General features: G+C 50.5%; 2 protein-coding genes and 1 long non-coding RNA gene across 6 annotated transcripts; 2 read left to right on the top strand and 1 right to left on the bottom strand.

The window, feature by feature from the left end:
• The first annotated feature begins 24,979 nt into the window (after nucleotides 1–24,979).
• Tacr2 (tachykinin receptor 2) lies at nucleotides 24,980–35,391 on the top strand. The gene is made up of 5 exons (XM_052164208.1): nucleotides 24,980–25,371; nucleotides 28,457–28,651; nucleotides 31,784–31,937; nucleotides 32,792–32,988; nucleotides 35,175–35,391. Exons 1-5 carry the CDS (start codon nucleotides 24,980–24,982, stop codon nucleotides 35,389–35,391), a joined length of 1,155 nt encoding a protein of 384 aa, XP_052020168.1.
• An 8,852-nt stretch (nucleotides 35,392–44,243) lies between these two features.
• On the bottom strand, nucleotides 44,244–128,097 carry Hk1 (hexokinase 1). 4 transcript variants are annotated; one of them, XM_052164465.1, is made up of 18 exons: nucleotides 128,075–128,097; nucleotides 90,834–90,996; nucleotides 78,723–78,871; nucleotides 72,048–72,167; nucleotides 70,111–70,206; nucleotides 69,425–69,524; nucleotides 69,127–69,310; nucleotides 65,748–65,903; nucleotides 63,156–63,389; nucleotides 59,948–60,252; nucleotides 58,348–58,496; nucleotides 57,957–58,076; nucleotides 55,350–55,445; nucleotides 54,656–54,755; nucleotides 50,003–50,186; nucleotides 49,142–49,297; nucleotides 46,712–46,945; nucleotides 44,244–45,221 (listed from the first exon to the last, which is right to left on the bottom strand). In XM_052164465.1, the coding sequence occupies exons 2-18, from the start codon at nucleotides 90,973–90,975 to the stop codon at nucleotides 45,074–45,076; spliced, it is 2,673 nt and encodes an 890-aa protein (XP_052020425.1). In that variant the 5' UTR covers nucleotides 90,976–90,996; nucleotides 128,075–128,097; the 3' UTR covers nucleotides 44,244–45,073. The 4 variants fall into 4 exon arrangements, with proteins under 4 accessions (XP_052020425.1, XP_052020427.1, XP_052020426.1 ...); XM_052164467.1 differs by lacking the exon at nucleotides 128,075–128,097 and adding an exon at nucleotides 116,901–117,110; XM_052164466.1 differs by lacking the exon at nucleotides 128,075–128,097 and adding an exon at nucleotides 114,326–114,480.
• LOC127670151 (uncharacterized) lies at nucleotides 114,604–125,690 on the top strand. Its single transcript, XR_007974473.1, has 3 exons — nucleotides 114,604–114,780; nucleotides 123,926–124,094; nucleotides 125,418–125,690. It is a non-coding gene; the product is annotated as an uncharacterized LOC127670151 (long non-coding RNA).
• Nucleotides 128,098–138,357: the final 10,260 nt, after the last annotated feature.

Raw genomic sequence — 138,357 nt, 5'->3', positions numbered from 1 at the left:
GCACCTCTAGGTAAATTCCCTGAGCTGAGCGGGAGGGAAAGTCCAGGAGGGCAGGCCAGGTGCTATTCCTGGTATCTCTATTTAATGCGTGTGTGTGTGTGTGTGTGTGTGTGTGTCTGTCTGTCTGTCTGTCTGTCTGAATGCCTTGAATGCGTGGGTGCTCTTGGATCCAGAGGAGATGTTAGATTTCTTGGAGTTGGAGTTACAGGTAGTGGTACGCCAACAGACATGGGTACTAGGAACCGGAACCGTACTTACGTCTTCTGGAAGAACAGGAAGCCCTCTTTGAGCCTGAGCCATCTCTCAGGGACTGTACTTTTTGTTTTGTTTTTAGAAACATCTCACTATGAAGCATACACACACACACACACACACAAATAAATTAAGCATACTGGGTAAAGTAACTTAGACACCGCCCTTCCTTGTCCAAACAGAGTAAAGCCTTTTACGGAGGTTTGACTTTCACATAAAGACAGCACACTGGGCTGTATCCTTGAGGGGGACACACAGCTGTCAGTTTCCGGAATCCTGTCTCTAGCATGTCCTTGAGCAGGCCCTTCCCGCAAGGACGGACAGTTGAGTCTTAAGTGATTTTACTAAAGTCACAGGAACCGGTTTTGTGGCTACCTGCTCATAAAGGTTAGCATTGTCGCTATCTGCCCGGGCCTCAGAATGTGTGCTGAGATTTCTCTTCGTGATAACTTGGCAGGAACTTTTAGAGGGAAACTATCCTTGTCAGTAATGGCTGCAATGGAAAGAGAAGGTAAGGATTCTACGTAGCTGGTGTCCTTGGGTGTCTGCAGCTGTACAACTGGACCCAAGACTCTCTGTGTCTCTGTCTCCCCATCTCTAAAACATTGAGGTGGGGCTGTATCTATTTAACTCTGACAACCTTAGATTCCTTCATTGACAGACCGGTCAGCAAATGTGTCAGCCGCTTCTGCTGCTGATCGAGCTCTGAGGAAAGATTCGAAATAAGACAAAGAATCCCTGTCCTACTGAGGAGTTAGAAACGTGGGAATTTGTTGAACGTGTTGCAAAAGCACAGAAGAGGTTAACTTCAGATGCAGGTGTATGCTAATGATGTAATGAACTTCCCAGGGAGAGACTGCTGGTGCAAGGGCGAGCACAGCTTCCGGGAGAGCCAGAGAGGGCGGGGCCGGTGACTAGAAAGAAGCTCTTATCTTTGTTAACTCTGCAAATGACAGCAACTTCTGCCTAGCTGTTGAAGGTAAACCAAACCAGAGACTCTGTTTAATTTCCCTTTAGAGCACAGGCTACTAGTAAGGTTTATGTGGAGACATGTGGAGTTTAGCCTGCTGATCAGAAGACAGTTTGGAAGGTCTGATGATAGGGAGGTGCTGAGGTGGAGGCTGTGAAAACAGGGGTGGGGGCAGTGGTTGAATTGGCCTATTGCTAGCTCACAGACTCCCACACACCCCAGGGTGGTTGTGAATTTGGCCCAATAGGAGATCATAAACTTACTCAAAACATTGTGAGAAGCTCTTTCACAACTTTTTTTTTTTTTTTTTTTTGGTAACCTGATTACCCACGTCTCAGACTTGCACTTTGTAGACAACAGTGTCCTGTTGTGACATCAAAACAGTGGATTTGTCTGGTAGAGGCAGGGCTTGCTGAAGGGTGGGTGTGACTTGTGAGGAAAGAGATTTTTCTGGGATCATCCCTAGGTTTTGTTTGGATAAGTTTGCATTGAACAAGTAGGCAGATACTTCTGTCATTTACAAAGAGTGAAGAAGAAAGGCAGGAATAGAGACCAGTAGATGATGGTAATGGTGTAGGTGATATTGATGGTGGTGGTGGTGAAGTAGAAATGTAAGGATTCTTTGGAAAGGCTGTTGGGTGGTGTTTTGCTGGGGCAAACACATGAAGGAACTTTTCACTGAAGTGGGCACAGGTGAAAGGAAGTTCTGCTGAAGCAAGCATGTGAAAGGACACGTGATGAAGGATTCTTTGCTAACAACACACGTGTATTGGTCCGCCTTACACTGGGTAGTTGAGCTGCATTTGTCGGGACTCCATAGAGAGAAACTCGCCAAAAAAGAACTTGTGTGCTGCAGTTTCTTGCTGCTTCCGTGGACTTGGGCTGATTGGCAGAGTGATGTCAGCTGAGACAGCCCTGTGGAGGACTGGTGATGTTTGGAGGGTATGAATAGGCCTCGAGGGACAGTGATGAGACAGAGCTTGGCTTGCTGGTACAGCCAGCTGTGCAATGCTTGTGGGTCTCGAGTCCTCTCGGATCTTCATTTCCCTGAGAAACATGGCCAAGAACAACTCCTGGTGTTCCTGTTGGGCCCTCCTGCTGAATTGAGCTGAGGCTGAGGCCTGGCTGTCTCTGCTAGGTCGCATCACTGCTGTTGCTATCCTGACTCTACCGAACTGGACTGCTGGTGTATCTGTGAAGTGTCTGAGTGGATGGAGCTGCTGCTGCTGACCTGTGAGCTGAACTGCTGACTTCCAGACAACACAGGCAGGGGTTGCTCCAAAGAACCTTTCTAAACAGGTCCACTTCCCCTGTATCCTTTCTTTCCCACTACCTCTGGTGGGTGGTGGGCTAAAAAGGAGTTAAAACATAAAAGAATGCTCATTAAAAATAGACACGGGGGGGGGTGGTGGCTGGAGAGATGGCTCAGCAATTGAGAGCACTGACTGCTCTTCCAGAGGTCCTGAGTTCAAATCCCAGCAACCACATGGTGGCTCACAACCATCTGTAATGGGATCTGAAGCCCTCTCTCTTCTGGTGTGTCTGAAGACAGCCACAGTGTAATCATATATATATATATATATATGATATACATATACACATATACATATATATGTATGGATATATATTATATATATCTTTAAAAATAGACACTGAAAAAAATTAAAGTTACATGGTGATGATGGTGGTGATGGTGATTTAGAATCTCAGAATTAGCTTTTGTTGTAAAACACAAAACTTCAGGGCCCCACTTCTCTGAAAGGAAGAGCAGTTTGGAGAAGTTCGGGAGAGGTTTCTCCAGACCAGACATCCAGTCTTTTTCTTGGTTTCCCATCCTGGGCTCCAGGTTCATGTGCACAGTCTTTGGGACATCTTTCTTCATCAGGAAGTCTTTCCCAGTCACGTGACAGGATCCTGAGGTCGCTGAAGATAGTGTGAGGCTTGGGTTCTATACCATCCTGACTGGCCCTGAGTGTGACCTCAGCTCCGAACAGACACTAGAACAAGCTGGGATAGTCGCTCCCTTATGATCACACCAGGGGCCTGATTTCCCGGGGGCCTTCCTGCCTACCCTCTCCCTCTAGACCCTCCAATGCTGCCCCCTTTCCACACGGCCACCATCTTGTTTTGCCTGGACTTGAAAGTGGATCTGTGGATTTAGGAATTGTCATTTCTAAATCGAGACTGCTTTTAACGCACCATATGAGCTTTCCAGGCTGAGGAGTTTCTTGGAATACGGGACTGTGTGTGTAAACACAAGAGAATCCTTCAGTCAGCTCGGGGTGCTCAGAGAAAGCGGCCTGGGTGAGACGGGGTCTCCTGTCGCTCAGACTGGCCTCTAACGAGTTAACCATGATCGCTATGGTTTCAATGAAAAGTGTACCCCATAGGGCCGGGCTTTTGAACACTCGATCCGCAATAGATGTGGACTATTCTGGGGAGGCTGTGGGAGGAGCATCCTTGCTGGGGGCGCTTTAAGAGCTCTCAGCTCACTCGCCTGTGTTCACCGCCTTTGCTTCCTGGGTGTGGCGGGAGATGCGCTTTCTCGGCTTCCTGTTCCCACCACCAGCCTGCTGCCTTACTGTGTGCCTTTCCACTAGGATGGGCTCTTTTGGGGGAGTAGGGAGTTGACAGCTCACTGGCTGTCTCCCCCAGGCTCACGTTCTGTTCCTTCCTTTACACCTCCCTGGACCGCCTGCCCAGGGGTAGCAGGCGCATGTGTGAGTCCAGGTGCCCAACGACTCCAGAAGAGGGCGCCCTGAAGCTGGCGCTAACCGAACTCAGGTCCTGGGAACCGAACTCAGGTCCTCTGCAAGAGCAGTATACAATTAAGCCACCTGTCCAACCCCCTAAAATGTTTTGTTTTGTTTTTTAAAAGAAAATATTCCTGTTTTTATTTCCATTTCCCTGATGGCCGGTGAGGTTGACGTGTTGATCTGCCTTTTGTGGTTCAGCAAATGCCTGTTTTTATCCATTGTACATGTTCTAGGTAGGTCTTAGATTCCTTCTGAGGCCATTGCCAAGGGCCGACAGGCTGAGAAAACGCCATTCAGGCTGGTCCTGTGGCTTTGGTGGCAGAGGGTCTCAGAAGCAGCCACCAGCCAGAGTCGTTGGCCTTGTTGGGGCCCAACTTGGAATTCTGGGAAAGCATTCTGGGTACTTTGACTGACATGTTGGGCCAGGCCTGTCTGTGTGGATCATACAGGAAATGGCTGGCACCCTATTCCTTGCAGTGGGGGCAGGGCAGCTATTTCCAGGAAAAGCTGGGTACTGCTGGAAAGGGAAGGCTCAGGGAGTCTGACTAGGCTCCCTTGGCAGTCTGACCGTCTAGTTTCAGTTTGTCTTCTGTTCCGTTTTTGAAAAAAAATGAGACAAGCTAATTGTGGTGTTTTGCATATGCTCAGCCCAGGGAGTGGCACTATTAGAAGGTATGGCCTGCCGGGCGGTGGAGGCGCACGCTTGTAATCCCAGCACTCTGGGAGGCAGAGGTAGGTGGATTTCTGAGTTCGAGGCCAGCCTGGTCTACAGAGTGAGTTCCAGGACAGACAGGGCTTCACAGAGAAACCCTGTCTTGAAAAAAATCAAAATCCAAAAAAAAAAAAAAAAAAAAAGAGCTAAAAGGTATGGTCCTATAGGAGTAGGCATGGCCTTGTTGGAGTGGGTGTGGCCTCGTTGGAGTGGGTGTGGCCTCGTTGGAGTATGTATGTCACTGTGGACATGGGCTTTAAGACCCTCATCCTAGCTGCCTGGAAACCAGTATTCTGCTAGCAGCCCTCAGATGAAGATGTAGAACTCTCAGTTCCTCCTGCACCATGCCTGCCTGGATGCTGCCATGTTCCTGCCATGGTTATAATGTACTGAACCTCTGTACCTGTAAGCCAGCCCCAGTTAAATGTTGTCCTTATAAGAGTTACCTTGGTCACGGTGTCTGTTCACAGCAGTAAAATCCTAACTAAGACACTGATTCATAAAGCACTGGCATTTATTAAATACATAGCTCCCAGGACTGGGGAATCCAAGAACACAGTGCCACCTCTGCCTGGCATCCACTGGGCATCCTTGCATCATAACCCAGTAGGGTACCACATGTCCACGGTCTCTTCTCCCAGCCTGCATCTGCCCCAGCATTACAAAGCCTCTAATGTGGGCTAGGACGTAGCTCGGCAGGGAGCTAGCCTTGTGCACATGCAAGGTCTGGGGTCAGTCCCCAGTGCTACACCAGGCGCTTGGTGACAAGAGGTGTAATTCGAGCACGGAGGAGGTAGAAGCAGGAGCATCTGAATAACTCGGTCATGCTTAGCTATATAGCGAATTCCAAGCCAGCTACATTAAGATCCTGTCCCCAAAATACAAATAAAGCCACTAATACCATCCCGGGAACCTCCCCCTCGTGACCTCATCTGATCTTGATGACCACCCCAAGGACTCACTTCCCAATTACCATTAACATGGGGAATTTGGGGAATGAAGTTTCCCACGTGTGCATTTTGATAAAAGGGCGGCAAGAAAGACTGTCTCCTGGCTATTTTACCACCATGCCTGCTCAGTGCCTGGGGCCAGGCCAGGCAGAGGTGGGTCCGTGGAAATGCATATTAAGCAGGAGCCACCAGTGAGCTGTTCCCAGGGCCATCAACCTGACTGCTGGCAGCCCCACCCACAGCAGGCTGCAGAGCTGAGCCCATCCCAGCTTCCACCAGAAATCTAGCCACAGAGACATTCCTGAAAAACCTCACCGGGTCCTGGAGGGGTCAATCCTGCGCAGGAAGCCTCTCTGTCTCCTTTCTCTACTTCCTGTCTTTTCTCTCAGGGCATTTCAACTTCCTCTTCTCTGCCTCCCAGCTGAGACTTTCTGTCTCATGAACTAATCCCTCAGTGGGGGGCACGCTTGGGAAAAACAGAAGGCCCTTCCTTTAGCAAAATTCGATTCTCCCTTATTAACAGGAGAGACTACATGGCCATCTTTTTTTCTTTTCCCCTGTTATGAGATAGCACCAAACCTTTGTGAGGTAAACAAGTCAGACTCTGGCTCAAGAGAAGGCTCCTACCTGGAGGCTCCCATACAATCAATCACACAGACCTTCAGAATCTCCTGGGCCTGGAACCTGGGTTAGTCTCCACCACGCTGACACTGGCCCCATGACTGTATCAAGCTTCCCTGCCCACAGAAAGCAACATTTTTTTTCTCCCTCTCTGAGGAAATGACCCTATGTATTTCTCCAAGACTGCAGTGGACATAGCTGAAGTGTCCCAGGGAGTGGCGGAGGAAGTGATAGGGAAGGAGGCTCAGTGGCCTTGCTATTTAGTGATCCAGGGCACCTGCTAAGAAAAGGTAGCGGATGTGGAGAGCATTGTCGAGTCCCTTTGGTAAAACATCAATTCTCCCTCCAATTTTGTCCTTTTCCGAAAACCAAACCAAACTGAATTGCTTCTAATGTCACAGCTCTAGTGTTTTCAAACCAAACCAAACAAAACAAACAAACAAACAAAGAACCCAGACACTTGTTGCATTGCTGTCTAGACTATTCAAGCTCCTGCAGTCCTCCTACCCTGGTTGTCAGGAAAATAGATGTGCGCCACCACACCAATGTGGCTCATATTAAAGAAAAAGATTTTATTTTTCTTTTAAAAAAATGATGTGAATATGTGCGTGTCTGTATGTGGCATGTGTGTGTGGATGCAGTGTCCATGGAAACCAAAAGAGAGAGGTGCGTCTCCTCCGGAGCTGTGGGTAGCCCTAGGCAGCAAGAGTGGAGTGTTTTCTTACACACTGAACTGGCTCAGATTAAATACCAGACAGGGGCTGGAGAGATGGCTCAGTGGTTAGAGTACTGACTACTCTTCCAGAAGTCCTGAATTCAAATCCCAGCAACCACATGGTGGCTCACAACCATCTGTAATGGGGTCGGATGCACTCTTCTGAGGTGTGGCTGAAGACAGCTACAGTGTACTCATATAAATACCAGACAGGTAGGTCTTCTATGGTTAAAAAAAAAAAAAAAAAAAAAAAGGCCCAGTGTGCCCTTGTGCAACCCCTACGGATAGGGTTCAGAGAAATGAAATCACTGTGCAGTTTTTGCCATTGTACAAACATCAAAATTGTAACAATGTTACTAGGTTTAAAAGTTCCAGGAAACAAATGCACCCTTACCATGAGACACAATTTTCCTTTGTTTTGTTTTGTTTGTCAAGACAGGGTCCCTGTGAGCCCTGGCTGACCTGAAATTTGCCTTGTAAACCAGGCTGGCCTAGAACTCAGAGATCCACCTCCCTACCTCTGCCTCCCAAGTGCTGGGGTTAAAGGTGTGTGTTGCCACCACCCAGCTGAGATGCGAACTATTTTTAGGTTTTTTTTGTTTTTTTTTTTGTTTTTTTTTTTTTTGAGACAGGGTTTCTCTGTGTAGCTCTGGCTGTCCTGGAACTCACTCTGTAGACCAGGCTGGCCTCGAACTCAGAAATCTGCCTGCCTCTGCCTCCCAAGTGCTGGGATTAAAGGTGTGTGCCACCACTGCCTGGCTGCAAACTATTTTTAAAATTGCATTTACATATTTATGTGTGTATAGACTGCAGTAGCCCAAGTGTGGGGGTCAGAGGACACCTCGCAGGAAGAGATGCTCTCCTTCCACTGTGTGGGTTCTCGAGATCAAATTCAGGTGGTTATGCTTGGCAGCAAGCCCCATTATCCACTGAGCCATCTTGGCGGCCCTGTGTGTTTATTTTTTTCAGACAGGGCTACATGAGCCAGGCTAGCATCAAACTCGTCATGTGACTGAGCTGGCTGCTTTTGCCTCCAAGTGCTGAGATAAGATGACAGATGAGTGACCATAGATAGACAGATAGATAGATATGTATTTTATTATGTATATATGTATTATTCATTATGTATATGTATATTCATATATACATGCGTATATACATACCTATATTTCACTATGTATATATGTATATATTCATATGTATAGTCATATACATTTGTGTATATATATACATATATCATTATGTATATATGTATACATTACATATGCATATTCATATACAGATAATACATATATGTGTATTTCATTATGTATATATTCATTATATATATATATATTCGTTATGGATATTATATTCATATTTTTCATTATGTAGCCCAGGCTACCCCTGATAACCTTCTTGGCTCAGCCTCCCAAGCATGGGGATGCAAAGTATCATCACACCTGGGCCACCAACTGACAGAGCCTCTGGAGAAGTCCAGGCCAGTGGCAGCCTGCATGGACGTCACACAGGACTCACCATGCCCACAGACACAGAAACGTCCAGCTATGAAGCAAAAATGTAACGTTTACAAGTTTGCCTCAAATGGACCCTGCCCGTTTCTGTGGCTGCGTTGGGGCTGCGTGTGCCCTTATTCCTCGTCCCCTGCCAGGAAGATCAAGCCTGGATCAGAGGGACAGATGCGTTTGAGAACGTTCATTGCCCACCTCACTCCAAAGGCAAGAACCAGGAGGGAAGGTGTGAGGGCAGAAGGGATTCCCATTTCTCGGTGGTGACCTGGAGCCCAGTGGGGGTCAGGCAGGACTGAGGGCTTGGCCTTGGCCTGAGGATGACACGATTGCTCAGGTGGTTAGGATGTGAAGTCTGACAGCTTGAGTCATGTACTCAGATCAAACATGGTAGAAGGGGAGAACCAACTCCTGGAAGTGGCATGAGGGGACTCACACAAACACACACACACACACACACAGATACACAGATACACAAACACACATGCACACATACATGCAAATGCACACACATGAAAACACAGGTATACACACATGCACACAAAAATGCACACATGCACGCGCACACATGCAAACACACATGCACACACATGCACACAGAGATATGCAAACACACATGTAAACATACACGCAAGTGCACACACATGAAAACACAGACTGTAGTTGCCCCCAACCATAGGTGAACTGGAGACCTGGAAGAGAATTCTGGGGATAAATGGGGAGGCGACGAAAGAGAAATGAGTCAGGATGACATTAGCCAATCAAGACCGAACTTTACTAATATTTAGTCTTTAAATAATAATAAATAATAAATAAAATAAATAATAAATAATAAATAATAATAGCCTTTAAAGTAAAACCCTGCCCCCAGACTTCAAGGAGATATCCGAGAACTCGTTGGCTCCTCTTCTCAGCGGGTCGCCTGCTGGGATTAAAGGACTTCACGTTTTACAGGTCCCAGGATGTTTCCAGGTGAGACTGCCCTGGGGCAGCCTTGATTTCCAGGTGAAAGCAGCTGTATTGTTCTCAGAGGAACAAAGGCCAGGGATAACACAAGGGGAAGGCTGGGGGCTGATGGAATGGGCTGAAGAGCCCAGCTCAATGCTGTGGGGGAAGGGACAGCAGACATATACCTGTGCATGGGAAAATGCACACATACGTGCACACACATGCACACACACGTACACACATACACACATGCACACACATAAGCATGTACACACAAGCATGCACACAAGCACAGACTCACACATGCACCCACACAAGCATGCACACAAGCACACTCACATGCACCCACACATCCACACACATGCACATAATGCACACACATGAAAACACAGGCATACACACATGCACACAAAAATGCATACATACATGCACACACAGATATGCAAACACACATGTAAACATGCATGCACACACACATGCACACAAGCATACACACAAGCACATACACAAACCGATGCGCGCGCGCACACACACACACACACAAAATAAATGTAGAAAAGTTTCACTCAGTGCCCTAGAGAGAGGAAGCTCACGATCTGATCAGTACCACACAGAAGGGATGTCAGAATGGAGGAGAGAGAGATCCGAGGTAAAGCAGAAATGAGTAGAGGGGGCATTTTTGAGTCAAATTCTGGTTTTTTTGTACCTGAGAAAATGTCTAACTAGTATGAGAAGCGATGATTATAGTAAATTGTGCAAGAAAAAGTTCTCTTCGGTGAGGAAAAACGTTTTAAAATATTTACTTATTTTAAATCTCCTCTATTTTATTCACGTGTGTGAGTGTTTTACCTGCATGTATGTCTGAATATTGCTTGCCTGCTTGCTGCCCACAGAGGCTAGAAGAGGGCATCAGGTTCTCTGGAACTGGACCTCCAGCCAGTTGTGAGCCACCATGCGGGTGCTGGGGATCGAACCCAGGTCCTCTGGAAGAGCAGGCAGTGTTCTTGACCACTGAGCCACCTCTCCAGCCCCTAACTTTATTTTATATGTATAATGTTCTGCCTATATGTAAGTGCACCACATATGTGCGATACTCAAGGAAACCGAAAGAGGGCATTGGATTCTCTTGAACTGGAGTTAACCTGAACTCCGGTTCTCTGTAAGGACAGCAACCACTGAGCCATCTTCCCAGCCCTGAGAAAACACCCTTTAGGACCAGAGTTCAGCTTCTCAGCACGATGAAAGGAAAATAGGAAGGGGAAAATGTTAGGAGGAAGGACTGGACACAGATGGAGGGCCACGAATCATGAGAAGATGTAAAGCTAGATGGTGGGCTGGAGAGATGGCTCAGTCGGCAAGAGCACCGACCACTCTTCCAGAGGTCCAGAGTTCAAGCCCCAGCAACCACATGGTGCCTCGCAACCATCAGTAATGGGGTCTGACGCCCTCTCCTGGTGTGTGTGATGCTCTCATTACAGCTTCACACTAGTTAAAAGTTCACTGACATGTAACAAACTTTGGGTTGGTAGAATTTGGTGTGTGATTTTTTTTTTTTTGCAAGTTCTTTATTATAATAACTATTTTAAAAATTCTGCTCTCTTCTGGTGGGAAGAACCAGATCCCTAGAGAAACAAGCGCCGGCAAGCGTTAGTATTTCATTTTTAACCCAATGTGGACATCAGAGAACTGTCTTGAATGGAGAGGAACTGATTTGCGTGTAAGAGTCTGTGGGTCACCAAGATCTACTTCACCTGAATTCAACACCTCAGCCAGAACCCCCTAACCTAAGAAGAACTCTCCAGAAAGGTTCTGGACCAAGCAAAACTTGAATCAGGGCAGAGGCCAAGTATGGTATGGCATGACTGTCGTCCTAACCAAGCTGAGGCAGGAGGATTAAGAGTTTAAGGTCCAGGGCTGGAGAGAAGGCTCAGCGGTTAAGAGCACTGACTGCTCTTCCAAAGGTCCTGAGTTCAAATCCCAGCAACCACATGATGACTCACAACCATCCGTAATGAGATCTGATGCCCTTTTCCGGTGTGTCTGAAGACAGCTACAGTATACTTTTACATATAATAATATTTTTTTTTTTAAAAAAAAGAGAGTTTAAGGTCATCTTTGGCTACCTAGCATGTTTGAGGCCAGCTCAAGCTACATGAGATCCTGACTCAGAAAAAAAAAAGTTTGTGAGGGTAGCCTGGGCTACACAATAAGACTTTGACTCAAAACAAACAAACAAGCAAGCAAGCAAGCAAGCAAACAAACAAAAAACAACCAAAACTCCTAACCGTTGCCATGTTCTCTGTAGCTGGAGTGTGTCTTGGGTTATGAGCCAGAGTTTGGAAATTCCAAGTAGAAAACAATACAGAATGGCTTTGAGTGTAGTAATAACTGAGATGTTGACAGTTAAACTCACACGGAAAGAAAAGTAAATGTGTTGCTATGGGAAACTCCCTAAGCCAGTGGTTCTCAACTTAATGCTGTGGCCCTTTAATGCAGTTCCTTGTGTTGTGGTGACCCCCAACCATAAAATTATATTTGTTGCTACCCCATAACTGCAATTTTGCTAGGTTATAAATCATAGTGTGAATATCTGATATGCATATAGTATTAGGTGATTCCCCCAAAAGGGTTGAGACCCACAGGTTGAGAAACGCTGCTCTAAACAGGTGACCTGCAAATAAATCAGAATTTTGAGCAATGGTCAAGGCATTAAAAACTACCTCTGCGACTGCAGAGACAGCTCAGCAGCCAAGGACACTCACTGCTCTCGCTGAGGTCCGAGTTCAGCTCCCAATACTCATGTCAGATGGTTCATAACCTTTTGCAGCTCCAGCCGAAGAAGGATCTGAAGCGTCTGCTTCTGAGGACATCATCGCACACAGGACATAACCTTACACAGACAGCAGGGTCTCACTGTGTGCCCTCGACTGGTCTGAAACTCAGAGAGATCCTCCTGCCTCTGCCTCCTGAGTGCCAGGGTCGAAGTTGTGTACCATAAGGAAGTGTCTCCCCATTCCCCTTACCCACAGCCTCAGTATATAGCCTTCGCTAGCTATCCTGGAACTCACTCTGTAGACCAGGCTGGCCTCGGACTCATAGAGATCTACCTGCCTCTGCCTCCAGAGTGCTGGGATTAAAAGTATGCTACCATGTCCAGTAGTGAATCTTTGTAAAGTTACCTCTACCAGTGGGAAGCCGCTTTGTGTTCAAGCTGTCATGAACAGAAACTTCAGGGCGTCTGTTGACTGGAGAGTGAGTATGTAGGCAGTACGAGCCTTCAGATAATTCTTTTGAATTCTAGGAAAAGCAGCCGTGTTGCATAAGGGCCTGGCAGATGGGCTGGCGGAGCCCAGGGGTGAAGACATTGAAGAGAGTCTAGTCTCAGCGTTGTGTCTGAATTTGGCCTCACGCTGCAGTCATCTGGGGCTCTTTCAAAAGCCCCGCACCTGCCGCCTGCCCTAGGTACCCCAACTCTGTTGGTTTCAGGTGTGAGATGGGCATGTGGAGTTTTTGAAGCGCCCCCACCTCATTCTAACGTGCTGGAGAGTTCAGGAGCCACTTGGCTTCATTAGGGCATGAGAGTGGCCGTGGAGAGAGGTTGGTGGGCTAAAATATAAGCTGCTGCACGGACAGAAGCTGCACAGAGTGGGGAGACTGAGAGAGGAGGAAGCTATTGCTGAGGGTACCCTGACTTCAGGCTTAGGCAGCTGGGTGGAGATGCTGAGATTTCAGACACCAGGGAGTGTGAGATAGCCCCGCTGTAGAGATGCCCTGTGCTTATTAGTACGAGATTTGGCAGGTGAAAGCCTTGACTACCACAGCCACAGCTGCAGGCGCAGCCACAGCCACTGCCACCGCCCCCGTTCCTGCCACCCTAGGCTAAAGAAGAGGCTCCTCAAAGCCCTGCTGTCACAGGTCCAGACATGGTGGCGCGCACCTTTTATCCTGATTCATGTTGTGTGTCTGCCCTCTAGTGGCATTATCTGTGTACTACAGAGATTGAAGGTAACAGTTCCAAACCCTTGCAGGAGACTGGGGAGGGACATGAAGGGGTGGGGGATGGCAGGGAAAGCGGGAGGGAGGGAGGGAGGCACGAAGGGGAAAGGGTGAAAGGGATGAGAAAGACGGGGTTTTTCTTGGTGCTCAGCTGCAACAGTGATTAAGGGTCTCCGCAGCACTCTGTGTCAAGCCGGAAGCCCTGAACAGAGAGCTCAGTCCTGAGTTCCAGTCCAGGCTTTGCCAGTGCATGTCTTGCCTGAACCTCAGCCTCCTGGCCCAGTTAGGAAACTCCGAATGGCTTTGTGTCTTTATCAGTGGCCACAGTAGAGTTAGTTACAAGACTGACAGTCTGTGCCCCTCACACAAGATAAAAAAGACAGCTGGGGTGGGGTGGGGGTGCACGGGACACACGCAATGGGTACTGAGTGGCCAACAGGAAGTCCTTAAAGGCTTTCTGGAGGTTGTGGTATCCATTAGTATCTAAGGATTAAGGAGTGCATGCCTTGGTAGTGTCTGTGGAAAGACTTCCTACTTACTCTTGGGACATTCGGGAGAAACTCCCAATCTCAGAGGAGCCAGCGAAAGAGAAGAAAGAGTGTGTGAGGCCTTGACCATCCCACCTTGGTCAACTCATTTCATTTTCCTTAGCATGGATGGGCTGGGGAGTAAAATGAAACTTTCTAGTTTCTTCGGAAACTTCATTTTGCCATGTGATGTTTTGCTGGGGCAGACAGGTAGGTGAAAGAATGTTTTGCTGAAGCAGACACAGGTGAGAGAATGCTTTGCTGAAGCAGACACCTGAGAGGGTGCATGATGCTTGAAAAGAATATAAATAGGACCCTACAGACAGTGGGAGGAGTCTCTGGTATTGGTTCGCCTTGCTCTGCCTCACTAGTTGGTGGCATTCATATCTTGGTTCTCCTTGCTGATCTTCACTTGTTGTGATTTCTTACAGAGCAACTCACCAAAGAACTTCTCATGATATCCTGGTGGCTTCTTGAGCTTCCTTGGACTTGGGCCGATTGGCGGAGCCTTGTGGTTTCTTCTGGATCAAACTGCCATTGCCGATTTGTGAGTGGTGATTGCCGCTGCTGAGTCATGTTGGTGTTTTGCTGAGTCATGTTGGACTGCTGACCATGAAGGTTGGAATGGCTCCCAAAGAACTATTTCTAAACAGGTCCACATCCCCCTTTGTCTTATTAACCTTTCTTTTCCACTACCTCTGGTGGGTGGTGGCTAGAAGGCAGGTTGAAGCACTTAAGAATCCTTATTAAAGTAGATTTTGAAAAATCTAAGTCAGTAGAGGGGCTCAGTCAGTAGAGGGGCTGTGGTGCAGTCATGAGGACCTGAGTTTTGATCCCCAAAAGCCACATACAAGGCAATGTACACTTCTAAGTCCTGGGCTGGGGGTGGGGACAGCAGAGACAGAATGATTCATTGGCCCACCAACTCAATTGATGAGCTCCAGGTTCAATAAGAGACGGCATCAAAAATCAAGGTTGGCAGCCTGGAGAGACTGCTTTGCTGGAGAGATGGCTCTGGGCTTAAGAACATAGGCTGCTCTTCCAGAGGATCTAGGTTCTATTCCCTACACCCCATGGTGGCTCACAACTGCCTGTAACTCCTGTAACTCCAAGGGATCTGACGCCTGTTCTGGTTTCAAGACGCGCCCACGTACATATGTATCTCCCAACCCTCCACAGACACATGAGATAAAAAGACACAGAGCCACCTTTGACAGTAGATAGTAAGCCAGCGTGTCACAGCTCCTGGGAAGAGTCCAGGGAGAGGATTTCAAGGCTCAGGAAGCAACTGTGTATTTGAGGCCAGGTCTCACAGTTGCCGAGGCGCTGGCCTGGGTGGAGAGGGAATGGACACAGGTCCAAGCATTTTATTTGTTTGTTTGTTTGTTTTGTTTTGTTTTGTTTTTTGAGACAGGGTTTCTTTGTTCAGCACTGGCTGTCCTGGAACTCACTCTGTAGACCAGGCTGGCCTTGAACTCAGAAATCTGCCTGCCTCTGGCTCCCAAGTGCTGGGATTACAGGTGTGTGTCACCACTGCCCAGCACATTTTTTTTTATTTGTGAAGTTATTTATAACAAGTATGTCAGGGATTTTATGGGATTTGATATGAGCTAAAGACATACAACATTTTTCTTCCTTGTTGTCTCTTTTGTGTCCAGAGGCATTTCCAGGCTCCCAGCTATAAGAGGTCATTTCAATAGACCCAAGGAACCCAAATGTGTACTGTGAGGTTCACTCTGGTATCATTTCCAGTACAGTCGAGCCATGATGGCGCTAGCCTGTGCTCCCCTCCTATAAGGTCAGTAAAGAATTAAGTCAGTAGTTCTCAAGCTATAGGTCTCAAACCCTTTGGGGTGGTTGAATGACCCTTTCACAGAGGTCACCTAAAACCATCAGAAAACACAGATATTTACATTATAACAAAAAGAATTTTATGGTTGAGGGTCACCACAACATGAGGAACTGCATTAAAGGGTTGTAGAATTAGGAAGGCTGAGAACCACTGATTCAAATGATCTTTAGGTCAATAATATCAGTGGTCAAGAAAGCCATTTGAACTGGACCTGATGATGCCTAGCTGTAATTCCAGTTACTTCAGGGGTTGAGACAGGAGGATCAAAAGTTCAAAGCCAGCCTGGGCAATTTAGTGAGACCCTGTCTCAAATTGATTTGTTTTTAATAAGGAGCCGGGAAGATACCTTAGTCTGTAGAATACTCACTTCTCAAGAACTGCTTAAGAATCAGAGTTCATGACGGGAGAGATGGCTCAGTGGTTAAGAGCATTGGCTGTTCTTTCAGAGGACTCCGGGTTTGATTCCCAGCAGTCACCTGGCAGCTAACAGCCATGTCTGACTCCAGCTCCTAGGCACCTGTCACCCTCTTCTGGCTTCCGTGTGCACCTACATTCATGGGCATTGCGTGCGCACGCGCACACACACACACACATACCACACCCTCTGCCATAATTGAAAAATAAAAAATATTAAAAAAAAAAAAAGCCAGGTAGTGGTGGCACACGCCTTTAATCCTAGCATTTGGGAGGCAGAGGCAGGCAGGTGGCAGATTTCTGAGTTCGAGGCCAGCCTGATCTACAGAGTGAGTGAGTTCCAGGACAGCCAGGGCTACTTAGAGAGACCCTATCTCAAAAAACCAAAAAAAAAAAAAAAAAGAATCGGAGGTCACTGCCCAAGCACAAGGACCTGTGTTTACTCCACAGGACGAAGGTAAAAAGCTAGATTTGGGGGACGGGGGGGGGGAGGGGGGTGCTTGTAATCTCAGCACTTAGAAGGCAAAGGCTGCCGGATCCCTAAAGCTTGCTAGTCAACTAGCTTAACCGAGGTAGCAGGACCAACCAGGTCCCAGTGAGAATCCTGGTTTCTTACCAAAACTCAGTGGACATTTCCTTAGGAAAGGCATTGAGTGCCTCCTCCACACAAGTTGCACACACACGAACATACAAAGAACATAAAAATAAACGGGGAAGTCAGAATGGCTCTGTGGTGTTTGCTGTTAAGCCTGATGACCTGAGTTCGATTCCCAGGTTCCTGTCTGGTAGAAAGAGAGAGTCCCAAAAGTTAACCTCTGACCTCCACACACACAGCACTGCCCCCAACACAAGACAGACAAATGCAATGAAACATAAATTAATTAAAATGAAAAATTAAAAGCACTAGAATCACGGCCCAGGGGGTGGGGCTTCACCCTAGCACCACCAAAACCAAAACAGCACCGGTAAAAGAGCCATTTGGCAAAATGGTGCCAGTTGGTACAATCTTGAGAAGGAGGAGGAGGTTGTTGAGGAGTCAGGATCACAGGCTGACTTCAGTCCGCCCCCCAAAACTTATCCAAAGTTCTCCCCATTGCTCCGGTCCCCAGCTGGCCTCCTCTCTAAGGCAAGAGGTGGATATTGTGATTTGATTTGATTTGATTTTATGTTTAGGAGGCAGTCTCTGTGCATCACAGCCTCCCTTAAACTTGCCCTGCAGCCCGACCTTGAAGTTCTGCCACCACCTCCGAAGCGCTGGATCACAGGCCCTCACCACCACCCGTGGGCTCCTGGTTGCTTTAATCTGGAAAATTAGCTTTTGTTTTTTTTCCCTGCCTTTCTCCCCTAAGTTGCAGGGATGGAATGCAATATTTTTTCCACTTCCTAAGACGCTCTGAAGATGAAGTCTGTGTGCCCCGAGGAAATCAGATACCCACCCCCACCCCCACCAACCCCACCCCCACCCGCACCTCCCCCGACTCCCCACCCCCCCTCAACAAGAGAACAAAGGGCCGGGCGCGTGGATTTGAAGGGAAAAAAAAATGAGTTTCACCAAAAGGAGGCTTCGTGGGGCCCAGGAAAGCTGGTGTCCTCTCCCAGAGGGGAGCTGGAAGAAATGACCACAAGGCAGGTCTCTATCTTCAGCTTTTGCTCCTCAGACGAGTCCCCAAACTCAGGGCCCCAGGCATCCCTCAGAAATGCTCCCCCTCCCCCGCTGCCATTTTCTGTAGAGCAGGGGCCTGAGAAATCTCAGTGGCCACCCAGGCAGCACACACACACACACACACACACACACACACACACACACACACACACACACAGGCCTTGGCATTGTGCAGTTTCATGAGCTAGGGAGAGTGACCCTGGGGTTAATGAAGTCGGAACCCACGCCAGCCCAACAGGATGGAGCCCACAGCTAGGATGAAACTGAGTTTCAGAGAAAAAAGAAACAGAAGCCGTTTTCTGCGCCCCACCCGGGAGTTGTGAACTGAGGTTTAAGTCCCTATCCAATTAGGGATCCAGCTAGGATCCCCAGCCCCACCCCACCTTCTCCGCCCCAGCCTGTCTCAGGATGAGAGTTCCCATGCTCCCTCCTCTGGACCCTCTTCACTGCCCCAAAGCCACTAGAGGTCCCTTCTGCCTCTAAAGCTCAAGGCTTGAGTCAAACACTCCACAGAAAGCTCTGGGGAGTTCCTGCTGCCAGCCTGGGACTTGGCTCCTCATCTTGGCCGAGGACCTTATGAAGACAGAGACTTATAACCCTTTCTCTTAGAACTGAGCCGATCAGCTAGCCACCTGCACAAGTCTTAGCCGAGGAGGGGATGGGGAGGAGTTGGGGCTCCTTGGCAGACTGTGACGGCCCTTCTCGTGACCTCAGCCAAGCCACCTCATGCCATTGGCTAGCATCCTGAGCAGATGCCAAGTCCCCTCTAAGATACCCCAGCTGGCTCGGGGATGAAGCCCTGCTCCGTTCTCAGGGCGGGGGTGGGGCCGTTCAGCACTTCCTGCTCTGCCTGCCATAGATGGGCAGATTCTGTGAGAGCCCCGGGGGCTGGGTGTGTGTTAAGAGCCTCTGAGCTCTGTGTATACCAGGCGCGCGGGGAAGATGTAAACACTCTGGCCTCTCTCCTCTGTCTAGATAAACTTCAAGCTTTTAGGGCACGGCACCGCCCCAGCACGCTCCCTGTGTTTAAAGAAGATGTCAACAAGAAGCCGGCGATCTTGGCAGGAGCCCGCTCTCCTTCTCTCAGCTTAAATTTCTGGGCCGCAGCGGGGGTATACACAGCTCACCTCCCAGATGAAGCATCCCTGAGTCCTGTCATATGCACACAGAGGGGAGCTCTCTATGAACCATAGCCCAGGAACGCTGCAGACCCGGCCCCCCTTGCTTCTGGTACCCCGGTAGTCTGCTATAGAGACAAGGCTGTGTTGGGTTTACTTGTAATGTAGCCGAGGATGACCTCGAACTTCAGAGCAGTGGAGGCCATGGACAGAGGGTAGCTCTCTGGGAGCAGGACCTGGGTAACCTTCCCTTCTGCGGTGCTTAGCGCTCTTCTCTGGGTGAAAGGCTGGACCGGGGCTCTGGTCTTCGGAATCTCGTGGACCCTTCGAGAACCTAATTGAGGAAGCCGTACAGCCAGTAGCCTTTTTTTCCACCAAAAGGTGAATTGTAGAGAAGCAGCAAAGATGAGCTCTTGCCCGCGTGGGGGCTTGACTAAGAATGGCCCCAAAGGCTCAATCACATGCTCGAATGCTTCCGTCCCCATTGGGGGCACTGTTTGGGACGGGATGGAAATGTGTCCCTGGGTGTGAGCTTTCCTTTGAGGTTCCGAAGACTTGTGCTCCTCAGAGCTCGCCCTCCCTGTGACGCGGTTGTGGGTTTGGCTGGTCCTTCTTTCCTCCGTCATGGTGAAACCACAATCCAAACTAATCCTCTCTTTTATAAGTTGCCTTGGTCGTGGTGTTTTATCACAGCAAAGAAAATTAACAAAGACAACCAGCTATCTCCTTCAGGAAAGGAGAGGCTATTTTTTTAAACTCCCCAAACTTTAAGGGTAAAGTCTCAGGGTGATCTTTGTCTTATTGAGACAGGGTCTCATGTACCCAAGCTAACTTTGAAGTCCTGATCCTCCTGCCTCCACCTCCAAGGACTGTCATCCAAACTACATTTGCCACCAGCAGACAGGCAAACAGGATCCTGCATACTGCGTTTGTGGTGTATAAAAAGGCTCGCCAAGTTGTCCTTTTTAAAAATTATTTTTGAGGGCTGGAGAGATGGTTCTGGTTAAGAGCACTGACTGCTCTTCCAAAGGTCCTGAGTTCAAATCCCAGCAAACACATGGTGGCTCACAACCATCTGTAACAAGATCTGATGCCCTCTTCTGGTGTGTCTGAAGACAGCTATAGTGTACTTAACATATAATAAATGAAAGTTTTTAAAAAAATATTTTTGAATTGATTATTTTATTGGTGTTAATTATTTATACTAATTCATTTACTTACATTAATTAATTCTATAATTAATTATTTATTTGCATCCCAGTCATTGCTCCCAAGTTGTCCTTCTTTTCCCTATTTTGTATGGCCCGTTTTCACCCCACACTGTGGTGACCAGATAGCCTGTGGTGACTGACACTACTGACCCAGCAGAGTCTCCAGGAAAAGCACACAGTTGGTCAACCTCTAAAGGCAACTCGCGAGCCAGGTTTGATGGGGGACCACACCTGTAAATCCAATGCTCTGGGGGCAGAGGTGGGAGAATGTCAAGTTTGAGGCCAGCCTGGGCTACATTCAAGAGCTCAAGGCAAAGCCTGGACCACATCTCTCCTGGTATGGAGGCCCCGAGTCCACAAGGCTTTGTGAACATTCCTGATTCTTTGCATCCTCGTCGTTCATTGTTTGTTTGTTGTCGTTGTTTTAGTTTGTTGGTTTGTTTGTTTGTTTCAAGACAAGGCTTTTCTGTGTAGCCTTGGATGTCCTGGAACTCACCCTGTAGACCAGGCAGGCCTCGAACTCATAGAGATCTGCCTGCCTCTGCCTGCAGAGTGCTGGGATTGAAGTGTACACCGCTGCTTTTTGCCTAGTCACAGTCTTATGCTCTGGACTCCTAGAAAAATCATTCCCTTCGGGACCAGGATTTTTTTAAATTAATATTTATTTATTTATTTATTTATTTAATGTATGTGAGTACACTGTCGCTGTCTTCAGACACACCAGAAGAGGGCATCAGATCCCATTGCAGATGGTCGTGAGCCACCACGTGGTTGCTGGGATTTGAACTCAGGACCTCTGGAAGAGCAGCTGGTGCTCTTAACTGCTGAGCCACCTCTCCAGCCCCACCACGGGTGTGATATGGTTTTAGTGCTCTTGTGCTAGAAGCTTGGTCCCCAGGGCGATGATGTTGACTGGCGGTCGTCCACTCAGACGTGAAGCCTGTTGAGAATTGATTAGTTCACAGTTGAGCTAGCTGCCCATAGAGGGGATTGATGACGCTCTTCTGGGGTCCTAGTAGCTCTCCAGGGAGGGTTCTTACTATGAAGAGGCAAGACTGGCCCATCCCCAGGGTCTCTGGCTTCTTGTCTCTGCCTGTCGCATATGTAGCAGGACCCTTCCCAGAACCGGTGCCATGCTGTTTGGACTTTGAGCCTTTAAAATTGAGCTGACTAAATTGTCTTTTTTTTTTTTTTTAACAGAACTTGCCCAGGTTTTTTGTCATAACTGAAAACCAACCAGGACCCCTCTTAACCTCTCTCTCCAGGCCTCTCTAGAGCCACAGTGACACAAACCAGCAAGGCACTCTTGTGAGCGCATGGCCCATCTAAAGGGGCATGACTTCTTTCTGTGCCGCCCTGTCCTTCTGCCCCACCCCCGCCCCAGGCCAGCATTCTGGGACAGGGATTAGCTGACACCTCTTCAGGCCCCAGCACAGCCATATCCTGTGGTATGGATACCTTTTAGGCTGGAGAGCAGCCCGCATGGGAAGGTATTTGCCTGCAGCCTGAGGCTGTCAGGTTGGCCTGAGCATCTTCCTCCACTGCTGTCTCCTTCCCCCACTTCTGCCAAATGCTGGTCTGTCATACAGAGCCCTGATTGTCTATGAGGGGAGCCGGGAGAAAGCAGGCTGGGAGTTCCAAACATGGAGTCTATAGGGAGTCTGCCTTTCCCTCCCAAAGTCTGTGGCCAGGGAAAGAGGGGAGGCAGAGCCCGGGTTGGGCAGAACCAGTCTGATTCCTAGTGAGTGCGGACAGTATGGCCATCCCTGGGAGATTTAGGCGCTGCTCTATAAGATGAAGGCCACCCTTGTGGCGGTCCATAAGGAAGAGACAATCCTTGCTAGTTCATACTGGCGGTGGGTGAATGCATACACTTTATTCAGGGTGAACCAGGGATTAATACCTTTGTGGGAGGGAATGCCCAGGGAGGGAAGGAAGCTCATTGGTTGAATGATTTAGATACCTCATTAGCATGGAGAACTCGAGGTCCTCATGCTTTTAAGGATATCTCCCCAGACCATGAATATCTTTAACTCCTATTCTTCCTGCAGTGTATCCCTGTGCCTGGTTTAACCCTCCCATTTTGATGTCCCAACAACAGCAGGTAATTTAAAAGTACCTCTCTTCCCTCTTAATGAAGACTGGTCGTTCTTAATGAAGTTCAGGGCCGGCCAGTAGTGGCACATACCTTTAATCCCAGCACTTGGAAGGCAGAGGCAGGCAGATTTCTGAGTTCGAGGCTAACCTGGTCTACAGAGTGAGTTCCAGGATAGCCAGGGCTATACAGAGAAACCCTGCCTCAGGGGAGAAAACAAACCAAACAAACAAACAAACAAAAAAAAACATTGTTCAGGCTAGTGGCACACACTTTTAATCTCAGCACTCAGGAGGCTGATCTCTGGGAATTCAAGGCCAGCCTGATCTACAAGGCAAGTTCCAGGACATCCAGGGATATACAAAGAAACTCTGTCTTGAGAAACCAAAAAAGAAGACCATTGTCCAGTCATGGACTCCAGGGGTTCACCCCTAAGCACAGCTAACCGGCCACACTTTGTCCTGGGGTTCCCCCCCCCCACCTCTTCTACCCTGTGCCTACAAGCCTTCCGGGACATTGTTGAAAAGCTGCAAGAATTTATGATTTAAGGAGGAAATAAAAACTCAGATTTAGTAGCTCCAAAGTATAATCCCCGTTACATACACAATGGAGTGGCAGGGCGGAGATGTGCTATTCTGGGCTTCTGAAGCTGATGACACTCTCCCAGACACCCCCAAGTCTACACTGGGGTTGTGTCCCAAAATCCAACCAAGTGCAGCTTCCTGAATAGCAGGAGAACAGGCTAACAAGGAGAAAATGGCTTCCGTTCTTACCGCTACATACTTTACCTCTAGGACAGAGGCCAATCAGGCATGGGACAGAAACAAGCACAGGGTCGATTGGACACAGCTGCTGCTACCAAGTGACCAAAGACAGAGACCCTCTGGGTAAGAGACCAACGTCAAAACATGGTGGCCCATGCAACAGAGGAAGCGGGCCTTGATGACCTGGTAAGGATGTGGCCAGGTCTCTATTAGGCTCAGGCGTTTCAGATCGCTCTAGCTTATCCCAGGGAAGACTAGGAGCCTCAGAAGAACCTCATCCCAGACACTGCGCATTAGTGTAGCAAAGACAGCAAATAATAGATATTAGGGCATTGTTGAGCTCAGAAAATTCATAATAAGATTTTTTTTTTGAACTGGGCGGTGGTGCTTCGTGCTTTTAATCCCAGCACTGGAGAGGCAGAGGCAGGTGGATCTATAGAACAAATTCCAGGACAGCCCTAGCTATACAGAGAAACCTTGTCTCAAAAAAAAAAAAACCAAACTAAATGAGAATGAAAGTTGAGGCACTCAGGATGTGCGGCTTAGCATTGTTTGTATCTTAGAGTGCACCAGTGTCTACACACACACACACACCCCGCCCCACACAGAGCTCAGAACTGGGGGTGTAGCTCAGACCATAGAGCGCCTGCTTAGCGTGCCCAAGTCTTCATCACCCCTTAAACTAGGCCGAGCGGCACACGGTTCAAATCCCAGCCTTTGGCAGGAGGGTGTGTGAGCATCAGATGTTCAGGTCATCCTGAACTAATGGCCAATTTGAAGTCAGCCTGGGTTACATGAGACCGTGTCTCAGAGAGAGAGAGAGAGAGAGAGAGAGAGAGAGAGAGAGAGAGAGAGAGAGAAGAGAAGAGAAGAGAATCATGTGTCCAAGCTCAATTTCTAATTTTATACCCAAGAAAGTTGAGGCTTGACGTGAGAAATGGCTAGGATTGTCTAGTCCGAAGGCAGGGAAGGGGTAACACCGGAGGCCCAGAACCCAGCCCTTATCACTTACCTGACACCCTGTCCAATCACTCTTGTTCCCCAGGCAGGGTATTTCTGAACACTGAGACTTTCTTTTTCAAGCAGAGTGAATGGCTTCCCCAGGGTTCCCAAGCCAGTGTGAGCCCCTCTCATCCCCACATGCCAATGCCAGTGTGCCCCAGCAGCTCCCATCTGGCAGAACGCAAACACTGAGGTTCACCCGCCCCCCCCATGCCACCCCCATCCAGGCTGTGCCTCCGCTCCCCAAGGTCTCTCCCTGCTTCCCAGCAGGTCCTAAATCTTTCAAGAGACAAGGCCCAGCCATCCAAACAGGGGGTGGAAGGAGGGCGGGAGCAGGCAACACCCCTGCCAAGGCCCTTGCCTGCCCTTCAGGGAGGAGCTGGGAGCAGCGGCTGAGGGCTGGCAGCACTGGGCTCCTGTACTACAGAGCTTGGAGACCAGCCGCTGCACCGTGGACTTAGAGGACCCACAGACTTGCCACACCGTGCACACCGTGCACCCTGAATAGCATTAAGAGAGATCCGAGTTCCAATTCTGGCTTGTCACCAACTTCCTGAATGCCCCGTTGCTGGACGTGTCTTTTCTCCGACTCTCAGTCTTTTTGACTCTGGTGTGAAAGATCAGAACCAACGTGCTGTATCAGGACGCCTCCTGCTCTGAGACTAGAGTTTGAGTTCTCCAGTCTCCGAGAGATGCTTGTGAACAGTCTGCCTGGGTCCTCACTTTCTGCTCAGCCTGACTCATTTCTGCTTGAGCTGTAGGCGTGGTCCTCTGGCTACACGTGCCTGCTTCTGAATCGTCCTTGGCCACCCTGTAAATCTACACACCAAAGAGGATTGCTCTTCTGTGGCAATCAGAGACGGAACGGTGGGGCCAGACCCTGTGTTCCAGACCCAGAGTCAGCCATGGGGGCCCGTGCCAGTGTCGCTGACACCAACATCTTGTCTGGCCTTGAGAGCAACGCGACGGGCATTACAGCCTTCTCTATGCCTGCCTGGCAGCTGGCGCTATGGGCCACAGCCTACCTGGCCCTGGTGCTGGTGGCTGTGACAGGCAACGCCACCGTCATCTGGATCATTCTGGCCCATGAGAGGATGCGCACCGTTACCAACTATTTCATCATCAACCTGGCCTTGGCGGACCTCTGCATGGCGGCCTTCAATGCGACCTTCAACTTCATCTATGCCAGTCACAACATCTGGTACTTCGGCCGCGCCTTCTGCTACTTCCAGAACCTCTTTCCCGTCACAGCCATGTTCGTCAGCATCTACTCCATGGCCGCCATCGCAGCCGACAGGCAAGAGTGGGCGCTGGGGGTGGGGTGGGGGGGGCGGGTGTCTCTCGATGGGGGGGGGATGGACACTCCAGGGAACTGCGTAGCACTTTTTGGTTCCTAGCAAGAAGACAACGGGATGTGGAGCCAAAGCAGGGAGCGGCAGATTAGATACAGACCAGCTTTGCCCTGAGAGCTTGCTCGAGGCTGGAAAGGAAGATGTTCCCAGGGCGGGTCTGTCTCTTTATCCTTATCCTTATTTCTCATCCTAGAGAAAATCGCACGGGTTGCTTTTATACACAAAAATAGAGTGTTGCGTCTAGGTTATAACAATGCTAATTTTGGCCGCCAACAGTGATCTTTAAGGAGTGGGCTGAAGATGGGGTGGAGGAAGACCACCTTCTTTTGGGAGAACTTCCCAGACAGGCAGGGCTGGGGTAAAGGAGCAGGGTGGGGGGAACAGGAATCTGATGGAGAGGTGCTAGGATGGGGCGGGGCAAAGACACAGGAAGTACAGGGGTGCAGAGCCATGAGACACCCCTGGCACATAGAGTTCAGATAGATAGATGTGAGTCTCCCCGTTTTCCAGAAGCCCTGCCTCCTGTAACTTCCCTAGAAACTTCACCCATAGCCTCTCATCATTGAAGTATAGATTTTTTTTTTTAATGGAGTTCTTTGGCGATTTTCTTTGAGATGTTTTCTATTCATTCTAAATGAAGAGTTTGGAGTTGCAAATGTAACTCAGTCAGCAGAGTGCTTGCCCAGCTGGGTTGGATCCCCCAGAACTGCAATCATTGGTATAAGAGGGTGGTGTAGTCCTGTAATCCCCATGCTCAGAGGTAGTGGGAGGAGGGTCAGAGTGACCTAGATCATCGTAAGCGACATAGCCGGTGGTCACATACCAAAAAGTCTGAACACCATTCACCTGGGCCCAGCTTCTAACTTGACTCACAAGTTAGAGGAGATCAGGATAAATAGGATTTAAGGTCAGTCAGCCATGGAGTTAGGGCAGAGCCAGGGGCCCGGAACACAGCCCTCCGGGTGGTGGGCTCAGGGAAGTCTTTCAAAAATTGGGCTGGTGCCCGCTGAACACCCTTTCCTCCTCCCTGAAGCATTTCTGTTCAGTTATGCAGCAAATTGTAGGATGCTTCCTCTGTGTTGGGCACAGGTCCAGGGGCTGGGGAATGTCCACCAGTGGGGGTGCAGGCAGCTTGAGCACACGGACATACAGAGCCTGCACTTCGGAGCGAGGCTGTGTCTCTGAAGGCTCCGTGAGATCCTGGGAGCCCAGAAGTCAGGCAGGAGGCTAAGGACTGGTATTTTAGAGCAGGGGCTCTGATCACGCTGACGGCAGCTGAGGCTTACCCGTCTTCCTCTTTTTAACATTGTGATTACATTTATTTGTTTGGTGTGTGTGTGTGTACATGCTGGGGCTGACATTGTCAGTAGTATACCTGAGAAGGTCAGAGGACACCGTGTAGGACTCAGATCTTTCTGGTCCTTTTTGGGGATTTACTCCTTTGTTGGTTCTGGAGCTTTGAACTCAGGTCCCCAGGCTTGGTGGCAAGCGCCTTAACCTTCTCAGCCATGTCCTTGGCCCCTTTTCTCCATTTCTTCACTCAACAAATGTATACTTAGTGTCTGCCGGGTAACTACTGCTCTGGGTTTTAGATGGTGAAAAGTTTGTTGTTGTTGTTGTTGTTGGTTTGGGCTTTTTGTTTTTGTTTTGTTTTTTGCAACAAAAGTTTCTCTGTTTAGCTCTGGCTATCCTGGAATTCCATTTGTAGACCAGGCTGGCCTCGAACTCAGAAATCCACCTGCCCCTGTCAAGGTGTGCCCCACCACCACGGCCACCCATCAAATAAAGAAATCATACATTGAATTTTGAGATTATGAATGTTGTGAACAAATATTAGCTAAAGAGGAAGGATCTCCGGGTGCCGAGATGTGCGTTCCAGGAGGGACAGGGGGCATGCAGTGGTTCCCAACCTTCCTAATGCTGTGGCTTTTTAATGCAGTTGTTCCTGTTGTGGTCATGATCGCTGCCCCCAACCATAAAATTATTCTCATTGCTGCTTCACAACTGTAATTTTGCTACTGTTGTAAATCGTAATGTAAATATTTTTAGAGCGAGGTCTGCCAATGGGCGGTCGTGACCAACAGGCTGAGGACCTCTGGGTTACAGGCTGCTGATATGGGCATCAGGATGGGTCTCACTGGGAGGCTGGGACCCACGTCAGGGTCCGGGTCAGTCAGGAGAATTCTAGAGGACAAATATTCCAAGCAGCAGGTAAGATGGTAATGTTGTATGCTTCTGTGGGGACCCTCTGCTTCAGCAAACGGGACACATACAATTCAGTGACACAGTCTATGGTCCCAGCCTTGTCTCAAAGTTCAGGCTCATTCCAGAGAGGAAGGGCCTGTCACCCTTGACCCTTGACCCTTGACCCATGACCCATGACCAAAGCCCTCCCTGATGAATTGAAAACAGTGAGTACACAGGAATATTCTCATTGCTGGGCACACGTGCCCTTCCTCCATACGACCACCCAAGAATGACCTGTTTTCATAGAGATGGAAGTGGAGGTCCAGAGAACTAAGGCTATTTGTTTAAGATTGTCTTGTCAGGAAGTCATAGGGACAGGACTCACTCCAGATCAGCCGGATTCTAAACTCCCAGGACCTGACCCTCTACTAATGGGGCATGAGCTGCCACAGCTGGCCCTCATATTAAAAGCTTACTCTAGCCGGCTGATAGTGGTTTCTGCCTTTCATCCCAGCATTCAGGAGGCCATTGCATTTCGCCAGGCTCAGGGCTCAACAAGTACAACTCAAGTCCCCAACCCCAGAGAGACAGCATCTGAGCCTGTTCTAGACAACTTCGTCAAGAAGGTGGCCTGTGACTTCATTGAGTACAGAGAGGAGAAGGAGCCCCAGGAAGGGAGGGAAGGGAAGCCCCAGAGGCCCATGCAAGCTGACCCTCGACGGACTGGCTAGGACCCTGGCATCCACATATAGGACAGCTGGGTGGGCAGGAGCTGGAGGCCTGAGCCTGGGCAGGAGGATGAGGAGGGGCATGTGCCGGAAGGACGCTGTTCTCTTCTTGCAGGTACATGGCCATTGTCCACCCTTTCCAGCCACGGCTCTCAGCCCCCAGCACCAAGGCGGTCATCGCTGGCATCTGGCTGGTGGCCCTGGCTCTCGCCTCCCCGCAATGCTTCTACTCCACCATCACTGTGGACCAGGGGGCCACCAAGTGTGTGGTGGCCTGGCCCAATGACAACGGAGGCAAGATGCTCCTACTGTAAGGCCCACCCCGGGGTGCATGTATTTTATGTATGGAGGTTCGTGTCTGTGTGTGTAGTGCGTGCCTAGGGTGTGTGCACTACTGTGCAGTTATATAGGTGAGTGCAGGTTTATACGGAGGCTCCTTAACTAATAGGGAGAGGCTCAGTGATAGACTGTTTATCTAGCATCCAGGACACGCTTAGTTCGATTCCCAGCGCCACACAATCTGGGTGTGTCTCACACCTGCAATTCCGGCATTTGGGAACTAGAGGGAAGAGGACCTACATTCAAAGCCTTCCTCAGCTGCATAGCACGCTCTGGTCAAGCCCGGGCTACTCGAGGCAAAAACGAACAATGAGGCTGCATCCCAACAAACTCACTGTAAGTGGGCAATGCCCGTGTGGGGTGTGGGCGATGCTCTCGTAACTGACCTGGTGACGAACCAGGAATGACAGCTCGCAGCCCCTGCCCAGCTTCTGGAGAGCAAAAGAAAGGGAAGAATTTAAGGCGGAGCTTCTGCCGAAGGCCTTGCTACATTTCCACCATCAGAAAGTCAGTCACTGAATCAGAACATAAGCTGGGCACCGTCCACACTGAAAGCAGTGCTGACCAGGTAACAGGCCTGCTGTAAGCACTTCATAGGTGCAGACGCTTTTAATTCTTTGACTGTTATGGAGCATTATATTTTATTTATTTCATTTTTATTAAATAATTGTATTTAATTTTAATGTTTATAGTAAATTAACATAAATATCAATGATACTATTTATAATTTATAGTATAATTTTATAATGAGTATTATAATATTTATATTGAATTAATATACATATCAATTATAAAATTTATAATTTATAGCATAATTGTTATAATAAATATTATAATATCTATATTGAATCAATATAAATATCAATTATAATATTTATAAATGATAGCATAATTGTTATAATAATAGTATAATATCTATATTGAATTAATATAAATATCAATTATAATTTATAGTATAACATTATAATAAATATTATATTTATATTAATTTAATATTTATACTAAATCGATATTTTTATTTATTTAATTTTAGACAGTACTGTCCTTGTCACCACCACACCTGCTTTATGTGGCACCTGGGGTGGAACCAAAGGCAAACACCCTATAAACTAAGCTACATCCCCAACCTCTTGTTTTGATTTTCCGGACAATCTCAATCCTAGACTGGCCTGAAACTGATCTCCCTGCCTCCTTCTCACAAGTCACAAGTCACTTGTGACCACCGTATGTATTGTAGTCTTCCGTCTTGGCGGTAGAGAAAGGATATTATAAGATGTGCTCCAGACAGCACAGTCAGTGAGCGCTGAGACACAGTGGTGAGGCAGGGGAATTGACCTGTCTGCCACCTCGGTGAGGTGGGGCATCAGCCGTGTGCATCTACAGACGGAGTGCGTAGCTCTGCACACATGCGCTGCACACATGTGGTGTCTGTGTGGGGGCTAGTGATGGATGTGTGTACGTCTTAGAGAATGTGTGTGTAGTCTGTGTGGAGGTCAATGCCAGGCGGCCATGGCCCCTCACCCTGTAGTCTCAGTACTCGGGAAGGGGAGTGTGTGATCTAGTGCAAGGTCAGACAGACAGACAGCCCGGGGGTTCAAACAAGAGACCCTGCCTCAAAACATGAGAGAAATCATCAAGGAAGACATTCCATCTCAACCTCTGGCTTACACACACACACACACACACACATACACACACACACACCTATTCATATGCAGATGCACATACACACATACATGTCACACATGCATACACATGCTTTTTTTTTAAGAAGTCGCATGGTGAAAGGGGATCCTCAGGCCCATTGCTTGACATTCCAAGGACCCCCTCAGTAGGCCTGCCTGAGAAGGAAGGAAGGAAGAAGGAAGCTTGGGGCCTATCCAGGAGGCCATGGCACCCTCAGAAATGGAGCCAGTGACGTGCCTCCTGCATAGTGTCTTCCTCAAAGGAAACAATGAGTGCCACTGCCACCCGTGGATCCTCCCTGGGGACTTGGCAGGCGTGATGGAGTGTGGGCCCTGCTCAAAGGTATTTGGTGACACAGCCAGTGTTGGGAGGAAGGAGGCAGAGGACATGGGGGCTATCGGTGTGGATTCTCCACTGCCCATCTCTGGCTAAGGCCTTTTCTGTAGTGTGATTCCTGCAATTCTATACAAATAATATCACGTATGAGCTACCTACTTAATATAAGTATATATTCACGTGCACCCATATCCATTCCTGCACACACAATATACCAATGCACAGAGATGATTCTGGGAGAAAAATATACCTTGTGAACAGTGTTGAGAGTGTTAACCTTTGTGCTTAATGGTATTTATCTGTGTTTGTTTGTTTGTTTTTTGAGACAGGGTTTCTCTGTATAGCCCTGGCTGTCCTGGTGAACTCACTCTGTAGACCAGGCTGGCCTTGAACTCAGAAATCTGAGTTCGCCTCTGTCTCCCAAGTGCTGGGATTAAAGGCGTACGCCACCATGCCCGGCTTAATGGTATTTATCTGAAATAGGGTCTTCTCTATCCCAGGCTGGCCTCTAGTTCACTGTGAATAGGGGATTAACCGTGAACACCCCATTTTTCTGCTTTCATACTTGGACTGTTCGGGTCACAGGCATGTGCCACCATGCCCAGAACACCCAATTTTTATTATCTATACACACTGTAAATGTTTCTCTTGAGAGAGAGAGAGAGAGAGAGAGAGAGAGCGAGAGAGCTGTATAGCTGTGTACATGATATGGCCACATATCATATGATCTACATGTGACTTCCAAGGACCCAGCTCAGGTCAGCAAGCCCCGATTCCCACTGTCTCACTGGTGCTGGTGTTATATTTTATATGATAATCAAACATAACATTTGGTTAGCTCCCCCGCCCCCCTTTGAGCCTTTTCCATAACACAGAAGAACGGTTGATGCTGGTTCATTTTTGCGAGGAAAGCCCAGCGTTAGTGTACATGTTAGCAAATGTCGCCTTGACTTGTCTTTAAACCGAACTCCAGGGTAGGGCTGCAAAGTGGGTTTGTGGGGTTCAGGAACCTTAATCGCAGGTGAGCATTGGTGGACCTGGCTACCCATTGCCCACCCAGGTCCCCGGGCTTTCTCTCCAGGTATCATTTGGTGGTGTTTGTCCTCGTCTACTTCCTGCCTCTAGTGGTGATGTTCGCGGCTTACAGTGTCATTGGCCTCACGCTGTGGAAGCGCGCGGTACCCAGGCACCAGGCTCACGGAGCCAACCTGCGCCATCTGCAGGCCAAGAAGAAGGTGAGAAGCGGGGGTGGGGTGGGGTGAGGGTGGGGGAGTGGGGGTGGAGGGTGGAGCAGCATGGGGGTGCGGGAACCTACTCCAGGGAGCCATCAGGCCCCAAACCCACCCGCTAGGGGGTGCTAGAGAGCACACAACCCAGGTCACTGGGCTTCTCAGAGAATCTATATAGGAACCGCGCACGAGTCTTAGCAATTTGGAGACCCAGGCTAGAGCAATCTCTCCACGTTCTAAGAATTCTCACCATAGCAGGGAGGGACGTTGTCACCCAGGTGTTCCTCCTCCTGGGAAGTTGCTCTCCAGTTGTCATCTCTAGCTTGCCTTCCGGTCCTCAGGGGTGCTGAGCCAGGCAGGAAGGCGCCTGCAGATGCCAGGCATGCGAGGTGCCGGGGGGGGGGGGGGGGGGGGGGGGGGGGGGACTCGGTAACCTGGCCTCTAGGTAGAGGATGGGATATCAGGTTGGAACTTCACCGCCTACACAGATAGAAGGGTTAAAGCAGACAAAGATCTCAGGGAAGGGTGGCTTGGGTCCCAGAGCCTGGACCTAAGGGAGCAGAGAAGACAGAGGTGTTCCGAGACAAAGAATCCCGGACACCTTATGGGAGAGGGGACCACAGATCTAGGCCGCTACACTGGAGGATTTCAATGGAAGGACAAGTCTTCCCTTGGCCAAGCCATGAGGTGGTGAGCTCTGGAGCATGTGCCGAGTACATGCTCCAGGGGATGGAGGCTGCAGAGCTGGGTGGGGTCTGACAGAAAGCTGCCAAGGTTGGGGTGAACCCCACACTGGTTCTAAGAGGGTTAAGGCTTGGGACTCAGATGCCCAGGACTGAGCCGCGTCTCTCCCTGACCAGTTCGTGAAGGCCATGGTACTGGTGGTGTTGACCTTTGCCATCTGCTGGCTGCCCTACCACCTCTACTTCATCCTGGGAACCTTCCAGGAGGACATCTACTACCGCAAGTTTATCCAGCAGGTCTACCTGGCGCTCTTCTGGCTGGCCATGAGCTCCACCATGTACAACCCCATCATTTATTGCTGCCTTAACCACAGGTGAGTCCCGCCCTGGCTCCGCCCTCCGCCCCGCCCTCCGCTCCGCCCACAGGGGGAGGGACCTCCACTCTAGCTCCTGCCAGAGCCTGGAGCTGCCCTTGACACCACATAGGAATGCTGGCCTGCAGATTAGCCAGTAGCCCATCACTCTCCCTCTGGCCTGAGTCCCATCTCCTTCTCAAAGCCTTGTCCTTTGCTGAGCCACAGTGCCTGTGTCTGTCCTCGTCTCTTCCGGGGTCTGCATCGGGGCGGGGCAAGGGAGAAGGCAGAGGGTAGAATCAGAGAGACGGAGGGAAGGAGAGAGTAGGGAGAGACAGAGGAGCAGAATGGGAGGGAGAAAGAGCCAGGGATGGTAGGACTACCTCTGAGATGGCTTTTTCGTCTCTTTAATGGTGTGTGTGTGTGTGTGTGTGTGTGCGCGCGCTGCGCGCGCGCGCGCGCGGGTATGTGCCTCAGCACATGGGTGGGCATCAGAGGCCAGTTTGTAGCAGCTGCCTCTCTCTTTCTACCATGTAGGTCTCTGAGATAGAACTTGGTTTGCCAGGCTTGTGCAAATACCTTTTCCCACGGAGCCATCTCAGCGGCTCAAAGAGCTGCCATTTAAAAGTGCTTCCTCCTAAGAAAGCACTGACAGCCTGAGTAGGAGTCAGACATAGTGTAGCAGACACACATAATGTGTGAAGGTGGGCAGGAAGTGCTGATGGTCTTAAGCACTGGGCTGTGTGTGTGTGTTTGTGTGCAGTTTACATTTGAGCAAAAGCTGGAGCGACTGACTCTGCCCTGCAGCCTGGGCAAGAGTTCTCTACAGAGGGAACCAACAGTCCTGAGGTCAAGGTCCTGAGGTCTTGGGCTGGTGCTCCAACAGGGAGAACTCTACAAGGCACTGAGCCAGCAGGACCTGGGAGACACATGCTCTGAATTGCCTTTCAGAAGAATCCGCTGGACAAGTGGCTCAGTGCTTAAGAGCACCGGCTGCTCTTCCTGAGTGGCCTGGTTCAAATCCCAGCACCCCCATAGCAGCTCAAAACCACCTGTGACTCCAGTCCCAAGGGATCTAGTGCCATCTTCTGGCCACCTTGGGTAATATATGACATGCAGGGAAAACACCCACACACATTTAAAAAATAACAACTCAGCACTTGGGAGGCAGAGGCAGGCAGATTTCTGAGTTCGAGGCCAGCCTGGTTGACAGAATGAGTTCCAGGACAGCCAGGGCTACACTAAGAAATCCTGCCTCGAGGAAAAAAAAAAAAAAGAATCAGGTCAAAGCAGGTCTGATGTAGTTGATGGGTGCTTGCCCGGCAGGCACAAAGCTCAAGGTTTGATCTCTACAATCTGGGCATAGTGATGTGTACCTGCAATCCCAGATCAAAAGTTCACAATCATCTTCACAACCTCAGATACAAAGGAGTCCGTGGCACTATGGTGGTGGTGGGGGGGTGGGATTGATTGATTGATTGATTGATAGGTCCTCCCAGGACTGGGGATTGAACCCAGGGCCTCCGGCGTGCTAGGCAAACGCTCTGCTAATGAGCAGTCTCGCAGGGCTCAGCTTACTTGTTTTGAAATGTGGTCCCCTGAGCTGCCCAGGCGAGCCCCTTGCGTCCATTGCGCCCCCCTCCTTCCCTATCCCCTGAGCAGCTGCGATTCCAGGCCTATGCCCCGCCTATGCCCCGCCTATGCCCCGCCTGAGTGAGAGCCGTTTATTTTGAGCAGACACACCCATACTTGGTAGCCCAGTGTCCCAGCTTTCCTTTGAAGCAGTTCCTGGGGGAGTTTCCCCACTCCACACACATGGCCCAGTTCTTTCTAAGATTCCTCTTTTTGTTAGAAATCAGTTAAGTCCCATGGAGCCTTTGTAATACACTTTGGTTTCTCTCCCACTCCCCACCCCTGCTCCTTCCCTCCCTCCTTCTCTCTCCCTCCATTCCTTTCTTCTTTCCTTTCTTAGACCTCGATGCCCTCTGTCTTGCCCATCCATGCTTAGGAAGTGCTGCTGTTACTGGCATGAAGTTTCTGACTGCTCCAAAAAACTAAATCCATGCAAGTGCACATGTCTCCCCAGCCTCAAAGTGAGGCTCCTTTGCAAGGGAGCTGCAAGTCTCCCGGAGCATGGGGCAGCCACATGGCTGACGGCTCCTGTACCCCTCGCTCCCTCGCTTAAAGTGACTCTCTATACTCATCAGGTTTCGCTCAGGATTCCGCCTTGCTTTCCGGTGCTGCCCCTGGGTGACACCAACGGAGGAAGACAGGCTGGAGCTGACTCACACCCCGTCCATCTCCAGGAGAGTCAACCGGTGCCACACCAAGGAGACTTTGTTCATGACAGGAGACCTGACCCACTCTGAGGCTACCAATGGGCAGGTCGGGAGTCCCCAGGATGGGGAGCCTGCTGGACCCTGAAGTCTTGAGCCTGTCTGCAGGGCCCAGGTTTAACCCCTTCGAGAAGCAGCTGTTTGCAAAGCCCTTATGTTATAGCTAGTCTCACACCTCATTCTTCAACACACCAACAGCATAGAGACAAGATGGTGATCTGAGCTCCACAGGCCATGCTGATACAATGAGCTCGGAGTGCAGAGCCCCATCGTTGGCATCCCAGTGACTAAGGGGCCAGGAAGATTGGGAACCAACACTTGGCCAATCTAGGAGCTGCAAAGTGAGATGTCTCCCTGGAGTATAGAGAGAGGTGGGAAACTGGATCCCAGGGAAGGAAACTGCAGTCGTTAATGAGAAAGGCAGCTGAAGGGTAGCGAGAGGTGGTACAGCCACTCTCTGCTGAGCTAACTGATCTACGTGCAGTTCCTGGAACCCACACGGAAGGAAGGAGCCGACTCCTCCAAGTTGTCTTCTGACCCCCTCAAGTGTGTATATGCATATGTGTGTGCAGGTACATCTGCACATGTATGCACACACACACACACACACACACACACGTGCATGCATGTGCCCACATACAGTGTTAAAAGGAAAGAAGGCAACTACTGCTCCAATGTTAGGGTCACAGGAAAAGGTGGGGACTGTGGCAGCCCACAGAGGACAGGCACCCAAAGGGGGCAACCCAGCTGCTTAGCTCTGGAGCACAGTTGCCAGGTTTTCCAAATAAAGCCTGAAATAGATAGATAGATAGATAGTTAAATCTAGATATAGATATAGATGATATAGATATAGATGATATAGATATAGGTGATATATAGATGATATAGATATAGACATAGATGTAGATGTAGATGTAGATGTAGATGTAGATGTAGATGTAGATATATAGATATAGATATAGATATAGATATAGATATAGATATAGATATAGATATAGATATAGATATATGCTCCAGGCTCTTAAATTTGGTTTGTGAAAATGCTTAGAGACACTGGCTAAGCCAGAGTGCGGCACAACCACGACACTGCCACACCACCTCCTTGCCAAAGATAAGCCACGAAGGAAGATGTTCCCCATTTGGCTGTGATGGATCCAGGGCTTCTCTGCCTTAGGATCTGGAAGCTCCCATCCAGCCCAGAGCAGAAGGCGGCCAACAGTCCGGGGGAACCGCGGCTGAGATATAAGTCACTCTGCCCCCCTTGCTCGATGGAAGCGGTGCCTTCAAACCAGCAGGCCAAATTCAGCTCTAACGCTCCATAGAGTACTCACGATGCTCACACTGTGTCAGCTGTTAAGACCCACAAGCCACCTGCAAGTCAGGAGCACGGCTCGAGTCCTCACTTCTGCAGCAAGGAGCTGGCAGGCGGAGCTCGCCGGTGGTCCCGGTTCTAAGAACGTCCGGCTCGGGCTGCTCCAGGGCTGTCCATCTCCCTGCTCCGTGGTGACTCATTTGCTGCCTGCCCAGTGCCCTCTGAATGATGAGATGTCAATGTGTTCAAAGTTTAATGTCATCTGAGCTGTCCCAGAGTTCGCTGTGCCAGTACCCCCAATAAAGGGCTCTCATGTCACATGAGCTGCAGCAGTGACCGGGACATCAGAGTGTTGGGAAATCCACCAAAAGTGGGATGAACTCCTAGCTGCAGAGCTAGGATGGGTAAATGCTCCGGGTAGGGGCTAAGGTTCCACTGTCCGGAGAGCCCCCCCCCCCCGACCCCCGCAGTCATTTTGTCTCTTTGCCCATTTTTGCCCAGAACACTTTGACTGGGGGTGAGGGGGGCCGGAATGGAGGCATGGGGATGAGTGTATGCACAGAACCAGTAGGGGCTATGAAACAGAGAAGCCAGCTTCTGGTTTAGCAACCCCCCACCCCTGCTGCCCCTCCACTCCCACAGAGGCAATGTCCACTTCCCTTGGGGCTTGGTTTTCCAATCTCTATGGATGTTCGATTCTTCAGACATTCAGATCTCGGTCTGTCCAAAGAAATGAGCTCAGAAAGAACCCAGACAACTACTGCCAGCTCCCTATGAATTTTCTTGGGATTTCCTGAGGCCAGTGTGGTGGTTTGTATGTGCCTGGCCCCGCAGAGTGGCACTATTAGTAGGCGTGGCCTTGTTGGAGTAGGTGTGTCACTGTGGGCGTGGCTTTAAGACCCTCCTCCTAGCTGCCTAGAAGCCAGGATTCTCCTAGAAGCCTTCAGATGAAGATGCAGAACTTTCAGCTCCTCCTGCACCATGCCTGCCTGGATGCTGCCATGTTCCCACCTTGATGATAATGGACTGAACCTCTGACCCTGTAAGCCAGCTCCAATGAACTGTTGTCCTTATAAGAGTTGCTGTGGTTATGGTGTCTGTTCACAGCAGCTAAAACCCTAAGACAGCCAGTAAATCTGACTGAAAGTAGAAGAGGACTTGGAAGTAACTGTGACTGTCCTGCACTCCAGGGTCAGTCTCATTCCCAGAGAGGCCCTTAATTCCACCCCCAACCCCCTACCCCAACTAGACCCATCCAGGTCCCACTCCGGCTGGGAGTAGGGAGACTCTGTGACCCCGCCCCCTAGGGCATTGCGCATCCTCCCTTTCAGGACCCTGGAGAAGATCCGTGGGAAGCCACACCTCTACCCACACCTGGCCTTTTGGGTCCTGAGCTAAGTGTAGGCACCTGGGGATTATCGGCCCAGGGGAATGAAGACTTGAGGATTTAAGCATGTATGCAAACCCTCGTTTACTAAGCCTTCTCTGAGTTCAGAGTGGGATACACTTAAACTTCATTTGGACCTGGGTCCTGGTGGGCTTTGGGGATAGGGTGGGGTGTCTGTCTCCAGGTAGGAAAGCTTTGGCTGTTTGTCCAGAACCCACATGGCTATTGCTGCTGTGGTGAGGCTCCTCCCAGGCCCACATTGGACTCTGGAGGTCTTCAAGCTGATGGGGAAGTGTGGGGGATGGCCCTCCATAGGCCTCTCTTTGAATGTTTGGTTCCCAGTTGCAGGACTCTTTAAGAAGGATTAAGAGGTGTGGCCTTGCTGCAGGAGGTGTGTCACTGGGAGTGGACATTGATGGTTCAAGAGCTCAGTCTTCTCTCCCTCCCTCCCTCTCTTTTATTTCTTCTTTCTTTTTCTCTTTCTTTCTTCCTCCCTCCCTCCTTTTTCTTTCTCTCTCTTTCTTTCTTGTTCTCTCCTTCCCTTCCCCCTCTCCTCCCCCCTCCTCCCTCACTCATCTCTCTCTCTCTCTCTCTCTCTCCCTCTCCCTCCTTCCCTCTCCTTCACGCCCCTTCATGCCTTTGTATCAGAGTATAAAGCTCTCAGCTCCTGCCCCATGCCTGCAGCCAGTCAGATCCCTACCCTGATGGTCACAAACTAACCCTCTGAAACTGTGAGCCAGCTGTCAATCAAATGTTTCCTTCTCCAAGCCGCCTTGCTCGTGGTGTGTCTTCACAGCAACAGAACAGTGACAGAGGCAGCAGGACAGGGTAGGAACACTGCTGTGGGGTGAGGTTGAGATAGGACTCCGCTATAGAAGGCTTAGCCAAGTGTGCAGGAGACCCTGGGTCTGTCGTCTTCATTACTAGAAATCTGCAGCTGCTGCGCAGAATCGCTCTGCCACTGTTGCCAGCCTGGGTAAGAAAGAAGCTTTTCTTTGTTCTCACCACCTCCGTTTGTTTCTGCTCCCACTGTACTCCTGGGAACCTCCACTTTTGATTTCATTTTACTCTGTGAATTACCAGCCCTAACACAGCACAAATATCTCCACAGCTGTGTGCAGATCCCAGCATTCTGTGAGTTAATGGATTTTTTTTTTCTGAGTAGAACTTAATAGGTAGTCTGTTTGCGGGCCCCGTGTTTCCTAAGTGTGCCTCAGTTGCTGCCTACTGATGCCAATAAAGGAAGTACACTCAACGCATCTCTAACACTAAGTCGATGCAAATGGCAAAAATTTGTTGTGCTCAAGCCGTTGGAGTTAGAGGGTTGGGCTAGAGGGTTAGAGCTACTGATGGATCAGGACCACAGAATAGACTGAGGAGTGGAACTGCAACCCTGAGCCAAAATGCTACAGAGCTTTTAAGATTCATACCCCAAAACATCTCTAACAAGTTATAATTAAATTCTTCCACAAATCAGAAAAAACAAACCCACCCACTCCTGTAAGGTCAGTCTAACAAGGCGTTAGTCTAGAAGGTTCCACAGTATAACTGCTGCGTTCCTTGTTCCCAGTGTGGTTGGGTCTCCTAGGTTCTTGCTTCCCTTGCTAAGGGGCAGGTGCGACTGTTTCGGGAGTTACTTGCAGCTGAACGCTAAGTCTCCCGGTTGTGGGTAAGTTGTACCAGGGAAGATATCCTGTGTTTGTTCCTGCTCTTGGTCCTGCTGAACAATGGCCAGGCAGGTGGTGGTGGCCTGACCTCAGTCCTTTCTAGTCCCTGGCCAGTGTCTGAAACCTTACTAGGCAACTCTGAAAGGCTCCAGGAACCTGCTTCAGTTGAGTGAACACGAGACTCAAGGCTAAAGGACGGCTGTCACCCCAAGCTTCCAGCCTGTTCATCTGGGGACCGGAAGGGGCTGTGACGGAGAATAGAGGCAAGCTTGTGAGGGGGACCAGTCCTGCCTGTTCACGGTGGCTCGTAGTGGGCTAGATACGGCCTGGTTCTCGAAGGTCCAGAGGGAAGCAGAGATTCCGTAAGAGCCATGGCTCCTCCATCTTGGAATCAGAAAGTGTGTGGTTCTCATGACTTCTCTGGGGTCTCTGCAAATGATACGAATTTCCCAGTTAGTGGGAGGGTGGACCCCAGAATGAGGCAGATCGACCTTGGCTCCTATACTTCTCAGGGCTCGTGGGCTAAATGAACCTTGAGCCCATCTAGTTCTTCCTGCTTCCTGTCTCCGGCCATGTGGGCTCGCGTGAATGACCGTGGGTTCCAGAATCATGCAAGGGCATCTGCAGGGTCACCTGCTCAGGGAACCGTGGAGCTTCTGCTGCCCTTAGAGCCTGGAAAGTGGCTCTTGGAGCAACATCAAGGAGCGGTGACATCAAATATCTTGGAGGAAACAAGGCAGGGCCCTGGGCCATGAACAGGTTCCGGATCCTAGTTTTGAGCCTGACCGCTCCCCTGGACAGACCAAAAGGCATCAGCCGCTCTCTGCCAACAGGCCGCACCTGCTTGTCCAGGCGGACAGGGGGATGACGGTGGGGGAAGGGCAACCCCGATGACCCAAGACTTCTCTCCCTCTTTCTGACTCGATCTCATTGCAGACTGGACAAACTGACTTTACGATTCCTCCAAAAATCGCCACTGGGCTACCTTTCCATACACAGGACAGACTTAGACCCTCAGACTCTCAGAAGCCCTGATTTTATCAGGAAGTGATATCTTCTTGGGTGATGGCTTACAAGATGGCCACGTCAGGAGATCTCAATTGTAATTCTGTTTTGGGGTTTTGTTTGTTTTTGAGACAGAGTCCCACTACATCACTCTGGCTGTTCTAGAACTCTCTATGTAGACCAGGCTGGCCTCGAGTTCACAGAGATCCAGCTGCCCTAGGATTAAAGGCGGCTCATAATACTGTTTTCAGCTCTGTAGGAGAGGATCATAGAAGGCTCCTCATGTTCAACTCCTCTTATCTCTGAGCCCACTCAGAGTCGGTCCACAACTGTCAGCAAGATTCTGTTTCTTTGACTACCCGGGGTTCAACTTTGGCTACCCCAGAAACCTCCCCACCATATCCTAGAGAGCCTCGGGGAGTTGAACCTAAGGCACCCCAGCCACGCCCAGGGTCTCTAGAGAGGTTTTCCTTGCAGGTGGCAGGAGATTTAGGACCCATATAGGTTCACAGACTAACCCTGGCCTCACGAGCAGAGCTTAAAGATAATCAAAACAGAGTCAGGGAGGGCCAGGTGAGGTGGGTCATACTTTTAGTCCCAGCACTTGGGAGGCAGACTCAGATGGATCTCCATGAGTTCAAGGCCAGCCTGTTCTATGTAGTGGGTTTCAAGCTAGACAGAGCTACATAGTGAGACCCTGTCTCAAACAAAATTAAAAAATAAAGCCAGAATTAAGGTAGTTTTGCTACAAATCCTGACCAATATGAACAGGCCTAAGGCGGTTCTCAACCTTCCTAATGGGTCAACCCTTTAATACAGTTCCTCATGTTGTGGTGACCCCCCAACCGTAAGATCGTTTTCTTTTTTTTTTTCCATTTATTTATTTATTTTTATTTTATTTTATTTATTTATTTATTTATTTTTGAGTCAGGGTTTCTCTGTAGCCCTGGCTATCCTGGAACTCACTCTGTAGACCAGGCTGGTCTCAAATTCAGAAATCCACCTGCCTCTGCCTCCCAGAGTGCTGGGATTACAGGTGTGTGCTACCACACCTGGCCATTGTAAGATCATTTTCATTGCTGCTTTATTTTTTTTAATGGTTTTTTTTTTTCTAGACAGGGTTTCTCAGTGTAGCCCTTGCTGTCCTGGAACTCACTCTATAGTCATTGCTACTTCTTAGCTATAATTATGTGAATTGCTACCGTTATGTAAATGGAAATACAATTATTTTGGGGAATAGAGATTTGCCAAAGGAGTCTCAACTCACAGGTTTAGAAATGATATAGACCATTTTCAAACAATCTTTACTGCGTGGCCCAGAAGGATGGTATACTTGTCTTAGATAGGATCGTGACCTCAGTGGAAAAAGACGGCGACAGGGAAGGCAATAGCTTTGGTTCTGACCACTACATGGCCCAGACCAAGACTCACAGGCCAAAGTGCCCACAGGAGCCCAGGTTGTCCCTTTGATAGACCCATCCAGGAATGTCACTGACACCATAGGTCACTGGGAGAAAAAGCACTTTATTGTATTTCTGGGGGCTTCAGGAAAGCCAAGACCAAATCTTAGTTGCTCTCAGCTGATGGTTATTTACCAGGGAGAACGTGAGTCTTATATCACCTTTCTCCAGAGATTACAGAAGGCTGTCGGGACACATGTTGACGCAATGCCAGAACCCTTGGAGGTCCAAAAGGCTCTAACACAGCCCCAGATATTCGTAGAGAATTACAGAAGCGGGTCGTGGTACAGTTATTCCTTTAATCCCAGGACTCAGGAGTCAGAAGCAGGTCTGTGAGTTTGAGGCCAGCCTGGTCTACATAACGAGACCGTCTTTAAAAAAAAAAAAAAAAGCTTTTGCAGAATTTGGTGGCTCAGTCAAGTGAGATCCTAGACCAATTGTTCAAGATTTGATAACCTCAGTATGCTGTAAACTTGACCAGGACAGGGAAAGGAAAAAGGACACACAACATACTGACCTGTTAATGAGTGTTGCCCAAGGAGGGGGCATCGTGAAGGGTGCCTTGAGGGCATGCTCTCTCTGTCGGACAGCCAGGGAACTTCTTGAAGGAGTACCCAAGGACAGAGCTAGAAAGGTGTCTTAGGGTTTTACTGCTGTGAACAAATTGGGGCTGGCTTACGGGTTCAGAGATTCAGTCCATTATCATCAAGGTGGGAGCATGGCAGCATCCAGGCAGGCATGGTGCAGGAGGAGCTGAGAGTTCTACATCTTCAGCTGAAGGCTGCTAGCAGAATACTGGCTTCCGGGCAGCTAGGAGGAGGGTCTTAAAGCCCACACTCAGTGACACACCTATTCCAACAGGGCCACGCCTTCTAATAGTGCCACTCCCTGGGCTGAGCATCTACAAACCATCACAAAGGCAACTGAGAGAGGGTCTTCCTCAGGGTTATGGGCTTCCAAAGAATATGGATTTCTGGCTTTGCACAACTGGTGAGTTCTGTTTCAACAACTAGAGTTTTTGGTCAACCAATTGCCACCGAGTGGGAATGGTCACGCTAGACTGGCCCACACTCATCTTACTGTAATGTCCTCTGATTGTCTTTACTCCTTTAGTCCCATGGTTCCTATAGGGGGTCCGGCAGATGGCCGCATCACTCAGAATTTTACTGGGTCTCCCCAAACTGGCTTCAGAAGTCTGTCTCCTGGGAGTAGTAGTCTGTCTGTCACATACCCGCACACAGAGTCCATTTCCCCCTAACCTGCCTCGTCTTAGCATCTGTCAATCTCTGAGAAGGAAGGATGGGAAGGGCCTTAGAGGGACATAGACAGCCTCCCTGAAATGGTGGCTTCTAGTTCCCAGAAAACATTGCGGAGGTTGGGGGTTGGGGGTGGAGGGTGGCACACAGAGTCCATTTCCCCCTAACCTGCCCCGTCTTAGCATCTGTCAATCTCTGAGAAGGAAGGATGGGAAGGGCCTTAGAGGGACATAGACAGCCTCCCTGAAATGGTGGCTTCTAGTTCCCAGAAAACATTGCGGAGGTTGGGGGTTGGGGGTGGAGGGTGGCGGGTGGCTATCTAAAAAGGACCACCAGGGAGAACTGAGAGGGCTCAGAAGCTCTAGAGAACACCCAAGCCAGACCTTGAAAAGTCCTGGACTACAAAGGCTGTATCGTCTTCTCCCTGACCCAGCCAGCCCCAGGAAGTCAAGTTCAATGTTTCCCCAAAAGGAAACAGAACTGACAATCATTTCCAGGCTACAAGGTTGGGGCTTAGGGTGTAAGCACCAGGCAGGTGCTGGGACATCTGGCCAAAAGCTACTTGGGTGATATTTTGAAGTAGAGACGCCCTTGTCTGAACCAACTCTGGGGGCTGGAGACTTATTTTCATTGTTTCATTTTGGGATGGGCTTTCATGTTGGATAGACTGTCCTGAAACTATGTAGCCAATGAGGGTCTTGGGGTCTTGACCTCACTCCTCCGGTTGTTCTTGGATTATAGGCATACCCAGGAAGTTTTTAAACTTTCTCCCCGACCCAGGAGTCCATCAAGCCCCTAGTCTGGCTGTCACCATATGCTAAGCCTGCGCCCCCACCCCAAGGAAACGCCACTCTTACTTTTGAATCAGTACAAAGTTTACTAGACGAACAACAATGGCTCACTAAAGCGATGGGAGATTCCAGTGATGGCGTTTTGTGGGTTGCTTCCTTCTGACCAGATGGAGAGACCAGATGTTCTCCCACAGGACTGCCCACCTCAGCGCACCTCTACCACCCCCGCCCCCACCACCACGAGACAAAACAAAATGCAAGACTGTCAATAATGGGGCTAGGATTGGCTCCACGGACGGACACACAATTCAGTGGCATCAATACATCCAGATGGGATGGCAGGCTGCGGCGGGTGCTGGGAGGGGAAGGGAACAGCAGTGCCGCCATGTCCATGCTCGCCCTTCAGGCCACGCCCCTGTGGGCAGGAGTCCGGCAGTGTCTGCTGGTGATAACACACTTCACGCAGGGGTGGGGTAGAGTGGGGTGGGCAGGGAGGCGACTCCACAGATGGGCTTGGAAGGGCCCAGAAGACAAGTCCAAGAGGGCGGGGGCTCTTTTCCTGGCTGGACGACTGCGGTAGACGTGGGTGCCGCTACGTTCACGCATGGGCAATGCATGGCCAGGTCGCACTTGAATCATGCAGAGTGGCAGGGTGGGTGGGGGTGCGGGGTCCAGGCGAGAGATCAGATCTTCAACAGCACGCGCTCTGGGTGGGATTCTAGGTGATGCTCCGTTACTGCGGTCCCCCCTTCCTCCCTCGGCGGCAGAGTGGGTGCCAGCGTGGGGGGGTCTCCCAGCGGGGCTTGCTGGGTGGAACACGGGGGTGTGGGCGCCGGATCTAGAGAGGAGTGCTGGAAGGGTGGCGGGCTGGGGACTGGGAGGATCCTGGCTCTTAGGGGTTCGAAGACTCTCCCCTGAGCCTCACGCCCACAGCTGTGATGAGAGCAGCCCCCTTGCCGCTGCCGTCTTCGGACAGGAGGAAGGACACGGTACACTTTGGTGACAGTTCCTTCACAGTTTGGTGCATGATTCTAGAGAAGCTGAAAAGGCGAAAGGCAGGGGGGAGAAGGCCAGAGGAAGATGAGGCTCAAGGACCGAGGTTGACGGAAATTAGATGTGCTCCTGCCTCAGCGTGCAGGAGGCCCCGACCCTGAATCTGGTTCCCAGGACTAGGGAGGTTGAGGCAAGGAAGATCATACATTCAAGGTGACCCTCGATTACATATTAAGTTTGAGGCTAGCCTGAGCTACCTCAAAAAATTGTATAAAAAAATCTGTCATAACGTGGCTAGCTAGGACTGATATGATACTTGATACACACAATTTCTAGTCCAGTCAGGAATCTATGAGGTCTGGCAATACAGGGAAGCTTCAAACTCCCTCAGACGCCTGGCTTATGTTGTCCTGCCAGGAGAATCTAGACTTCATGTGTAGAGGCAAGTGCTCTACCACCCAGCCACGCCCCCGGTGGGCATAGCTTCGAAGTAACAGTTCCATGTCATAGCTACATGGTAAATGAACAAATGTCTCCAGGGCACTGGGTCAGACTGTAGCCCTGTTTGGCTGAGACGGTCTCAGGTGGCTAACAGTGTTCTTTTTACTGGTCAGGGAGGTGTGATTGCTTAATTTTAGTTGTCAACTTGACTATGTCTGGAATTAACTAAAACCCAAGCACTGGGCCACACCAGTGCAGGGATTTTTCTTACCTGGACTATTTGAGGGGGCAGGGAAGAGTCACCCTAAATCAAGGCCACACCTTCTGGTGACAGCACACAGAAAGGGACATGGAGGGAAGCTTTTGCTTTCTGCCTGTTCCCCGCCCCCCCACTCCCACTGGCAAGTTCATCTACCCTGGTGCTGAGGCATCCCTTCACTGGTATCCAAGATGACTACTTGGGGATTCCAATGCAGACTGAAGACCAGCTGAGACGTCTAGCCTCCCGGACTGAAAAACTATCAGATTCTTGGCCTTACTGTTGGGAGGCAGCCATTGTTGGACTGGCTGGACCGATGAATCTACTTTTAATATAGATTCATTCTACTTTTAATATAGATTCATTCTACTGCGTCCCTTCCTCTATAGAAGGCTAACTAATCCACAGGGCTTCTGTTCAGACGTGGTCACCGTCCCTAAGACCCCAGCTTTGGAACATTCAGTGGGCTCAAGTAAAGGGTCTGTGACACTGATAAAAAGGCTCCTCCCTGCCACAGAGTCTGGGCCCACCCTGCTCCCGTTCTGCCTAGTTCTGATTTTTACCACGCACAGCTGGCCAATGCGCATGCTCATAACACAAACATACACACACCTTAGAGGGCCAAAGGGAAGCAGGCAGAGTCCCACCCCATGCCAGTGTGAGCCCACCCAGTTGAAGCCCTTCTCTGGTTCCCCAAAGTCCCCTCAGATACTAAGTCTACTCACGGCCTCAGGCTCCTGCCCCCAAATGCCCCAGGCTGCTGTGACCCCGTGAGGAACCGAGTCAACACCCTCTAACCCTCAACCAACTCCCCAGCCGGGAGGAGGCCGTGCTCACTGTGGGTGAAGTTTGTAGAGCGTCCCATCCACTCCCACGGTGACATTCAGGTGGTCGAGGCCTCTGTTCTCCCTGATCTTCTCCACCACGGCGGCCATGCCGGCGCCACACAGCTGAGCCGCCCGCTTGGACACCACCCCGCACACGGTCTTGACCAGGATGCTGTCGTCGCACGTGCTGTTCAGACCCAGCTGCTGAAGGATGGCCCGCACCTGGAGCAGCGCTAATCGGTCACTGCGGAAGACAGAAGCCGGTGAGGCGGACAGACGGACGGATGGACGACAGAGCAGGCCCGTGGGACCCAGGACAGGTACGAAGTGCTCTGCTTGTCTGTGAATGGTGTCTTAGGGGTTCATTCCCCTTCTAAAAAGATTTTTAAATTAAAAGAACACACACACACACACACACACACACACACACACACACACGTATACATTTGTAGGCAGGTGTGTCTATGTATATGCCATGGGTGTGGTCCAAAGAGGCCAGGAGGTGTCCGATCCCCTGGATCTAGTTGTGATTGTTCATGCTGAGAATCACACTGTGGACCTTCAGAAGAGGTGGGAACCATCTCTCCCGCCTCAGCTTATAACTGTGTCTGTCTGTGTGCATGAGTTACAGGTTCCTGCGGCAGCCAGAGGCCTCAGGTCTCCTGGAGCTGGGGTTACCGGTGGCTGTGAGCGACCTGACCAGAGTGCTAGGAACCAAACTCAGGTCCTTGGCAAGAGCTATATGTGCTCTTAACCTCTGAGCGACAACCTCTTCGGCCCATTGCTTTAAACCAGTGATTCTTGACTCCTTAGAAATCTAACGGCCTTTCCATGGGGGTCAGCAAGGCCATCAGAAAACACAGGCATTTACATTATGATTCACAACAGTAACAAGATCACAACAAGGAGCAACAATCATTTTATGGTTGGGGGTCACCAGGACATGAGGGACTGTATTAAAGGGTTGCAGTGTTAGGAAGGTTGAGGACCACTGTTTTGTTTTGTTTTGTTTTTCATGACAGGGTTTCCTTTATGTAGCCCTGGCTGGCCTGGAACTTACTCTGTAGACCAGGGCTGGCCTGGATCTCAGAGATCTCTGGAGTGCAGGGATTAAAGGCATGTGCCAGCCCTACCCAGCTTGCTTTAAACTTTTTAATCAGTCCAAAAGTACCACATGCTAGACTACAGAAATGCAAGTTGAAAAAATTAAAACTAAATTAAAATTAAAACTCTCCCTAATCCCAGTGACCCCAGAAGTGCTATCATATTCTTTTCTCTCTGTCTTCTGTTTGAGGGAGACGGTTGCCCAGGGAGACCGAGAGACTTACCAGCTTCCCACCTCCCCATGCTGCCCAGCTACAAGAGATCACTTTGAAACTCTAATTTCCTATAGGCGACAGTGGGGCTGGGAGGTGGCTCAGCAGGGACAGCTTACTTGAGGATGCTGGGAATGGCCAATAGAGTGGTCGTTTGGGAAATCAATATGGTGGGTCCTCAGGAAATTGTAAAGGGAATTATTACCGAATTGCCATAGGGACCAGCCAGTCCACTTGGGAGTATATGCACAGGAGACAGAACAGCAGGGAACAAACGGATGTTTACTCCCCCCCCCCCCGCCCCCGACCCCCCGCCCCATGTTCGGAGAGTCATTTAAGAGAGCCAAATGGTGGAATTGACCCAAGCTGCCAGACAGTAGCAGAAGCGGGAAAACAAAATCTGATAGGTGCATCCAATGGAATATTGCTCAGCCCTAAAAAGAGAGGACCCAAAGCAGATGAACCTCAAAAATACTGTGCTAAGTGAAGTACTCTAAACCTGAGTTTGGAGTTGGCTGGAAGCAAGATGGCGCTCAAAAACCCTATCAAAGGATTTTCCCTGCCCAATTACAATTAGTGCAGAGGGGGCCTGTGATCGGACAGGGAAAAGGGAGGCGGGGCTAAGAGTTGGGAGACAGATTTGTCTCAGGACCAGGAGGGTGGAGGAGAATGAAGGCAGATGTTTACCAGCTGCAGGTAGTTATGATGTCATAGTTATGACATAAGATTAGAATAATTGGGATAAAGCTTTTATCATTATCAAAGCTTTTACCATCGGCTCTGAAATTATTGTATTAGCATCTTGTAAATTGAGAATTTGTTGATCATAAATCTGATTGGTTAATTATAACCTTCAAGAGATTTGATTTACTTGGTTACTGGAATATAGGACTGTCATTTTCAGGGGTTTATGGCAGAGAGAGAGACCCAGATACAGGGAGGGGAGGGGCAAGCTGAAGAGTTACTGGCAGCAGGAGTGCGGGAGCTTGGTCCAGCCCCGCTGGGGAGTTGGCGGGCTCTTTTTTTTTTTTTTTAATATTTCCCGCAACAGATGGCTACAGGCCTCCTCTGCATTAATGTAACTGGACAGGGGAAATCCTGCAACAAAACCCTTCCCTGCTCACCTCTCAATCTGAGAGAGAAACTTGGTCTCAAAGATGCCTCGGGTCTTGAGCGGCTCCGAGATCTGTCCCCGGAAGAGGAAGCCTTTCTTGGTGAAGTCAATCAGGATGTTGCGGACGATCTCACCCAGGTACATGCCGCTGATCATCTTCTCAAACCTGAGTGGAGAGGAAAGGAGGGAGACAGGTGAGTGAGTGTCTCGCCGAGATCACAGCCCGGCATAGTACAAGGAAGGCCCACAGCAGTTCCACACTAAGCAAAAATCTCAGTGGAGTCCTAAATGGACAGAGAGAAGGTTCTTTGGTTTTTGTATCTATATACTGACGGGGTTGGTTGTTGATGGTTTTGTCGTTAGCAGAATTCGGATTGAGCACAGTGTGGGGCAAATCGGGTGAGCCACAACACTTTCGAGATTAAACTGAAGCCAATTTGTTTTCCAAAGGACATAACTTGGGCCATCTCATCCTGGCTATGCCGGTGAACAAGGACTATATTCTTGGTAAACCCTTTCAGAACCAATCGGTGACCTGAGTTGCAAAACTTTAAACAGCCACAAGGGGGCGCAGGATCCCGCAGTGAGAAGGGAGTCTTCCTCATCCACAGAAAGAAGCCGGCATGGGTAAGAGACCTTTGAGGCATGGCTAAACTCTTTCAGACCCCAAAGGCAGTGCGTCCACTGTCACAGTCACTTCTGGAAATAGTCCTGTCGCATGCCAGGAATCAAAAACCCAATTATACCAAAGGGATGGGTTTCCAAGCCCCTGTGAGGGCTGCGTCCTTCCAGCAACGATAGAATACAGTGAGCACCCAGCACCCCTCACCGGCACCCAGCACCCCTCACCGGCACCCAGCAGGCTCATTACCTTTGTTTGCCAGCGTTTAGAGAATATTCGTCCACCACCTTGTCAAAGTCTGTTCTGATGTCGTCCAGACACCCGTTGTCACCAAAGGCACCCCACTCCATATTGATGCACATCTGTCCCTGGTTCCCCTCCACCATCTCCACATTCTTCATCTCCTCCATATAGCAAGCGTTGCTGCCAGTCCCTAAAACACAGGGCCATGAGTAAACAATGGGGCTGGTACCTGGGGGATGGGGAGGGCCGCTTTACACCTGGGGGCTTCACATGGGGGAGGGACTTCATGCTGGGGGAGGGGGTCACACAGGGAGGGGTTCACGTGGGGGGGGCGGCTTTACACCCAGGGCTCTGATGTGCAGGGCAAGGGTTGCTTACAACTTTTAAACTAGTTGTCACACAGGCACAGATTTGGATTGTCTACTCCCTCCCTTCCAGTCCCTCCTCCATCCTCTACCACCACAGGGATCTCAGCTCTAGGTGGTCCCCTCCACACACGCCCACGGAGCACAGTCCATGCTGCCTGCTGTGGGTCAGGGCTTGGGTGCTGGAGCACAGGCAGCGAGCGTCTCAGGGTCCACAGCTCAGGAGAAAACTGAAACACTGACTCTCCTTCCCCCAGCGGTGCCCACAGCTCCTCAGCTAGCGGTGGGATCGCGACCCTCCTCCCCCTCAACCGTGCCGGGAGTTTGTCTGCCTTGATCTTGCACAGGATCTGCCTGCAGTCAGAGCCTCCAATTTCATGTGTGCAGCTGCCCTGTCAGGTGCGCAAAAGACCCTTTTTCTAGACTAGCCAAGCACCCCCTGGCTCTTACAATCTTCTGCCCCGTCTTCCACAGCGATCCTTGATCCTTGGCAAAAAGGGACCGGGTTACTTGCATTCTATCAACTGAACTACATCCCTTGCCCTCACCAGTGTGTACATGGGTGAAGTATATATACACACATACATAGGGTTTCTCTGTGTAGCTTTAAGCTGTACTGGAACTCGCTCTGTAGACCAGGCTGGCCTCAAACTCAGAGATCCGCTGCTTCTGCCTCCCGAGCACTGGGATTAAAGGTGCTCACTACCATTACTCAACATGTATCTCTCTCTCTCTCTCTCTCTCTCTCTCTCTCAAATGTACACTTGGTGTTTGTCCTACATCTGGGTAAGTGGGTCAGAGTCACTGGAATTTCGGTTACAGACAGCTGAGAGCTGCGAAGCAGGTGCTGGGAATTGAACTCTGATCCTCTGGAAGAACAGTAAATACTTGTAACCACTGAGCCCTCCCTCGGGCCCTAGAGTTTTGGTTGGTTTCCCTGTGTAGCCTTGGCTGGACTCGAATTCTCAGAGATCCACCTGCCTCCCAAATGCTGGGATTTAAGGCGTGGACTACTGCCGTCCAGCTGGGTATATTTCTTGAAAACAAACAAAACATTTGGTTTTTCCCATTGCTTCTAGGAACTTACATTTAAAAGGCAAAGCTGAGGTAAACGACAAGGAGGGATGGGTTGATTGATCTTTAAAACAAGCAGACAAAAGAACAAGCCGACCCCATGGTCTACGTGACCCTCGCTGGCCAGGTACTTACTATGTTGACTAGGATGACCCTGAACTTAGAACAATCCTCCTGTCTAGAGTTTTCCATAAAGCCTGACCTGTTGGTCTGTTCAGACAGGGTTGTATTTATGTTGCCATATGCTCTTATAACAAAGGAATGTATTGCTACTGCGCATGCGCGCGCGCACACACACACACACACACACACACACACACACACACACACACACAGAGACACGGTGATACACAGGAGCCAGAGGACTGTCTACTTTTATACCTCGCCCATTCACTTGTGACTACATCTGTCAGCAGGGTTCTCAGTGCTGGGGACACACCCCACCTTTCTGAGCAGCGGCCCCTTGCCTTACTGGTACCACAGACTGTCTCAGGTAGGGTCACCACTGCTGTGCTGAAACACCATCACCAAAGCAACTTGGTGAAGAAAGGGTGTATTTGGCCACTTCACTGAGGGAAGTCAGGACAGGACCTCACTCGGGCAGGAGCCTGGAGGGTGCTGCTTCCTGGCTTGCTGCCCCTGGCTTGCTCAGCCTGCTTTTTGATAGAACCCAGGACCACCAGCCCAGGGTGGCTCCACCCACCATGGGCTGGGCCCTCTCCCATCATCTAAGTAAGAAAATACCCAATAGATTTGAGAGCAGCCCTGTCTTACCAGAGGCATTTTCTCAGTTCCATCCTCTGGTGCTAAATTAACATAAAACCAAACAATACCCTGACACCACAGAGTACCTGCTGCTTCTGAGACAAGGACAATTCCCCTGGGTGGCGTGTGGATCCCGGGAAGCCTTTGGTTTCCACGTCTGAGGTCCCGAGAGCATATCTTACTCAGTATGCCCCAAGACGGGGAAGGGGCACACAAGTCGGTGTCAGCTTTAGCCCACAAGGGGCTATGGACACAAAATGGGAGGCATATTTTCACAGTTTGGTTAGTTTTAAACTGTAAAGCGTACACTCCTGTATGGGCCTGCGCATATATGGGATCAGAATTCACCTTGCAGGGGAGTTCAGTTCTCTGGCGCTACTGTGGAGTGAACCCTGGGGCTGGGCTCAGGCCCCGAGGCTTGGCAGCAGGGGCCTTTAGCCACCGAGATCCTCTGTGCAGCTAGCCTGCCACACAGCCCACCGAGACCCTCGCTGCTAGCCTGGCGCACAACCCACCGAAACCGGCCCTCCTAGCCTGCCACAGTGTAGTTTTAACGTTGTGACCTCTGGCTTGTGGTCACTGGACGTGTCCTACTGCATAGACTGAAAACTCAGTCAAGGGCGCATTCCCACAGACGCCCCCGGAGCCTGAATTCATGAAGATCTTTTCTAGGTCTCAAAGAAACCCGGGACAAGTCTCATCCAGTACCCGTGGCTCCTCCCACATTTCTCACCCCGCCCCCTACCCATAACCCCTCCTCCGACCCCCTCCACCTCTGCTATCCTGGCCCAGTCTCTCTAGCTAGCCATGCTCAGTCTGGTTTCTTGCTGATGCCTCTGGCTGAAGTTTCCCTCGTCTCTACGATAAAGCCCTTCTCGGCAACCATACCCTAGAGCGGCCATGTCTGACGCAAGGGGTCTAGAGTGAGGCTCCCAGAGATGTTGCTACCATCAACTAGCAAAACCTGCAGGGATGAGTGAGCCTTCCCTCAGCTCAAGGGGCAAGGCTCCCCACTCTTACCGCTGGGCTGGACTGTTTCCGGTTTCCCAGTTCCCTTCTACCCAAAGTACAAAAGAGGAAAAAAGGAGCCCGGGAAATAGAAGATGCAAAGAAAGCCAAAGTGTGTAAACTGTATTCCCTGGCCATGAGAATTCTAAACAAAGAGGTTGGTTGATGGAGGCAAGGAAAAGCTGGCTGGATCCTGGCACCAGCTCCTCTCACGGGGCAGGACGGTGAGGCCTGGCTTCAAAGAATGTGCCCAGTCACGCTCGATTGGCAGGTCCCACCTAAGCCTATTCACGGGCAGGGCTGGGTGGAGAACGTTTTGCCAAGAGGAAGAAAGGAATAAAATCTCTCAGGGGCAGAAGCCAAATACCTTTCATCTGGATGTGCTTCCTGATTTTCTATTTCAACAGTGGATTAATAACAAATACGAAGGCTTTCCCCGGTACAGAGGGCAGCCTGTGTGAGTCCTGACCTTCAGATGCTGGAAATGATCTTGTGGGGTGGGGTGGGGTGTAGGGGTGGTGACATTTTGTGATGTCCTGGTAGTGCTCTGCCGGTATTACTGAGAGAAAGCGGTCAAAGAGTGCAGGGGTTAACTTTTAACTGTCAACTTGACACAGCCTAGAGTCACCTGGGAAGAGAGTCTCAATGGGGGACTAAGTAGAAGGAACATCTTCTGTTAGTTGAAGACCCAGCCCACTGCAGGCAGCACCAGCCCCTAGGCAAGGGTCCTGAGCTGGGTAAGGGGGCGACAAATCAAGTTGAGTACATGCATTTCTTTCTACTCTGGACTATGGATACGATGTGACTAGTTGTCTCAAATTCTTGCCTATTTGTAACCTGGAACTGGGGGCTAAAATAAACCCTTTCTCCCCAGCTATTGTATTATCAGGTAGAGGTGAGGACCAACACCCAAGGTTGTTCTAGGACCTCCACAGGCACTGTGTGGCCTATGCATTCCTGCATGCACACTGTACATATAACACACACACACACACACACACAGAGTTTAACCTTCTTGTGGTCTAGACATTTGACATGTTTGCAACACAATAAAACAACCTATAGGGCTGGGGTCACGTCAATGGTGGATAGTGCCAGCTAGAACATGGTCAGGAGTGGACATGGTGTCTACTTCCTTTTTAGCGCTTATGTCTGCAGCCCTGAGGCTCTTACACGTGGTCTGGTTCCAAGCCCCCCTCCCCATCTACCCAGGACACAAGGGCTTTCCTGTGCCTCGTTCCTGGCGAGCTTACCGATGGTCCAATCCTAATGGATGTGGAGCATCCTGGGGTGTAGCCTGCCTCCATACAGAATTCTAGAGTGGGTAAAAATGGTACCCACAGATCAACCGTCCCCCCAACTAAGGACTGAGTTGTTGGGTTTCTACAAAGGAGGAAACGCCCCCAGCGTCTCCTTCCTGGAGAAGAACCTCTTTGACGGCACTTACCCACGATGAGTCCAATTTCACAAGTGGGTTCTTCATAAGCACAGGTCATCATGGTGCCCACGGTATCGTTGACCACAGCAACCACATCCAGGTCAAATTCCTTTGAAAAGAAGGGGACGGGATGTAAGGAAGGGCCAGCTGGGCCTGGCTTGAATCCCGCCAGTCCATGCTGTGGGCTGGGCGCTTCTGGGAAGCAGGGCTGACATATTCTTCCTGACTGCTCAGTAATTTGACACAGAGTAACAACACTGTCTCTAAGTCTGTTCCTGCAGCAGCGCAGCGAGCGTCCATGTCCATGTCCGACCGATGCTTGCACTCTGAGAAGCCTGGCACTTCCCAGCTGTATGGGCTGTCGGGATGTGATTTTACCTCTCTTTGGATGTGACATTCTTTTCACAATTGTTTAGTGTGTGCACATGCGTGCAGGTCAAAGGATGATTCTCTCCCTCTACTATGTGGGTCCTCGGACCCCAGGCTCGACAGCAGGCTGCCGTCTCATCTCTTAATGACACAAAACTGACAAGCGCCACTCGAATGCTGACAGTGCAGTGACTAGAGCGGGAGGTGGAGGGGCGGCTTCCAAATCACAGGCCTCTGTGGTGTTCCAATTCTTCACACAAAAAGAGCAAGCTTAATTTTCGTAGCACACCCCCTCCCCCACCCAAAGCAAACATTTTAAAAAATATCAAGTTACCTCTCTCCTTTTTACTGCATCCCTCAGTAAAGTCGCTACATCGTGACCCACACAGTCACTGGCTTTGAAACCCTTTGTCCACGTGATCAAGATTCCCTAAAACAGGAAAGGCACCCAAAGAGTTTAGGTGAGTAACCTTCAGGTCACTCTTCAGTCGGGAGAATGTGATACCCTACCTCCCAGGCAATAACCGCAGAGGCCATGTATCTAGATGCTACGACAGCATCACACCCAGGACAAGAAAGCATGCGTGGGATCCTATGGGCTGACCCCCTCCCACCACCTTCACAGACATCTGCTTCCTAAACCCACTTCACAGATGGAGAAATGGAGGCACGCAAGGTTGGCTGCGGACTTGTTAAAGGAATGTGAAATTGCAGTAACACTGTTACTTTATAGGCAAAGCTTCACAGGTCTGAAGTTATACACCACTGGGGAAAAGTGTGTGTGTGTGTGTGTGTGTCCCATACCTGGAACCTCAGCACTTGAGAGGCTGAAGCAGGAGATCACCTGTTAGTTCAAGACCAGCTTGGGGTACATAGTTAAGTTCTAGGCTAGCCTGAACTATATAATGAGACCTTATGAAAAAAAAAAAAGATCAGACCTACAATAAGAAGCTGCAATAAACAAGGGGTGAGGACCAGAGACGCAGCTCAGTTGGTAGAGGGTTTGCCCGAGTGCAGAGCCCTGGCTTTGATCTCCAGCACGGCACACATCAGGTATGACAGTAGGTACTCATAACCCCAACCCATGGGAGGTAGAGGCAGGAGGATTAGAAATGATGGGCCATCCTTGGCTACACATTTAAAAAAATGTTTAGAGAGAGTCAACTGATGTTAGATGTGTGTATCAGTATGTTGTATGTGTGTGTGTGTGTGTGTGTGTGTAAGGTAGAGGCAGGAGGATTAGAAATGATGGGCCATCCTTGGCTACACATTTAAAAAAAATGTTTAGAGAGAGTCAACTGATGTTAGATGTGTGTATCAGTGTGTTGTGTATATGTGTATGCATGTGTCCGTGTGTCCGTGTGTGGTGTGTGTGTGTGTGTGTGTGTGTGTGCGCGCCCGCGTGTGCACTTCCCTCCTTTTGATGTTGCTTGTCTGGAATTATTTAATCCCTGTTTTCATGGCTGTAGGCGACCTCCTTAGGTTGGCGTATTTCTGATGACACCACCTTACTTAGCCCTCCAGGGCTGCCAATCAGGCCTTACACCGTCCCCTCAAGCCCCTCCCTGGCCGTGTCTCCACTTGCACCATGCAGGGCTGCCTGCGTATCTTCCTCCCTCGGGGATCTGCCATCACCTTCTCCCTCTCCACACACAGTATGCCTACCCACGCCTGGCCCTTCCCGCACAGTGGCAGAGTGCTGGTACATGCCTCTGATACATGGGTATCATACTCTGGTACATGGGGCACTGGCATAGGAGACCCCCCAAGGACAGAACTTGTAACTGGATGGAAAGAAGGGGAAAAGACACAGGAGGAGGAGGCTATGCTAACTCCTTTACCGTCGACACAGGGAGAAAGCAGGCAGGGGGAAGAGCCCAGGCTGAAGACAGCAGGCAGACTTAGACAGGACCAAGAGGAGAGAGGCAGGGAGGGAGAGCAAGAGAGGAATCACCAACTAAACAGGAGCCTGGTATAACCAGAAGGACTGAGATCTAGAGGGAGATCTGGTGGGGGGAGGGGAGCGGAAGCCCAGCCCCCAGGAGGTTCAGGGTCGGGGTTGGAGAGGGGAGGAGACACGGGCATAGAGCAAGACTTGTTGAGCCCTAACAGAAACCCTCCACCTGCTCCCACACCTTATTTCTGAGGGGGGGGAGGGAGACCCACACCCCATCTGGGACCCTTTCCATCCCACAGATTGAGCAAGACTAAATAAAGGTCTATTCTAACAGGGCACTGTGCCAGGGCCTAGGGGCAGCCAGCACCTTGCCACAGGGAGCAGCCAGAAGGAAATCCCCGCCGAGGGCTGAGGATGGACCTAGCGGGCAGAGTGCTCGCCTAGCATGGTCAAAGCCACCCCAGTACAGGGAAAGCCCAGTGCGGTCTCGCATGCCCACAATGCCAGCACCTAAAGTGGCGGGCACGGTGGTGTCAGGAGAGAAGGCCATGGCTATAGAACTAGTTGGAAGCTGGCCTGGGATAAAGGAGTGTGGGGGGCGGGGGGGAAATGGGGTTGAGAAGGAAAGAGCAAAGAACCAGTGAGCTACCAGGAGGTGCACAGTTGTGTAATGGAGGTCATTCTTTGTGCCTGGAGGCCCCAAGAGTTCTCAAAAGTCAGGGCTCCATTTTTGTTTTCTTTGTTTTGGCTTCTCGAGACAAAGAGTTTCTCTGTGTAACCCTGACTGTCCTAGAACTTACTCTGTAGACCAGGCTGGCTGGCTTCAAACTCAGAGATCAGCCTGCCTCTGCCTCCTGCGTGCTGGGATTAACTGTACACTGCGCCACCGCCTAGTAAGACAGCTTCTTTCAACAGTGACTGAAGAGTAGATTCTTAGGGACGTTCTGGAGAGGGGGACCCACGAGACGTGTGAGGCTGTCCTAGACGTCTAGGGATACCACACCGAAGTCAACACTGCCAGGGCCCACAGGAGAAAAGACTCACACAATCCAGGCTCGTCTGCTTGCAGGGAAATGAGAAGGTGAAACCCAGAGGCATCCGGGGGCCTTTGATCCCCATGTAGTCCAGGAAGTCGGAAATGCAGGAGACAATGTGGTCAAAGAGCTGCAAGAAAGGAGGAATGGGTTAAGCAGGCTCTCTTTGGTGTCACACCGTTAGCATGTAAAAACATACACACACACACACACACACACACACACACACACACACACACACTTTCTTTAGGAACTTCCCAGTCCCTGGAGTATCATCGGCTCAAAGGGCCTGATGCTTTAGGGCAGATATGGGTTATCTCACGACCACCAGGGTCACTAGCCAGGTTGTAGGATGCACCCTCTCAGGTCTGCATGCCCCCGCCCCCGCCCCGCCCCCTTACCTCGTCCCCGGTGCCCTGCATGATCTCCATGGGAATGGAGTAGATCTTGTTGTGCATCTCCACCGTTCTCTTCTTCCCGCTACGGATCTTTACCAGCAGGACACGGAAATTCGTCCCTCCCAGATCCAAGGCCAGGAAGTCACCGTGCTCTGCCACGGGGAAGAACACAGAGAAAAAGCCTCAAGCGGCTGAGTGCGTCTTGGTGGCCAGCAGTCCCCCAGACCGCCCCCATGCAGCATTACAGAGACTGCTGGGGACGGTCCCTGCGGTATACGGTATATGGCGGGGTCGAGACTCTGAGTCACGCGCTGGGCTGGCATCAGAACGGTGGCCCCAGGAGGGAGAACCACTAGTCACAACTAACTTCACTGTCACTTAGAAGCCTGATGACGACAGTTTCTTCGTTTTAGTGGTCCTCATATAAAAATGCATAATTTGTGTCAACGCATGAATTCAAAAATGACCACGCCCTCCCTTCCCTTTTTGCAGTGTGGGTGTACGGCTGGTTTTGTTGTTATTGTTGCTGTTGTTGTTGTTGTGGTTTTGAGCCATGGTTTCCCTGTGTAGCTGTGGCTGTCCCAGGAACTTATTCTGTAGACCAAGCTGGCCTTGAACTCACAGAGCTCTGCCTGCCTCTGCCTCCTGAGTGCTGGGGTTAAAGGCGTGTGCTGCCTTTTGGCTTGGGTGTATGGTTCCTGCCGTTGGGAAAAAAAAAAAAGGTTTCTCTCCTTTTTGGATTCTGGGACCCAAAGGGAGTTGCAGGGCCTCTGCCTGCCTCCAGATTCTGCTTCTATCCGGTTGTAGAGCACAGTGACCCACTATGGGACATCCATGGACAGCCACCCTGTACTGGGTATATAGTAACGACTGAGGTTGGCTTCTCAGCTGACCCCTAGTGGAGATCAGCAGACCCTGGCCCGGATTAGCAGATGCGCACAGCTGACCCGTGGACCCGTGGACAGTAGTGAACAGTGGTGGTTTTATACCACTAAGCTTGAGAAGACCCTGGCCCACTTCCGCCTCACCAAGCTGAGGCTCATGGAGGTCAAGGTGTGTTTTCTATCCCAGACAGTCATTATTCTGAGGGTCCATGGAACTAGCCTCGGTGAGGGGCGGAATGCTGGGATGCTTCTCCTATCTGTCCAGGTATGCGAAGCCCCAGGTCCATCTCCCTCACAGATACCCTGACACTACTCAAAAGATGAGGACTGTGTGAATTCCTCTGTTGGTTCATCTCGTGTAGCCCAGGCTGGCCTTGAACTCACAGTGCGGCCTCAAACTCTAGAGCTTCCTGAGTGCTCAGAGTACAGGTGTGTACGGCTTCGCCAGCGTCCCATTTTCCAATTCTAACATGGTTTTTCAAAGAGCACCAGTGTGGGCAGTCTCAGTAGGAAAATTGAAGTGGTCTAAAGTCCCCAAGCATGCGCGCGCACACACACACACACTGCACTGGGTTGGGTAAGATTCCAGCTCTTATAAAATTAGACATGGCCAACCCAACAGCATCCTCAAGAGAGTTCTAATATGTCCCTTACCCGTCCCCATCCCTACCCCACCCACTTCCTGGGACCGAGGTGTGGCAGCCCCAGCAGGTCCTCACCAGTCCCATCCGGGGTGCTCCGGACATAGGAAGGCAGCATTTTGACGGTGGCTCTGGGGTGGGTCTCCTTTCTCAGCCCCATTTCCATCTCGGCCCGCAGCTTCTTCTTCACCTCCATCAGCGCCTGCTTGGTGAGGCGGAAGCGGGCCAGGGTTTGCTCGATCTGCCGGTGCTGCTCGGCCAGGCGGTAGGCCACGGCGGTCACCATGGCGGCTCCCTTGCCGCTGCCACTCTCTGAGAGGAGGAACCGCACGTCGGAGTCGGGCACCAGGCGCCTCAGCGTCTTGTGGAACCGCCGGGAATACCTGAGCAGGGGAAGGAGGAGCAGTGGATGAGCCGAGACCGCGACCACCGACCACCGCAACCACAACCACGCGTGGGCGTGCGACCGCTGGACCCTGCCACCTGCTGGGGCGGCTGCTGCGAACTCTCTGCTCAGAATGCTTTGATCCCATTCTGTTACTGCTCTTACCTCATTGCCAGGGAAGAATACAAAAAAAGTGTCCAAAAAGTATCTACATGCGCAGAATACAAAAAAGTATCCAAAACTGCTTATAACAATAACCACAAGGGCTGTAGACACCGCTCAGGGGTTAAGAGCACTGACTGCTCTTCCAGAGGTCCTGAGTTCAATTCCCAGCAACCACATGGTGGCTCACAACCATCTGGAATGAGATCTGACTCCCTCTTGTAGTGTGTCTGAAGACAGCAACAGTGTACTTAGATATAATAATAAATAAATCTTTAGGCCGGAGCGAGCAGGACCAGAGCAAGCACCCACCATTCCCAGCAACCTCACAACCTTCACTACAGCTACAGTGTATCTATATACATAAAATAAGTTTTTTTTAAAAAAAATCTGTGTAGCTTTAAAAAAAAAACAATAACAACAAAAAAAGAGAGCTCATTATTTTATGATTATTACCAACAACAAAAAATTAGAGGGCCCAAACCATCTTTGTGTGAGGCAGAATTACTTGCTAACTCCAGACCAACCCGGGCTACAGTGTCAGTTCTAAGCCAGCTGGAGCTACAGAGCAAGACTTTGCTTCGAGGGAGGGGGATGGGATGGGGAGGGACTAGTGGGGGGAGGGGCTAGTGGGGGGGGCAGGGCACGGGAATGGGGTACAACATTTGAAATGTATATAAATAAAACAACCAAATTAAAAAAAAAAAGACTTTGCTTCAGATGATCAAAAAGGGGGTGGGTCCGTCCGTGGTGGGCGTTTCTGTCCTTGGCTGTATTAGAGGACCACGGGCCGAAGGCAAGCGCTTCAGAGTCAGACCTAAGACCAGGACAAAAGCAGAGCTCTACCTTCCAAGGCAAGTGACCTTGAGTCAGTACTGACCTTGGACTCTAAGTGGGCGTTGTCTGGCTGGGGGTGGGGCTGGGAACCGAATGGGTTTAGTGAAGAGCAGACCCAGGAATTAACGGAGGCAGGGCTCAGTAACCTCTCTTGTTTGGTTTTGATTTTTTGGGTTTTTGGCTTTCATTTGGTTCTGCCTCTTCTCTAGGAGAAACGCTTAGGCCGGCATTGAGACACAGAGCTTGCGGTCTCCGGCAGGGATGGCTGCAGGCCAAAGAAAACAGGAAAAGCCATCTCCCCAAAGACCAAGGAATGGGTTAAGAACGGCTTCTGCTCTTTTTGAAACTCTTGTAAACGGCCTCAAGTTTCTAGTAAGGACGTTGAAAGGACGCTGAAAGGACGGACGGACGGACGCACCTGTTCCCAGGTATTCTTGGTTTTGAGCACGTGCTCCAGATGGTTACACACGAGTGTGCATACATGAGCCCCTGTGTGAGCACATGCCTGGAGGTCAGAGGTTAACCTAGGCGTCTTCCTTGATCGCTCTCCGCCTTATTTTTAAAGATAGGGTCTCTCCTGAATCTAGGGCTCACCAGCAGGCTAGACTTGCGGCCAGCAGGCCCCAGGGATGCTCCCGTCTCCACCCTCCCCTGTGACTACAGGCGCACGCTGTTACACTTGTCTTGGATTCTAGGGATGTGCATCTTGTGTTCGAACTTGGGTAACCTGCACTTTCCCGACCATCACCCCAGGTCAAGGTTACTCTAGAAAATCTGAAGGTGTGGGCTCTAGAGAGATGGGTCTGCGGCTAAGAGCATTTGCTGTTCTTCCAGAGATCCTGGGTTCAATTCCCAGCAACTGCCTGTAACTACGGTTCCAGGAGATTCAACAGACAAATGTGTAGGCAAAACACTAATGTATGTAAAATAAAAATAAGTTATTAAAAGAAGGGGAAGGTGCAAACAGAAGTAGTTTTGGAGCAAGGAAAACCGCTGACACCACCCCGGCATGCTGCCCAGCATGGACACCCCCATCACCACCAGACTGTATACTGAAGACTAGCTATGGTGATAGACCCGGGTGTCATTAAACCTCAGCAAAGACTCAGGGTTTACTTTCAGCCATTTCAACCGTTGTTTCCGCCACATTGTCAATGGCCGGGGAGACTTCCAAAGCTCAGATGGGCCAGCACCATCATGCAAGCAAGCAAGAGGGCAGCTCAGTAGGAAAGCCTCTCCCGGGCTGTAGAGATCATTTATAATGTTTCTGCTGTAGAGATCATTTATAATGTCTCTATCTCTGGTTCTCAGACCGCAAAGGCGGGCGTGTGCCCACTCAAAGCAGCAGTGTCTGAGGCTGACGGATTATATCGGAAGCTTCTGATACAAGAACATGGATTCCACCAGCCATGGCAGGCAGCACACGCCTGCAATCCCAGCATTCTGGAGGCAGAGGCCAGAAGATCAGGAGTTCAAGGATGGCCTCTGCTACACAGCAAGCTTGGGGCCAGCCTGGGTTACCTCAGACACTGTCTCAACAACAACAACAACAACCACTAAAACAACAACAAAAAAAAATGCAGAACACTTATGACCAAGTTCCAATTCTAATGGGGTAAATGGATACAAGGTAGCCACACTACACCTCACATTCTTGTCTGGAGAAACTTCTATCTCACCTTGGGAGATAAGGGGCCAAAGCAGACTACAGAAGCAACTTGTGATAATGCATGGGGGGTGGCAGCAAGAGAGGGGGTTGAGGCATCCTAGATGAGCAACTCTTAGCCTCACTTCCCAGACCCAGGCAGTGTCTTCTCTTCCCAAACCATACCCTGGACATGCACATCTGCCTTCTGAAGAAGGGCCTTGGCCTCAGATGGGTTAAACACAGGGCAGACTCACTGTGGGTGCATCTTGTAGAGGGAACCGTCCACGCCAACCGTGGTCCGCAGCCGGGGTGTGCCCTTGTTGTCCCGCAGGCGGTTCAGGATGGCACCGAGCGTGGCAGCTACCAGGTTGGCAGATCGGAAGGAGACAATCGTGCATACGTGCTGGACCGACACACAGTCAACATCCGACGGCTCCACTCCCAAGCGGGTCAAGATTTCCTTGGCATTTTGAACGCCTTCCTTATCCCTGGAAAGTAAGAGAGAGATTTCAGGCTCACGCCAGGCTGTGGAGAGCACCAGAATTGGGAAGAAAGCTGGGGAAGGCAGAACCCACAGCATGGCCTGGCATGGGAGCTGCTCTGTGGAATGCCTGAGGTGGGGCTCCTATGTGAGAACTATCGGCAGGTGGAAAAAAACGCTACCAGGCTGGGTGTGTCACGCCAGGCCTTGGAAAGGGGGGACTGCACACGTGGCCTGGGAGCAGGTGGAGAAAGAGCTGTTTTTTAACCTGGGGGTTAATTAACATAACATGAGGGGACCCTCCCCTCGTGGAGTGTCGGGGTTGCTTACACAGATACCAACGTTGTCTGTCAAATTCTAAGTTTCTGCCTATGTGTCTTGTGTATCGTTTGTTGGTTTCATTCAGAGGTGCTGTACGGTTCTGTTATACATGGTTAATCTTAAAAATCTTTCTGCCGGGCAGTGGAGGCACACACCTGTTAATTCCAGCACTCTGGGAGGCAGAGGCAGGCGGATTTCTGAGTTCGAGGCCAGCCTAGTCTACAGAGTGAGTTCCAGGACAGCCAGGGCTATACTGAGAAACCCTGTCTCGAAAAAACCAAAAATCCAAAAAAACAAAAAAACAAAAAAAAACCCAAAAAAACAAACAAAAAACCCTTTCTTCTGTCTGTCTGTCTGTCTGTCTGTCTGCCTGCCTGCCTGTCTCTGTCATCTCCTACCCTCTTGCACTGTAGTTATGGTTCTCAATAACCAAAGACCCAGTGGCAGAGAAACAGGCCAAGATGAAGAAGGCACTTTCCTGACTTCGTCAATGACTGTTATCACACACACACACACACACACACACACACACACACACACACACACACACACACACACACAATCTCGGGACTGAAGGAGAATGACCTTCTAACAAACTCTAACACGCAGTTTAGGCAGAGAATGAGTCCAGGAAAGCCCTCGCTCTCCCTGCAGCCTCTTTAGCCACAGCGATGGCTGTGTGGATAACTGTCAGAGCTGAAGCGAAGCTCCACTGGCCTGGTGTAAATACCCAGGAGCAGAGGGCACACTGTGGGCTGGCTCAGGTGGGGGCCGATGGTGCAGAGCAGCGAGCTGTCATGGCCTTGCGTCTTTGCCGATGGCCTTCCACGGCTACGCGGGGCCTCCTGAAGCAGGGCTAGAACCCGCAGGAACACAGGAGCCACACACAGGGCTCATTTGGACGGCACCGCGCTGTGCACCTCTCGAGTCAGGACGGAAGCTTCTGAGCATCCTATGGGATGCTTTCTTTATTAATAAGTATTTCTCACCTTTTGTTTTTGTTTTTTTGGGGGGGGGGATTTGGTTTTTTTGAGAAAGGGTTTCTCTGTGTAGTCCTGGCTGTCCTGGAACTCACTCTGTAGACCAGGCTGGCCTCGAACTCAGAAATCCGCCTGCCTCTGCCTCCCAGAGTGCTGGGATTACAGGCGTGCGCCACCACTGCCCGGCTAATAAGTATTTCTCAAACGTGAATGTTTCTCAAACATTTTCAGAGAACACGTGGAAGCCAGGAGAGGTTTTGGATCCAAAAGACGTTTTGGGGAATGATGGGTTAATCACAGTAATCAGTGTTCTAATTAATGAATACTGTAAACTATCATTTCCCATAGAACTGTCCAGTCATTGGCTTCCTAGAACACAGTTTGGGAAAGGCCATGATCTACCAAGAGAGAATTCCAAGAATTGAGGCCCAGGTTTGGTCAGCCTCTTGCTCAACATCAGCTTCCTGGACCCAGATCTTACCCAGAGGGGTGTTGTGTGTTTGCTTGTGTGATATATGTGCAGTGTGCTGTGTGTGTGTGTGTGTGTGTGTGTGTATATTTGTGTATGGTATGTGAGGGCGACAGAGAGTGACTGGTTTTTGTAGCCACACAAGAAAACCATCGGTGAAAAGCTTGTGCTAAATCCTTTTCTCCTTAACATGTATTTGTTTTTATGCCTATGAGTGTTGTGTGTACACCACAGGCATGCCTGGTGCCTGCAGTGGCCGGGGAGAGTGTGGGTCCCCTGGAAACAGAGGCAGATTATTGTGAGCTGCCATGTGCGTGCTGGGGACTGAACGTGCTATGCCATCGCTCTAGTCCCCCTAGGCTGTTCTTAATGACCAGAAAGGGCAAGCAGGAGAGCAGCTGGAGTGGTCATCCGAGGGTGAGGGCGAGGGGAGATGGGCCCCAGGCGGCCTGGCACATGGGGAGAAGCCCCAACCCCTCCCCATTCCCACCCTAACCATGGTATAGTCTCAAGAGGTAACAGGCCCCGCCTCCCTTCCAGGCCCCGCCTCCCCTCCAGGCCCCGCCTCCCTTCCAGGCCCCAGGATGGTACCTACTTTTCAATGGCGCACACGTCACTAGTGTTGAACTTGCCCCTCGTGAGCAACTCTGGAGTAATGCGCCCTTCAAATAAGAGGCCCTCCTTGGCCATCTTCACCAGGATTAGCCGGACAAGCTCCCCCATGTACATGCCGCTCACCATCTTCTCGAACCTGCGGGAGCAAATGCCAGGTGTCAGCATTCCCTATGCCCTGCTGCTGCTGCTGCTGCTGCTGCTGCTGCTGCTGCTGCGTCCACATCCAAGGAGGGGACAGCACAAGGGCAGAGGGGATTCCGCGGTGTCTGTCTCTCAAGCTCCCAGTCTCCACAGTCAGCAAGGGTCACGGATGCCCATTCTAGACAGGGCGGTCACCCAGGACGACACTGCAGGGTGGAAGCAGGCAAGGAAGGCTGCCTGGAAGTAGGGGGATGTCAAGACTTAGGTGAGGGGTGTGACAAGTGTGAAGAGTCATCTCTCCCATGACTCCCTGATGTATTTTTCACAGGGCTGTCAGTCCTATCTGCCCATCATAGACCCATCAGGGGTAGAGGTAGCCAGGAAGTACCCAGCTCATAAGATGGGCAAAGCTGTTCTCCATGGGGGAAGGGGGCTATTTGTATATTTGGGGGGGGTTGGCTAAGACAAACATTTAGAAATTATTAATTATGTCTTGTGCGTTGTCTGTGCGACGGAGCATGTGTGACCATGAAGGACGGTCGCAAGCCGCCTGACGCGGGTGCTGGGACCTGAACTCAAGTAAGAGCAGTGTAACTCTCTCTCTCAGCTGCTGAACCGTCTCCCCAGCTCCTGTACAAGTGTGGGTTGCAGCCTTAGTGGTTGATGACGGCGAAGAAGACAGAGATGATGAAGACAGAGATGAGAGGTGCCAGGAGGTCAGGGCCTCAGTGCGTGGCCACCCTGAAGCTCCCATCAGCAAGGGACCTAGAGATCACTCTAAGAGGGGTGGGGGTGGGGTGGGGGTGGGGCTCAAGGAGGTCAATTCACTTATTAAGGGAAGAGCATCAATAGTGGATCTGAGTTTGGATCTCCGCTCTGGAGCCCTACATCTTCACGGTAGGGGTGCAGGACATGAGACCTGGAGCTGGTAACCAGGTCAGAGCTAATGATCAACTTGTCTCTACGTGTGATGGGTTTGGCATTTGTGGATTTTTCTTTCTTTCTTTTTTGAGACAAATTCCCACAAAGCCAGGCTGCTCTTAAATTGGATGCAGAGCAGAGGACGAATGACCATGAATTTCCGATTCTCCTGTCTCTACTTCCCGAGGGCTGCTGGGATTATAGGTAGGTGCCGTGGGGTACTGGGGTTCTGACTCAGAGCTTAGTGCACGCTAGGCAAACGTTCGATCAACTCGGCTGCATCTCTGGCCTCACCCTAATGCCCAGGGGTGGGCTTTGAATAGATGAAGGCCAATCAGCTCCCCCCAGCACTCTGGGTGAATTCAGGGATAGGCCAGTCCCACAGCGAATGCGGTGAGATGTGACTCCATATCTGAAGCCACCTTTCTGGGTCCAAACACTGTAGGGGAGCCTGCGGATGGAAATTAACTCATGCTGTGCTGGAGACTCAGTCCAGGGGCTCCCGGGGGTCTAATACCCTTACCCCATTGAGTCAGATTCAGACCCAAGTATGGCTGATCGGGGAACCGGAAAGAACCCCTAAGCAAAGCAGATCAGAGGCCTCCTCTTGAGGGCGGCTGGTTAGCTGGCACTCCCGGAGCTGGCAGTGACACAGCAAAACCAGAGCCATCAGGCAGCCAAAGATGCTGCCGGGCCCCCGAGCGTCCGGCCCTGGCCTGTCAGCACAGCACGAGCCTGTTTTCAGACACAGCCTTTATTGTTCCTGTTCCTGACTGGCCCAGGCAGGTTCACCCAGATCCAGAGAGTGGGTGCTCCCTGGCATGAAAGCACCGTCTGTGGCCTGGCTGTTCGGCTACTGCTCAGGTCGCTGTGGTGAGTGCCCTGTGGGGTCTAGGCTGGGATACCCAAGCTGGCAGAAGGCAAGCAGGGCCCGGCTGCCTGGCTCCTCTGACTTCTGTTACCATCGTGCCCGAGGCTTCTCATCTGTGTGACGGGAAGACAAGGCCTTCCTTCGAAGCTCTTCAGAGGGCATGTGCTCATGCAGGTCATGACCGTGAAACCTGCCTACTGGGTGTTCAGGACATCTGCTTGTGTCCGGTGCTTCCTAAGCTACTTATTTTTGCATTTGAGATTGGGGTCTTGAAGACCCCCCCCCATGACCTTGAACTTCTGACCGTCTCCTATCACAGACGGATGGGAATACAGCGTTATGTATCACTGTGCCCATTCGAGGGATGGAGCCTCGGACATGCCTGGCAGGCAACTCTAGCAAATGAGCTACATCCATCCCAACCATACGATGATTAAACAGAAAGAATGCTATTTAAGAGCTTTAAATTGTTATATTAGTTTACACTTATGGGGATTTTGCCTGACTGTAGTACACTCAGTGTACTAAGTGTGTGCTTAGTACCTGTGGAGGTCAGAAAATAGAGTCAGATCGCCTGGAACTGGAGCTCTGGATGCTTGTGAGCTACTATATGAGTGTTGGGAATTAAAACCCCGTCCTCTGGGAGAGCAGTCAGTGCACTTGACCACATAACCATCGCTCATCCCTAAATTTTAAAAAATATTATTGGGGCTGGAGAGATGGCTCAGCGGTTAAGAGCCCCGACTGCTCTTCCAGAGGTCCTGAGTTCAAATCCCAGCAGCCACAACCATCCATAATGAGATCGGATGCCCTCTTCTGGGGTGTCTGAAGACAGCTACAGTGTACTTACATATAATAAATAAATCTTTAAAAAATATTATTATTATCATTATGCTACTATTATACTATTATTACTAGTATTATTGTTTCTGTGTCTCAGAAAACAAAAGACTTAGTTCTCTCCTGCTACCTTAACGTGGGCTCCAGGGCCTGAACTCAAATTGCCAGGCTTGTGGGCTAAGACCGCCTAAGGCATCGAGCCTTTAACAGCATGAACTCCACAGTCATGCATCTGACCAAGCGAGAAGCGTAGTCCAGTTACGCACATCTGAAGTAGGGCTCAAGTCAGTAGTGCAGGCCTGTTATCTCAGCCACCCAGGAGGTAGACACTGGACGATTGTAAGTTCAAGACCAACCTAAGCGGCTTAGTAAGACTCTTGTTTCAAAATAAGAGCATTTTAAAAGGCTGGAGATGTGGCTCAGTGGTAGCGTATTTGCCTAGTATGGCTGAGGTCCTGGGTTCCACCCAGTGTGAGGGGGGGAAAAAAAACCCAATGGGTGACAGTGCTTGTGGCTACCTGGTTTTATGGCCCAGTCTTTTGCTAACTACTTCCTAAGTCAGACATGTAGCCAGAAGAGAACTCACAGCTGCTTCCCAGGGTTGAGGGATCCCCGGTCTAACTCTCTGTCAAACTCGGTTCGGATGTCTTCCAGGGACCCATCGTCCCCAAAGGCTCCCCACTCCGTGTTAATGCACATCCTCCCCTCGTCGCCTTCCACCAGGTCGATGTGTCGCAGTTCCTCCATGTAGCAGGCATTGGTGCCAGTGCCTGGAAGAGACAACGTGGGAAGCTGTGACCACACAAGGCAAGGAAGGGCGCCCGCCGCACGGGCTGGGCAAAGCAAGAATCTCGGGGTCGGAGCGGGGTGGCCGGGTACCCTACCGATGATCAGGCCGACTTCACACTGCTGGTCGTCGTAGCCGCAGGTCATCATGGTCCCCACTGTGTCATTCACCACAGCTACGATGTTAGCGTCATAGTCCTGGGGACCGATAGGGAAGACAATGTGACCATCCGCTCTCACATGGGAACAGAAATCCCAACCAGGCGTGCTCCAATTCTCACACGCCATCATGCTGGTGGGTGGCGGCGGCTTCACTGAGGCCAGGACTCAATTAATTGGATTAGACAGCAGTGATTACACTATGGAAACCGCAAGGTCCCCTTAATTATCTGGCTTAGGATTCTTCGGGGAGTGGATTTTACTCACGGAGCTACATTCATGGGCAAGCCTCCAAAGGAGAGCTAAGAACCCCGTGCGCATGCACAAGGCAGATCCTCCCTCTAATCTCTGCGCGCAAGCAGAAGGCAGCTCTGTTCCCCTGTAATCCCTGCGGATTACAACAGGATGGTCTCTGCTGCAAACTAGATACTTTTTGGTGGCACTTCTGAGAGCTCCCATCTGACCTACTACCCGGGCTGGGATTCTTGTTCCCCCCGCTAGGGTGTTAAGGCCACGGCACGACTGTGCCCCTCACGCCTGACGACATGAACCTTAAACCATTTTAAGATGGAGACTCCCCCACCTCTCCGCAATAACGGACGATGCACAACCCAAGAGAAATTACCCCTCGCTTCTTAATGGCTTTATTCAGAAGCTTGACCACATCCGTCCCTTCCACGCCACTGGCTTTGAACCGCTTCGTCCACGTGATCAGAACAGCCTGCGAAAGAAAGTGGAAAAGTGGATGATTGGAGGCAGAGAGACTTCAGGCGCCAAGGCTTCCGGGGCCGCTCTAGCACAGGGACAAACAGCCTCTACCAGGTCATAATGGAGATAGAGCCGGATCTGTCTGTCTATCCACTTAATGGGTTTCCCTCAGGAAACTTTCTCTTTGGATGATTTATTTATTATTTTTTTAAGTGCATTGGTGGTTTTGCCTGCATGTTTGTCTGGTGAGAGTGTAGGATCGATCCACTGGAACTGGAGTTACGGTCAGTTGTGAGCCATCATGTGGGTGCTGGGAACTGAACCCAGGTCCTCTGGGAGAACAGCCAAGGAGAGATGCTGACAAGCCTAAATCCCTGGGGGATGGTGCATAGGTCGGGACTTAGATTTTACATTACATTTTGTATGACTTTAATGGTTTTACACATAGCCTTTAAAAAGAAAAGGACAAAGAAAAAAAGATGGCTGAACAGTTGTACTTGGCCTACTCTTCTGTCAGGCGGAAAGGTCGCTATGGACACAGCAGGTTGATGGCTCTCAGGCCCTGCCAGCCTCCGGAGGGTTACTACAAAGAACAGAGGCCTGGCCTCACTCTGAAAGATGTGTACACTGCGCAGGAGGGGGTGAGCCCTGTTGAGTCTCTGATCCTTCTTCACTCCAGAGAAACCGTGACGAAGGCCGGGGCACTGGAAATGTCCCTGGACATTGTTTTCGTCCCCTCAGGCCCCCAGCGGAACAATCACACATCGGATTGTGGGGAGAACATGGACTTGGGTGTCCAGACACCCTGTCCTTTCTCCAGGCTTCTGCCCACTTCCTGGTGCGGGGGAGGGCTGTCTCATTCCACTGGGGGGCATTCTGTACACAGAGAAGAATGGAGTTTGTCTAGATCTGGGCAATGGAGGTCCCAGCCTTGAACCCTTCCCGGAGGGGGTTCCCGGTTGGTGGGTAAGAGCCACGCTTTAGGCTCCTGTGCTGCCCCACCATGCCCCACCCCGGAGACTCCTGTCTACAGGAGGATGCGCCTTCTGCCATACCCCCTCCCGCCCTTCAAAGGCTGCTTTCCGAGGCCAGGCCATGCGTATCTCTCGGGGCCCAGCCCGGTACCCACTAAACACTCATCTACTTGTTGATCACTTAGTGGCCATCTCGGATGCTAGATCTACTGCCACGTCTTGAAGAGTGACTGATTTTGAAACAGGGTCTCGAGTGTCTGTCTAACTTTGGCTTTGAACTTGCTATGTAGCTGAGGACCTGAGGATGACCCCGAGTTTGATTCCCCTGCCTCCACCCCCTCCTGAGGACTGGGTTACGGCCATGTTGGGCTTGCGAGCGTGCACCATCAAACCCCAGTGACGTCATGCTGGGACTTCACGTACCTCTTATTATAGTAAACAGAATTGATCCACCATTACTTATGGTTGCTGATCTCTTAGTGTATTTAATGTATGTGATGGCTTGTCTGTGCTTGGCCTGGGGAGTGGCACAAGTAGGAGGCGTGGCCCTGTTGGAGTGGGCGTGGCCTTGTTGGAGTAGGTGTGTTACTATGGGCGTGGGCTTTAAGACCCTCATCCTAGCTGCCTAGAAGCCAGTCTTCTGCTAGCAGCCTTCAGATGAAGATGTAGTACTCTCAGCTCCTCCTGCACCATGCCTGCCTGGATGCTGCCACGTTCTTGGGGGTAATGGAAGGGGAAGAAGAAACGTGGTGGCACTATAACCTCAAGTTAATTTTGACAAGTGATTCCAAAACTAAGAGGCAGGGGTCGCCCATTAGCAAGGGGAAAGGCGAGAGCGTCCATCGTCTTCCGAATCCAGTCATCTCCAAGGCCTCCTTACCTCGTCTATTTTGGACTGTCGGCAAGGGAAGGAGAACGTGAATCCCACGGGTAGTTTCTTGTCCTTGATCTTCTTTTTCTCCATGAAGTCTCCCAGGCACTCAGCGACGTGATCGAAAAGCTGGAAGGTACAGAGTGAGGGGGTCAGGGGAGGGGTGGGGGAGGGTGCCCTGGCTTCCGATCACGCTGTGCACATGTGGCACACTCTCACGGGACACCTCCAGCCCTCCAGAGGAACTGAGCCCTTAGAGGTCACCGCACCGGTTAGGAAGTCGGCAGAGTGTTTTCCATGACACACTGGCCATCTCTCGGCCATCCAGGAGGAGTGACCACTGGCCACTCCCAGCGATGACCCAGTGAATCCTGGGAAATCCATCAGAGCACTGTGCTTTGCTTTACCCACTGAAGGAGAGATGAACACCCCCTAAACATGCACGGATCCTAGGTGTGGAGGTCACATGGTTCTGCCCCTGCCAATACGTACCCCAGGAAGTACAAGCAGGACGGCAGGCATGGCTCATGGTACAGCACCTGTCTAACTACAACATCCTTGTCAGGTTCCCCAGGAACAAACCCCCAAAGAAGTATACCACTATCAAACCCCACGTGACAGTCTAGACACGAGCCAAGGCTAGCTACGTCGGCTCATGTCTAGAATTCCCTGCACTTGGGAGTCTGAGGCAGGTGGATTGCCCTGAGCTCAAGGCTGATTCATGGATCTGGGGTCACTCCTGGCACTGTGGTTTCAAACACCCGTGGGTATAAGTGAAAATGAAGCCAGGCAGTAGTGGCACACGCCTGTAATCCCAGCACTTGGGAGGCAGAGGCAGGCGGATTTCTGAGTTTGAGGCCAGCCTGGTCTACAGAGTGAGTTCCAGGACAGCCAGAGCTACACAGAGAAACCCTCTCTCTAAAAGGAAGGAAGGAAGGAAGGAAGGAAGGAAGGAAGGAAGGAAGGAAGGAAGGAAGGAAGGAAGGAAGGAAGGAAGGAAGGAAAAGAAACAGAAAAAGAAAAAGAAAATGGAGCTGGCCGTGAGTCATCGCCCTGTATCTTTACGGACAGTCTGTGTTCAGCACTGTACGATTGCATGAATATGCCAGGCTATGAATAGCCCACGTGTACGTCTGGCATTGCCATGCAAGCTTGCTGGCTCTGACTCGTGAGGTAGTAGACACACTGCAGGAATCCACTGCAAAGAACGCAGAAGCCTGGCTTCCGGGATTCTGCATGTATGCTGAGGACGGTCTCCTGCCTTCTGGACGGTCTCGTGCCTTCTAAAACACAGACCCAGGAGGACGGTGTCAAAGTGCCAAGCCACAGTCACCTTGAGCCAGCTTTAGAGGGGACCTGACTCACTGCTGGGGTTCGGGGAATACCCAGTCTATTCCGACTTGAGCGCCCCGGTCCTGAGTCACACCGCAGCAGTATCTCTGACTGAAGGGACACGTGACCACCTTCCCTGGAGAAAGCAGCTAAGCTTCCCGTGACCTACTTGAGGCTGATACAAACCCATCGCTAAGTCAGCCCCTGAGCCTCATGTGCCATCTGCAGTCTGGGCTCCGGGCATTCCTGGGTAAGTGAGCAGGAGGAAGGAAGCGCAGGGTGTGGGGTCTGAGGTGGTTGGCTGCTGCGGGCCACGCCGGGAACCCAGAGCCAGCCCCTGAACCAGAGCCAAAGGCATGTCCCCACAGCGGCTGAGCGGGCCAAGCTGCCCTGGGTAGACTTAAGACACACCTATGGTCTCAACGCTTGAGAGGCTGAGGGAGAAGTTTCCAGAGTTCCAGGCCAGCCTGGGCATCTTAGCCCTGTCTTCTAAAATAAAATGAAAGAAATGAGCTTGGGGATGAACTCAGTGGTGCGGTGCATATCTAACATCCTCAATGCCTGGGATTCAATACCCAGGACCACAAGTGAATGAATGAATGAGTGAGTCAATGAATGAATGAGTGAGGGAATGAGTGAGTGAGTGAGTGAGTGAGTGAATGAATCCTCAACACCTTCCGGACAATATGCCCATTACTTTCCAAATAGACACAGAAGCTAGATGTAATGACCCGCACGCACGTACAATCTCACACTCAGGCGGCAAGAACGGGATAACGCCGTTGAAGCCAGTCTGGACTATGCAGTAAGTTCCAGGCCAGCCGGACTTAAAATAAATAAATGACAAGGGAAACATTTTAGGGCGGAATGAGATGGCTGAGCGGCTAACTGCTTCCCACCGAGCCCGAGAGTCTTGAGGTCAACGCTTGGGACCCACACAGTGCAAGGGAAGGCCCGACTCTCACAAGTTGTCCTCTGACCTCTGCATATGCGTGCTATGGCATGTGTGTGCCTACACACACACACACACACACACACAAGAAAAATCAAAAAATTTTTTAAGAGGTGGGGAGATGGTTCAGTTGGTAAAGTGCCTTCCATGCAAGCGTGAGGACCTGAGTTCGGATCCAGCCGAGGTAGCAGACTACAGCCCTGGTGCTGGCGAGGAAGAGAAGAGACAGGGACAGCTCACTGGGCAGCCCAGTCAGTGAACTCTGGGTTCGATGACAGATCTGTCTCCAACAAACAATGCAGAGAGTGTTGGAGAAAGATTACACGACATCAACCTCTGACCTCTATGCTGTGCTCTCTCGCATGCGTATGAGCACCCACACAACTTGTACAATACACATGCTACACACACACACACACACACACACAAATACTCAATCCCTCTGACTAGCAGGGAAAATAATAGCCAAAAGAAACCCCCCAAAAATTTTTTTTTAAATCTTCAAAACTAAGCAGGATGTGTGTGTGTGTGTGTGTGTGTGTGTGTGTGTGTGTGTATGTGATGTACATAAGGTATACACATGTGTATCAGTGCATGTGTGTCCTGGTGCTTGTAAATAAGGCCAGAGGAAAAGTATCAAGTGTCCGCCTCTACCGCTCTCTGCCTTACTACCCGGAGACAAGGCTTCTCACTGAATCTGGAGCTGGCTGGTTGACCAGCAAGCTCAGGTCATCCCCCTGTCTCCGTTATCTGACAGTATTGGGGTTACAGCCATTTGGGCAGCCACAGGCAGCTTCTTATGTGAGTGCAGGGATCCGAATTCTGGTCCTCACGTTTGTGCAGCGAGGAAAATTCCTGCTGCTCTGTCTCCCTGGCCACGCAAGTCCTGTTTTAACAGTGCTGCATGCAGCTTCTGACACTATACAGCTATAAATTGTAGGGGACGTTTGAGATACCATGGAGTGGAGAAGAGAGAGAGAGAGAGAGAGAGAGAGAGGGGGGGGGGGGAGACACTGGGGGGGTAGTGCTGCAGGATGATCATGGACAGCGTACGTTCATCTTTATGTCCAGACACGATTGTGGCTGCCAAGAAGTGCTTGCTGACAGGATATGGCTGTCTCCTGAGAGGCTCTGCCAGAGCCTGAAGAATACAGAGGTGGATGTTTGCAGCCAACCATTGGACTGAGCACAGGGTCCCCAGTGGAGGAGTTAGAGAAAGGACTGAAGGAGCTGAAGGAGTTTGCAAGCCCATAGGAAGAACAACAATATGAACCAACCAGACCCCCCAGAGCTCCCAGGGACTGAGCCATTAACCAAGGAGCACGCATGGAGGGGCCCATGGCTCCAGCCGCATATGTAGCAGAGGATGGCCTTGTGGTGCACCAATGGGAGGGGAGGCCCCTGGTCCTGTGAAGGCTTGATGCCCAGTGTAGGGGAATGCCAGGGCAGGGAGGTGGGAGTGGGTAGGTGGGTGGGGAAACACCGTCATAGAAACAGGGGGAGGGGGGATGGGATGGGGATGGGAGGACCAGGAAAGGGAATAACATTTGAAATGTAAATAAAGAAAATATCGAAGGCTGGAGAGATGGCTCAGTGGTTAAGAGCAATGACTGTTCTTCCGAAGGTCCTGAGGTCAAATCCCAGCAACCACATGGTAGCTCACAACCATTGGTAATGGAATCTGATGCCCTCTTCTAGAGTGTCTGAAGACAGCTATAGTGTACTTACATGTAATAAATAAATAAATCTTGAAAAAAAATTTTAAAAAGATAAAAAGTAAAACAACAACAAAACAAAACCAACAACAAAAAAACAGTTTTTCAGGGGGGCTGGAAAGATGGCTCATGGGCTGGAGAGATGGCTCAGCGGTTAAGAGCACTGACTGCTCTTCCAGAGATCCTGAGTTCAATTCCCAGCAACCACATGGTGGCTCACAACCATCTGTAATGGGATCCAATGACCTCTTCTGGTGCGTCTGAAGACCGCGACAGTGTACTCACATACATAAAATACATCTAAAAAAAAACAAAAAAAAACAAAAACAAAAAAACAACAACAGTATTAAGGAGACTGGTTTAAGATCAACTTTTAAACACCTACACATCACAGAGGGTGAGGATCCCATAAAATCCAGACCCTTAAGACGTCATTGTTCGTGGTCTATGGGTCTGAGCAGCTCTGTGGGTAACAGGAGGACCTGGGTCACCATGGAAGAGGTCAGTCAGAGAGCTCAGGAGATGAGCCACTCGACACCAGCTGACTGCTAACTTCAGAATGCTGGGGAGATGCTCCGGCTCCATCTGTGTCCATAATCCTACCTCGCTTCCCTCACACCCTAATCTGAGCTCCTGTCTGCTGCCGCCACACTTCACTCGTCATCAAAAAATCTAAGAAAGGGGACTAGGGAGAGGGTCAGAGGTTAAGAACGCTTGCTGCTCTTCCAAAGGACCCAAGTTTGGTCGGCAGCACCTGTATCAGGAGGCTCACAACCCCTGATCCAGGGCACCCAGTGCCGCCTTCTGGCCTCTTAGGGCACCTACACACGTGGTAGACACTCACACAAGTCACTCACACACACTTTAAGACATTTGTGCTGGATGTAGCAATTCACACCTTTAACATTAGCAGTGAGAAGCAGAGGTGGGGGGTGGGGTGGGGGGATAGGGGGTGGGGGGGTGGGAGGTTGGGGATCTCTACAAGTTTGAGGTCAGCCTGATCTACAAGGTGAGTTTCAGGGCAGCCAGAGCTACATAATGAAACCTTGTTTCAAAATAAATAAGTAAATTGGGCGGGGGTGGGATGGGGGGTGGGGGGTGGGGGGTGTTCCCTAGTAGCGGAAACTGTAACTTCTAGTGAGAGACCACCTCAGAAATCTCAGAATTTGGCAGCTACTAAATAGCTTTTCCCCGTGTGTAAGCTGGACATGGTAAAACTCCACAGGGTTGACATTGATGATTAAATAGGTCAATGGGTCACTTTACTCCCCGGCTTATACATTGGCTATGACACAGAACAAGTGTTACCACATCGCCACCATCAACCGTCTTCCTGGAGGACTCAGAAGGGGCAAAGGAACAAACGGGAAAGCGAAATGATCCTGGGGATGGGAAGGTACCCTGGGATGGTGGAACCCCCTAAACAAGTCCTGCACCTAAAACGATGCAGAGTTTTCTGGAGCCCATCACAGTGAGCATGGAAAGGGGCCCTGTGTTTAGGATCGGCAAGCCGCCTTACAGCTAGCCAGAGAGGCAGGCAAACCACCCATTAGGTAGTCCCACTTCTGTCACTAGGCATTGGAGACTGGTCCCTTCACCCCAGTGCTGCTGTGTGGGGGAGGGGCCCTCTCAGCCACGCCCCCACTGCTCGCTGTGTGGCTTCTTTCTGCAAGCGGCCAGCAGTGGACTTGGCTGACCCTGCTCCATGTACCAAGTACTGGCTTATCACTGTTCCTTGGGGTTGGTCTTTGGGTTGAGCCGCTGCTGAGACTGTCAGTGTGCGAACATTCCTCGTGTCCCTTGGCCTTGCCTCAGTCCACCCCAAAAGCCGTGGCTTTCTCTGGAGATCCTGAGGCACCTCAGCAGGGACACACAACCTTTCCCAGGAGCAATCTGGCAAGCTTTCAATAGCATGGAGACTCTGGCCCTAAAGTGGAGTATGGGAGGGGCACAAACTCCATCCATAAGAGGAATGCAGCACCCCCATGTTATAATCTCAGGGGACCCGCATATAAAATAAAACCCTGAGGCTATTGCCTGAACCTCAGCCCAGGGTCTGGTGGAGACCGGTGGAGACAGAGACCCACCGCACAACACAAAACAGGCCCTCTGCAGGGTCAGGAAGAATGGCCGTCCTCATGGGCCGGGGGCAGGAGGGGAAGCTTTGGCTATGACCATGAGGAGGAGGAGTCATTCCAAAAGCAAAGTCTGCAGCCTCTGGCCACATGCCCGCCATCCTATCAGAATACAGAGTTCCTGCTCTCCTAAGCAGAGAGCCACCCCTCAGGGCCTAGCCTCCAGCGGGTGGGTGCAAAAGCCAGGGGTCCAAGAGAGGAGCATTTCTACCCAAAGGCTAGGCCAAACCTGGGCCTAGGATGAGCGAGCCACCCAGGCTCCTTTGGGAAGAAAAGCACTTACCACAATGCCACAGGGCCTCCCTCCCCAGAGCCTTCACCCACTCGCAGGCCCCCAGGTGGTGGGTGCCACTTCAGGCACGACCCAGCCCCCTACACCACTGCCTCATCCCTCTCACTGGGATGTCCTGTACAACCCATACTCTATGTCAGACCTCCGGGGAGTCCCGGCAGGGCCCGGGATGGCAGCTTTCAGAAGCCTGGCCCTCCAAAGGAGGTACTCCAAAGGATTCCAGCCGGCTGGAACAGGATGAGGAGAACAGGGGCCCACCTGGCTTCCGCTGCCATGGACGATGTTCTCTGGGGTGTCGTAGATCTCAGACTCCATGCTGACATTCTGGCTCTTCTCGTGGTTCACTTGCACCCGCAGGATTCGAAAGGAAGACCCGCCGAGATCCAGGGCAATGAAGTCCCCCTTTTCTGATGAGCGAGAGAACAGGTGTCAGGGTCAAGCGCGGGAAGGCCACTGGCGGGACCCGCTCTCTGGGTCTGGCCCTGTCTGCTCCTCCGTCCCCCTCCCCCATACAGCGCCTGCTGGACCAACTCTAGTCCCACACTGAGGAGGAAGAGGCATCAAATGAGGCACAAAGCTCTATCCCAACTACTGCCTTGCTGCCCAAAAATAAGGACTACACAACACTAGCTTCTTATTTTGAAGACAGTGGGGGGGGGGGGGGCGCGGGTCCTCATGTAGCCCAGGCTAGCCTCAACATCACTATGTAACAGAGGATAACCTCAGTCTCCCGACCCTCCTGCCCAAGCTTCCTAATCACAGGGATTAAAGGCATGTGCCACCACGGCCACCACGAACAGAATTTCAGCACGTGAAAAGCCTGTGCTGAGGTCTATCCTATGCCCTGGGTTCCTTCCGCGTTGGCTCAGACACCAATTACTGCTTGCCCAAAGCTCCAGTCACTCTTTGGATTGTGTTTTCGTTGTTATTGTAAGATAAACAAAATTCGAAACTTAATGCGGGGACCGTTTGCTGCGCTGAGCGCACAGCTCGGTGACACTAAGGACATTCACAAAGTTAAGCAGCTCCCGTCACCATTTCTGAGAAACTTGGATATCACCCCAACACGACTTGGTAACCATTAAGCAGCAACTCCTCATTCCCTAGCAACCTCCACTTTCCTCTCGGAGAGCTCCGGACCGTTCCTATAGGTGGAATCCGGTGTACGTTGTCTCTTAGCGGCTGGCGCCTTTCACTTAGTGCAATGTCTCCAGGGTTCATCCGCATTGCAGCCCGTGTCACCAGGCCAGGAGTGACAGCCACCCTGGCCTCCCTAAGTCCCAGGAGCCCCCTCCCCGCCCCGTCCCCATGACTATCAATATCATATCAAATCCTACCCTGGAAAGGATTACCCAGAGACAACCTGCAATCTGAGTCACGTAACAAACCATTCATTCAAGGCGTATGGACGGTCAAACCAAGTATGGCGGTGCATGCCTGAGATCCCAGCACTTAGCTAAGACAAGAAGGTTGAGAGTTTGAGGCTAACCTGGGCTACACAGTAAAAACTTGTCTCAAAAGAGGATGGTGTAAATAATACTTTTTTTTAAAAAGGTTGTTGTTATTATTATTATTATATTGTTATATATATTATATTATTATATATATTATATACAATATATTATTATATATAATATTTTATATTACCATATTATTATATATAATATATTATATATACTATTTTATAATGTTATTATATTATTATTATTATATAATTATTATAGGTTGGTGATGTAGCTCAGTGGTAAAGTGCTTCCTTGCTCAGGATATGTGAGGCCCTAGGGTCAATCCCTAGCACCATAAACAATAGATGCAGACAGACAGACAGACAAGACAAGACAAATGAATTTTGAAACCTCTTGTTTGGGTATTAAGCACAAATGGTTCCTTGTGACTGGCTTTTTTTCACTTAGCAAAATGTTTCTAACCAGCTCCTCTGTTACGTCATCCTTGCGAGTTTCATTCATTTCGGTATCCCATCATCTGCATGAACCACGCTTCACACGTCCCTCCCTCAACTGATGGCCACGGACTTCCGGCTACTATGATTAACACTACTAGGGATGAGCTGTCCCCAGAGGATCTACAGGGACACACTGCAGGCCTGCCTTCCTCCTTCAACTACCCTGGAGCCTCAGGCTGTGTTTGTATCTGTCAGCCTGGAGTCACAGACAGGAGCCTAGAGTGACTGTCCTGAGAGGCTCCGCCCAGCATCTGACCGGAAACAAAGGCAGAGACCCACAGCCAAACATCCACAGACCTTGGGAAGTCTGGTGGAAGAGTTGAGGGAGGACTGCAGGTCCCGGAAGAGATGGGGATTGCATAAGAAGACCCCGAAAGTCAACTAACCTGGACCTTAGGGGGCTCGCGGAAACTGAACCACCAACCACAGAGCATCCCAGGGCTGGATCTAGCCCCCTTTCCCCTGACTCCCATACATGTGAGGTCCCCCAACAACTGGGGCAGGAGCTTCCCCTGACTCCGTTGCCTGCCTGTGGATCTTGATCCTCTTAACTGGGCTGCCTGCCCTGTCTGGCCTCAGTGGGTGAGGATGTATCTACTCCTACAGTGACTTGAGGTGCCAGGGTGGGTTGGTTCCTCAGGGGGGGCCCCTCCTTTTCAGAGGTGAAGGGAAAGAGGGGATTGGGGAGGAGGGCGTGTGAGGGGGGACTGGAAGGAAGGGGGACCGCAATCAGGATGTGAAGTGAATTAATGTTAAAAAACACGGCTAAGCACATCGGCACACACGTCTGTGTGCGGATGAACGTCTTTCCTTTCTCTCAGGTGTATTTGTGGGTGACACTGTCTGATAACACACGGTTAGCTTGTAGAAATGTAGCCTGACAAAGTGGCTGTATCACTTTCTGTCACTATCCATGATGGAAGAAACCTCTAGTTTGTCCATATTCCCAATACTGCGTGAGTGAGGGGAAAAGGAATGGCTACACGGATAACTCAATAAAGTGGCTGACAGGCGAGCACGAGGACCTGAGTTCAATGCCCGGAACCCATGTGAGAGAAGCCAGGTGCAGCACCGCACACGCCTGTAACCCAGCACCGGGATCCCCAGCGCTCACCGGCTGGCCAGCCCAGCCTACTTGTTAGGTCCCAGACCAATGAAAGCCTTTATGTCAAAAAGTAAGATTGGCATTGCTGACGGATGACATGTAAAGCTGACCTGTGGTTCCCACACATGCATGAACATGCTTTCACACGCACTGACACAAATGTTCATATGCATACTAATATGAGGGCTGCGAGCTGGGTAAAGCCCTGGCTCAGTCAGGGTTTCTATTCCTGCACAAACATCATGACCAAGAAGCAAGCTGGGGAGGAAAGGGTTTATTCAGCTTACACTTCCATGCTGCTGTTCATCACCAAAGGAAGTCAGGACTGGAACTCAAGCAGGTCAGGAAGCAGGAGCTGATGCAGAGGCCATGGAGGGATGTTATTTACTGGCTTGCTTCCCTTGGCTTGCTCAGCTTTCTTATAGAACCCAAGACTACCAGCCCAGAGGTGGTACCACCCACAAGGGGCCCTCCCCGCCTTGATCACTAATTGAGAAAATGCCCCACAACTAGATCTCATGGAGGCACTTCCCCAACTGAAGCTCCTTTCTTTGATAACTCCAGCCTGTGTCACGTTGACACACAGAACCAGCCAGTACAATTGACCCCTTGTCAACTTGACACACAAACACATCACTATTAAGCCTCAGCCCTTACTTTCTTATTCATCCCCAAGATCTAAATAACTTTAAAAAGTCCCACAGTCTTTACATATTAAGAGTTCAATCCCAGCAATCTGGGAGGCAGAGGCAGGCGGATTTCTGAGTTTGAGACCAGCCTGGTCTACAGAGTGAGTTCCAGGACAGCCAGGGCTATAAAGAGAAACCCTGTCTCAAAAAAAAAAAAAAAAAAAAAAAAAAAAAGTTCAATCCCTTTAAAATGCCCAATATCTTTTAAAATTCGAAGTCGTTTAAAAATTCAAAGTTCTCTTAACTGTGGGCTTCACTAAAATGCTTTCTTCCCTCAAGAGGAAAAAATATCAGGGCTCAGTCACAATTAAAAGCAAAACTCAAACTTCAATGGTTCAATGTCTGGGATCCAACTCACGATCTTCTGGGCTCCTCCAAGGGCTTGGGTCACTTCTCCAGCTCTGCCCTTTGTAGCACACAGCTTGTCTTCTAGGCTCCAGCTGCCTGTACTCCACTGCTGCTGCTGTTCTTGGTGGTCATCTCATGGCACTGGCAACTCCAAAACACTGCTGTCTTCCACTGTAACTAGGCTTCACCAACAGTCTCTCATAGGCTCTCTTCAGGGTGATAAGCCTCTGCTCCTATGCATGACCCCTTCAAGTCCTGGGCCATCAACTGCAACTGAGGCTGCACCTTCACCAATGGCCTTCCACGGCCTCTCACTGTGCCAAGAGCTTCAGCTGCTCTTCATGACCCCTTCATGCCTTCAAAACCAGTACCCACCTGGGTGACTCTTACACAGTACCAAGTCCAGCCACAGCACAAAGTACAACCGTGGCTATCTCTGGAACACATCCTCTGTGCTCTCAGAAAACACTTCCCAGAAGATTTCACCTCAGGGATGCTGGTCTCTTCTTAATCATTGCTAATTTCTTAGCTCCAGCTAACCAGCATCAATAGTCCCAGTAACACGAAGGTTTGCTTTAGTGGTTCTGGTATCTTGTTAATCACAGCTGATTCTTCAGCCCCAGCTAACCAAAACCACAGAATCTTCACAATCAAAACATGGCCCTGTAAAGAGTCTTTAATTTTCCCTCTGAAATTTCATGAGCCAGGCCTCCATCTTCTACGCTGTTCTCAACATTATCTTCCAAGCTCCTACACAACATCCCACAGAGGTCTTAACACTGAATGGATTGTCTAACCCAAAGTTCCAAAGTCCTTCCAGAGTCCTCCCCAAATCATGGTCAGGTTGTCACAGGAACACCCCACTATGCTGGTACATATTTGTATTAGTCAGGGTTTCTATTCCTGCACAACATCGTGACCAAGAAGCAAGTCGGGAAGAAAAGAGTTTATTGAGCTTACACTTCCATGTTGCAGTTCATCACTAAAGGAAGTCAGGATTGGAACTCAAGCAGGTCAGGAAGCAGGAGCTGATGCAGAGGCCATGGAGGGATGTTTCTTACTGGCTTGCTTGCCCTGCCTTGCTCAGACTGCTCTCTTATAGAACCCAAGAGCACCAGCCCAGAGATGGTACCACCCATAAGGGGCCCTCCCTCCTTGATCACTAATTGAGAAAATGCCCCACAGCTGGATCTCATGGAGGCACTTCCCCAACTGAAGCCCCTTTCTCTGTGATAACTCCAGCCTGTGTCAAGATGACAGACAAAACCAACCAGTCAAAGCCCTTTCAGTGCGAGCCTGAAGACCTGAGTTCAATGCCTGGATGCCCCTATAAAGGCATGAGGAGAGAGCCAACACCGCACAATTGTCCTGAGTTCTACGCACACGCCATAGTACATGCCCAACTCCACACACACAGGCCACACTTCCACAATAACAGTCAATAAATCCAAGTCATAAATTTAGTAATAATAAAGAAACACTGACGTCTTTAATTTTTTCTGGCTATTTTTGTAGTGCTGGCCATTGGGCTTCTCGGTCTCACCTAGCGCCATCTGTTTCTGGGTTTGTCAGTTAGGACTGTGCTGTGTATAGGATTCCAGCCGCCAAATGCAAGGTCAAAACGGTCACATCTGTTTTCCTTTCCGGAGTTTGATGGCGCCAGCTCTTCTACATAGGTCTTTAATGTACTTAGAGCTAATTAGTGTTTTGTACAGGGTATGAGGTAAGGATACAACGCTATTCTTTGTGGGCATTCGGCTTCCTGCTACTGCTAGCTGCAGGGACTCTTGTCACTTACTGAATAGCCTTGGCTCCCCTGCCAAAAGCCTACCGGCCACGAAACTGCATCTCTCTGTCTGCCTGTGTGTTTTATTTGTTTTGGGTTTTTAGGAAACAGGTTCTTAACTGTGTGACCCTGGATGGTCAGGAACTCTATGTAGACCAGGCTGGCCTCAAAATCAGAGATCTGCCTGCCTTTTCCTCCGGAGTTAAGTTCATGTACCACCATACCCGGCTTTATTTTTGGTTTTGAAGTAATTTTTCTTTCCCAACCAAAATATAGTATTCTCTTTTATACAGTGGATATGTACTTATATTTGATTCATTATAAACTTTTGTAACTGGGAAAATGTTTTGCTGCCAACTAGGTCTCGTGGTTAGAGACCACGAGAATAAAAGAAAATAGGGTTCCTGTCACCGAACCTCCAACGGTGGCTTGGGAGAAGTCGGCCACCCTGGGCTGGGCCACCCTGGGCTGGCCCGCCCCACTCTGTCCTGTTCATCTGCCGCGTCCACTTGGTCTTTGAAACAGGATCGGGCCAGCAAGGTTCCGGGGAGTTCAGGTGGGATCAGAGAGGATGACCATGACAAGGGCCAAGACAGAGTTAAAAAAACAAAACAAAACAAAACACCAATATGGGTGACAGTGAAGGAAACGGTGGATTTGAGAGGTAGCTGGCAGGTGGCTGCTGAGAGCCACGAGGGTCTTTCTTGAAGCAAGGGCCTCTCTACCTGTGGTGTTTCTAGCTCCATCTTCAGTGTGCTGTGTGGCGGCTGAGAAGAAACAGTTGCTACCTCTATTTGAAAATCATTTTTACAGCCCAGAAATGCTAGAAAAATATTAAGTCCATGTCATGGCGTAAGGAGGAAGTGCCAAGCAAATCCGGCCCACCAGTGGCCAGGGGACCCTCCCTTCTCACAGACTCAAAAATACTTAAGGCTCATTGGGTTTGTTTGTTTGGCTGGTGGATTTTTTTATTTTTTTATGTCTGTAAGTGGTCTCTCCTTCGTAAGAGATAAGCAAGTTTGAAACGGGGGGGGGGGGGGGGGGGGGGGGGGGGAGGGAGTGTTCCCTTGCAGCGGGAGTCTGCAGGTCTGCAGACAGCAGACAATCTGAGTGTGGGAGCTGGCTCAGCAGAAGAACAAGGTCTGCTTGTCCTCATTGTCTGCCGGGCCAGAGACAAAGAGAATCGACTTCAGGTAAGTGCCACGGGGCATTTGGTAAGCTCTGCTGGATGCCTGGCCAAACTCAGTAGCTTCCTCTCCTGCCTAAGCCTCTTAAGTAGCTGGATTATAGGCATGTGCCAGCTTGCCTGCCTACCTGCCTACCCATCCATCCACCCATCCATCCATCCATTCATCCACCCATCCATCCATCCACCTACCCATCCATCCATCTATCCATCCATTCATCTACCTACCCATCCATCCACCCATCCATCCATCCATACATCCATCCATCCATCCATCCACCCATCCATCCATCCACCTACCCATCTATCCACCCACCCACCCATCCATCTACCCATCCATCCCTCTATCCTTCCATCCATCCATCCATCCACCCATCCATCCACCATCCATCTGTCCACCCATCCATCCACCTACCCATCCACCCACCTATCCATCCATCCATCCACCCACCCAAACATCCATTCATCTACCCACCCATCCACCCATCCACCCATCCATCTATCCATCTACCACCTCACACACACACATACATACATACATACATACAGTCCTCTGTGACAAGGTCGCACACAGCACTGCCTTGTCTTGAAGTTGCTATGCAGCTAAAGGTGGCCTTGAACTTCTGATCTTCCTGCCTGCGCTTCCCGAGTGCTCAGATGAAGGAAGGAACGCTAGCCGGCCCATTTCAGGTTTACCCAGTGTTTCCCCATCTGTCTCCTTCCACAACCTCAGCAATACCAGCGAGCTCTAAAACCCTCTTCATCCTTCCGGGAGCTGGGCTTAAACAGCCCCAGGACGGGGTCCCATAGCTGAGGGCCTACAGCGAGTCCCTCCGGAGGAACTACAGAGGGTGCGGGCGGGAGGGCAAAGAAACCCTGCAGGCCCTTCCTCTTAGTCCCGCCTTTTACAGCAGTCGGAGGAGGGAGGAGAGTCACGTCCTCCGTCTTCTGTTTATCATGTTCATTCAAAAATATTTTAAGATTTATTTATTTATTTTATGTATATGAGTATGCCATCACTGTCTTCAGACACACCAGAAGAGGGCATCCGATCCCATTACAGATGGTTGTGAGCCACCATGTGGTTACTAGGAATTGAACTCAGGACCTCTGGAAGAGCAGTCAGTGCTCTTAATCTCTGAGCCTTCTCTCCAGCCCCTCAATCAATTTAAAAACAAAACAAAACAAAAACAAAAAACCCAGAGGAACTCATGGCATTTCTTCTGCCTCAGCATTCCTAAGGGCCGGAATTGTAAGTATGTGTCGCCAGACTCCCTCACACCCATTTAACAGAAGAGGCAAAGCGAGGCTGAGACTGAAGTGAGCTCCCCCGGGTCATGCTGAAGTGGTCAGAGTGCGGGAGACGTCTCCATTAGTTTGGATTTTATTTCTCTCTACCTCCTCTTACTGCTTCAGTGGGCTTCGGTCCAACTTCCTCTTTAGTATTTAGTTTCACATCGGCCTTCCCTGCCCCCACGGGGCCTCCTGCTCTAACCCCTCCCAGCATTTCCCATAGTTCTGTGGGGAGGGAGCTGCTCTTCAAGAGGAGGCTCATTAAACCGCGCTCTGAAGGGCCAGGCACCTCTCTGCCCACCTAATGATGGTCATTATTACTAGGAAGTAATGGAAAGCAAACACAGAGGCAGGCGCCTCTGCGCCCCGTCCTGTGCTGGAATATAAGGCAGACAGAAGCTGCCTTCCTGAAGTGCCCTGCTCCGAGAGGGAGCTGCCGGCAAGCCAGCGCCCATGACAATCTTTATCCTAAACGCCACCAGAAGCAGCCATGAAAGCTGGATGCCACCCGAACTTCAAGTCACCCCCAGATCCATAGCAGCTTCCAAGGCAGCCAGTGCTGTATCGGACCCTGTCTCAAAAAGAATGGAAACAACGCGTGGTGGCCCTCACCTTCAATCCCAGCACTCAGGCAGAGGTAGGCAGATCTCTGTGAGTCCAGGACCAGCCTGGTCTACAGAAAGAGTGCTAGGACTACAGGACTCAAAAAAAAAAAAAACAAACAAACAAACAAACAAAAAACAAACAAACAAACAAAAAACAAAAAACAAAAAAAAAAAGAGATTATGCCCAAAAACACTATAAATCTTTCTGCTTCGAATGGAAAAAGGTAACAGTGTGTGTGCCGTTTGCTTTCAGAAAACTGTCTGTGGCTTCTCCTTTGTAAGGAACTTGTTGTGACCCATAACAAAGAAGCAGACATCCAAGAATGCATAGCATCCCATAGCTTCCAGGCTAACCAAGACCTACAATACCTTTAGCGCTAACCGGGGCAGGGGGGGTGGGGGATGGGGGGAACCCCAGGAATGACAGTCAACTGAGAGGAACTTCACAGGAAATACTGTCCTTTAAAAACATGGGGGGGGGGGGGGTGTGAAGAGAGAAGCTCCACGGTTAAGAGCACTGACTGCTCTTCCAAAGGTCCTGAGTTCAAATCCCAGCAACCACATGGTGACTCACAACCATCCATAACGAGATCTGACGCCCTCTTCTGGGGTGTTTGAAGACAGCTACAATGTACTCAGATATAATAATAAATAAATCTTAAAAAAAAAAAATCCAAGAGGGGGGGTCTAAAAAGACGGCTCAGTGATCAAGAACAGGGGCCGAGATTGCAGAGGACCCTGGTTCTGCCCTCACCTGGTGACTCACATCCATCCCTAACTCCGGTTGCAGGGCATCTGATGCCCAAGCACACAGAGCACATACGCACAGACATGCAGGCAAAACAGTTATTAAAAAAAACTTCACACCTTTAATCCCAGCGCTTGGGAGGCAGAGGCAGAGGCAGGTAAGTTCCAGATAGATAGATAGACAGATAGATAGATAGATGGATGGATAGATTCACTTTCTCCTTTCCTTTCTCTTTTTCTTATTAATACTCAGCTGTGTTCCTCAGATCAGTATTGATCCTGTCAGCCCCAGAGGAAGCAGGCGTGGGGGGAGGGGTGGGGGATGGGAGCGCAAAGGAGGCTCAGACTCCCCAAACCCCGCGACTGTGTCCCGACACGGCTGGCTGCCGGGCTGCCGGCTGTGTAGCTGCGTGAGTCACCACAGTTAAGATTCCACTGATTGCGAGACACACCATTATCTGATGAAACATTGATGAAGGAAAAATGCTACCGGGTTGATTATGAGGTTCAAGTAACTGAACGGAAAAGGGGGGGAGGGACCAACGGAACGCTACAGAAAACAATTATGATTTCAGAGGCTTTTTAAGAATAGGAGATTCCAGATAAATGAGATATGGAAACAGATTCCGGGGAAGCAGTTCTGTAAGGCAAGCAGATCCCTCTCGGCGCTGGATTGCCTTTAATATCTACCTGGCTAATGGATTGCCTTTAATATCTACCTGGGGGGCAGGGTGGGGGCTGTCGCCAAGAGGGAACTAGAGAACAGGGTATTTCCAGAATTCGTGGGCCTGGTCTGGAAGCTTATCTGAGGGGGAAAGCGTCCAGGTTACTACTGTCCGGCACTGAGACCCTCAACCCTAGAAACGATGGTGGGAAGGGGGGGGGCACAGCGGGGGAGGGGCCACAGCTCCAGATAAGGGTAACAGGAGGGAGGATGCAATTTCAGAAAGAACTCCTCCTCCTCCCCTTACCTCCTACTCCTCCTCCTCACTCCCAGCTCCTCCTTCCTGGTCACACAGGCTCTCGGTCATCTCCCAAGTTCCCAGGCCCAACTCACTCGCCACTCTCTCCCGACTCAGCGGCCAAAGGCACGGCCGACCTCAGCTTAGACACGGAACAGAGTCTCTGCCTGCTTGTGGGTCAATGCAGGGCTGAGAAAAACTGAGAGTGAACACAAGACCCACCCCCACCCTCCACCCCCACCTCCGTCCCCAGCCGCAGGCACTGGAACACACTCCGGGAGAAGTGGCCAGGGTCACTCGGCGGGCCAGAACCACTTCAAAAGCTGAGCCAAACCCTGAACAGGCAAAAAGTCCCGAGTGGCACCAGTTCAAGTCTTGAACAAAGAGACATCAGAGACAGAGACTCCAGTGTGCGCGGACAGTGGATCCAGGATACAAAACAGACCAGACCGAACGCCACCAAGTGGTAACGGGGGCCCCAGACTCATGGAGGACATTCCCAAGGCCAGGGATAGCCAGGACTATTCTGGCCCCAGCCAGGTTGCACACACAGCAAGCCCAGCACTTGGCTGCTGCTGGAAAAACAGCTGTAAAAGGCCGCAGCTTTGGGGAGATTAATGCACGAGCTGCTGCTTCAAATTGCTAGACAAGACTGAAAATCCAGGCCTCCAGAGCAGGAGAGAATCTTGGAAGTGTGTAGGCCACGCTCATAGGTGTAAACTCAAAAAGAAACATGACTTCCTGGAACGTAGCTCCCCTCGTGGCACATATGGGCGAACCCCCATTCTAGTGCTGGTGTGGCTTCAGCACCCACCTTTGCAAAGGAGTAGTTAACCCCGAATCGGCCGGGCAAAATGGCTGCCAATGAGCAAAGAAAGCCAAGGGCTCCCCGCTTCCACTGGGCGGTGAAGAAGAGATGCTAATTCCCAGAGAACAATCCCATCAGTCTTTGGGGAGTCCTTCAACTGCAGCAGGCAGGGGCCACCAGAATGCAGATCGAGGGGAGAATTCTTCAGGCTGCCTTAACTTATTGTGTAGGGAACGTGTCCAAATAGGGACTTGAAATGCCCCACCTCTGAGCCCAAGGCCCACCTGGCCACTAGGAATGCTACTTGTCTGGAGCAGCAAAAGGAGGACAACCTGGTGCTTGGGATTCTCCAGAACAAGCCTCTAGTTTACTGTAGAGATGAAGGTGCCCCCCATGGCACCTGTGAACCCCTAAATGCTGAACTTTCCTAGTGCCACATAGTCCTGAGGGTGGGTAGGTCAGCACTGTCCAGCGTAGTGATATTGGTGCCTGGTGCGTGCTAAATGCCTGGCAGACATATGACACGTGGATTGATGTATGGAGGGAGGGAAAACTGGATCAATGGGGGAACAAGAGGATGGGTGGGTGGGTGAGTGGGTAAATGGGTGGGTGGGTAGGTGGGTGGATGGGTGGGTAGGTAAGTGGGTGAGTGGGTAGGTAAGTAAATGGTTGGGTGGGTGGGTGGATGGATGGATGGATGGATGGACAGATAAGTGGATGAGTGGGTAGGTGGGTGGATAGAAGGACAAAGGGACAGAAGGTTGGATCAATGGATGGAATCGTGAACGGGGGTACCAAGAGCAAATGAGCCCACGTGTTGGGAAGACAGGTTTCCCAGAGCGCTCAGCTCCCAGAGCTGGACCGCTCAGAGACTCACCCGAGCCGTCCGGAATGGAGCGGACGAAGGTCGGCAGCATCTTGACCGAGGCCGTTGGATTATAATCCCGGGAGAGGCCATTCTTCATCTCCTTCTTGAAGCGGGTCAGGATATCTATCAGAATTTCGTCAGAGAGCCGCATGGCATACAGATACTTATCAATCTGGGGGAAGGACAGGAAGGGAGAGGAATTAGGCTGAGCTCAGGGGGAGTTCAGTTCAGCTTCAGCCTGGATGGGCGTGGCAGGGCAAGAAGCCCGTGGGCTGGAAGGAACATCGCACTGACCAGGCTGCTGACTCCCTCAACCGTGCCACCCGGGGCCATCCACAAATGCTGCCCCCCCTTCCCCACCCGGAAACAAGACAGCCCCAAGGCCCATTCCAATCCCGGAACACCGCATGCTAAGTGTTGTTTGGCCCCATGATACAGGCAGGTCCCCCCTCCCCTCCCACCCCCTCACCCCTGCACTTGAGCATCCCTCCCTCTGTGAGGGGGGGCTAGTTCGTCAAGGCTGGTTGCCAAGGCCATACGAGTTAAGAGCATTGGTTCTAGAACCAACCACCTCCCTTCAAGACAGAGCCCTGTTGTTCAAGAGGTGTGCGCGCGCTTTTCTGTTTCTTGGATTGAAATAAATAGGACCTAACCAGGCATGGTGGTATACACCTATAATGCCAGCACTCAGGAAACTGGGGCAGGAGGATCACAGGTTCAAGGACAGCCTGAACTATATAAGAAGACTCTAAAAAAAAATATCAATAAATGAATGAACAGATGAGGCAGTAATACCAGTGGATTTCTTTGGGCACATAACCTTCTTTTAAGTTGCATTTATTTTTTATCTTATGTGTGTTAAGTGTTTTGCCTGGGCGTATGTTAAGTGTGCTGTGTATGTATGTGCCTGGCACCCGAAGGTGCCACATCTCCTGGAACCGACATTACAGACGGATGGTTGTAAGCCACCATGTGGGTGCTGGGAATCGAACCCATGGTCCTCTGCCAGAGTAGCAAGTGCTCCTCAGTGCCACTCTCTCTAGCCCCAAATATAATCCCTAAGAAGGCAGAGTAATAAGTGGAAGGGCTAGAACCATTCAGACAGCACGGGCAGCTGGCCTCAAGGGGAGGCATTAACAGTGGCTTCAGAATGTATGGCGTCAGCCCAGGGGCCCCACGCCCACACGTGGGGGACTGTGTGCCTACTTTTGACATGCTCACAGCTCCACACACACAGGCCCTGGGTCATCGCTGATTTTTTTTTCATTGCTCAGTTAGTGGAATGCTTGCTTACCCAGCATGCATTGAGGCGCTGGGTCAAACCTGGGTCTGGCAGCATACGCCTCTTAAAAAATAAAAAATTTACTAGGGAGCTGGTGGCATAGCCCAGTAGAACAGTCCCTTCTCTGCTCAACATGAACTAGAGACGTTTCCGGTAGCATCGTCCGTCAGTCCTTCCACTCTGCCCACTGCTGTGGGAGTCTCTCACAGGACAGGCCTGGTCGGTGTCCTCCCTCGGTTCCTGTGAGCTGCCTTCCCCATCCCACAGGTACCCACACTCAACAGCAAGGCTGCCTATTCTCTGTACTTCCAAGCACTCTCTCCATCTCCGGCTGCTGCTTCGGGCTTCTCTGGTCCTATGGTCACTCCCGCCCGAAACGCCTTTCGTCTCTTCCCGGCTATCCAACCCTTCCCAGCCCCTCAAGGTCCAGGTCTCGTGAAGTCTTTCTCCTGAAGCCACCCAAGTCCTCCAAGGGGGTGGATAACCCTTCCGGCGGGTGCTGAGCCCCCAACACACCCATCACAACCTCCTGTATGCATTCCTTTGGCAGAGGTAATTATCTGCACTGTGCCTCAGCCTCTGCCGTCAGTGGCTCAGTGGCCCCTTTGCCTGCAGGAGGCTCCTGGTGCTTGCAGCCAGATTTATGACCCAGTAACACTGCCGAGACCTTGATTTCGATTGGCTGCGGAGAACGATACCCTGTACTCACTGTTCAGAATGGCTGGAAATGTCCCGCCTTGAGGACAGAGTCCCTAGGCTAGGTCCCTTCTGAATATTTGCCCCAGGCTCCAGGCCCTGCTGTCTCTGGTTGGATAGTCATGGTGCTAGGAGTCTACTAGCCTTGGTGACCAGAGGGGATCACTGTCCCGGGTCTTATCATCATTCCAGTCAGTCTTTTTTTTTCTCCTTCCTGACAAGCCACAGGCAGGGCAATCAGACACCACACAGAGCGGGATAGAAAGTGCCAGAAGGACAACCCTAGGTGGAGACACACAGCGTTCTACCCCGAGGCCAGCAGCACCAGAAGAAGCATGGGGGCCTTAGTCTGGGGGTGTCCACAAAGAATACAAGAATACAAATCCTGCCAGGCAGTAGTGGTGCACACCTTAAATCCCAGCACTTGGGAGGCAGAGGCAGGTGGATTTCCTGAGTTCGACGCCAGCCTGGTCTACAGAGTGAGTTCCAGGACAGTTAGGGCTACACAGAGAAACCCTGTCTCGAAAAACAAAAATAAAAATAAAAAAATAAAAACAAAACAAAACAAGAATACAAGTCCTGAGGGGGTGACGGGCTGACATCAGAAAGCGTGTCCAGGCACAAGGAGGTACATGTGTGGCCGAAGGTGAGTGGAAATCAGTTCCGTGCGGATGGAGCCGACAGATCAAGAAATGAGGAAACCAAGGGAGCTATGCAGTGGCTGCATCACACGGGGTCCCAAGGCCAACAAATACTGACCTGATCCCAGCGCATGGTGAACCCGAGAGTGTCAAAGAGGACCCAACGAGATGGCGGAGGTGGCGGAGCCTCTGGAGGAGCGAGAAGGCATCTGCAGGCAGTGGGGACCTGGCCTCCAGGAATAAGTCACACAACCATCCCAGCCTTCTGGACCCGCTCCGTCCGTCTGTCCATCCGTCCGTCCGCCCGCCACCCTTCTCACACAAGGTCCTGACTGTCTGGTGATGACTATTCCTTCTGACACAGTGTGGGTGCCCCCAGGGAAAGGAAGTGTGTTGAATGGAGCCTCTCAAGTCCGCCTGGCACAGAGGAGCAGGTCGGATGTTGCTGGAGTCCTCCTGTAATCCTAGTGTGTTTCCATAAACACATCCAGCATGTCATTTACCCTTCCAAAAGACCTTGTTGGGGACACGCTCTTAATCCCTGATATACGGCTGCAGGTGCAGGGCCACAGGTAGCTAAATGATCCATTCAAAGATCAAGACCAGGGAGGGCAGTCTTTCAGGAGCACGTCTAAGCTTAGCTCACCGTGTAACCCAACCCTGACCCTTGAGGGCCTACCTAGGGAGAGCTGTTGAGGTCTTCCAGCTGGGTAGGGAGAACGTTCTAGAAAAGACAGGACTCTGAAGAGCCCAAATATCTTGGCTTCTAACTGGAAGACTATCTTCATACAGATACTATATCATGAACCCCAACATTTTAAGTTGATCCTGGTCCATAGAGAACAAAAAAAGTTCACATGAAAAAGCAGGTTGGGGACCCTTCCTTCCTGCTCAGGTCTAAGAGCCACCATGGGACGGAACCCCTCTCAGAAGAGACATGGAAACTAAAAACTGGTGTAACTGGAGTTCTAGCTGCCTTAACAAACTAGGCTCGGCCACCGGTCCCCAGCAGGCCAATCAAACAGACAAGAAAAGCAGAGAAAGGAGATTTAACCTGAAATAGAGGGTAAAACGTATGCAGAGCCACGCAGTCCTGTCACCTGAGGTCTTTCACACTATGGGCCCACCACTGGTTCCGGTCCTGGACGCTGGTGGGTCCTGCAGGTTGTCAGCACCAGATGAGACCCCTTCCCAGGAGGCAAGCTCCTCCTCCGGCTGGTCCCAGGGCTACGGCCTTTTCCTTTACTAGCGTGAGACTCGAGGAAATTTCATTTCCACAGGGTCCATCGTCTCAAAGGTCAAATAGGCCACAGAAGGGCAACCCCTCCCTTTACCACATCTCCAGCCCTGCCAAGACAGTTCCAGCCCCCAAGCTTGTCTGTCTGTCCCTATGCTTGCTTTAAGGGAAAGAGAGGCTAATCCTGGCTCACACTACAGGGGGTCAGTCCATCCTGGCTCAGGACGCACGGCGGGGTGGGGTGGGGCATAAGGCGGTGGGTTATGTTAGTCAGCAGAGAACACACACACACTTAGTCAGACACAGAGACACACAAACACCCATACATACATACACACAGTCACACACACAGACCCACACGTACACACAGATCCATACACGCACACACACACAGACCCATACACACACACAGACCCACACACACAGTCAACCACACAGACCCACACACGCGCACAGACCCCCTCCACATATATACATACTCACACATACACTCACATACATACATATACACACATACTCACATGCACATACATACACATTCATGCTCATACACAAACTCACACAAATTCTCACACACATACACACTCACAATCATATACTTTTTTTTTCTTTTTGGTTTTGTGAGACATGTAGACTTTGAGTAGCCCTGGCTGTCCTGGAACTTACTCTGTAGACCAGGCTGGCCTCAAACTCAGAAATCCGCCTGCCTCTGCCTCCCAAGTGCTGGGATTAAAGGCATGCGCCACCACTGTCCGGCTACAATCACATACTTAATCACGGACAATCACACACACCACGCAGACATGCACACACATACATACATACATACTCATACACACATTCACACAAACACTTGCACAAATACTCACACATACACATACACTCACAATCATATACTAAACCACACACACACTCAACCACACACTCAGACATCCATACACATTCATAACACACCCACACACCCACACTCATACTCTCACACATACTCATTTACACAAACACACACATACATTCACACATATACACACTCACAATCATATACTCAATCACAATCACACACCACACACATACATATACACTCATACACACACTCACAGATATACATACATACTCACACACATACACACTTGCACAAACACACATTCACACATATACACACAATCATATACTCAATCACACACCACACACTCACACAAATACATACACACACTCACCCACACATGCACACTCATATACTCTCACACACACACACACACACACACACCTTCTACTGTGATTCTGCTCCTGTCCACTGCTGCCTTGGTGCGCTGGCCAGGCACTGGTGACCACAGGCTCTGTCCTATGCCTCCAACTCTGTCTTATAATTGATCACAGGGAGGGCTCAGCACAGCACAGCACATCTTCAGGTGGTTTCTCTCACATCCCTCAGCCTTTGGAACACCTCACCTTAGGACAGGGACTCCCGTGAGCTATGATAGAAGCTCTAGGCTGTCACATGCTCCCTCTGGTACATGGTGCATCACGTGACGCTACAGGGATCTACTCGGGTGGACAGGGACATGGGTACCCCGTGCCAAGCCTGTAGCTCTTGCCCAAGCCAGATCAGCCTCCAGGGCCCATGGCGCCACCCCACGTGGGACGAGCCCCTATCCATGAGTCGGCCTCCCTGCTCCTCAGTATGGACCGACAGGGCCTTGACGCTCTGCACCCTGCACAGATGGACTTGGGCTGAGGCAGCAGATGCCATCAGCAGAGAGAATGTCACCTTGCCAAGTCCCCTGGCCACAAGCCCTATGTCCAGTGAAAGAACTGGTAGCCTGGCACTGGGCCCTGTTTACCCACATGGCTGTGCCTGACCCCAGTCCCACCCTCCTGATCCCCAAAGGACAAGCACAGAAACACAACTCAAGACTAGACATGCCCAAGTGAGCAGGCTGGTCGGGACAGGATCGCCGGTAACCACTGGCAACATGGGCGCTTTCACTTTCCATGGAAAGGGCGTGGTTGTGGAAAATTTTGCCTCTCCTATCCACTCTCCACCACGGGAATTGAGAACGAGAGAGATGGGAGTGGTGAGGCACGTACGCCCATCATTGCTGGCACTTAGGAGGCTGAGGCAGGAGGATTGCATGTGTACTTGTACACTGGGTAAGAGCACTTGCCATGAAAGCAGGAGGTTCTGAGTTCAAATCCCCAGCAGTCATGTAAGTCATGTATACATTCTATACATCCCTCTAATCCCAGTTGGCAGGTGGTGGTTAGAAGCTGAGGCAGGTGACTCCAATAAATTCACTGACTAATCAGCCAAACAGGGAGCTTGAATTCAGTGAGTGACAGTATAAATATGTGTGTATATATATAGTGTGTGTGTATATATATATATGTGTGTGTATATATATGTGTGTATGTACATATGTGTATATATGTATGTATATGCACACATATATATGCATATATACTAATTCATATACTAATTCATATACAAATTCATACATATATACATACACATACACAGTGGAAAGTGATAAAGGGAGCTACTCAGTGTCCTCCTCCGACTTCCACATGTGTATACATGTGTATACCCACACACACACACAAATGTATGCATATGGCATACACCATTCACAGCACACACCTACAAAAGTTCAAAGTCACTCTCCTCTACATAGGAAGTTCAAGGTCAGCCTGAGCTATAGATGAGACTCAAGAGATTGAAAAAAACAACAACAACAACAACAAAACCTAGGCAAAGCGACAGAAGCTCAGGACAGCTTCCAAATGGAGATTTCCAAGCATGGTACCATGCAGAGAAAACCGGGGCAACTAGGAGCAAAGGGCTAACCAGCGGGCACACGTGTGGCGGAGATGTCAACACAGGCTCACTGCCCTTTTCCAAGCGACTGGCGTGGGGACCCGAGGGGCGCTGCCCCTTGCAGAGGAGCTCTGACATTTATATCCAGGGCTTTCACCTGAGCCACAGCGGAAGCAAGGCAAGGTCCCAGTGCCAGACATGAAGCAAGGGCTTCAGTGTACTGGCTGCTTTTCCCCCTCCACCAGCAGAGGCCATTGTCTCCATGTTAGAGGGGAGGAAACTGAGACCCGGGGAGGCCCCACAAACTCACAGGGCTTCTAAGTGGGAGGGAGCAGCCCCTGGACTCTAGATAGATGTTTGAGTCAGAGTTTGACTACTGTGAACAGATACAGTGGCCAAGGCAAGTCTTATAAAGGACAACGTTTCATTGGGGCTGGCTTACAGGTTCAGAGATTCAGTCCACTATCATCAAGGCGGGAACATGGCAGCATCCAGGTGGGCATGGTGCAGGAGGAGCTGAGAGTTCTCCATCTCCATCTGAAGGCTGCTAGTGGAAGACTGGCTTCCAGGCAGCTAGGATGAGGGTCTTAAGCCCCAAGCCCACAGTGACACACACCTACTCCGTCAGGGCCACACCACCTAATAGTGCCACTCCCTGGGCCAAGCATATTCAAACCACCACAATAGGGTAACCCCTAATTGGGGCTCCCCACTTCTTTTCTCACGTGTTAGAAAGAGCAGCTGGGTTCGGATTAAGCCCTGTCATACGCTTCCTCCCTCCTGCTCTTCTCACTGCTGAGATGAGGCCAATGCTCTCATTTACCAGATGCAAGATCAAGATTTTAGTCATGCTCAGAGTGAACTAAAAGCATTTCATTTCCCCACCCCACCCCCGAGCGACATAATCATGCACTCTCTCAATTCCTTTAGTTCTTTTAGCCCATTTTATGAGAAAATAAATTACTTTTATTTTACATGTATGGGCCCACATACATGTATATTTTGTGCACTGCGTGCCTGCCTGGTGCTCCTGCAGGCCAGAAGGCAGCACTGGGTACCATGGAGCCACTGTGTAGGTGGTGCTGGGAACTGAACCTGGGTCTCTGCAAAAGCAGTTAAGTGCTCTAACACTGAATTACCTCCTCCATATTAGCCCAATTAATTAAAAACTACCAGGTGGCAATGTACCAATGACATGCTCGCCCAACCCCCCCCCCCCCCCCCCGGAGCACTGGCAGTTTTGATGCCTGAGTGCAAACTTGTACAGCCACTTTGGAAGCCAATATGGCGGCTTCCCAGAAAACTGGGAATCCATCTACCTCAGCGCCCAGTTATACTGCTCCTAGACATATACCGGAAGGATGCTCCACCATACCACAAGGGCACTTGCTCAAACTATGTTCCCAGCAGCTTTATTCAGAATAGCCAGAATCTAGAAACAATGTAGCTGTCCCTCAACTGAAGAATGGATACAGAAAATGTGGGACATGGACACAATGGAGTACTACTTAGCTGTTAAAAACAGTGACTTCAGGACATTTGCAGGCAAACGAATGGAACTAGAGAGAAGATCTTCCTGAGTGAGGTAATCCAGACCCTGAAGCCAAACACGGTATGTACTCATTTATCAGTGGATGTTAGTCATAAAGTCCAGGATAACCACGCTGCCATCCGTGGCAGCTAAGAAACAAAGAGGGTGCAAGGAAGGACGCACCGAGAAAGGGAGGCAGGTCAGACATCACAGGCGGAATGGCCAGCCAATGACTGGTCCAGCTCGAGACCCACGCCATGAGAGGGAGCCCACCCTGACACTGCCTGGAGGGCCAGGACACAGAGGGTGGCGAGAATAGAACCCAACATAGCTGACAATTTTTTTTCAACGAGTCAATGAAGTGATTCTGGCACCTAGCCCAATTGTCAGCAAGAGGCTTCACCCAGCAGCTGATGAGACAGATGCAGAGACCCACAGCCAGGCATTAGGCGGAGCTCAGGGAATACCAGGCAAGAAGGGGAGGAAGGGCCGTAGGAGCCGGATGGATGAAGGACATCACAAGGAAACCTAGAGAATCAACCAACCTGGGCCTATGATGAGACTGAAGTACCAGCAGGGAGTCTGCATGGGGCCACCTAAGGGGGCTCCTGGGATAGGCTGTATATGCATGGCCCAGGAAGTGGCACTATTTGGAGGTGTGGCCTTGTTGGAATAGGAAAACCCTAGTCCTAGCTGCCTGGAGGGCAGTCTTCTGTTAGCAGCCCTCTGATGAAGATGTAGAACTCTCAGCTCCTCCTGCACCGTGCCTGCCTGGATGCTGCCCTGCTTCTGCCTTGATGGTAATGGACTGAACCTCTGAACCTGTAAGCCAGCCCCAATCAAATGTTGTTCTTTATAAGACTTGCCATGGTGTCTGTTCACAGCAGTAAATCCCTAATTAAGACAACTCCTAACAGTGGTTGCAAGGTCCAACCCCGACTCTGTTGCTTCTGTTTGGGAACCATTCCTCCTACTGGGCTGTCTCATCTAGCCTTCAGAGGAGGGGAGGTGCCTAGTCTTACTGCAACTAGAATGCCACGATTGGTTGATATCCCTGGGAGACCCTGTTCTAAAGAGAAATGAAAGAGTGGGAGGGAGGGAGGGACTGCAGTTGGGATGTAAAGAATTAATTAATTAAAAGCCTTGTGAAGACAAGGCCTTTCACAAGCTGCTCCACCCCATACTGTCTGAAGAACACAGAACACAGTGATTCCGATGCCCCAAGGAAAAGCTATAGGTCAGAGAGGCTCCTCACCTGGCCGGTGAAGAACTCGGATAAAGAGCTTCCCAATCCGCGCGTTCAGCCTGGTCTACAGAGTGAGTTCCAAGACAGCCAGAGATGCTGAGAACCCTGTCTCAAAACCAGAACCAAAACCGAAATTTCTTGCTCGAAAACCCAAACCAAGTTTTCCGTTTAAAAAGCAAAAGGAAGGGCGGTGGTGGCGCACGTCTTTAGTCTCAGCACTTGGGAGGCAGACACAGGTCTGTGGGTTCGAGGCCAGCCTGGTCTACAGAGTGAGTTCCAGGATGGCCAGGGCTATACAGAGAAACCCTATCTCTAAAAAATAAAATAAAATAAATAAATAAAAAAAAGTACAAAGAAATCCATAATGTCCTAAGTAATTGTTTTATGTTGGAGTGCATTCACAGCTGTCCTCAAAAATGGGGGACACACACACAGACACACGAACACACACAAACACAGACAGACAGACAGACAGATACACACACACACACACACACACACACACGCACGCACAGACATACAGACATACACACAGACACAAATACACACAGACACACACAAATACACCAACACAGACACACAGACACACAGACACACAAACACACACGCACACACGACCAAGTGAGGAATGGGGGGGGAGGGGACACAAACTTCTGGGGACCATGTGATGAAGGAATGCAGGTGGCAGACACTGCTGTCACAACTCCAGCCAGCCCATAAGCAGTACGCCTGCTGAGCCTTGCAGAAAGCACTGCACACTTATGAAATGTTCCAGGAGAGCCAGACCACTTCCCAGCAGGGGCTGGCTGCCTGTGTATCCATTCCTTCCCCAGTCGTCATGGGGACAATGTTCAGAAGCTACAGCAAAGCTGGGAGACCCAGGCCTCTTAGGCCCCCCAACCCCCCACTGTGTGGTTGGTGGCATCTCAGGGACAGGCCGGTATCTCCCAGTCTACCTCCTGATGCACGTGGCTGCCCCAGCTGCCAGCCCCACCTCACCGCTGCAGATAGCAGCCCAGTGGGAACTAGTTAGTCTCTTCCCAGCACTGGTAGCCAGTTTCTGAGTAGGGAGGGAGTTAGCTTCAGGGAGGGGGGGGGGAGGCACCTACAATCCTTCGGAGGTTCCTAGAGCAGCCATAACCCCAATACTCTCATGCTGTGGCCGCATCAAATTTCACCCATCAAATTTCTTCCTTGAAGTCACCACCCAAAGGCCCCTGTGAGTCCTCCTTTTGTTTTTTTGAGATGGGGTCTCACTATGGAGAGACCTAGCTGGCCTGCAGCTTGCTACACAGATCACGCTGGCTTTGAACTCACAGAGACCTGCTTCCCTCTGGGTGTTGTGATTCAGGCATGCGACACCATGCCAAAGAGACCCCTGAGCTTCTTGTTCCCTCAAGCCATCTGCAAACTCACCTTCTGCACAGGACATGCCATGATCCGCCCGGCCTCACGCCGCTGTCTGTGCCTCTCTTCAGCATCCCCCTAGCCTTACGTGTCCTCTATACGGAGGTCAGCTGGCCCCAGTGCACACCTCATGGCGTGTGTCTTTCCCGACGCCGCAGGGACACAGGCATGGTCCACAGCTCTGCTGGACGGCTAATGCCTGAGGTGCAGGTGCCTTGTCCTCTGCCCTCTGTGTGTCCCCAAGTCCTCAGGCTGGTGCCACGATGTGGCTCCTCAGCTGGGCGCGGTGGCTTCTGGGTGACGCCTAGTTCAGGGAAGTCACCGAGGGTGCACTGGCTCAGATAAGGCCGACTGTCTCCTTTTCCCCAAACGGTCCGGCACCGCTGTCACATCCCCTAACCCTCTCTGAGTTCTAACCCGCACTGTCCCTTAGTTGGCTGAGGCCCAGCAGAACACCGGGGCCCTGAAGCTAATCAGATTCTCGTGTTCCTGTAAGGGGGACTGGACAACCTGCAAGTCACGGAGGAACAGGAGTCTGGAAACTGAATTCCTGGCAGAGGCTCCTCAAAGACCTCAACTATCTCCAAAGCAAATCTACAAAACAGAGACCCTTCCTCTTCTCCCAGGCTCACACGGGACACTCCAGTGCAAGGCTTAGTGCGTATCCGGATTATTCCTTCTGCCTCAATGATCATGGATTAAACTCCAAGGACTCTCCACACAACTCCATCCACAACAAAAAGAAAAGAAGTTCCCCCATTTTTCTTTTTGGTGTGTGTGTGTTTGTGTGTGTGTTTGTGTGGTGTAGCGTGTGTATGTGGTATGTGCATGTGTGTGTGGTGTGTGTATGTGTGGTTCTGTGTGTGGTATGTGTGTGTGTGCATGTGTGTGTGGTGTGTGGTGTGTGTATGTGTGTGGAGTGTGTGGTGTGTGTGTGTGTGTTTGTGGTGTGGTGTGTATGTGCAGGGGTGGGTGGTATGTGTATGTGTGGTTCTGTGTGTGGTATGTGTGTATGTATGTGTGTGTGGTGTGGTGTGTGTGTGTGTGTGTGTGTGTTTGTGGTGTGTGTATGTGGTGTGTATGTGCAGGGGTAGGTGGTGTGTGTGGTTGTGTGTGTATGGTATGTGTGTATGTGTGTGTGTGTGTGTGTGTGTGTGTGTGTGTGTGTGTATGTGTGGTGTGTGTATGTGGTGTGTGCAGGGGTGGGTGGTATATGTGTGTGTGTGTGTGTGTGTGGTGTGTGCAGGGGTGGGTGGTATATATATGTGTGTGTGTGTGTTATGCACCTGTTCATGTTCACATACATGTGCATACATGTGGAAGCCAAAGGCTGATGTCGGGTCTCCATCTTTCTACCTTTTATTTTTTAATTTTTGGTAGTGGTGCTTGTTGTTTTGGGGGGCAGGATTCCTCTGAGTGGCCCTGGCTGGGCTGGAACTCACTCTGCGGACCAGACTCAGAGACTCTCTTGTTTCTGCCTCCTGGGGATTAGAATCATTGGCCACATCTGGCTTTTTATTCTTTTAGACAAAGTCTCACACTGAACCTGGCGCTCGCTAGTTCAGCTAGGCTGGCTGTCATATGTACCATGGGCGTGCCTCATGCTCGCCAAGGTGGAAGATGTCAGACCCTGTAGAGCAGCGGCCTTGATGCTGCGACCCTATAATACAGTTCCTCCTGCTGTGGTGACCCACCCCCACCATAAAATTGTTTTTGTTGCTACTTCATTAAGTGCAATTTTACTACTGTTATGAATCTTAAAGTAAACATCTGATGTGCAGGACATTGATATGTGTGTGACCCCTGTGAAAGGATCGTTAGACAACAGGTTGAGAACCACTGTGCTCTAACAGAGGTTTGTGACCCACCACGGTGGGTTCTGGGAACTAAACCCATGTTGTCTGCAAGAGCAACAGGTGATTTTTCCCATTAAGTCATCTAGCCATCTCTTCCTGCCCCTTTACCTGGCCTTTATGTGGTTTCTGGGGACCCAAACTCAGGTCTCCGTTTGCACAGCATCACCTCAGGCCACTGATTCGTATTTGCTTTTAGATCTGTGCTAGTGCGGACGAGTCCAGAAGAGGGCACCAGACGCCCCGGAGCTGGAGTTGCAAGCCTTTGTGAGCACCCTGGCACAGGGCTGGGAATCGAACTCGGGTCCTCTGGATGAGTAACACCCGCTCACTCGCTCGCTAAGCACTGAGCCATCTCCCCAGCCCCATCGTTGCTTGTTTGGGGGCTTTGCTTTCTAAGAGAAAGCCTTGCCGCATGGCTGCTCAGGATAGCCTGAAAATGGATATGAAAGCCGGGGCCGACAGCACTATTAGATAGCCATAAAACTCTCTGAGCCTCAGTTTCCTTCTCTGTCACATGAGGTCAATGAGTCTGGCCTTGTCACCTATCCACCAACCACATTTGAGAACAACTGTGGGCTGGCTTGGAAAACTTAGAGATGTCACAAATCCCAGGTGGGGTTACTGTGACTCACCCAGAACGTACCCCCAGCTCCACCCTAGACACTTTAAGCAACCAGGTGAGGGGCCATGACTTCCTAGTAATCAGAGCTCAGGTCCCCAGGCCAGGATCCTGGGCGACATCTGCCTTGGTTTCTAATCCAGTGGAGAGCTCATAGCCCTAGCCAGTGTCCACGTTCCCTAGACAAATGTTCAGATAAAAGCTACGATGTGTATCTTAAATGCCTACGCTCAGAGGCGTCCCTGTGTCTGTGTGTCATTACAGATGGAGACAGGGAGTGACTTGGTCTCCTAAGGGCTGACTTAGGGCTTTTCAGGTTCTGGCCTAGCCACCTTTCTGAGCTGCAGAATACTGAGAGAAGAAGAAAAAAAGGATCTCGGATCTCACTTCAGGTGTCACCTTTGTCTTGGGCGCCTAGGACACGGGGACTGGGTGGCTGGAGGCTGGTTCCCTCCCTAGCTAGCTAGCTAGTCACAGGAAGTATGGAGTGAGGCTGCAATTCTTGCCCTGTCGCATTCCAGGGACAGGCTGTCTTTCCCTGAGGGAACAAGGCCTCCTGAATTTTTAGCGAGTTCAACGCGACACTTCAGTTCTCTTCCCGGGCAAGGTCTAGACCACTTTCCCCAACAAGCCTCGTTAATGGGTGCCAAGGTCACCCTCAGCAGCAGGGGACCTTGAGGGTGACCTCAGGGTATTATTATCCTGGTCCCCCAGGCAAGGGGAGTGAGGAAGGTGACTGAGCTTACAGCAGCTTGCCAGTGTTGCCCTGGGAGCTCAGACAACTTCCCTGTGTGGGAGGCCTGCAGTTCTCCCCCTGCACAATGGGGTCATTAAGTGTCCCTGTGCAGTGACGATCAGGGTGGGTTGGCATATCTAGGTCCTTGTTTCTAAAGTCTTAGCTTCCTCGTCACATGGGAACTTTTGAGCTGGGTGCTGCGGCTCTGGCCTGCAATCCCAGGATGCAACCCGAGCCATATGGCAAGACTCAACATAATAAACTGGGGAAGGACTACAAGTCTGTTTGCTCAGATTCTTCTATTACTCTAGATGTGGGGTGGGGAGTGGGGTGGGGTGGGGGCGGGGCCTCCTCCTTTAGTGGAAAGCCAGAAAAATCCTTCCTGTCTTCCGCCCATATTTTGGGACAGCTTCCCGTGCCCTGCCCCATCAGAGGCTCTGGGAACCTGAAGTCCTGGACCACAGTTCTGCTTCTGTATACATCTCCAGAGAGCCTCCCATGGTCTCAGAGACGCCGGGGTGCTGGCACCAGCCCGCCTGCTTTCTGCTCACCAAGATCGCATTGACTCTACTTCTAGGACCTCCTCTGCACCCGATGTAAGATGCAGAAAGAAACTTTTTACGCTCCCTGGAAGGACTCAGCAAAACCAAGCATCTTGTTTTAACAAGTGTTTCGAAAGTGGGACACAACGGCTTGCCAAGAATTATGACGGCGGCCTGGGTCTTCCAATGCCACTCACCCCACTCATCTGGGATGGGTCCTGGCAGGTGCCAGGGACCCTGAGTGAGAGAGAGGAGGTCTGGGGCAAGCAATGCTGCTAAAGACAATCTGCATGTGTCAACCAAGTGATGGAGACGACAGTGGCTTAGTTAGGCAAAGCTCAACAGTGGCCACTGGGACAGGCGTCGACATGCGTGAACTTTCTGAATCAGTTTCCCAAATGGAAGGCATCCTCAGCTCTGTGTGTGTGTGAGAGAGAGAGAGACAGACAGACAGACACACAGACACACAGACAGAGACAGAGAGACAGAGGGAGACCAGATCACAAGCACGGGGTTTGTGTGTGTGTGTGTGTATGTGTGTGTGTGTGCAGAGCAGAGCTGGTACTGGGGAGGAGTGAACACCCGGTGGCCCCAAGCCATCCCTGCCTCTCCCATCCTTCCTTTCCTCCTCTGGATCTGTTTCCCTAAACTGCCACAGGAGAGCTCTGGGGTGTAGTTCTGAGTCGGGGCGATCTGTTGCTGGTGACACGCAAGCCTTTAACAAGGAGCTTCACCACTTGAGGGGGTGGGGGATCCTCAGTTTCCTCATTTCTACATGGAGGTGTCCTCCTCCACGGGTCTCTCTCTCCCCCCCTCACACTCACACACAAATACACACACACACACACAAACCCTCCATTCCCACGCATACAGACACGAGACACACAGAGGCAAAGGTCCACGAGAAAATGTGTGCACGAATGCTCACCGCGGCGTTCAGATGACAGCTGAAAGGGAATCTATCTCAGATGCCCATCAACTGGCAAAAGCACAGACAAACACGGCAGGGGCAATGGGTTATCAAAATCCCAGGAAATGCTACCCGCTGTTTTCTTTGAAGCTAAGAAGCCAGAGGTGGTACAAACCTATAATCCTGGCACCTGGGAGGTTGAGGCAGGATTATGAGTTCGAGGCTACGCTGAGCTACATAGTGAGTTCCAGGCTTGCTAGGATTACATGGAAGAATCAAGGCTGGGAAATGGCTCCCATAGTGAAGGAGCAGGGGGGGCCTGAGTTGGATCCCCAACTCCCACATTAGAGTTGGGCACAGCAGCACTTCTGTAACTCCAACACTGGGGGAGCAGGGGACAGTCAGTGACAAGTGGATCCAGCCAGTCCAGCCATATGGGCAAGCTGCAGGTTCAGGGAGAGACCCCGTCTCAAAAAAACAAGAGGGACCAGCTGTAGATGACATCGCTTCTGGCCTCCACACACACAGGTACACACATGTACCCGTGTGCACACACACACACATACCAAAAAATCAAAATCAAAATCAAAGAAAAAAAGACAGCACATAGTAGCAGGCACTGAGGGACTCTGCCACACCCTACCCCACCACAGCCTCCATCTCAGGGCGAGTTTCCCTGCAGGTTTTAGATTCTGGAGCCAAGGGGCAGCATGGACTGCACACTGAGCCTGCGCTGGCATTTTTTTTTCTGCCCACACTGGGCATGCTCAGTTACTGTTTGCAAAGGGCTGGGCTTCAAGATCCACTGTTCAATTTTCCCTGAAGCGCAGGGCACATCCACCCTCTCCTTTTACGGAAGATAGCCAGAGAGGCTGTTGGCTTGAGTTCTGTCTGAAGAGGGCTAGGCACGCTTAGGAGACAGATAAGCCGACTCTGCCATGGGCGGATCCACGGGCGGATGGGGGCAGCTCTGCAGCCACCGGGGACCCATACAAAAGGCCAGCTTCAGCCTATGGGGGTGGGGGGGAGTTGCACATAAATCACACCCGGACCTGTCAAGTTCACTCACTGAGACTGTGACCAGCCGAAGCCACTTGAAGGTAAATTAGGAAACAGGCTAATTTCTGCCAGATGCCCCAGTACTGAGACTGGAATGCAAACCACTTAATGCGCTCTGTCACAAATATGTAAAGGACTGAGGACCCCCGGGATGGCTCCGTAGCTAAAAGCGCTCGCCATGCAAACCTGCCAACCTGAGTTCGCTTCCCAAATGCTCATGGTGGATGGAGAGACGTAAGTCCGGAAACCTGACCCCCACACAGTGCGGTACGCAAACACGAGCAAATAAGTCAATTAAATGTCACAACAAAACAAAACTAACCTATCTGCAAAGGTCTGACTCTACCAAAAGCCGGCATGACCAGTGAATGCCCACGTTCTGATGGGAGTGTGATAGGACCAACGATGTGATCATTGGCCAACAATTTGGCAAACGTGGAGGTGACCAGGCACCTCGGGGCGTTCAGAAGCCCGTTCAGGAGCTTACGGAGGTGAAGGACGCTCATGCCGGCACCGTTATCTGAAAAATGAGATGCTCAAGCAGCTGTTCAAAGAATAGCTGGACTGGCTCTAGGGAAGCAGTCAGAGCACGGAGCAGTTTAAATGGATAAAGTCCATACAGCGACATGAAAAAAAGTCCCCCCAAACAGAATGTGGAGCTGCAGAAGAGAATTCGGCAGGGTACACACGGCACAGCACCACTTACGAAACATTTAAACCCACACAAATCAATAGCTCAAGTACAGCTCGAGTTCAGGAGGCGTGCCTGCTTCTGTGGTACTAGACAGGCTGTTTATAGGTATGAACGGCACAAGTGCAAAAGCATCCTCGGAAATACCCTGTTCTGGAGGGCGGCAGCAGGAGCTGGAGAGAGGGCTCAGCCACAAAGAGGGCTGGCTTGCTGCTCTTCCAGAAAAACATGGGCTTGTAACCGGACCTACAGCCACCTTACACACCATCGCCCACGGGGGGAATCTGACGAGCACTCGGACAAGACATTCACACCCATAAAGTAAAATGAAAACTCGGAGGGCGGGGAGGGGGTCTGAAGAGTTGCACACATGGTTAAGAGCACTCGCTGCTCAAATTCAGTTCCCAGCCTGCTCGTGGTGGTTCATAACCATCCATTAAGTCCAATGCCAGGAGATCTGACCCCCTCTTCTGGCCCTCCTCAGGTACCAAGCACACAAACAGTGTTCACACATGTATGCAGGCAGAAACACTCGTATGCGTAAAATAAAAACTACTTTATGGCAGAGGGCGTCTCAAGAATGGGAAAGAATAAGACCCAAGGCAGCCGTGAGCCAACGGTGTCTGACTTGTCAGGGTGAGGTGTAAGAACATGTATAGTGGTCACGTGAGCTTCCATTGGTTTATGTGCCTCAAATATTTCCTAATAAGAATGATTTACTTTTTTTTTTTTATATGAGAGGGCAGGGAGTTAGGATACAGGTTCCGAGATAAGCCATCAAAATTGACAACATTGAGTTTTTCTCCTGAAAGCGGAGAAAGCCTTCCAAGCCTTCCGGGTTCCATTCATTAACCTACAGTGACCCGGTGGTGGGTGGGGAACAGCCAGGGTTTCTGAATAGGGATTAAAAGCCCTTCCTCCGGCAGGCAGGGCAGGCCCAAAGGAGGGAGTGGCCTAGAAGCACAGTGACAACTCCTGCCCCACAGCCTGGCTACCCGATTTGTCTGCAGCTAGGCAGCGATGAGTAATTGAGCGGAGGCTCTAGCACAGGCCAGGGAAAGGCTCTACTTTTGAGTCACAGCCACGGGCCTCTCTTGAGGTTTCCAAAAGAACTAATGAATGCATATATTACACATAACATACCGACATTTGAAATGTTCGTGGCAGGGCCTCTCAGTCGTATTTAAGTGACATCTCCTATGACACTCGGTGTTTCAGGATGCCTGGCAGGAACCCAAGCTACAGAGTGGCTGCTGTCCACTGGACACTACCTTTCAAAGCTGCTAATAAGCTTCTTAAAGGTTCAGTTCATCAGAAGCCAATGTTCTTTTCCAGAAATTTTTTTAAAAATATCTACCTGCTGGTAAAAACTACACACACACACAATCACACATGATATAAAATAGTCAGATATGATGAATATAACACAGTAGGTAGCTTCCTCAAGTCCCACTGGTGTGGTTCATTAACCTGGAAGATGGTGGGCACCGCCCTCCCTTCCCCAACCAGACCAATGTCCACCCTTCCTCGGGTTCACATCTAGAGCTTAGTTTACATAGCCCTGGACTGGTAGGTCAAGGAGCAATGGCGGTGGTTTGGGGGTGGCTGCTCCACCAGCCTGGAAACCCTGGGTGCAGACAGGCACGCATGCCGGCCCAGTCTTTCAAGGAGAAGGCTGTCCAGGACTTCCCCTGGGGAACAGCAGGAGTGTGGGAGGTGGCCCCAAGAGGCGCGGTCAGAAGATGAAGAGGCCCCTCACAGCAACTGCTCAACTGGTCTGTTCCTCACAAGGTCTCTCATGACCCTTCCCATGAATGACAGGCCTCTACTCTAGGGGAGAAACCGGATGCTTGTAGTGGAGGGACAGAAAAAAAATATAGCAGAACACTGGCTAATGAGGTGCTAACTTTGAGTGCAACATAATTTGCTTCTTTTTTTTTTTTCTTTTTAATTGTTGTTACTTTGTTTGTTTGGTTGCTTGGCTTTTTGAGACAGGGTTTCTCAATATAGTCCTGGCTGTTCTGGAACTAGCTTTGTAGACCAGACTGGCCTCGAACTCAGAGATCTATCTGCCTGCCTCTGCCTCCCGGGTACTGGGATTAAAGGCGTGCACCACCACTGCCTGGCCATAATTTTTTTTTTAATTCAATTTCTTAATACTATTATTATTGATGTGTGTGCAGGAGCGCTTTTGTTGAAGTCACAGGACAGCTTGGGAAAGTTGGTTCTCTCCAACTGTGGGGTGCAGGGATCGAACTCAAGTCCTCGGGCTTAGTGAGCACTTCGGCCGAAGGAGTTGACTCACCTCACCCACCTGGTTTTCAAGATTTCCTAACTCTCGCCTCCCTAAGCAACAAGGAACAGAACTGCTCTAGTGTACCCTGAGCTGGCCTAGAACTCTCAAGTTTCCAGACTCAGCCTGCCACATCTTGTGGTTACAGCCGTCAGCTCCATATTTCCTTCCTCCTCCTCCCCTTCCTCTGTAGCTCTACCAGGCAGCCTCTGAAGAAATTAAGGGCATTTGCTAATCAATTAAAAGCTACCCAAGGCATTCCCATTGCTCTACCTGGCCTTCCCGGGTCCGGCCACTGGACAAATCACGCCCGTTTGCTCCCTGTCAATGCAGATTATGTAGGGCTACAGGGATCCCACCAAAAGAAGGTCCACTGGGGTTTGCTGTTTGCTGATCTGACACGCCTAGGGAGAAAGACATCTGGTCCTTCATATTTCTGATACTCCTGGCTTCGTTTTTCTTCCTTCCTTCCTTTCTTTTTTTTTTTTTTTTTTTATTTTGGTTTTTTGAGACAGGGTTTCTCTGTATAGCCCTGGCTGTCCTGGAACTCACTCTGTAGACCAGGCTGGCCTTGAACTCAGAAATCCACCCACCTCTACCTCCCAGAGTGCTGGGATCACAGGCGTGTGCCACCACTGCCTGCCTGGCTTTTCCATTTTTCATTCTATACTATTTTTTTTCTACCTGCCACTGCTTCCCAAGTGCCGAGATTAAAAAAACATACCACATCTGGTCTTCTCTAAATTATGTCTGCCTGTGCTCAACTCAAGGAGCCCAGAAGGACACGCCCTCCAGGAGCTGAAGTCACAGGAGGTTGCAAGCTACCTGTGGAGGGTGTGGGAACTGAACTCGGGGACCTCGGCAAGAATAGTAGGCAGTCTTAACCACGGAGGCATCTCTCCAACCCTTCATTTTCCTGAACAAACAGGCAGCGTGCTAGGCAATACTCCACTGTCCGGGTCCCCCTCGGTGACACACACAATGAAGGGGGCAGGGCTATGCAGGGCGTGTTAAAAGCTACTGAGGATGGGGGGTGGGGCTAAGGCCCCGACTTCCCCATGCTGAACCACAGGATGTCTGGCATCTGATGAATGGAAGTGGTCACAAAGATACCCGAGTGAAGGAAAATGTGCTTTATACTTCTGCCCACCAGGTCCCCTTTTTCTGTAGCAAAAAGCAGCTGGGAGCACTACGCAAAAGCAGCTGGGAGCACGAGAGCTGAGAAGTCAGATGCTGCCTCATCCATTTCTGCCCAGGACTTGTCCTCAAGGCTGGATTACTGCGGGGCTCCCGGGCAGTGGAGGGAAATAAAAGCGTCTCCCGGGTGCCTTTGTATTCTGGGCAACCCTGAACGCCTTCCCCCAACAAGATCCAATTTCCTTCCTCCTAGCAGAGAGCAAGGTCCTGTATATTCCCAGAGGCACGTCTCCAGAGCCCCACAGGCTGGCTGCGGAAGGCTGGAGGACTCAACAGTCATGGCTGCTCACTGGGCTCCTTTAGGGTGGCACACAGGGCCAGCCCCCACCACCACACACACACAAAAGCAAGATTTGGGGACTGGCAATCCTGGGCAGCCTTTCTCTAACAGAAGTAGGTGGGAAGGACAGGAAGCTAATATACTGACTCATGGGAGCAAGAGATTCCTCCCCCCCCCCCGGCCCCCCCTCCCGTGGACCACGCCCACAGACGGCAGACCACTCTACAGGTAGAGGTGATGTCCTAGAAGTCTAAGCTTAGAAGTTCTGGGTGAGGTGCAAGAGGGAGCGCTTGTTTTGTTTTTTGTTGTTGTTTGGTTGGTTCTGCTGTTATTGGGTTTTGGTTTTGAGGGTTCTGTTTGTATATTTTGTTTGTTTGTTTGTTTGTTTTGTGGAAGGGGGTGGTTTGAAAAGGTTTCTCTGTGTAGTCCTGGCTGTCCTGGAACTTGCTCTGTGCACCAAGCTGGCCTTGAACTCACAGAGATCCACCTGCCTCTCCTCTGCCTCCCAAAAGGCTGGGATTAAAAGCTTGAGCCACCACCCACCCGGCTGGGAGCACTTGTTTTTAAGGACCTCCTACACAAACAAGGTGAAAGTTTCAGTCTCAGGACATTCCTCTAGCGAGGCTCTAGGATAGAGGTGGGGGAGGGGACATCCCAATCTCAGAGGGAGGGCTTCAATTAGGCAGCGTTTTTGGTTGTTTGTTTGTTTGTTTGTTTGTATCCCGATCACATGCCCACAAGGCCTGGGCGAGATCAATGGGATGAAGATGAATCAGGCCGCAGGTAGTCCGAATCTAATCTTAGTCCAACTCAGCCACCAGCACCAAGTAATGGGGCAGCCAGGCAGCTGGCAGTGGGTGTGAGGCTGGAGGCTTAGCTTACAAGGTCATCCGGCCTCCACCCGGGACTGCATGCCTGGGCCTCAGAGGGGATCTAGAGTAGGAGATCTGTGAGCGCTTGATTCCGGAGGCCCTATTCTAAGAACACTCTGCCCTGCTGGGACTTCTGTCTTCCCTTTCCATGGGATAAGCATCAGCAATGCCCACCGCCTTGGAAGAAACTCAGCTCCCTGACATCAGGTGTCTGGTGGGGACCAGAGGGGTGGATGGACCGTGCAGCCTGAGGGATGGCAACCCTAGCCTCTGGGCAAGTCCCCAGATCCCATCCCCTCAGCACCCCACAGGTAGGCTGAGATCCAGGATGGGAGCAGCATCCACAACAGCCTGGTCTCTCGGCACCTCCCCCTCCGGTTCAGCTGATACCCAGGGGGAGTCCTGGTCAAGTTCTTGAGTGGGAGGAGGTAGGAGCCCCGCCCTGGCTCCACCTCTAACCAGCTGTGTGACCTTCAGGAGGTCACAGTCACCAATAAGACTGCTTCCTATGGTGCAGGATGAGAAGTCTCAGGCTGGAAAGGACCAAGCCTCCTCACCTCCACCTCCCACCTGTAGATAGTACCCCTTGTCCCAGTGGCTGTCAGGTTGATGAAACTATTACCTACCCTAGGGTAGGTAAGGCATACCTGTAGCACAAATAAAAATGCCCTGGATGTTTCCCTGACCATCTTAGTCTATTTCAGGAAAAACATCCTGTCTTACTCATAGTGGCAGAAAAGTGAGATATATCTTTAAGACCCACCAGCAGACCAGACGGCACTTTACACTAGACAGAACATCACCCCTAAGACACAGCGTCCATGTGCACGAACGCTCAAGTCACAAGGAACACATGCCAAGCCCTCTGAGCTCTTCGAGTGACTAAAGTGTCTTATTTGAGCTCCTGGGCTGAGACTGCCTGGAAATTACAGCTTTAGAGGAAGAAAAAATTCCATTCAGACATGCGGTTCCAGACCTGAGGCCTATGAGCAAAGTTTCCGGTGGCCTCCGCTCCCCTCCCGGCACCGGAAAGCCAGGCGGGTCACCCCGTCCTCAGAGTAAGGAGCAACTGCAACAGCTGGGGGAGCCCAGTGGCAGTTTCGGGAGGGCATCGCATTCTCCAAATGGGAACCCCAAATATGGGATGCCTGGCTTTAAGCCAGCACCCCCGCCAGCTGCTCACTCACCTCCCCAGCATATCTCAGTGATCACACCTTCCCCGCCCACGGCGCGTGGACCTTTCAAAACAGGCCTTCTAGACAGGCCCGCTGGTCCCCCACCCAGCCAGGTCCCAGACCGGCACTGAGTGCGGGTACCCATCTGACATCCGTGGTCCTTTTCAAGGACACTGCAGGATGCAATCCCGCCGTGGGAGGAGGGAGGGGGGGTCTTCAGCAGGCCACCCAGCTCCTCAAAGCACAAGCATGCCGGCAGGCCGACAATGCCCGGGTGAATCCCAGCACGAGGCCTGTCGCCTGCACCCTGTAGTCCAACTAGATGCCGCCTGGGAGAGGCCGGGGGAGGATGCAGGCGGTGGCGAGCGGATGCGGGAATGCAAGAAGACTGTGGCCAGGGCGGCGCCGGCGGGGCTCACCTTTTTGACTTGATCATCCTTCAGCTCGGTGAAGTAATAGGCCAGTAGTTGCGCGGCGATCATGTTGACGGTGGGGGATGCAGAGAAGCAGGTGTGGGGCCCGTGGCTCCTCAGTAGCCCTGGTGAGCAGTGGTCCTCGGGCGGCGGATCCGCGTCTCCACCTCCTCCTCCCTTGGCTCCTCCCCCTCAGTCCCTGGGCTGGGCGGGGCGTCTGGCCGCTCTCTCCAGACCTCCGAGCTCCAGTCCCCGGGAGGGTGACAACCGCCAGCCGGCCCACCTCCTCAGTCCCCATTGGCTACAAGGCGCCTCTGCAGCGCTACGGCTGGGGCTTCCCAGCCAGAGCCGGGAGAGTGACGGCCGCTCCCTCCCGCGCCGGAAAGGAGGCAGCACCCTGCACGTCCCCCACGTAAGGAGCGCACGGTCACGCGTGGTGGCACAGTGCCATGCCTGAGCAGGTGGGTGTAGGACACGATCTGGAGGGGACCAGAGGACAGATCCAGGACACCACAAACTGGGGAACACGAACGGGGCCACACCCCTTCCTCGGAGATTAGGGCTCGTCGCCGCCCCCCCATCCTCACTGTTGGGGGAAGCACACAAGTAGGCGTGGAAAGAGAGCGGAAGCCGAAACTAGGCGGCTTCACTCATCTTGCTCTGGGTCCCTGTGCCTGCCTGCCCTAGAAGCTAAGAATGATGCCCGGCATCCCACCATGGCCTGCCGGCTCTACATCCCAAATTGTCAGGGTTCACACAGCTAAACCCAAACCGCCTGCCCCTGTGACGTGACATCATGTAAGAGCTCGTGGCCCCCGAATGGAATTTGGGGCTAATCCTAATCTGCCCCGAGCCCCCCACCGCGCGCTTCCTTCTCTGGTTTTTGGGCATCCAGCTTCTGGGAGGCTGAGGGTACTGTTCAGGGCAGGGATTGAGGGGAAATCGTGTTTGTACTTTATGATAAGTAAGAACTCAGACGTACGGAAGTGACTACCACTCTGATTCTACAGGTGAGGAACCTGAGGCGACGTTTTACAGTTGCTGCTCAGTAGAGCCGGGTTTGCTCCGCTTCAGGGCTGGTGACCTGGCCAGCCGTCGCGTGCAGCTTCTCTTGTAGGCCATGTTCCTGCGACCAGGGCGGCAACATATGCCCTGGGGTGACTTTTACCCCACACGGGGGGGGGGGGGGGGGAGGGGAGGGGGAAGGGGGTTGGAGCCCCTGGCTAGGACCCCATTCAAATCCCCCAGGGGCCTTCCAGCCACCACGGCCCACTAAGAAGGAGGTGGTAGAACTGAGGCCTCTGTCCAGAATACATCCCCACCCTGCCTAGTGGCAGGTGCAGATGTGTCCTGAGTCACCTCTCGGGGTCTTTTTCTTTACCCATAAGATGGATCTGTAGCTACTGATGCCTACACCCCGTGATTTTTGTGAAAGAGCATAAACACTTGTGTCTAACGTATTAAGTGGGGAGTACTCTCATAGAATGACCTTGGGAGCCTACAGGTTAAAGTTTGGGAGCCTGTCACCTGTATGTCACTATTTCCAGGCCCGGGGAGGGCCTAACTTAAATTTAAATTATTTTCCTAGTAGACTCTCCCCTCAAGATGATTAGCATTTGAGGCCCACATAAATCTCAAATTAACACACACACACACACACACACACACACACACACACACACACACACACACACGAACGCTACCGACATGGCCGCCAGCGTCAGGACAAAATGGTTCTTCTGAGCTGCATTTGAATCTGCAAGTGTACTTCTGCCAGCCAGCTCTCAAGGCTGGGAAGTCTTCGAGGATGAAGGGTTGTTTTGTTTCCTCAGAGCTCTGTATGTTGAATGGACTACCTCTCTGCCCCCAGTGTCAGGCTCACGGCCCCTAGCCTTCAGCTATCACTATAATCTGTCCCCATATAACCCTTACCCAACAAACCAGAATTGGGAAAAAGCTAGCCAAGCTTGTAGACAGGTAGGTACCGCTGCTGCCCCTTGCCCAACCCGTGTACCAAGCTGTACACAGACACACACACATACACACACACACACACACACACACACACACACAGGCACCAAGGTTTAGCATTGTTTCCTAATACCCGTCTCTAAGCCAGACTCGCTGCTGCTCCCAACACCTTCCCCACCCCAGTTTTTCTCCTGTCTAGCTAGAAATATGACAAGAACATTTGAGCTGGTTTTCTCGTTGTTGGCCACCAGCCATCCAAGCCATCCCGAGCTGCAGGTCACGACAGTCACACTGAAAAGCAACCTTAATTGCGTTATGCCCCTGTCTGCAGTCCCTTCTGGGCCCTGCATTCTGATGGAACCAATTTAAACACGTTAGCCCTGTAGCTGACCCTGCTACTCGTTATCTCTTCCCTGGCCCCTGGCCGCGGAACAGCTGTTTCCCACTGTCCTCAAAGCACACAGGTCCGTCCCGTGGTGGCTCTGCTCCTACCCCCTGGCTCGCCCACCCTTTCCTGTTCACCTACACCCGTCCAAGTTCCAGCTTCACCAAAGGAAGGCACATCCGGCCTTCCTTCCCGAGCCGGCCTCCCCTGACCTCAGCCACTCACCCTGACCTCCCAGGCCCCAGCACCTCCACAGGACACGCTCGGACAGTGCTCAGAATCCATGCAAAAGGAGACCAGGGCTCTTCTCTACAGATAAGGCGTAGGATGCCCAGCTGGTGGGCCATCTTGCCCAGCGGCAGGTTGCGGTAGAATTTGGAGCCGGTACTCAACCCCAGTTCTGATGCCTAGCCAGCCCTCCCTCTGTCCATCCTACCCCACCACCTCAGGCAGCCTGGGCCAGATAAGCAACTCCGAGTCAAGACTGCCTCCCTGATATGGGCGACTGTCTCCTGGAGGCCTGGTCTTATCTGCTTCCATCAGGCAAGGTCCCTGGAGCCACATAACTACGGCTGTGTTGTGTCTTCTCTCAGTTGAGCCCTAGACCACCTCATGAATGTTTGTTCGTTTATTGTTGCTGTTGTTGTTGTTAGTTTGTTTTTGAAACAAGGTCTTACTATGTAGCTCTGGCAGTCCTGAAACTCTCTATATAGACCAGGCTGGCCTTGAACTCACAGAGATCTGCCTACCTCTGTCTAGCTAGTGCTGGGATTAAAGATGTGCACTACTATGCCTGAGTTTATTTTTAATTTTTTTAGGGTTTTTATGTGAATAGTTTACATATATATACATATACATATATACATATACATATATATACATACATATATACATATACATATATACATACATATACATATATACATATATATACATACATATATACATATATATACACATATACATATATATACACATATATACATATATATACATACATATACATACACACATATATATGTATATATATAGTGTTTGTGTGTGTATATCATGCATGTTCCTGGTACTCAAGGAGATTAGAAGAGCTCATCAGATCCCCTGGTACTGGAGTTACAGATGTTTGTGAGCCACCATGTGGATGCTGGGACTTGAACCTAGGTCCTCAGCTGGAGCAGGCAGCAATCTTTACTACGGAGTCATCTCTCTTCAGACCTCATGCATGAGTTATTTTTGTTTGGTTGTTTGGTTCGTTTCTCAAGATATGACCTCTCTATGTAGTCCTGGCTATCCTGGAATTCACTCTATGGACCAGGCTGGCTTTGAACTCTTGGTTATTCTCTTCATGTGTGTGTGTGTGTGTGTGTGTGTGTGTGTGTGTGTGTGTGTGTGTCTTTCTCCCCTTTGGTACCCTACCCCCTGTTCCTTTTCTTTTTGATAAAGTCCTATGTAGCCCAAACTGGCCTGAACTCTATATAGCTAAGGATGTTTCTCAACTTTGATCTCTGGTCTCTACCTGTTGAGTGCTTGGATCCCGGGTACACAGTATCACACGGAACATATACTTGGAGTTAAACTGAGGGCTTCGTGCTTGCTGGGCAGCAGCGAGGACTGTAGCAATAGAATATTGCCTCAGGCTATGCGACACAAGTCTTAAACCCCAGTTCAAGCTCCCTTGACGACTCCCAGACCCAAAGGAAGACTTCAACCCAGAGAATCTCAAGTTTCTTCCCCTTCTGGGCAAGTTTCAGCTTTCCCACGAGTCCAATGAACTCTCAGTTCATTTACTGTGTATAAGTCGTGGGAAGGATCAAATGCTGTCAGACTGCCGCTACACCAAACTCACCTGCCCAGAAGACAATATAGACTGAATGTTTAGGACATCTAATTCATTCCCATCCACCACCCGCCAAGTGCTGGGAATTCCTCCACAGTGATCTCCGACAGATGGGCTGAACCCCTGGCATCAGGGAGCGCACGGCTCCCAGTGACCATGTTTACATAATGTCACCAGTTTACAGAGCAGTTTCTCATGTATTGCCTCATTTCTCCCGATAACAGCCTGGAAAGGTTACGAGGACAAATATCATTACCTCCACTTAATCAGTCAATGAGGTGTGAGAGAGAGAGAGAGAGAGAGAGAGAGAGAGAGAGAGAGCTGTAGAACTGAAGGTCTTGCAGTGAAGAGAAGATACTGGCCCGGCACACAGCAGGGTTCCTGAGCGATACCTCAGTGACTGGAACCCTGGTTTATAACTTGCCCAATGAGAACTGCTGATTCAGACAAGACATGATGACTTCCATAATGGAGCCCCAAGTAGTGCTCTTAGCAGCCTGTGGGGGCTTTCTGACGCCAAATACCAAGGGGTGAAAGTTCAAGGCAACCTCTAATCAGCCTTGCTCCAAAAGTACCAGCACTTCCCAGCACCCTCCCGTAGCGGCTGGGTTGATAAAATTACATTCTTAGCTACTTTCCCTCTGACTGGAGTAAAGTTCTGTCCCCCAAGATGCTAACAGGATCAATACGCTAACAACCCCGAAGGCTTGTTTAATAATGGATAATGTCCTGTGTTAGCTCAGCTAGTGTTTAATAAATATAGGCCAATGCTTAACCACAGCTAGACTTCACTGTAAAACCCGAGATTCCTAACACAGCCGGAGTCTAGCCACCCTTGTTGATAATTATGTAGCGAGGGTTGGGCCAGACCTGAGAGCCTTCTTCAGCCCAAGGCGTGCACCTGTAGCCAATTCTAGCCCACACAACCACACAACACCACACACACATACACACCACCACCACCATCAACCAAGACCTGTAAAAGCGTTGCCTCCATCTTAATAGGTGGGTTTGACAAGCAAATGGACTTCAGGCATTAGAGCCAGAGTTGGGATCAAACAAGAAGAAAATGGGGGCGCCCAATTTAAGTTTTGTATGAGAATTTGTACTGTGGTTACCCTGGTAATCGCTCTACTGGTTCCTCAAACACCTGCCCCTCTGGTGTCATAATGGCTCCTGCCTGCCAGCTTGGCTTTGCCCTGACTTGATTTACCACCACTCAGTGACAGCTGGACTCCCACATCCCCAGCTTCTGCCCCAAGGGGGGCTGGTAGGAAGGCCTGTGAGAGGGAGGGTTAGACTGCAGGCCCGCGGCACCTCTCCTAGACACCTGTTCTTTATCTCAAGCCAGGCCTCTTCAAACCACAAGAAAGCCGTTATCTTGGTGGCCCAGAGCAATCACAAGCGCCCGTGCTGACCGCCACGGCTTTCCAGGACAACGCTGCCCAGTCCCCACACTCGGCCACCTGCACAGAGCCAGCAGGGGTCTGCCTCCACCCACTGCCTTTGATTTAGTGCCAAAATACACTTGGAAATGCTTACACACACAGTCCAAATCCACGCACGCCCCGTCAGGGTTCCTGGGGAGGAGAGTTCAGAGGGAATCTAATAAGCAAGCCATCAAACATTAAGTACTGACTTGGTATTTTCACCTAATTTCCTAAATGAAAAGATATTTGAATTCAGAGAAGTAAAGATTAGTCATGTTGTTGTTGTTGTTGTTAGCAAATAGCAAATTTTTTTAAAATGGTTTCTCTGCGTAGCCCTGCCTGTCCTGGAACTCACTATGCAGACCAGGCTATCTATGGAGTCACAGAAATCTGCCCGCCTCTTGCTCTGCCTCTGCCTCTGCCTCCCAAGGGCTGGGAATCATTATCTGTTGGGAAGGGGTGTTTTATTTTATTTTGAGACAGGGTCTCACCATGTAGCCTAGGCTGGCTTGAATTCACTATGCAGACCAAGCTGGCCTCTAACACAGGGATGCCTCTGCTTCTGCCTCCCAAGTGCTGGGATTAAAGGTGCACACCATCAAGTCACTTTTAAACTTGACACGATTAGCTTCATGGTAAGAATGGGTTAAGACCCTGGGCAGGACTTGCCACATGTCAGGTGTTCTGAGCTCTTTGGGGCTCGACGGCAGCTCATGTGTTTAGCATCAGGTGTGTTATGATCTGTGGTGTTTTAGCTCCGAGAGTAAGAACGGTATTATACAAATTCTACAAAGCCCTTAATGTTTTCCGGACACCGTTTGTTAGCACTTATCGAATTAGCAATCTCTGCAGACCGCATGAGCTCGAAAGTCTGATTTTAAAAATTGCCACTTGATAGTAGGGCATGGTAGCACACACCTCTAACTCCAGATCCTGGGAGGCGGAGGCGGAGGCAGGAGGATGTCTGTGATTACATAGACAGCCTGGGCTATGTACGTGAGTTCCAGAATAGCCAGGGCTACACAGTGAAACCCTGTCTCAAACAAACGAACAAAAAGAGCTAGATGAACTAATGAGCAATTTAAAAACCGTTCAGTGGATTTTAGCTCAGGATTAAGACAGAATTTCTCACAATTTCTGAAATGAGCCTGAATGTGCTTCTGCCATCTTATCCTGTGTGTTTATGGGAAGTGGTTTTCTCAGCATCGATGTTTACAAAACTGAACACCCATTGACTCTAAAAAGGACCATAAAGGCTTGGTATGTCCTTCAGGATAAAATATTCAGGCCAGGTTTAGTTCCTTATGGAAAAATAAATGCACCCATCTCGTTAGCAGCCAGATTGCTGTCATCTTTAATCAGGAGTAAGAGTAGATGCACATTAGAGCTGGCAAGATGGCTCTGTTGCCGTGTAAGCCCACGAGCTGGAGTGGAGAACCTACTGTCAAAGTCGTCTGACCTCCATACATGCAAGTGTACACACCATCATTCCCCTCCCCACACAAGAATCGGTAATTTAATTTAAAAGTTATAGCCAACCATAGTAGTGCATGCCTTTAATTTCAGCACTTGGGAGGCAGAGGCAGGAGGATTCCTGTGAGTTTGAGGCCAGTCTAGTCTACACAGCACATTTCAGGGCAACAATGGCTACACAGTGAAACCCTATATTAAAAATTTTTTAAAAAATATGACTCATTTTAAAGTAAATTACGATTTATTATCAATAAGTATTGGGTTTGTACACTGCCCTAGGTACTCAGGGTCATATAAAAAAATTCTTAGGCAAGCCTGGCGGTGGTGGTGCACGCCTGTAATCCCAGCACTCTGGGAGGCAGAGGCAGGTGGATTTCTGAGTTCCAGGCCAGCCTGGTCTACAGAGTGAGTTCCAGGACAGCCAGGGCTATACAGAAAAACCCTGTCTCGAAAAAACAAATCCAAAAAACCAAAAAAAATTCTTAGGCAAAAGTGGGTCACAAATGGAGAAACCTAAGAAGCCCTGCATTGCTGGGCAGCAGTGGTGTGTGCCTGGATAGTTGATAACTTTGTGAACCTTGATATTGTGTTATTTCTGAAAAAGAAATGTTTTTAGTTAGGGTGTGGCTCAGCCCTTAGCACACACCTTGAATCCCTGTGGCTGGAATACAGACACACCCTTGGTACATAATCCAAAACAATGAAGGTAAAGTTAGTTTCTAGAAGAAACACCCATGTTTAAAAGTGATGTGATAGCCAGGCAGTGGTGGTGCATGCCTTTAATTCTAGCACTTGGGAGGCAGAGGCAGGTAGATTTCTGATTTCAAGGCCAGCCTGGTCTACAGAGTGAGTTCCAAGACAGCCAGGGCTATACAGAGAAACCCTGTCTCAAAAAACTAAAACAAACAAACAAACAAATAAAAGTGATGTGATGTTTAATTGAGTGGCAGACAAAGTGATGAATCAGAGAAAGATTTGACAGAATAGGATACACCCAGCTTCCTCGAGAAGAGAGAGGAAGAGGAAGCTACTTGAGGGGCAGTGCAGAGAGAGAGGAAGGAGGAGGCAGCTTCCCTGGGATGTTGTACAGAGACAGCTCGCAGAGAGAACAAGCTAGACCTTGGTGAAGACAGAACGAGCCAGAGAATGAGAAGGAGCCAGCAGATCAGAACTCATTGCCAGAGTTAGTTTGAGGCCACGCAGAGCAATTCAGTGAGAAGCTGGGAGAACCCAGATTGACTCAGTCAGCATGTTTTGGGCCAGAAGAGCTGAGTTGAACCAGCCAGCCAGAGTACAGAAAGAACTAGAAAGGGTGGGCTAGCTCAGCAGTAAGTCTCAGAGGCTGGAAACATTCTAGGCCTATAGATAAGAGGCTAGAAGCTTCCAGGACTAGGCCTAGGTTAGCAGACGGAGGCAGTAAGAATCTGAGCTGACATTTAATGTCAGAATAAAAACTTTCACAGTGGTGTGTATGCTTTTAGTTCCAGTACTCAGAAGGCAGAGGCAGGCAGATCTCTGAGTTAAAGGCCAGCTTGGGCTACTGAGTTGGTTCCAGGAATCCAGAGCTACACAGAGAAATCCTGTCTCAAAACCAAACCAAACAAACAAACCAAACCAAAACAACAACAACAAAAAGCCTTGCTGTATCCAAAACTTAGGAGGCAAAGGCAGGAGATTACCCCAGATTTAAAGTCAGCCTGGTCTACATAGCAAGTTCCATGCCAGCCAGGACTATGTAGTGAGACCCAATCTTAAAAATAAAAGAGCTGTGGTCTATAGGCGTGTCTTTTTAAACTTTCATTCATTCATTCATTTACTTATGTGTGTGTGTGTGTGATCATGGGCACCCTGTGGTACACATGTGGGGCTCAAGGACCACGAACAGGAGCCAGTTATCTCCCTCTAATTTGGGGGTCCTGGAACCGCCTCTACACTCTGAGCCATCTAGCCAGCCCCTCTGTAGGCATATCTCAATGCAAACGCCTTGAAGAGTCACTCTCGTCAAGCCTTTCAGCCTCCACGTGACTCCCAAGCTCCCAACACACACTTCGAGCTTCTCCAAGCATCAAACCCTTCCCTCCTATAGACGCTGAAAACAGTGCCTCCTACTGCGGTCATTTATTAGGAAATATACTTTATCAGCTCAGGCGGCTCACTCCTGTAATCCCCGCACTTGGGTGCCACAATCAGACGCATCAAGGCCAGCCTGGGCTACATGTCTAGACTCTGTCTCAGAAAACCAAATGTAGAACAGAACCCTAGTATTTCTCAAGTACCCACAGCGTCATTCTTTCACCTCAATAAATATCTCAGACACTCTCTTCTCTGCATTTCCCCGGTCATCCCAAATGTGGCAATGGACAAGACACCATGTCTGACCACATTTTGGGAGACAGTGAACAAACTCTACTTGAATATGTATCACGCAGGCGCCAGCGCGGTGTCGCTAGCCGGCCACATACCGTGATAACCACTTCTCCTTTGATCTGACTAATCAATGTTTCTGTTTTTAGCTGAATTCAGCCACCATTACCACCGCCACCAGCCCAGGATCAGGATCATATTTCCAGCCTCCTCTGTAGCTACCCGGCCATGTGACCAATCTCCAGCCAGGCAGATAAAGGGATGCAAGTTGGAGTCTCTCCTGGTGACTTCCCACCAGTAACAGCTTTTGTCCTTCAGGTAACAGCCTTTGTGCCCCTTTCCCTAGAACGATTTTCCTGCCCCCTTCCTGCTAGCTCCATGGATTGTGAAATCACCTTGGGCATGGCAGCTGGACAAGATAAAGCACCAAATTAAAACAGGTGCCCGTGTCCCTGTGCCAACCAGAGTCAGCAAGGTGCCCTGCACCCTGCACCAGCCCCACACTTCCTATCTCCAGATTTCCAAAATAAAGAGAAAAAATGAGATTGCCTTGTGGCTGTTTGAGGGTTTTTCTATTACAAGTAGCCAAACTCATTCCTAGCCAATGTAGAGGCTAAGCAGCCAAGGGGTCCGGGGGAATCGTCGCAAGCAGGGTGGACAGGAAGGGTGGACAGGACACCTGAGGGTATGACCTTTGGGCAGAACAAAAGGAGGGAGAAGCCAGAGTGGGCAAGGGTATCCCAGGCAGGACTCGCTCCGTCACCCAAGCTGGAAAACCAAGCCTTGTCCCCAGGTACCTAATGTCCCATGGGCCATGTCTCACCTGTCACCAAATCTGTTCAGAACAAAGGAAATCAACTAAGGACACTCACTCACTCCCAACCTCACCTCTCAGGATGCCTTCTGCATTCTGGCCCACAAAGGGTTAAACCGCCCCCTCAGAAGAGCTCTGCTAAGGAACCAGAAGCCTTGTTTGGGAAACTGATCTCCTGGGTTCTTTTGGTTCAGGAGGTTTGTGGGAATCCTTTTTTTTTTTTTTTTTTTTGATTTGGTTTGGTTTTTTTTTTCCGAGACAGGGTTTCTGCGTAGCCCTGGCTGTCCTGGAACTCACTCTGTAGACCAGGCTGGCCTCGAACTCAGAAATCTGCCTGCCTCTGCCTCCTAGAGTGTTGGGATTACAGGCGTGCGCCACCAGCGCCCGGCTGCTAGGGAATCCTTACAGGAGAGGTTTCCTTTTGGGGATATGGTCTGACTGTATCCCAGATTGGGCTTGAACTCATGATCTTCCTGCCTGGGCCCCCAAAGGCCGGGGCTTTGTGAAGGCATGTTTTATTGAGATGTAAACTCGCATATTACATAATTTAATCATCTAATTTTTGTCGTTCTGATTCATGTGTGTGACCATTTTGCCTCTGTGTGTATGTGTGCACCAGGTGTATACAGTGCTTAGCAAGGCCAGACGAAGGCTTTGAATCCCCTAGGCCTGGAATTCAGATGTTTTCTGAGCTTGGTGTTCTGCAAGAACAACAAGTACTCTTACCTCAAGACGAGCATCTCTCCAGACCCTTATTTAGTTGTTTTAAGATTTGTGTGTGTGTGTGTGTGTGGTTTTTTTCCTTTGTTTTGTTTTTTGTTTTTTAGGGCCTTGCCAGTTTGCCCAGGCTAGCTGCAAACTCTTGGGCTCTCCCTACTTTAGCCTCCAAAGAGCTGGGACGAGACGCAGCCTAACTCGGCTAATTCTCCAATGATTTGTGATACAGTCTCTGAGCAAGGAGATCGTCACCACTGTGGGCCTTAGAACATCTCCTCTCTCCCTCTTCCTGGTAGCCGTCAGCCTGCAAATTTCTATATGCATGGGTTGTCAGCAAACATCTGTTTGTTAAGTCCTTATCTTTGCCTGTTCTGGATATTGTATACAAATGGAACAATATAATAGGTGGTCTTTCGTGATTGCTTTCTCTCACTGGGCGTGATTTTAAGGTTTTTCTCTGCCGCGTGTATCTGAACTGTGTTGTTTTACTGCCAAATAATACTCCATCGTGTGGACATATAACAACTTATTTATCCTTTCAAGGACAGAAAAATATTTGACGTTTTTCCATTTTGGAGAGTTAAATTCTTTGGTATAGCTACCGTAACGAAATGCCACAGACTGGGTGGTTTAACAACATAAATGTATTGCCTCCTGGTTTGGAGTTGAGAAATCTAAGATCAAAAGCAGATAGGTTTGGTGATTTGAAAGAGATTGGCCACCACCACCACCCCGCCCCCGTGGGCTCATATGTTTGAATGTTTGTTTTTTTTTAAAGATTTATTTATTTATTATATGTAAGTACACTAGCTGTCTTCAGACACCCCAGAGGAGGGCATCTGATCTCATTACAGATGGTTGTTAGCCACCATGTGGTTGCTGGGATTTGAACTTAGGACCTTCGGAAGAGCAGTCAGTGCTCTTAACCGCTAAGCCATCTCTCCAGCCCCTATGTTTGAATGTTTGATTCCCAGTTGGTGGAACTGTTTGGGAAGGATTGGGAGGTGTGGCTTTATTGGAGGAGGTGTGGCTTTGTTGGAGGAGGTGTGGCTTTATTGGTGGAGGTGTGGCTTTGTTGGAGGAGGTGTGGCTTTGAGGTTTTAAAAGCCATACCCTTTCCTCTCCACTCCCCCAACACCTCCCTCCTACCGCACTGGGGAGGTAAAGGCGGAAAGATCTTTGTGAGTTAAAGAACAACCCGGCCTACACAGTTTCAGGCTAGCCAGTCAGGACTACACAGTCAACAAAACAAAAATTTACAGAGGCAGGTAGATCTCTTAAGTTTCAAGGCCAGGCTGGCCTACAGAGGGAGCTCTAGGACAGCCAGAGCTACACAGAGAAACCCTGCCTCAAAAACAAGCAAACAAAAATAGACTTAGAAAGCTGATGCTTTGGTTTTTGGTTTGGTTTGATTTTATGGGTTTTGTTTGGTTGGTTTTTGTTTTGTTTTTTTGAGACAAGGTCTTACTATGCCTGGCTCTCACTAGGTAGTTCGGTGTGGCCCCAAATTTGTGCTGCTTCTCCTGCCTTAGCTGAGGGCTGTGCCAAGGCTCATATCACTACCCCCTTACAGCAGGTTCGTTACTAAAGCCTTTACCTTACCCTAACCTTCCCATGGAGCAAACCGTGTTGGAGTCTACCTACTGCATTTTCTTCTTGTTGTTTTTTTTTTGTTTGTTTGTTTGTTTTTTGTTTTTTTGTTTTGTTTTGTTTTTTTTTTTTTTTGGATTTGGCTTTTGTAGAGACAGGGTTTCTCTGTGTAGCCCTGAGTGTCCTGGAACTCACTCTGTAGACCAGGCTGGCCTCGAACTCAGAAATCCACCTGCCTCTGCCTCCCAGAGTGCTGGGATTACAGGCGTGCGCCACCACCGCCCGGCTTCTTGTTGTTTTCTTTGCAGGAACAAAGTCTTATTTTGTACCCTGGCTGGCCTCACATTTGCAGCCACCCCACCCATCACACCCCACCCCATCACACCCCACACCCACCCCATCCCACCCCACACCCCGGCTTCTGCTCCCTGAGTACTAAGACTATAGACCTTCTTCCCCACGGCCGGCCTTAAAAACACTTTATGGTGCCTGCTCAGGGAATGGGAGGGAAGCACAGAAAACTCTGATTCGGGGTCCTGTGAAATATGTCTGCCTCTGTGGGTAAGAAAGGCTTGACACTTGTCCGTGTTGAAGTCCAGAGGGGGTGGGCTCTGAGGTCTGTACAATTGGAAATGTGGAGGAGAGAGACCCCGTCTCATCTTCGGCCTCCCAGTCATAATGCCATGCCAAGGTAGGGCCCTGTGTTCAGCTCAGATGCTTTTTGCTTCCAAGAAAGGGCCTGAAAGGGGCCTCCTTAAAAAGGTTTTTTCTCAGCCGGGTGGGCTGTAATCCCAGCACTCTGGGAGGCAGAGGCAGGTGGATCTCTGAGTTTGAGGCCAGCCTGGTCTACAGAGTGAGTTCCAGGACAGCCAGGGCTACACAGAGAAACACTGTCTTGAAACCAAATCCAAAAAAACAAAACAAAACAAAAAAAAGTTTTCTCTCTGCAACCTGCTGTGTGGAAATCTGGGCCCAGAGAGGAGCAGTCTGAAAATAAACATAGCTTTCCGCCAGGGGACTCTACCGTGGGACTGCCTCGTGGTTTAAACTCATCATTAGAATCCCCAGGAGGGGACAGAATAGCCACGCAACATTATTTTATACACACAAAAAGCTCCTGAAGAACAACCAAATAAACAAACAAACAAACGAACAAACCCACGTTTATACTTCTTACCTTGTCCTCTGTGAGAGGGGGTCGTATTCGTGGTTCAACATCTACGGCCTGTAAGACAAAACAAGACAGAGTCACACAGGTGCTTTGGCTTGGCACCCTGCAGCCATGTAGATGGCTGTGTGGAGCTGATCAAAGTCAGAGGACGGGACTCGGCAGGAGCCAGTGCGGATGGGGGATGGGACTAATGACCCCTCAGGAGAAAGGCAATGAGCCCCACTTCTCCAGTTCATCAATTTATTCAAATGAAGACTTATCGGATCCTCACAAAGGCACCGGGAGTTCAAAGATGGAGAAACGGGGCTGGAGAGAAGGCTCAGTGGTTTAGAGCACCGGTTTAACAGAGGATGCTGATTCAGTTCCCAGCATCCGCGTGGTGGGTCACAACTGCCCCTAATTTTGGTTCCAGGGGATCTGACACCCTCTCTCCTGAACTCTTCCAGCCCTGGGCATGCCCATGGTGCTCAAACATATGTGCAGGCAGAACATTTGTACGTAAGTCTTTTTTTTTTTTAAACGACAAATGGAGAATAAGAGAGGCCCAGCCCTTGTTGTTAGGAAGCTAGCAGTCCACTAGTGACTGGCCACGAAGACAGGTATGCTGACTGGTATAGAAAACACAGCTCTATGAGATTAGAGATGTAGCCACTGGCCTCCCAGAGCAGCCCGTGAGAGAGCCTACTGTCCTCGGGCCTGGCTGGGGACCTGGCTCCATTATTAGTTCCCGATGAGTCTTAAATGTGAACTGCACCGGAGGCTCGTCTGATCCCTGCCTCCCCCCCCCCCGCCCTCGCCCCCGCCCCCGCCCCCCACATACACCATGGCTATATTTTGGAAAGTTGTGGAAGCTTTCAGAAGTGAGCCTCACTGGAGGAAATGGCCACTGGGGCCAGAACTTGAGGAGTTCTAGCCTGACCCCACTTCCTGTCCACTCTCTGCTTCCTGAGGAAGCAAGGAGTCTTGGCGGTCCACACTGCACACACACTCCTGCACCAACCATCCGCTCCCTCAGCCGTGAGGAGGAATGACCTTGCTTCCCTCAGGTTGCTGCGTGTCAGGTATTTGGTCACAGCAATGGAAGATCACGAGCACGGTTTCTAGTCTTCCTCCTGACCCTTTAAAAAATTATCACCTTTACTTGGAGTACCACTATCCCGGGGGAGGGGAGCACGCAAGCCACAGCACGCACGCACGAGAGGCCAGAGGGCAAGCTGCAGGAGTTGCCATGGCCCAGGGAGCCATCTTGTTGGCTCATGCACGAGAGGCCAGAGGACAAGCTGCAGGAGTTGCCATGGCCCAGGGAGCCATCTTGTTGGCTCCTCCCAATTCACAATGGATGAGAAGGCACAGTCTCCCTTCATAAGGAAGGACGCTGAGGCTCCTAGAAGGCTCTGTAGCATCCCAGAGACACATCTTTTCAGCATTTCTTGTGGTGATTCACTCACACTATTCAATGAGTAAATGTGTGCTCTTTATAAGTGCCTCACTAGGCCCTCTTCCAAGAGGTTCCAAATTAAAGAAACCCCACAGGGCTGGAGAGATGGCTCAGCAGTTAAGAGCACTGACTGACTGCTCTTCCAGAGGTCCTGAGGTCCTGAGTTCAATTCCCAGCAACCACATGGTGGCTCACAACCATCTGTAATGGGATCCGATGCCCTCTTCTGGTGTGTCTGAAGACAGCTACAGTGTACTCATATACATTAAATAAAGAAATCTTAAAAAAAAAAAAAGAGAGAGAGAGAGAGAGCCGGGCAGTGGTGGCGCACACCTGTAATCCCAGCACTTGGGAGGCAGAAGCAGACAGATTTCTGAGTTCGAGGCCAGCCTGGTCTACAGAGTGAGTTCCAGGATAGCCAGGGCTATACAGAGAAACCCCACACTACTGGCCCTCAGACCATCCACACAAGCTCTGCACATCCCCAAGGCCCAGGCTGTCTAAACTTGCCTTACGCTGATGCCCTATCAGAGCCTTCCAGATTCTTAAGAGGCCTTGTGAGAATTAAGACCCAGGTAACAATGGGAGATACTGTCTGGACAAACAGTCGTGGAGAGAGCTGTCCAGATGGGGCTACACCGTTTGGTCCTTCCTCAGGCCACAGTGGAGACTTACTCCCCAGAGTACAGTGTCTCAGCTGGGACAACCCACCACGTGTATGGCTTCAGGGAGACGGGACGGTGCTAGACACAGTTCTAATGCCTCATTTAAGGCATGGCAAGATGCGAAGTCTGTACCATCCACGAGAGATGAAATATTTTTGTCTTGAAAATTCAACCCAGCTGGGTGGTGGTGGCGCATGCCTGTAATCCCAGCACTCTGGGAGGCAGAGGCAGGCGGATTTCTGAGTTTAAGGTCAGCCTGATCTAAGGAGTGAGCTCCAGGACAGCCAGGGCTATACAGAGAAACCCTGGGGGGGGGGGGGAGGGGGAGAGGAACAAATGCAAAAAACCAAAAAAAAAAAAAAAGAAAATTCAACCCACTACTGGAGGAGTCCACGGGTACAGGTACCACAAATGCAGTTGGGGTTGCGCGTGCAACGGGGACAACCTCAGCATAGCTCTTCAACCACCAGAGGCTCATAAAAACGGACGCTTCCCTCGGGCTGCCTGACGGATGCCTGGTCCTCATGAGTCTGAGCCCCCAGGGCCCATGTGTCTCTCTGGATTCCCAAGTAGCACAGAGACCAAGTCTAGACCCTTGGGTTGACACTGCATTCCAGACAAGTGTCCAAGCCTCCTGACGACCACATGGCACCCGCAACACTGGCTGCTTTGTGCCGCCTCGCCGAGGCAGGCCTGGGCTGCTTTACAAACTCTTGGTGGCGTTCTGCCTGGGGCTGGCAAAGCCAGACAGGGCACAGGAAGGGGGCAGGGGGAGGGGGCAGTGACATCCCAAATAAACCTCGTGGTTTGGAAATCCTCGTCCTTTCCCGGAGCAGGAGACACTATTTTCCACACCGGCTGAGGCGTAGAGGAGGAGGCTGGGTGGGGGTGGGGTGACTTCAGAGGTCTGAAGGCCACGGGGCTCTTCACATTGATGCCCCTTATGACTACCATGTTCCACTGGAACCCACACGGGTGCTTTAGGTTTGGCAATTGAAAACAGGGTGGAGAGCTTCTGCTCAGGAGTTAGAAACAGGAAGGAGGACTGCGGCGTGGCTCAGGCGCTTGCTCAGTGCTCCTGAAGCTCTGGGTTCGATCCCCAGCATCCTGTAAGCTTACCATGGTAATCTTACTGCTCGGGAGGTGGAGACAGGAGATTGAGGGTTCAAGGCCAGCCTAAGCTATTAGAGTGAGAACTTGTCTCAAAGAGGGAATAAATTCACGGAGGGAAGAAGACACAGTTTCAATGTTCTGGAAGCCTCTGAGGGAAGGGAAACACATCTGGGCCAAACTTTTTCAAAAGGCTCTCTCAGAGTGGACAAAAGGTGGAATTTACACTACCACTCCCAGGGTGAAGGGACTTTTTGGGCCCCCCCTGTCTAATGTCTAGAACCCCTCCTCTCTGGTCCAGAGCAGCACCCTAAACTTGCACCCTAAGTTTGCTCTCCCCGAATCTTTTTTTTTTTTTAAGGTTTATTTTACGCATGAGTATACTATAGCTGTCTTCAGATACACCAGAAGAGGGCATTACAGATGGTTGTGAGCCACCATGTGGTTGCTGGGAATTGAACTCAGGACCTCTGGAAGAGCAGTCAGTGCTCTTATCCTCTGAGCCATCTCTCCAGCCCCTGCTCTCCTTGATTCTTAAGGCTAGTTAGGATAATCATGTCCCCAAGGGCTGATCAGACCATTCTTTACTCCCAGCTCTGAGGGAGTCCTGGCCCTAGGGGCATGTAACATGTTCGAGGCTTGGGTCTGTCACGTGTATTTATACCAATGAGGCACATGAGTTCCCCCACCCCTTAAAAGAACCATCTATAGCCCTCCCTCATGGGGCCTGTGTGCAGCAAGATGGGTTTCAAACAAGTCAGCTACTCGCAGGAATACAATCTGTGCAGCCACCTTTTCTGAGGTGTGCTCCAGTGTTCAGGAAGACATTCTTCAATGTTGGAATGGGCAAAGTGTTTGGGGGGGGGTGGAATTCAGTCCAAGGGGCTTCCTTTAGAGAGTGAAGCCAGAGTCTCGCTTATAATCCATGTGCAGGACTGCATAGTATAGTTTTACAAGAAGCGACTAGCCACGAGGTTGCGAGACTCCCCGTGGGCAGAAACCACAGGTCTGTTCTGAGAGCCAGAGGCCAGATGGAAGGCTCCTGCCCTCACTGTGATGTTCTTGCTATATCTCAGGTCTGAGGTGGACCCCAAGGCAACACCCTGAGGGAGTAGGCTGAGTCAGGCTTGGTATATAGGATCCTCTCAGAGGCTAGGGAACACTGGGCACATGACTCAGTTGACAGAGGGCTCACCTAGCACACAAGAGGCCCTGGGCTCCACCCTCAGCACCATGTAGACTGGATGTGGTAGGGTATGCCTGCCAGCCCAACACGTTTGAGACGGACAGAGGAGCAGCAGGAATTCCCTGTTTACATGCAAGTTGAGGCCAGCCTGGGATATGTGAGACCCTGGGGGATGGGGGTGGGTGGGCGGTTACCTGTCCTCGCTGGCAGTTCTGTCCCATAATGTAGAGGTGCTGTCTATGCTGTTGTCCCAGAGGTCTTCTGTCCTCAGAAGTGGGGTCTCCTGATCCTAGACAAAGGTTATAAAGTTCAGAAGAGGCTAATTAGAGTCTCTGCAATACCATTCTCTCCTTACCAAATGAGGAGCTCTGCTACTGGGGACTGACCCCAGATAGAATAGAGCTGCTAGAAGGATCCGTGAGCCCAGATAAAGCCAGAAGCCCAAACATTAAGTTTCTAGCAGGGCATTATTCGGGAAGCACTTCCTGGGCTCTCGGCTGGAGGGAGGAGACGTGTGCTTCCAGGAGGTGATCAGCGGACCTGGGGAGAAACGAAGGCACCTTCTACATGCCATCTTTTCAGAGGCGTGACCTTCATCCTGGTTTCTGGTTGCCCTCGCCTGTCTAGCTTAAACTATGCTGTGGAGACTCCATTCTGAAGAGCGATGCATGGGCTCATTTTAAGGTCCCAGGATGCAGGTAACAGGTTTTTAAGAACTTGAGATCACGCTCCTGCAGACATGGCGGCCACCGCTTTAGGTATGTCTCCTCCTTCGAGTTTCGCACCAAATACCTATGTATCAACAGCACAAAAAGAGAGCTGTGCTTCGGCGTCCTTTGTTTTACATTGGTTGTGTTTGTGTGCATGTGCGCCACTTGGAGCATGGGAGGTCAGAGGGCAACCTGCAGGAGTTGAGTTTCCGCTTCCAACTTGTGGGTTCTGGGGACTCAGGTTTGGCAGCAGCAAGCGCCATCGCCTACCAAGCCATCTCCCTGGCCCTAAAATACTTTTAGATCTACCCTTTTTTCCATGGAATACTGAAAATCATTCTCTCTTCTCTGTCTCTGTCTCTGTCTCTCTCTCTGTCTCTCAATGTAGAGTATAGTGAGGTACTGAGTAATTAAACTTGCTAAGATGATACATACTGGGGAAAAAAGGAATGGCCAAGATAATGCATGTGTAACTTAGCTTGACTGGGGTAATGATTTCACTGTGTGTGTGTATGTGTGTGTGTGTGTGTATACCTGTGTGTATATGTATGTGTTATGTAGTATGTGGTATGTGTGTGTCTGTGTGTGTGGCATGCGTGTGTGTACCTGTGTGTATGTGTATGTGGCATGTAGTATGTGGTATGCGTGTGTCTGTGTGTATGTGTGGCATGTGTGTGCCTGTATGTATGTATATAGTATATCTGTGTGTCTTAGTGTCTGTGTGTAGTATTTGTGTCTGTGTGTGTACACATAATACCTTTTTTTTTTTTTTGGTTTTTCGAGACAGGGTTTCTCTGTGTAGCCCTGGCTGTCCTGGAACTCACTCTGTAGACCAGGCTGGCCTCGAACTCAGAAATCCACCTGCCTCTGCCTCCCAAGTGCTTAGATTAAAGGCATGCACCACCACTGCCTGGCCACATAATATCTTAAATGTATACAGTTTGTCCACTTGACACCGGTAAAGCTGAGAGGTGAATCCTATCCACTTAGTGGAGATTGATGGCCCGTTTGTCCAATCACTAAGAGACAGAACAGCTCCCGACTGTACTGTGCTTTGCCTAACAGTCTCAATGCTACCTCATTAGTTCCCTGTACTGAAGGCCTTTCCTACTCCGACTGGGGAAGCCAAGAACCCAGGCTTTCAAATATAGGTGCAATGCCAGGCAGCTGGCCCGAGTGGCAAAGGTTGGCAGTGGGGAGCTCTGCTGGAGCGTGGCACACAGGCACAAACAAGACTGACTGGTTCTCATTCTTGGTGTTTGTTTACAGCATCAGATTTTGAGTAGATATTTCTACATAATCCCTCCTCGTGAAGGTTTCTGTAAGGAAATGGAATTGGCACTTGGATTCTGTAGGGTGCTGAGGAGTAACAGTAACTGGATTGCTTGTGTACTGACACCCCAGTTTAATGAGGGTGAGATGGCTGTACCCCTCACATAGTAAAGTGTTGGATGTAGCTTCAAGAGGAAGCTAAGGTACAAGGCAGGGGGATGTGCAGCTCGAAGCCCTACTTGCCCTTTTACGAGCTTTGACCTGGGAAAACGCCATCTTGAGAGGATTTCACTATGTAGCCCTGGCTATCCTAGAACTATGTAGACCAGGCTGTCCTAAAACTCAAAGAGATCCACCCGCCTCTGTCTCCTGAAGGCTAGGATTAAAGGTGCACGCCACCATGCCCTGCCTGGGAAGGCTTCTCAATGGAGCTGCAGTTCCTTCCCTCAGCTATGAAATGGGTGTGATCACAGAGTCGAAGGCTTGTTCATAAACGGTACTGGTGCCGTGTTCATACCTAGTGAATGCTCCCTGGTATTTGTAGACTCTCTGAAGGACCGTTCAAAGCTTAAGTGGAGGACACCCTACAAGTGTGAGCTTCAAGGCAGTGTTTGTTTGTTTGTTTGTTTGTTTTTGGAGATAGGGTTTCATTGTGCAGCCCTGGCTGTAGACCAGGCTGGCCTTGAACTCACAAAGATCTGCCTGGCTCTGCCTCCTGAGTGCTGGGATTAAAAGTGTTCGCTACCACAGCCTGGCAGGAACCTTTACTTATAGATGACCTTTTATTTACCATTTTAAATGAAATTCTGTATTTTTTATAAACCTTGGTATAGTTAGAAGTACACATTATCAGATATCAGACTGTATACACACACACACACATACATACACACACACACACACACACACAGAGAGGGGGGGGGAGTTAGAGAGTTAGTTTCCTGGAACCTTCATCTTTCTATCCCTGGTCTGTTTTAGCATCTTCATTGTCTGTAAGGGTGTAGCCATCTTGCCTACATGACATTCTTTGGGTATCTTCTACTTTCTTTTTCTTTCTTTCTTTCTCTTTCTTTCTTTCTTTCTTTCTTTCTTTCTTTCTTTCTTTCTTTCTTTCTTTCTTTCTTCTTTCTTCTTTTCTCTTTTCTTTCTTTCTTCTTTTTTCTTTCTTTCTTTCTTTCTTTGTTTCTTCTTTCTTTCTTTGTTTCTTCTTTCTTTCTTTCTTTCTTTCTTTCTTTCTTTCTTTCTTTCTTTCTTTCTTTCTTTCTTTTGCTTGTTTTTTGAGACAGGGTTTCTCTATATTAACCAGGCTGTCCTGGAACTCACTCTGTAGACCAGGCTGTCCTCAAACTCAGAGATCCGCCTGCCTCTGCCTCCCAAGTGCTGGGATTAAAAGTGTGTGTCACCACCGCCCGGCTATCTTCTCCTTTCTTGCAGGGGTGTTTCAGGCTCGGTTCTGGCTTTGGGGAAGCTAGCCTAGCAGACCACCGTGCAGTGTTCCTGCAGCGATGACTTATCCCTCAGCTTCTCCTTCTGCCTTTCTCTCCAGCATGGCGGCTGGGAACATAAGCTCTGAGTGTGAGCACGGCGCCCACTGTGTTGGTCTGCGCTGCCTGCTTCCTTCCTTGTCTCCACACTGCACCTCTGTGCTCTGTTTTCATCGGTATGGATGTTTTGTCTGCATGTATGTCTGTGCACCACCGTTAGAAACGCCAGAGAAGACAATGAGCGGGTGCTGGGTCCCCTGAGACTGACGTTACAGACGGTTGTGAGCCACCATGTGGGTACTGGGGATAGAACCTAGGACCTCTGGAAGAACAGCCAGTGCTTTTAACTGCTGAGCCATCTCTCCAGCCCCTTTATGAGTTTCTACATTTTAGTCAATAGGATTCAGTGGCAGAACTTGCCTTACAGGCACCAGAGGCTGTAGGTTCGATCCTTAATACTGCCAAACATATAAATAATTCTCAACTGCTATTTTATTTGATAACTCTCAACCATTACCTGTTTGAGGAGTTGCTCCATATAATGATAACATTGACTTATTTAATCATCAAAGTTAAATGTATATACATTTTAAAACTTGAAACCCAACTCCTAGACCCCCAGCTCATCCCTGGGAGATTTAGAGACTTTGGTTGTTGATATAGCACAGGAGTATCACCACTATCTAGTTCCAGAAAATGCCCGTTATGGAGTTAGCAAGGTGGCTCAATGGGTAAGGCTATTTAATCACAAGTCCAAGTATGCAGGTTCGAATCCCAGCACCCACATGCAAAGACCAGAGGTAACCACATGCATGCAGCCTGGCTCTCTCGGAGAGGGTTGGGCAGAGAGCCCTGTCCCTGGCTGGCTCCCAGCCTTGTTCTAGGTTCAGTAAGAGCTGCATCTCATGGGAGTAAGGCAGAGAGTGACAGAAGAGGGCACACATCACCCTCCTCTAGCCTCCGTGTGCATACATGTACTAGTACCCCATCCCACTGTGCATACACACATACACACACACATGCACACACATGCACACACACACATACACACACACGCACACACGCATGCACATGCACACACACATGCATGCATGCACATAAAAAGAAATGCCCATCATCCCCTGGAAAAATTTATAGCCATCCACAGTACATTCCCCAGCCCGCCCAAGACCACCCATCCGACTTCTTCTGAACTTTAATGCATATAACTTTAAAACAATGAAGATGCATGAGCTGAGAGCCTAAGACTATTTTATAGACTGGCACTCAGCAAAGGCTTTGTCTGGTCCTCACTTCAGCTTTCTGCACAGAGGTACTGCTGTGGCTTCAAAGGCCCCAGCAGCCTGTGCTGAGGAGACGCGGTAGCTGACCCAGCCCAGAGCAGAGATGGGGCCAAACCTATGAGCATGTGCTGGCCCAGCTCTCATGGCAATTCTTGTGCCTTAGCTCCCAGTGTCAAGACTATGGTGCCACCACACTGGGCATAAGGAGTTTGTCGTTTATTGTTTTGTTTTTGTTTTTGAGTATTCTACTCTGTAGTCCAGACACTATCCCTAAACCAGTCCTAACCCTAACCCTAACCCACCACCCTAACCCTAACCCTAATCCTAACCCACCACCCTAACCCTAACCCTAACCCTAACCCTAACCCTAATCCTAACCCCTAACCCTAACCCTAACACTAACACTCACCTTAACCCTAACCTATCACCCTAACACTAACCCTAACCCTAACACTAACCCTAACCTGACCTGGAACTTACTATGTAAACCATAATAGTGTCAAACTCAGGACAATTCTCCTGCCTCAGCCTCCAAAGTTCTGGGATTACAGGCACGAGCCACCATATCCAGCACTGTGTATGGTTTAGCTTTGTCCCTAGGAGAAAATGCCCTCCTCTCTCTACAAGACAGGCTTATAAACAGAGACAGCCACGCCCCCTCCCACACACACACACCTGATTGCCTTCCTGGCACAGGGGCAGCTTCCCCAGTCTGTCCTGGACCATGCAGCATCCTAGAGAGAAATGGTGTTCCCCATCCCATTGGCACAGCTGATGGAGAAGCTGGAGCAGGATGCTTGGTCCTCGTTCATCCTCTGCTAACCACCAACTGTTACCCAGGAGATGAGTGGGGGAGGGGAAGGAGCTCTGGGCATCTGTTGGAGGCTCCGTGATGGTAGGTCTTCCAGAGGAGATTGCTTAGTCCGGACGCTAGGCAGAACTGAGGAGTGTCTCTGTGGCCCGCCATGCCAGGCAGCTTGGGCTGAGCTGTGCTGTGTGGTCCCCTCTGCTGGGCAGTTCCTGCTGGGTGTGGCCATTCCCCATCACTTCAAGTGCCCCACAAGCTCAGAGTCCCTCTGGGACAGTGAGAGTGTCTAGAACTGTCTTGCTTCCTTCCAACAGAATCAAAAACAACTGTCTA

Source organism: Apodemus sylvaticus, chromosome 19 (genome assembly GCF_947179515.1).
Source record: "Apodemus sylvaticus chromosome 19, mApoSyl1.1, whole genome shotgun sequence".
Classification (NCBI taxonomy): Eukaryota; Metazoa; Chordata; class Mammalia; order Rodentia; family Muridae; genus Apodemus; species Apodemus sylvaticus.
This window is presented reverse-complemented; position numbering and strand designations above follow the sequence as displayed.

What these genes read in the sequence shown, in the direction of transcription:
- Tacr2 (XM_052164208.1), top strand. Translation starts at nt 24,980, where the DNA reads ATGGGGGCCCGTGCCAGTGTCGCTGACACCAACATCTTGTCTGGCCTT. An exon ending in GGAGGCAAGATGCTCCTACT is followed by an intron (nt 28,652 to 31,783) that starts GTAAGGCCCACC and finishes CTTTCTCTCCAG; the next exon opens with GTATCATTTGGTGGTGTTTG. An exon ending in ATCTGCAGGCCAAGAAGAAG is followed by an intron (nt 31,938 to 32,791) that starts GTGAGAAGCGGG and finishes CTCCCTGACCAG; the next exon opens with TTCGTGAAGGCCATGGTACT.
- Hk1 (XM_052164466.1), bottom strand. Translation starts at nt 114,388, where the DNA reads ATGATCGCCGCGCAACTACTGGCCTATTACTTCACCGAGCTGAAGGAT. An exon ending in AGGATGATCAAGTCAAAAAG is followed by an intron (nt 90,997 to 114,325) that starts GTGAGCCCCGCC and finishes TCCTTCCCCCAG; the next exon opens with ATTGATAAGTATCTGTATGC. An exon ending in CTCCATTCCGGACGGCTCGG is followed by an intron (nt 78,872 to 90,833) that starts GTGAGTCTCTGA and finishes CTCGCTCATCAG; the next exon opens with AAAAGGGGGACTTCATTGCC.